This window comes from Sprattus sprattus (assembly GCF_963457725.1).
Source record: "Sprattus sprattus genome assembly, chromosome: 4".
Taxonomy (NCBI): Eukaryota; Metazoa; Chordata; class Actinopteri; order Clupeiformes; family Clupeidae; genus Sprattus; species Sprattus sprattus.
The window spans coordinates 40,820,332-40,922,831 of record NC_137923.1 but is presented as its reverse complement, the minus strand read 5'-3'; the positions used below and the strand labels follow the sequence as shown (position 1 = coordinate 40,922,831).

At 43.5% G+C, this 102,500-nt stretch overlaps 4 protein-coding genes across 4 annotated transcripts; 2 read left to right on the top strand and 2 right to left on the bottom strand.

Annotated features, from left to right (window-relative positions):
* Positions 1 to 29,321: 29,321 nt before the first annotated feature.
* Positions 29,322 to 30,353, top strand: nrsn1l (neurensin 1-like; the record flags this gene model as incomplete). Its single annotated transcript, XM_080836876.1, has 2 exons — positions 29,322 to 29,522; positions 29,910 to 30,353. The coding sequence occupies 2 exons, from the start codon at positions 29,322 to 29,324 to the stop codon at positions 30,351 to 30,353; spliced, it is 645 nt and encodes a 214-aa protein (XP_080693002.1).
* An 8,736-nt stretch (positions 30,354 to 39,089) lies between these two features.
* On the bottom strand, positions 39,090 to 65,441 carry lpcat1 (lysophosphatidylcholine acyltransferase 1; the record flags this gene model as incomplete). Its single annotated transcript, XM_080836388.1, has 14 exons — positions 39,090 to 39,289; positions 40,039 to 40,180; positions 40,582 to 40,680; positions 41,024 to 41,177; positions 42,142 to 42,267; positions 42,775 to 42,857; positions 43,360 to 43,414; positions 43,627 to 43,661; positions 44,291 to 44,349; positions 50,978 to 51,038; positions 51,700 to 51,812; positions 54,418 to 54,632; positions 56,154 to 56,293; positions 65,325 to 65,441. The coding sequence occupies 14 exons, from the start codon at positions 65,439 to 65,441 to the stop codon at positions 39,090 to 39,092; spliced, it is 1,599 nt and encodes a 532-aa protein (XP_080692514.1).
* A 5,218-nt stretch (positions 65,442 to 70,659) lies between these two features.
* Positions 70,660 to 73,500, top strand: ndufs6 (NADH:ubiquinone oxidoreductase subunit S6). The gene is made up of 4 exons (XM_080837902.1): positions 70,660 to 70,811; positions 71,200 to 71,253; positions 71,358 to 71,480; positions 73,300 to 73,500. The coding sequence occupies exons 1-4, from the start codon at positions 70,668 to 70,670 to the stop codon at positions 73,366 to 73,368; spliced, it is 390 nt and encodes a 129-aa protein (XP_080694028.1). The 5' UTR covers positions 70,660 to 70,667; the 3' UTR covers positions 73,369 to 73,500.
* Positions 73,501 to 81,509: 8,009 nt separating this feature from the next.
* irx4b (iroquois homeobox 4b) lies at positions 81,510 to 83,663 on the bottom strand (the record flags this gene model as incomplete). The annotated part of the gene is made up of 5 exons (XM_080836959.1): positions 81,510 to 82,099; positions 82,330 to 82,649; positions 82,786 to 82,895; positions 83,167 to 83,418; positions 83,619 to 83,663. 5 exons carry the CDS (start codon positions 83,661 to 83,663, stop codon positions 81,510 to 81,512), a joined length of 1,317 nt encoding a protein of 438 aa, XP_080693085.1.
* Between the last annotated feature and the right edge of the window lie 18,837 nt (positions 83,664 to 102,500).

Sequence of the window (102,500 nt, the reverse complement as noted above, 5' to 3'; positions counted from 1 at the left end):
AATGTTAATCGCACCCCAGGGCCAAGAGGTGGGCGCTTGGAGAGGGACGCCACTCCACACCCCCCACCCCACCATCCACCTCTCACCCCCCCCCTCCCCCCCCCCAGATGCCCCTGGTTCTCCCAGTGGGTGGTCATGAACGCCACTGTGATGCCACAGGACATGGCAGACCTTGATGGGTGTATATGTTAAATAGATTGTGGACAGTAATTGAAGGGAAAAGGCTCATGTTGCCCCGGACGCATAGAGGCATGGATGCCTGCCAGAAAATATGTGCTGTGCAAACGCAAGCCGCTCAAGTGCTGGAGTTTTGACATGGCGTGACATTTTGCTTTATTAGTTTTGATTGGATTGAAACACAGTCCCCAACCCCCCACCCCCAGGGCACACACACACACACACATACACAAACACACACATATACACATGCACTCACATACATACATTCTGGCGTGCACTTCCTATGATGGCTTTCAGCCACTATGTGTGTCAACACCTCAAGATCAGGGGTCTCCGTTTGGCTCATCTACTGATGGCCAAGATAAAGAGTATGTGTGTGTTTGAGTGTGTGTGTGTGTGTGTGTGTGTGTGTGTGTGTGTGTGTGTGTGTGTGTGTGTGTGTGTCAGTGTGTGTCCAGGTGTTTGTGTGCATTACTTTGTGTAGTCAGGATATGCATTGTCTCACTTATCTGTGTATCTGTCTGTATTTGTATGCATGTATATATACTGTATATACATATACATTTGTGTGTGTGCATGTAAATGTATGTATGTTTAACACAGAGAGGGTCTGTCTGCATGTACGTCATTAAGTGTGTGAGTGTGCATTGTGTCAGTGTGTGCGTGTGTGTGTGTGTGTGTGTGTGTGTGTATGTGTGTGTGAAGCAGTGTATCTTCAGTCGTCTGTGGCAGGAGCCCCATTACCTCAGCGGCAGTGTAACACTAGCTGGCCCCCTCCAGCACCTGTCCCCCCTCCCCTCCTAGCCCAGCCTAGCGCAACCCTGGATCAGCCGTAGCCACGGCCGGCGCTGGATTAGCCTAACGCCGTAAAGTGCCTCTCGGCTCCTAATGGCCTATAAATCACAGGGGCTCGCAGGTCTGTTTATGGCTGCAGCCTCGCACTCCCTCGCTTTACAGCCCGTGATGGAAAAACCATTTAAATAAACACTGAGGCCATTACATCTGAATCACAGTCTGCTGTGATCGGACCAGCAGCCAGGGGGTTGGTGGGGGGGATGGAGAACAGAGCCAAGTTCACGGGCCAACCGGTCTTGTTTTTTTGGGGTCTTGTTTTGTGTATGTTTTTTTTTTTTATCCTGTTATGTATTGTCTTCTTTGATGACAACCAGGAGGATGCTGTTAAGTTTGAATGGGATAAAGTGACGGCGAGCATCGCTAAATTGGAAGTGACGTGTGGTTTATGTGGAGAGAGCTGTGGTGTGGTTGGGTGTTTTGGGGCTGTTTTGGGTTTGTTCATCTTAGTCAGTGTGAAAAGCAGATCTGATGTCTTTACGGCACAGTTGGGAGGTGTATAATTTTTCCCATGAACAAAATGCTGCCATCAGCTCTTCTTCATGGTGACAAGTGTGTTGGAGCCTCTCACACACACACACACACACACACACACACACACAAACGTACGCGCGTGAAGACTGCACTGCACAAAGGCCCATTTCCGCTTATATAATGTATGACGCTCTATAGTGAAATTCATACACTGAACTACACTTGTTTCATGCATCACACATTTGAGTGCCTGACAGTTTCTCACCCACTGTCTTTCACACATACACACAGTCTCTCTCTCTCACACACACACACACACACACACACACACATGTTCTCACACACACACATTATCTCTCACACACACACACACACATTCTCTAACACACACTCCCTCCCTTTCTCTCTCACACACACAGGCACACACACACACATAACAAAGTGCAGTGGAGCATCTTTGTGTGGCCCTGTACAGTATGATTCTCCACAGGCACAGTCTTTGAGTCAGTTGCTCCCGCAAAGCTTCAGTCTGCAAAGTTGAGATCAAAATGTGCTTGCTTCCTCCCCGCGCTCTTCCTCCCTCCGTCTCTCTGTCAGAGACAACACAGACAAAGAAATACTACAGTAGCTTTCTCCAGAGCGCAACACGAGGACTTCAAGATTACACATGATTTCTTGTGAATTACATTTGAAAGGTGGAGCAAATTCTTTAATTTCAGTAATTAAAATGGATTCAGTTGTTTTGAAAGTGTTTTATAGTGACTATTTTTGTGTGGGTGTGTGTATGCTATGTTTGTTTTACACACTGAAAGGATCAGGTGTGTGTGTGTTTGTGTGTGTGCATCTGAGGAGTTGCACAGCTGTGCTGTGTGGAGTGTGTGTGTCTAAGTGCATGGATGACAGTATGTTTGTGTGACCTCACACGTACGTTCACTTGTGCCAACATGTGAACGTGAGACATGCACATGTGCACAAATCATGTATATTTTCTGTGTCCATATGTGCCTTTGTACAAGTATATGTGTATCTGCACACAATTGTGTGTGTCTATGTGAGTGTGTGTGTGCACTGTGCATGTATGTGTGAGGCTACGTGTGTGTGTGTTTAGGTGTGTTTCAGTGTGTGAGTGAGTGCATGTGAACATGGGTGTGTATGTTTGAGTGAGAGTGTGTGTGTGTGTGTGTGTGTGTGTGTGTGCATGAGTGTGTTTTAATATGTGTGTGTGTGTGCGTCCTCGTCTCCTTCAGTAATGCATGCTCTGTGTGGTTCCTCTCCTTGGATGCCGGGTGGCTGTGTTGTAATTATCGCCATTGGAGGTGTGATGTGTCGGCGTCTCACTGCAGCCAGCGGCATCTGTTTCGCTCCGGAGAGACGGTGAGCCAAATTTCATTACGGGCCTTGCTCTCTCATTAGGAGTTTCTCAGGTGCGGGACACCACAGAGCTCTTCACTTTACTTAAAAAACGAGATGGCACAGTCGATCACTCTACACACTCTCCAAAAAAATATGTGTTCATGAGTGAGCTGTGTGCATCTACTTAACAGTGTACAGTGTTAATCATTTAAAATAACATGGCATAATTGCACATCATTTGTATAGTTCTTTTTTTTTTATCTATGCTGGACAAAAATGTAAACACAACACAGGACAATTTAACTGATTTATGGTTCATATAGAGAAGCCAATCAACACATTTGGCAGGAAAATCTGGATTCTGTAGCTCAAGGTATATGTGTGTGTGTTAAGTGGAAAATGACTTAAGTAGTTCTTGTTTGTCTGAGAAAAATGTTTTCTATCTGTTGAGGTCAGTGGTTCTGTGCCCAGAAGGTATCTCCCCTGATGGTGAAGTGAGATGAGCTCATTCCATTCCAAGTCATTCGGATGAATAAAGTTGTCAACTTCTGTCCCTATTCCATCAGGGGATTACTTACTTAGTATGACTACAACGTGGCCAGCTTTTCAGATCACTTCATCCTCTGAGCCGTATTTTCCCCAAGCGCGACAAGAGACAAGACATAATGAGCTGATGATGGTAAAGAAGAAGGGAAGAGAGTGAAAGGGGAAAAAAAGATGTGAAAAAGAAGTGACACAGTGCCGGTCATCTTACTGACTCCTTCGCTCCGTGAGCCTCGTGGCAGGAAGACAGGGTGGCGTTATGCTGCTGAGGAGACGCGGACGCCGGGATAATTAAGGCTGTCTTTTAGAACATCGTCACCGATATTCCCCCAGCGCCCCGCTCTCTCCTGTGTCCATTACTCACGCTCAAGCTCATTACGACGGCCAGAGAGAGGGAGAGAGTCTTATCGCTCCGTTTCGCCAACGATGTATGGAAGAAGGGGGAAGAAGGGGGATATAATTAACTCAACAGGCCTTCATCTCTCAACTGGATACATAAAGTGCTATAAAGACTCCAGTGCATGGAGAGTACCTTGGAGCTGGATCCGTTCCTATAGAACATTTATATGGGAATGAACATTAGTGATCTGTCTAAAAGTTTACTGGTGAGGGAACGAGACACAGATGGATTCAGAGAGGGACAGGACTAGAGACAAAGAGCGAGAGAGAGAAAGAAAGAAAGTGTGTGTATGTGTGAGAGAGAGAGGTCAAGTTAACGCTAAAGAAAAGGACTAATGGAGAGGGAGCGAATGAGAGAAACACACAGTGGACAGAAAAGAAAACTCACCACTCCAAAAAGCAAAAGGGGGAACTAACCAAAGAGAGAAAAAAAAGAATGATTTTGAGAGACAATCTCACGGAGTGGGCCCTCTGCCCAATAAAAGCTGTAATTTATGCGGCAGGGCGCAGTACAGTCACGGGTTCCACACAAAGATGGCCTGTTCTGTGGCTGCCCGTAAATCGGCGCTTGGTGAATGGGCCGCTGTGCTGCTCGGCCCCGGGCCCCTCGCGCTCCTCTCCTCCTGAGGGGCAGCGACTGAAAGCTATTTCCCCCCGTTAACCCGGCCTGATTTGTGGAACACTCATGCCCAATGTTGATTCAGACTCTCTTCACTCTCTCTCTCTCTTTCTTTCTTTCTTTCTCTCTGTCTGCTTTACTTCCGCATCTCTCCCTTTGCCTCTTTCTCTCTCTCTACTCCTCTCTCTGTGTCTGTCTCTCTCTCTGTCTCCCTCTCTCCTGTCTGCCCAACTCCTTTAGGGACTATCACACCAGTTTATCACTTCATTCCCACAGCAGCTGGAAGTGGACGCGGGGCCTCTGTCCTGGGAAGAGGGAGAGATAGTGGTGAGCAGCGAGCAGTGGGGATCCCCTCTGTGAGAACGCCCAGTTTTGGAATTAAAAGATAGGGCCCCCCAATTCCGCTCCAGTCCGACCCATTCCCCCTGACAGGCGCCATCACACAGAGCCCCTGCTATCTCGACTGAGCATCTCCATGTCTGGGGAGGGGCCTGGGGATGGGAGGGGGAATAGAGGTCAGGTGGCCGGGCTGATCCCTTGGACTATCACCAGTGAATGGCTCTGTGGGATGACGCAAAGAAACACTTTAGTTTTGTCCTCATAGTTTTGTCTAAGGGGTGCTAACAAGTGAGATACAATACAAGCAAATGGCCCAGCAAGATGATAATGCAGAAAGCAAAGCAATGTGAAGCCATGCTTCCGTTTTACAGGACTGAGGGGTGAGATAGCTGAGCAAAGACTGCAGGAAGGGAAATTATCTTTTTAATTAAAGGTGTTCGCATGGTCAAAATGAGTATATTGGTTATTGTTTTTTTAATTATTATTTAGTGAAGGCATCCAAAGTGCATGTGGTGCTGGTTATTCCAGTCCAGTAGTCCAGAGGTAGTGGACAGGGGCTTCCTCATGGGCTGCTTTACTGTGAGAACAGGCCTTGAGGCGCCTCCACAAAAACCAGATGCGGGATGGTCTCACCCTGTAAGGGGGGGGCGGGGGTGTTGAGAACTGACTGGCAGGTGCTGCAGATGGACCAGGAGACTGATTGACAGATTGACAGGTACAGCCGACAGATGTCGCTCTCTGCAGACCTCCATACCCGTCATGCTTTCCTTCCCTTGGATGGAGGCTCTGGTTATCTACCTCCTCTTTCTCTCGTTCTTTCTCGCCGGAGCTGAGTCTCTCTCTCTCTCTCTCATGCATGATCAGTGCCCAACCAGAGGGGATCTTTTACAGCTCTGAAATATTTATCACAGGCAGAGAGAGAGAGACAGATGAGGAGAGGAATGGTCCTGGGCTGAAGGGGTGTCCAATTACGCCCGGTCAGAGGTTCTGAGGCCCGCGGGGGGTCCCGGTGAATGTTTCATCACAGGTAGATCCATAAGAAAGCTCAATGTTTGTCATAACCACCACTCATCCGTTAACAGTGATCCAAGCAGGGGGGCAGGCCTCACAGGACTCGATGCAACACATAAAGTATATGAGGGGTTTTCTCTCATGTCAGTATACAGTATGCACTAAAGCAGCCCACAGACGTGCACGAGAGGGAATCTTAAGTATTCACATTGTGAGTGAGAAATGTGAGAAGTGAAAATGCCATCTGTCATAAATGCTCTTTCATAGCTGTGTTGAGCGGGTGTGATAATGAAGAGTGAGGAAATGGGGTTGATGTGTTTTGGCCCTTATGATTTTTTGCGGCGGATGTTTGCATCACTTACGTCGTTCTGTCATCTCTTCGCTTTTTTTTTCCCGCTCGCTTTTTCAGAGCGCGTGTTTGTAACGAACACGGGCAAACCCCGCGCCAGCGCTGATTCTAGAAATTCCGCGCTGAGGCGATGGCACTCTTTCATCAGTTTCCCCACCCGAGCATTTCATCCACCATTAGTGCTGCATTTGACACATGGATATGTGTGTGTGTGTGTGTTTTTTCTTCTCTCTTTCTCTCGCTCATTTTTTTTTACATTTTCTTGGGAATCATAAAAAATGAATGATGACCTCAATAGTCTTTTACATCTCGCCTGAAGATCAATACAGTTGTGAGGGAGTAGGTCAGAAGGTCTCCAGGGGTTGTGCAGAGGATAGAGGCACCGCTTCTGTATGTGTGTGTGCAGAGAAGTGGAGATGAGTGTGTGGTGGTGTATGTGTGTGTGTGTGTGTTTGAAGGGGGGGGGGGGGGTTGTGCTGGTACGCCGAGGGGAGGGTGGGGTGGGAGGGTTCTAGCCTTTTTTGAGTGGGAGTCAGAGCTCGGTTGGGGCGTCCTGCTGGAGATCCTCTCTCTAAGCGTGGCGATTAATTGGAGCCCCAGTCCGAAGGCTGGCAGACGGGGTGCTGTGCCTGACAGTCAGGGCCTCACTCTCTCTCTCTCTCTCCCTCTCGTCTCTGCTCCACCAGAGGATTCCTTTCCCTCTGAGATCCTGGGAGTCCCATGCATTATTGATCTGCTCTGGAGATGAAAGACCACGCAGGGGCTTCTGCGCTCCCCGCATCTTTCACCAGGAAAGATGGGAAGGAAAGAAAGACAGAGAGAAAGAAAGAAAGGACAGAAAATAAAAGAAATGGGATGATACCCTGGCTTCCAGTGCACTGTTGAGAAAAGTGCAGCAAGGAGAGAGGGGAGGAGGGGGGGAAAACCTTGAGAGTTTGATTCTTTTTAATGTCTTTCTCTCTCTTTCTTCCTCTGTGTCTTGACAGTTACGTTTTAAAGCGAATCACCTCCCTGATACGAGCTCTCACAACGGGGTATCCAGCTGAGTTCAGTCATTAGGAAACCAATGGAAACCCAGCGCACTGACAAAAGTGGAAGAAAGTCCAAATAAACCCAATAAACTAGATAACTTCTTGTTTAAAAAATCAGAGCACGTAAACTTTATGTATCAGAAGAGACCGGTACTATCCTTTCATGACTAATAAACAATCACATGTTCTCTCTGTTTATTCATGTCGCGCAAAGACCCACTGACTAATAACATATGCACTGATATGAGCCCCAACTCAGATAATTCCATTATGTGTGTACACCAACTGTCGTGCCACGCTTACAACATTCCGTTTCATTAACATTTTAATTTGGGTCAAATTGACCTTACAGCTTAACGACCATTCCAAATAGCATGACACCCCCGCAACCTTTCCCTGAGTGGGGCGAGTGGCAACTACTGGCACAGGTCATGCTCTCGGTCCCCATGGCAACCTGAAAGAGTGATGCCCCCTTCTGGCATGGTGTGTGTGTGGGTATTTGTGTGTGTTTGTGTGTGTGTGTGTGTGTGTGTGTGAATGTGTTGGGGACAGTGGATGGTTGTATGTGTTTGTGTGTGTGAGTGTTTGTGTGTTAGTGAGGAGGGAGTCCATGATAAGTCCTCTGGCATGGTGTGCATACGTGTGTGTGTGTGTGTGTGTGTGTGTGTGTGTGTGTGTGTGTGTGTGTGTGTGTGTGTGTGTGTGAATGTGTGTGTGTGTGTGCACATGAGTAAAGAGGGGTCAGTGATGCCCCCTCTGGCATGATGAGTGCATGCACGTATTGGTGTGTGTGTGTGTGTGTGTTTGTGTGTGTGTGTGTGTGCAGGAGGGAGGGGGTCACTGAAATCGGTGTTAGAGATGCGTGGTGCCGGCCTCCATCAGCCCAGGGGCCCCGGGAGGCTCCTGCCAGCCCCGCGGCCCAGCAAGGCAGCAGATGTTGGGGGCTGCTGCGTGCGGAGCTGTCCCTCCTCTGCCCTGCGGCGGTGAGGTGCCTTACTGTGTGGGACAGAGGAGCAGATGGCAGGGGGGTGAGTGGAGGGAAAGGGAGGGAAACGGTTTGTGTGTGGGGTGGGGTGGAGTGGGGGACGAACATTAGCCCGGCGAGCGATCACTGGAACCATCGCCATGTATAAAATGTTTACTGCCGTGGACCCAGGCAAACTAACATGCCTGCGGATGTTTGCCAGAATGGGATATTGGGCAATTCAGCCTTTGAGAGTGTGTGTGTGTGTGTGTGTGTGAGAGAGAATGTGTATGTGTGTGTGTGTGTGTGTGTGTGTGTGTGAGTAGTAGGAGAGACTGTGAATAGTTCATGACTTCAAACAGGTGCCTTTGCCCTTTCCTGTCCCTCTGAAGAGGCGTAAGGGTCCCTGGAGGCGATGCTTTCAATTTCCAGAGTTTTATGATAATGATATAAAAGAGGGAGAATGGGACAGTCTTGTGAGAGCTTTATACCAGCATCAGCAGAATCGGGTGGGAGACTGCAGTAAGCCTGCATGATGTAGATGTCCTTCTGTCAGGATTCAGACTGTAGTTATCATTTACTCTTAGCGCTACAGTTTCACTACTACAATTTCACCTGACATATAGCGGTCTATGTCGTAAATCTGAATGAGAGACATTTCTGCCTGATCATAGTTTGCTCAGGCCAAGTGATTTCTGGCCAGTTGGGTGTACATTGATGTTATCCTGACACTGCCTCTGCAAACCTTAATTCTTTTTAATATCCTCCCAAAAAAAAAAGGGGGGGGGGGGGATGAAAGGAGTGACACTGCCTAAATAAAAGTCCTAATCTCAGTCCAATTAAAACTCCACTGAATAAAAAACACACATATTTCTAGGTCTAGTCTTTTTAGTTATAAACCCTAAAATTACACCCCTTAACAGATATTATTCATTTGGGATTCGTAGTCATATAACAACATCTCACTGCCATCAGAACTGGAAAAATGCAGTTACTCTGGCTGCAACATTAGAAAGGCTTGAATGGGACCGAGTGCTATCTGGCATTGTATCGCCATCTAGTGTACAAGAGGGGCAGCGCAGACTGACACCCAGGTTGCCGTCTAAGCAAATGAGCTTGCTCCACATATCATCCGACTGGTGCGCCTCACCGCCTCCTAGGCAACAGCTCTCTATCCTTCACAAATGTAGGCCAGGGTGTCTGGAAATGAGACAGGACATAGCCGTACCGTCTGCTGCCGCAGGAACCATGAACCACTGCACTGGCTCGTCCATGCCGTTATACAACCAAGATATGACTAATGGCTCACGTAACTGTGGGTTGCTTCACAGGGCAATATGCATTTGCATTATAAAAAATAACATGCAAGCTTTTTTTTCCTAAAATGATTTTGAAATAGTTGTGCTTTGTAATTAAGCTAATTTCCAAGCTTTTATAATAGACATGCATCTTGATCAGACCAACAGGCATGAAATAATAGACTGTACAATGAGATGAGAGCCATTTCATTAAACATTTTCGGTAATGCATTTCCGGTAACGATGCAATTAATGGTCTACGGAGATGAAGTGCATTGCATTTGACCGTTTGCGTGATATGACACCTCCATTCACCCGACGCTGGAGAATTGTGTTAGAGTAGCAAGAGCTGAAAACGCATCTTTTGACTGTTTGAAATGCGCTCCGTTACCCCTGCGATGGCTTGGCGAGGCAGGCAAAGAGACATTGGTGATGATAGCATTTACGCTTCAATAGCTTGCAGACATAATGAGCACATTTGCTGCGAACTCTGACGCCGAGGCTCGCCCCCATAGTTTTGGTATTCGCACTTCAACTCTCACTTTTGTGAAAGAGCTGCTTCTTGGCGTAGTGGTTGTCTCCATTCGCACTGTCGCTCCTCAGAGAATGAACTGGTAGACGTTTGACTCGCCTCTAGATGACCCTCTGTCTTAAATTAATTGTACGCAGAGTCTAATTGGGACACAGCCAGGGGAGAAGAAATCGATACGTTGTGTTTGACTGACACCTTACATACGGTGTTGAAGATCTTTAGTCAACGTGTTTGTTCAAAATCGTAGATCCATAAGAGCACAGGCCTCATTGAGTATAGGCTACGTTAAGGAACGCCATCTCATCCGTTTTTCATTTCTCCTGTTAACGGAGTTTGTGACGCCAGACACTAATGAAATCTAGAAAAGACAAACCATCTTACGTGCTTCAGATGTTATATTTTCCAACCAACAACCGCAATGAAAAAAAAAAACTCGATTAAATAAATTTCACTTCAGTTCCCAGGGCCAGGAGATTCTGTTTTGTAGCTACACTTCCGGGAACGTGTTGGGTGATAATTAGTCTGTTTGCTTATTTTGCCTTGATCTGAAATCTACTTCATGTACACCACCTTCCGTGAGCACCATGAACCATCCGGTTCAAATATAATAAAGTTATATGCCTATACCCATTTGTATTCTACTGTCAGTAGACTGCACCATATAGGTGTGGTTGGGCTATGTATCTGTAATTCTCTCTCTCTCTCTGTCTCTTTCTCAATTATATTATTAGTCTTGAAGTGCATATAACCGCTGTTCCAAAGGCTGATCACAACTGAATCTAATTAGGGAGGCCAATCACACATTCTTTCCCCAATTTGACCTGTTCAGTGGACAAAACACAAACACAGGCAAACAGAGACAAATACAAACTGAATAATGGGTGGGAGTGGTGTAATGTTGTTTAATATTGTGTAGTTAGGCCTTGGATGTATTTATATAATTATAATTATAAGCTGTGTAAATCACACCCAAGTTATTACAAGAAATGCCAACAGAAACATAAAACTAAAAAGCGCTTTTTCTGTCTGTCTCTCTCTTCCCTGTAAGGTGTCTCATGTCTCTCCATAATCACACTGTATTAGCATGTTATATGTTTTGACAGTTTGGAACAGTATTGAACAGTATGTGTAACCTTGGCAATCTCTCTCTCTCTCTATCTTCTCTCTCTTTCTCAGTGGAACAAACTGAGAGCAAAGGACACAAAAGGAACAAGATAGGGAGTAGAAAGACTACTGATGGGAAACAGAGAAAAAAGAATGACGTGTGGAAGAGAGTACGTGTGAAAGGGCAAATACTTTGAACATGAATGTCGTAAGACGTGAGGCGTGAGGGGAACACACGCAGGAGCGTTTGTTATGAGACATAAATAAACAGCGGCGAGAGATGAGGAGTTGATTGTCAGTTCACCCTTTTTCATGGCTTACATATCCTCATCAAACACAGATGAGCTGTCATAGCACACACAAGAAACATGAAATGAAAACACAGCTGTAAAGATTTCTCTTACATATGATACTGAACCATACCCAAATGTGGACACTGGTTCAAGACACATAGCCTTCAGTTTTACTGCCCCTCTTTGAAATGAGTTTTTTTGATGAGTTTTATGCATCAAATGTTGTCTCTGGAAATAACTACAATGACATAGACCCTTTTTTTCCCACAAAGAAAATTAGGTATTCCGTTCTAAATCGCCATTCAACCTTTTGGATGTGAATCACCACAATGGTGTCCCGAAACAAACCTTCTCATTCAGGAGAGGCAGGACAACCTCCCAAGTTTGGTAAAGCAATTCCATAATGTTTCCCTGGAACCATGTCAGGAAATTTACTTTACATGAATTATGGACACTCAGGATGCACTGAAATATTTACGACCCACAGATTGCGGGGAAGAAGTGTGGAACTATTGGCACCCTTCAGTTAGCTGGTCTGTTCCGCATTATTTTATGCTCCATATCTGCAACTTACTGCAGGCCTCAGGGCAGCCGACTCTTTAACAGATCCTCGCCACACCTGAGCCAGATATGTTCTGGAAACGGTTGACATCTGGGAGTGCAGTAGTCTTTTTGAAATGAAGTTAGTCTGACATTGTCTGGTTTGAGTTCAACACAGCATCGCAACCACATGAATCTTATTGTTTGGTGACTGCACTGGATATAGTTACACTAAATTGAAATTCCCTTCAGGAAGTGAACTTCATTGAACTCCACCAGCAAGGTAAAGTGAGGCTGGGGATATCCAAGCAGCTGAGTTGGATATCAAAGAGCTCCCTTATCTGAAGTACTATAGATAGAGTTGGAGTGGCTTAACAAGTCTTTCTCATGAAAAGTGGTCATGGAAGATTTTTATTCATAGGAAGTTAAGAGGGCCTTGAACAGTAATATAAGTGTGCTTTAGAAAAGATGAGTCAGATTCTCCTTACTATTCTGCTATCTGGGTACAGGCCCGATACCAGTACGAACCGAACGGGGGCGATACCAGGACGAACCAAATGGGGGCCATCTCCTTAAGCCACAACCATCTCCTTCAACTGAGGCTACAGAGGAGCAATGCAACAGCTTCATTGACCTTTTCCGATCCAAGGTCAACAACATTTGCTCTCTGATGTCTCTCTGAGAGCCATGTTGAGAAAGTCCTCAGAAAAATTAAATCCTGTACCTGTACCTTGGACCCAGTTCCCACTGCTCTGCTCAAGTCACCACTCCCCACTCTCAGTCCTTTCATCGCTGTAATTCGCTCTTCTCTGGGATCACTGGCAAGATACATCCAGAAGCTGCAATACATCCAAAACAGCGCTGCCAGGATCCTGATGAAGGTCCGGAAATATGAGCACATAACACCGTTATTACACTCACTACACTGGCTCCCTGTCTCTTTCCGGATTGACTACAAAGTACTCATCCAAACATGCATAAATGGGCATGCACCTCCCTACCTGCAAGAACTAATTACTTCCCAAACCTCCACCTGCACCCTCAGATCTTCAAACAGCTCGCTCTTCCGCATCATCAAGCTTTGCACCATGGGCGACCGGGCCTTTTGCTTGACAGTGCCACGCTTATGGAACAGCCACCCTGACCACTTAAGGGCAACACAAACATTGGACTTCTTTAAAACTGGACTAAAAACATTTTTATTCAGGAAGGCATTTCTGGCTTTGTGATTAATCACTCACGGTTACATGTGTCCACATTTCTGGCTTTATCCGATTTAAATCGAAGATCCATTTCATGTAACTCCAAATATCTAGATTTTTTGTCTCCGACTAAATTCCGATTTACAACCCAAGATAACTCGATCGGAGTTGGTTGTTTATGAATGTAACTTTTGAAATCAGAGGACAACTGGAGATTACGTCTTTGTGGATGCTTGAGATCCCATCCATAGACATATACTATACATGCATCATACTGTATATGTCTATGATATGATAATCACTGCTAGACGCTCACTGTTCTTGTGCTCACACATCTCATTCACTTTGAAATACTGAAACGAAATCTAAATGATCAAGACCATGCACCATTTTCTTTGCCCTCATGTGCTGCATATCAGAAATGGCCAACAGAAAAGCAAATTATTCTGACGGCTCCTATTACCATGGAAACAATAAACAAAGCTAACTTTAGTATCTTAAGTATCAGAAATGGCTAACAGAAAAGTTTTGTCTCAACCAGAGACATGTATATGTCTATGGTCTCAACCAGGGCCGGAGTGGGGCAACGTTTCAGCCCAGGAATTTCAGGCCCAAGACCGGCCCACTTTTGACATGGTAGTGGAAATTGGATAAATGAAGCAACAGTTCAGCTCTTACTATCCTGTAGTTTTATAAATACCATGGTTCAACAAATAATGTAAAGGTTAAATAATAATCCACTTAAGCTGAGAAGTTAACAAAAAATATTCCACTATTCCACAGAGATAGGTTGATAAATCAACAAAAGCAGAAATAAATAAATAAAGCATCTGAAACGTATCCCACTCTTCAACAAAGAGGCATATTGAACTAATGTTTATAGTTCAAGTCACAGTACAGTATACCGTTACATTGCGAATAGCACAAACAGCATCTACAGCATCAGTAACCGCCTAAGCAGTGCACTGGTTTCAGCCACTTTATCTATAACTGTGTCGTGGCTAATAGACAAGAGGATTTCCTTCTCTGTGCACAATAACATCAAAGCCTCCAAGTTTTCCTGACTCAGTGAGCTTCGTAGCCTATTCTTCACAAATTTTAAAGTTGAGAAGCTTCTCTCACATACAACCTGTGTGATGGACAAAGTCATTAGAAACTTATATGCTCACCCAATGACATGATAAGCATCTGTGAGGTTGTACTGTGAGAGTATTAAATCGACACAAATGGCACAGAGGAACAGATCCTGCTTTCAAGCTCCATCTCTGGTTCTTCCATATATGGTAGTCCGCCACTATCCTCCTGACCTTCCTGTGCCACCTCACTACATGCCCTGACAGTATTACCTTCAAGAGAGGACTTTTTCAGTATCTCCCACTGGTATGCCCGGCTAGACAGCTCAGTTTGTAATGTGCTAACTGTAGCTCTGTCATTTAACGTAAGCAGACATTTGCTAAGTTAGGGAGCCCATTTACCTTTATTTCAGAAAGGTTTTTAGGGTCCAGACAAGCGAAATCTGAGGCAAGTTTTGCATTTGCTGAAAACCTCCTATTCATGCTACCTATTCTCCTATTCATGCTGCCTACCACAGTGTCCAGAATAACATTTATGGACATTCACCTCAAAGGCAGCATCAGATGAGGCTACTGTTCATCATCTAAAATCCTTTCGAATTTTTTCGTACACGCTTCTCTGGAAGTGTAGTCTGCACAACTAGCTCATATATTGGGTATAAGCAGCATTACACTAATAATATACAACAATATACCTCACCAGACTGTCATGTACGTTGGTCAACTCAAGACCTACCTTTCATTTCAATAATAACGATTTTAAATTAAACAAAACTAGAGAACTTGTCTAATTTGTAGAACAGTAAAACTGCCTTTAAATGATCTGCCTGTGTGCCTGCCTGCCAGTCTGTCTGTCTGTCTGCCTGCCTGTATCCCTCTCCCTCTCTATCTTCATTTGACATGACAAATGTCAATAAACAGCTGGACAAGGCTATTAAATCACGGATTTCGTACGTTTTTTGTTTGTTTATTTTTTAGGAAACGTCGGAGCAGTTGCGACGTAATATTAGTTCAAAATGTTCTGTCCTTTTTAAACCATCAACTAATGGGATGACTTTACTGTGTGTGTGTGTGTGTGTGTGTGCTGTTCATCTATCTTCTTTGTTGAGTTACCATCGCATGAAGAAATGTCTTATGGGGCAAGCCTTAGCATTTAACAAAGCTAAGTCTTTTAGACTCATATATTGCCCCCACTAGGAATTGAACCCAGATCACCAGATTGAATAAGCCGGTATCATAACCATTACACCATGGGGGGTATGTGTCATGTTAACAGTGCCGCCACTCCCATAAAGCGCACTATCAGTTCAGACACGTTAACACCCGCAAAACAGTGTAATGTTTTTATCTTTGTAAGTGAAAAACCGGGGACGTCTGGTCACCTTACTTTATTGGCCGTTATAACTACGGCTGAACACATATGTTTCTGTGGCTGCTTCTCACAGACAAGTGTGGAGCTCATGTGCATATTCATATACATTTCAAAAGAAACATACCAACCATGGCCTCGTTTCCCGAACGCGCACTTAGCCTAAAAAATGACTTGAAATCGTTCGTAAGAGGATACGCTGCAGACCGGTTTCCCGACGCGGCACTTAGCTTAAGTTTATCTTTCGTTGAGAAGAATTCTACGTGTGGTCAGGACCAGTAGTAACTTCACACTTAGCAAAGCAATCCACCAGGGGCGTCGTTCGGCCTATTATAGAAGAAATCCAAACAATGTTTCTGTGTATAGCACATCATGAGAATGTCATTGTTTCACCTGCCTATTCCAATCAAAATAGAAATAAAGAATATTGAGTATTTGAAAATAAAGATTAGGCTATACAAAACTAGTGCAGTGCCTGTAGGAATTATGCATTCTGTAGTGTTAGCAGACGTAGAGCTGTTGGGTAGTGTAATGGCAAGACATACAGTCATGGACGAAAATGTTGGCACCCTTGCACTTTTGTCAGATAATGCACCACTACTCCCAGAAAAGTGTTGCAATTACAATTAGTTTTTGCATTTACATGTTAATTTACCTAGTTTGGATTGGAAAAACACAAAAAATCTGAGAAATAATGCCCAATCTGACTTTATTCCACATAAAACTCCAAAAAGGGCCGGACAAAATTATTGGCACCCTCAACTTTATAATGGGGAGAACACCCTTAAAAATAAAGAAATACAAATATCTGAAATCAATTGCTTCCTGTAACCATTAATGAGGTGTCTTACACAGGGGCGGATCTAGCCATTTTGGGGCCCTAGGCAAAATATAGACATGGGGCCCTCATTTTTGAAACACGTACACAAAACAAATAACCATCCCAATACTCTTAGAATCGCAATAAACCCATAGTGCACTGCCACTCAACTCTCCACAGTAAAATCAGTTTCAGATTTCTCCAGCCTTTGCCAAAATTACATGTTTATTACTCAGATCAAACGAGAAAGAGAGAGAGAGAGAGAGAGATTAGAATTTCCATTCTCTGCCAGAGATACAAAATGATCTTGCACTAAAATACAAAATGGATATGAGTCTATGAAAACCACCATTTACATTTAAACAGGACCAATGAAAAGATTTTGTGTGTGGACAGGAATAACAGTGGCTGTGTGTGTGAGTGAGAGACAGGCAAAGCAGTGGTTCAGTGTGAGTGAGTGAGTGACAAGCTAAGTTGCGCTTGGCCAAGTGTATAATAATGGCGATCAGACGTTTCAAGATCTCTCTCCATTTGTTTACTTCGTTCACAAACAGCTCTTGATTTACCTGATCTATGGCTTTACCTGTTTGGAGACGTTGCTGAAGCGTTCGCCAAACAGCCATATTTCCGAGGTGATCAGCAGACTTCTCGTGTTTTTTTAGGAAGGCTGATACATTTTTCCAGTCGTTCGTGCCGTCAATTTCGGCAGTGTATCTGTTACAGAACCTGTTATCTATCTGCCGAGCAAATGTCAGGCTCATATACAAAAACATTAACTTGAATTAATTGATGCTAATACCTAGCGCAGTCTCTGTAATTTCCCCTATACGTTAGTATTAAGCTAACGTATTTTCTATCACAGTTTAAACACGCAATGCTATGTGAAACGAATGTTACGAGATGAGATTACTAAAATGTATTCTGCATGTCTGCTCAGTTTTACAGTGCTACCCAAGTAAAGGTTTGAAAATAACTTCAAGCTTCAGACTTTCTGTTAGGGAAACTGTTTTCTATCTGCCAAGCAAATGACCTATTGTTCTGGAGGTTTATTGCTTTGCAACAGGGGCAACCTTTCTAGGGATCCCTCTGCTTTGGTTTGAAGTAACGTTATTTCGCGCTGCATGCGTTACTACGTGATCATATTCTGGACTAGTCCAATGCACAATGGAGGGGAGCATGTGTGCTGGAAAATTATTATTTAGGCATTAGTTCGGCGTTATGTTGATATTTTTGTTATTTTTTTCTACTAGAAATTTTTTTCTTTTTTTTTTTTTTACATAAGTAATGGCTGGGGGGGTCAGATTTGGGGGCCCCTAATAAAGACAGATTTGGTTGGGGCCCTAGGCACTTGCCTAGGTTTGCCTAATGGAAGATCCGCCTCTGGTCTTACACCTCTCTACTGGAATTTCGGAACACTCTTCTTTTGCCAACTGCTCCAGGTCTCTCACATTTGAAGGGTGCCTTCTGCCAACTACTGATTTGAGATCATGCCCCAGTTGTGCTATGGGATTAAGATCTGGAGTCATTTCGGACACTTCAGAACTCTCCAGTGCTTTGTCTTAACCATTTCTGGGTACTTTTTGAAGTGTGTTATGGGTCATTGTCCTGCTGGAAGACCCATGTCCTCTGACGGAGACCCAACTTTCTGACACTGGGCCCTACATTGCGCCCAAAAATGATTTGGTAGTCCTCAGATTTCCTGATGCTATGCACATAGTCAAGGCATCAGGTTCCAGAAGCAGCAAAGCAACTCCAAAACATCGGTCCAGCTCCACCATATTAGCCTGTAGGGACCGTGTTCTTTTCTTTGAAGGCCTCATTTCGTTGTCTGTAAACTACTTTACCAAAAAGTTCTACTTTGGTCTCATTTATCTACAGGACGTTCTCCCAGAATGATTTTGGCTTCCCCAAGAAAGTTTTGTCAAACTCAAGTCTGGCTTTTTTAGGTCTCTGTGTCAGCAGTGGGGTCCTCTGGGTCTCCTACCATAGCATCCCATTTCATTCAAATGGCGACGGATAGTGCAAGCTGACACCGTTGTACCCTTTGTCTGCAGGGTAGCTTGAATTTATTTGGAAGTTGTTCTAGGTTATTTATCCACCATTCAAACAATCTTTTGTTGCATTCTGTCATCAATTTTTCTCTTCCTTCCACATCCAGGGAGGTTAGGGACAATGCCATGGGCTGTAAACTTGTTGATGACACTGCGCACAGTGGACACAGGAACATTAAGATCTCTGGAGATGGACTTGTAGCCTTGAGATTGTCCATGCTTTTCTACAATTTTGGTTCTCAAATCCTCAGACAATTTTTTGCTCTTCTTTCTTTTCCCCATGCTCAGCGCGGTATACACAGACACACAACACAAAGGTTGAGTCAACTTTGCTCCATTTTAACTGGTTGCAAATGTGATTTCTGTATTACCAGCATCTGTGGCTCGCCACAGGTGAGTTTAAATAAAGATTTAAGGAGAATTACATGCCTAAAAAACAATTATTTCTTAAGGGTGCCAACAATTTTGTCCGGCCCTTTTTTGAGTTTTATGTGGAATAAAGTCAGATTTGTACAGGTACAGGTTACACTGAAGTATTATTGTGATGCATGTTTCCTTTTCATTAAGAAATGTGTTAATGGTAGCCTTTTTGGAGAGTTACCAACAAATAAAGTTTGAGATTATGTAGTGGATGCAGTTGAATATAGATGTCAACGTTGCTGTCTAAACTATAAACTAAATTTCATAAAGAAAGAAATTATTTAAAATGAAGTTATGGTTGAAATAGGATCACTTCTTTATTGTAAGGGTAAGTGTAGGGTAAGAATGGTCATGCAGTTGGACTCAAATGTAGGTTAATTTTATTGAATGTATGTAGCCTACTGTACTGTATGACTTCGATGATGCTAGCTTTGACAGCCCACTCTCAGACAGATCGTAATAAATGTCCTTACAATGGGAACACAGTTTAAATACTCTGCTGGAGATGGCGTTACTATCCCCGCCCCGAATTCAGTGCACAGTGCACGTTCGATGCACGCATAGGCTAGCTAATTTCACAGCAATTAACGTAAACAGGTTAACGTGACGTAAACTGCTCCTAAGAAATACTTAAGAACTCATGCACGTTGCGCTCGTGCACCTGACTTTAAGACGATGTTCGGGAAACGCTCGTAAGTAGAAAGTGTTATTGAGTCTACGATGTCGCCAAAATCCACGTAGGCCGTTAAGATACGTCGTTATCGGGAAACGAGGCCCATGTTACTTTTCATGGGTACTTTCATTGTGTAAAGTTTCGTTTTGAAAATTACATGTTTGAGGTGTATTTTTGCAATGCATTATTAGCACACATCTCAGGGTTTGCAACCTGGCTAATGGGAGAATTTCACTGGCCAACTATGCTAGCTAGTTCGCCCTCCACCTCTCCCTATTAAAATAATCAACCTTATTTACGAACTTACCGAGGGCAATGATGTGGTGTCTGTTGCAGCACTTGTTCCCAATGTAGGTCGGTCTTGGAGAGCCGCCCTAACGCCAGCTGCAACAGCTCGCTCTATAACTAAAGCTATATCTAAATCATTTGGACTTGCCATCTTGTCTTGTCGTGACTAAAAGACCGCGCTTTCTCCATTCAAAAAAACCTGTTGCTCCACAATGGGAGCCAATTAACGTAAATATTGTTATGTTCTGGAGCCAAGTCTGAATTGTAGACTGAACATATACATAAACATTTAACATTTAACATTTACGTTTACATTTAACATTTAGATATACATTTAACATTTAGATATACATTTAACATTTACATTTACATTTAGTATTTATATTTAACATTTACATTTAACACTTATATTTAACATTTATATATAACATTAAACATTTACGTTTATATTTAATATTTACGTTTACATTTATCATTTACATATATATATAACATTTACATATAACATTTAACATTAACATTTAGATGAAAGATTCATATTATTAAACAACTTTATGTTACTGCCCAAAAAAATACCCTTGGAAATTTACATGAATTTCTCTCTAAATGTTTGAAAAAGAGACATGTGAATATTGTCGTGCTTTTTCCCCCATATTACAATGCTAAATGTGCCTAAACTGAGCAGGATTTTAGAACGTGCAACATTTTACAAACGGCGCCCCATAAAACTGTGGCCAAGCAGTGAACTGCAACCAGTCTAAGTTACATTGGATGTTGAGACAGAGGCCCTGTTCGAAATGGGTAAAATGCTGTTTAGCGAATGACGTTCTGACTCTGATTCTGACCGGAGCGCGGTCCAAAAAAAATAAGCTATTTCAAGAAAACAACATGAAATTTGAGAGAAACTTGTAATAATTGTCTGGAGTACTACTATGAACAATACAACCCACCAAGTCCAGTAGTGGTTTGCCAAAATTACACTGAAATTAATAGGTTTATGGTATGGCTAATGAAACCTTGCGATTTCCATTATTGTTGGTCAGTTGTTGTCACGCGCACCCACCTGGAAGAAAGTGTCCCTCATTTGGGGTTAAGGAAACAAACGTTTTTGGGGCATCATAAAGGAGTTATGCTTAGGGCACCAAAATGGCTAGCAGCGGCACTGCATGTTATATAATAGAATGAAAGAATTACATCTCACAGGCTGACCACGAATGACAGTTTGGGGGGCATCCACTCAGCACTCACAGGCCCCCACACATCAATGGGGTCTTGGTTTAACTGCTGTTTACGAAATCATTCTCCACCAGGGGTCTCTTATCAAACATTCCTCACACATAGGCCAGCCAGAACCAGGCTATCCAACACTGTTAGGGCTCAGAACAGGAGGTTGAGGTGCACTTGAGTATTTCTTCATTGGTCCCACAAAGGTCTCTGTTTCAATTCTTTTTTTTATTGTATTTTATTTGAGTGGTCTTTTCATTAAGTCCCAAACATTAGTTGAGCAAAGTATATTTTCAGGAGAAATAAAAAAAAAAAATGAAAATCCTTAATAACTTTGGTTGTTGCGACATCTCTATCCAGATATGCTCACAGAAAACGGTGTGGGGAACAGTAGGGGGACTTGCCCTCAGGACTGGACTCCTTATGGTACCCGCTGTTTCAAGTTTGTCTCCACAGCAAGAACTTGGGCCAAAACTGAGGTGTGTCCTATTTCTTTCACATGAAGACATTGGGCCTCATTCTCGACAGCAGTTGGGAAGACTTTCAGAAGGATTTCAGAAGGAACTCCACTTCGGTGGATTTAGGAAAACATTTGCCATTCTCCATAATTTTTTCTTCTGTGCTTTCTTCTGAACTTCAGACGACTTTCAGAACGCAAAATAGCTGTCTTAACTCTGCCGGAATCTTCTCAAATGCTATTCCACGGGCCATCTTGTGGTTATTTGAGGAAGCGCGTTGAGGAATGACATTTGAAAAAACTCCGTGTTACAGTCAGTGGCGGCGCCAGAGATTTTTTTCTGCAGGTGCTATGGGGGTGCTCAGCATTTTACCGAGGGTGCTATGAAATTAAGGTGATACAGCATTATGTGTCACATGGTTCTCTATTACAACACCTACCCACCATATCGTCACATCTGTTTACATGTTTCCTTTCTGAAGCGTCTTTGTGGTCCATGAAAAGCAGCATACAAATCGATAGTATTATTATTATTATCATTAGGCTACTTCCGACGGACACGCACATAGCTACGTTCATCTGCGACGGTCACTGACAAAATGCATGCAGCATGATGTTATAGATTCCGCAATCCCAAGTACTCCGCTTACTTCAGTGGAGGGTTAAAGTTGGCGCCAGATGACCACCAAGCCACCACTACCATGTCTGACAAATTAAACTAAACATAAATAGTTCAATATATTATAAACTAAAGAGGGCAAATAATAGCAGAATACAGATATTTCTAGATGGCCTATAAACATGTCCTTACAAAGTGAGACAATTCTAGTCACATATCAGTGCTAAAACAGTCAAAGAGTCAGAAATGCTTTCAAAAAGTATATATTATTTCAGGTCACAATCAATTAAAACGTAGAAGCGTATACCTGGCTAGCACAGACAGACTGCTCTTCCTAGGCTAGAAGCTCTGTTTTTTAAGGCGGATCCAGAAAACCCCAAAAAAAGGACCACATTCATTAATATTTCACATCAAACAAGACCGTTCCACCTTAAATCTTAAACGTTCAACGTTCACGCATGCAAACTGTCTGTGTCGTGCTACGTGAACTATCCGTTCATTTCAATCTGTCATTATTTTCTTTTGTGAATGAATTATTATTATCACACAATAAATTAAATTAAGAACTCAGAATGAAATTAAATACTAATTATAAATAAACCATTATTTTCTTGGGGGTGCTTTGGGGGTGCTATGGCTAATCTAGGGGGAGCTGTGGCACCGATGGTCACCGGTGGTCACCGATCATGTTTGCTTGAATTTCTCTGAGCCTGGTAGCATTACGTATTTGCCAAAAGCATGTTTATGATCTCTATATCTTGTTCTTGCGTGAATATGGGCCTGTCTTCCTTTCAAGTTTACTGTTTTTGATACATTTGGTCTTCTTCTTCTTTGAGCACATTTTCCTCCTGCTACAGGTCTTCCTCTTTCTCTACTTCCACCTTGACCTCAGCCTCATGGCATGGCCTCTGCCTCTTCCTCCTTCTCCTCCTCTGTGGATTCCCCCTCTCACCCTCACTCTTCTTCTTTTGACTCCTTCCATTTTGGTTGAAGACAGATTACAGTTACTCATCTGCTGCATTTCTATAGTGCTTAAACCTGTTTGTTGTGTCTACAATTAAGCAATCATGTGTTTGGGCACTTGATGGCTGTGTTTATTTGACCAGCTCATAGGTGTGGTAACTTGACAGAGTGTTTTGGAATTGCAAGGAAGTGACCTCTTGATATACGTCTGTGTCTAAAGCATAAAAGTGTGTTTAGTACTTTGCAAATCACTTGTGTGTATGGTTTCGCAAAAAGTGTGATGTTTAAATGTGCTTATAGTTGTGCAGATCTGAGCCGTTGTTTTGCTCCTTGAGTGAAGGTTTTGATAATTGTGTTACACTTTTGATTTTAGTGTGTATCCGATTGTAAAAAACTGTAAAAGGATTAACGGTTGAATTTGTGAGAACCCGTTGGTGATTGCGTTCACGTCAACTCTACAGACATCCTCGGATTAAACTAATTATAATAATAATAAATACTAGAATATTTGTATCATTAACAATTACGTTTCACTTTGGACGAAACGTCTGCTAAATGACTGAATGTGAATGTAAATGTACACAAACACAGCAAATGTAAGTGAATAAATAAATAAACACTAAACCCAAACTCTTAGAACTGTCACTGCACTTACTGCTATTTATATGCCTACTCGTGACCAGTCTTCACACTCACCGTGGCTATTTTGTCTGATAGCACTGACTGCATTTTATACTCCTACTCAAGACCTGTCTTCACACTTATGGTAACAATTTTTCGATATTTTTTTTTTTTTAAAGTGACCTCTTAAATGTGTTTTACCGACTTCGGAAGTTCAACGTAAGAAAATATCTCCATCTTATTAATAAACACCTGTTACGAGTTGCTTTCGACTGCAAATCCACTTTCACGAGAACGCGCATCAATCTAAGAAACTAATCGGAAGGAACACAGCTGAGAAGACTTCGGCTGCTTATGAACACATTTTCAAGCGTGCGGGAATGCAGCGAAAGCGTTTCTCTTACGTTTTTTTTTTCGAAGTCGTGTAAGAAACATTTCTGAAGAATTACAGAAAAAGATTGAGAATGAGGCCCATTCTTGTTTGTCATGAAATTGTATTCACTCTTATTTTACCACAATAATTTATTATAAATCAGAAGTGACACTTCATCAGAAACTTGTTCTTTCAGCGTAACTGTGTAGGGTAGAGTGAGTACAGTTGAGACACTTTTTGCTTTATTGACTACTGCACAAAAATTAGACTCTGAAAATAATTGATACTTTATATGACGTTTCCTTTGATTGTATACTAAAAATATTAGCAATCAATAATATCCATAACTTGATTCATTTATTCATAATTTGCTCATAAACATGAAGTGCGATTTTGTCTCAACTGTACCCATGTGGAGTACAGTTTTTCTTTTAACTTCTACAACCCTGCGTCATCAGGCCCTTCTGCAGAAGTGGGTGTTTTGTGAGGTCAAACAGAATGGCCCGTGTGCACAGACCAAGGTCAGGCCAGTCTTCGAGGCCTACGTGCAGAAAGGCCTAATTACCAGGCAGGGAGGCCTGTGTGTAGAGATGAAGGTCAGGCCAAACAGAGAGAACACGTTTCTCAAAACAAGATCATACAGTTTCCACAGGTGCAGGCTTACAAAGATCGCTAAATATTAATTAAAAGGTGTATGCAAGAAGGGGATAAGGAATTAATCAAAGAGCAGGTAAAAGTTCCCATGAAAGAGCCATGACATCATAACCGGGCGGGAGGGGTAAGACTACGGTAAGGTAATAGCTGCTCATTAATATCCATCACCTGAAAATCGTGTCTGGCAACAAGTGAGCAAAGATATACTGATCAGCTAAGGGTGGATACAAATGTATAGATTTGAGAGAATATTCTGGTTGGTACAAGATTTAGATTTAGATTAGGCTTTTCATTGGTAAAGCATAGTGATGACATATGCTCTTTAAAAGGTTAGTGTGCTGGGTTTTTGACAGAGCTGTTCCATGGACCACCACTCTCGATTTGAATGAAATGTCTGCAAGATTGAATAAAACTTCAGTTTATCGCATTCGGTCTTCTGACTCTGAATGAGTATTAACTCAAAGATTTGAAGAGGTTTTTTTGCTACAACACCTGTTTTGACCCTGTTTTCCTGTACACTGGCTGTTCATCGGTTTCTGAATACCCTGGATTTAAAGCAAATGGACTATGAACTTTGTTTCCCTTTTCTTACCTTTTAAATATTTAATTTGGGGCGTTTGTATGCCATTTGGACAGGACAGTGACGTGTTTTTACAGTGAGGCAGAGAGAGGACTTGGAAATGACATCAAGCGTGACCATGGGAACATTTCAGAGAGTAATTCCGGGGGGGGGGGGGACATGAAAAAATGTGCTGTCACGTGAGCTAGCATAACTTAGCTGCTAAATACCGAATTCTCTAATAACAGTGACTGAACTGTCGCCTTGAGTTCCACAACTCTAGAACCTTTTGGATGTACAGTACACCGACAGGTAAGTGTAGCTCCTGGGTAACAATGTTGTCTATAATTGTGTCTTTGCTCAGCACTGCATGAGCACTAAGTGGAGGAGGAGGGAGGGACGTGGCGGGGGCTTTTGACCGCCGTGGAGCACGTTGGGGCAAAATTCTCAAAACAACTCAAATAAATGCCCCATTAGTAGCATAACACATTTGGGGAAAATTGATGACAAAGAGAGTAACTTTTATTCTAAAATATAAATATTGATAAATGAAGAAAAAAGTGGGCTCCAGCAGAAGGGGCACTTTTCTCCTCCAGGGCAAATGGCAGGTGCTTGAGCACCACTTGGGGTCTATCTGTGCACGTGCCTGTTTAACTGTGATGTTTTTTTATTTATTTTTTTTTTCATTTCAAAACGTATTTACTGTATAATCAACGGTAGCAGGTGCCTGCTTGTAAACTTTCCACATTTGATTTGAACAGAAGCGTCCAAGATCTGGATTTTTCACTGCCATGTACTGTGAGATAATAGCAGTTGCCCCCCATGGATAGCAAACCCCGACTTAAGCCATTATCGGATAAATGCCATCATGTAAATGTACTGACTGTCACTACGTTTTCTATGATGTTTACTAGTTTTATTTTATTATTATAGTTTGTTACTATGTTGGCACTCTAAGATTCTTTTGAATGAAGAGTGTGTTACAAATAAAATGCGTTATTATTATTATTATTATTTGGTTTGCATGGGGGCTTTCGGCAGCCTGGTATAACCAGGCCTAAATTCCCTTTATATAATCACCACGAAAACTGAGCTGGGAGCAATAGGTGGGTGGAGTCAGGCTAGGCATTCAGCACATTATTTTAGTTATAAAGCCTGTAGTTACTGCTAACCCAAATACGTACACTCATGCACGCGCACACAATGCAGTCAACAACATTAATAGAACTGTATTGAGTATACCGTTATAGTGTTAAGCATTTTTAGATAAGTAAGACCACAGAAATGCATGGTCCATAGGTCTACTGTTGTGGTTTTGAAACCCTTTAGCTTTTTTACCCAAGCAACAGCCTACTAACCAAGACTGTATCAAATTAATAACATGATACTTTAAAATACTACAAATCATTTGTATGAACAGAAATTCTGAACAGAAGGCCTAATGTCACATGGCTAGGCCAAAATGTGTTCTGGTTGCTAGCATTGGCTGTATATATACATACTAGGCCTGCAACACAAGTAGGCAAGGCCTTGGTTGATGATGTTTCTGCCTCCATCACTTGGCGACGGGCCTGCCTCGGTAAATATTGTTCCATCTGATTGTATCTACTTAAAAATGTAAGAAAAAAAATAATTTATTCTGAACAAAACCATTCCCATGTAACCCAGTTAAAAGTACACATTAATTTAGAAATCAGAATCAGAAACAATAGGGGTGAGCTTGCAATCACATAATTCTTCGACATGTTTTGACATCGTCGACATCAAGTCTATCTACACACAATCGTCACCAAGCCCCGAGCTGTCACAGTGACGGCTGTACCATTGCGCATGTGTAATTCGGCGCCACTGAGCGTAAACTTTGGACGTGCGGGAAAGTGGCAGCGGGACGTAATGGGACGCGCGTAAGGAAACGGCAGGGATCGATCACTCGAAGCAGGGTATGTTAGCATTTAAGACCCCAATGCATATCATGTTCTCGAATATTGTGTCAAAACGTTGTTAAACTGCATCTGGTAGGTCGAAATGAAAAAGAACAAAAAATAGTAAGCAGTAGGCGAAATAGAGAGAGGGATGTTTTGGTCGTAAACACCAGGCTTCATAGAGTGGTTGATGTGTGACAGAATCCTAAAAGCTTTGAGAATTCAGAGGAAGAACATCTGGTTCCTTAGGAGGCTGGCTTCTGATGTGCAATAGAAGCAGGATATGATGATTTCAAAAGAAAGGCACGTTGCGCAAGAGGATGCGATTGTACATGCCGGACAACAAACTGTTTGGATAATATCCATATTCTATTCTGTTCTATTAATAGTAATGGTTGAATTTGTCGAATGCTATCTGTGTTGAACGTTTGCGGTACCTATTCGTTATAACTCTCAATGTGTTAGATGCGAATAGACAGTAACCGTGTTCAGAACCTTGGATAGCGACTGATGATGTCTATTACTCGTTTGCATGATAATCGAATCATGGAATCTGAATTTCTGTGATTTCAAGATGACGGCTGTTAGTTGCTAAATCCACAGACTAGCCAACACGGGATTCAATGCAAACGTCAAGACGGGAATCGTTGTATATAGTATCTGCATGCAAAACCTCCATGTCGCTGTCAATGACGTTATGGTAATTTAACCACGTCGTTGAGAACAAACTATCAGATGAGCCTACAATTTAACACAATCAATTATGGTGCTTAACCAGTAAGATCAGCACGATGCTTATTTTGTTATGTATCTAATCATTTCACCCCCTAAAGCATTTAGGAACACAGTTAATACTCCACACTTAAATCCAGATCAATTAATTATATTCTTTCCTACAAATACCTTTTTTCTTACGATTTATATAACTGCTTATTTGATAATCGCTGTCAGGTACATCAAAATGAGATGGAAAACAACACCAACTGTCAATGTCTTAGTCTTTCCATCTATGACTACTTTGTTGCATACTACAAAGTAGTTCTTACTGTGGCCACACCAGTGTGTCTGATATCTTACAAGGTGCTCCCTATTGAAGATGAGGTCTGTCTATGCTTCTTTGGTGCCACTACATTAGTGCAGCAACATAACTTGGGCATGTTGTATTTAATCAGTCAAGCATCGGTGCATTTGTTGTATCAGAAATCAATGGACACTGCCATTAATTCACAGTGAAAAGCTATTTTCTGTTGTTCTTAGTATACGAAGGGATTGTTAGGCACAGCCTGAGGTCAACAATACGCTGCAGTGATTCAGAGCTCCAGGAGGTAGATTTAACATGGGAGAATAGGGTTTCCAGTGGAGATCATTAAATACAGACATGGGGTTTACTGAGAGAAATATACATTGAAGGTGTTCCATTTGGGATTGAAAAGAATGCTGGCATGGACTTAAGAGATCAGTGTGATTCCCTCTCATGCAGTACAATGGTCTTTTTTACTGTTTCTCTTTTCACATTTCTTCCTTTCTACCTCGCTATGTTTGAGAGAATGTGTTCATGTGCACACAAATCTGTGTGTGTGTGTGTGTGTGTGTGTGTGTGTGTGTGTGTGTGTGAGTGTGAGTGTGTGAATGTGTGCATATGTGTGAAGTTACGAATGCCAGTGACTCATCAGTGGGTGGCCAGACACAGTCAGCCATCAAACACGAGTCCCTTTGCAGGGAGATTGAAACGTCAACTGAAAACGCACGTCACAGATCTCAGATGTCCACGGAATGTGTAGCTAGTAGTCAAATGGAATTTATACCCACACATTGCTAATGGAAGCACACCCCCAGTTGATGATATCGCAAAGCGTGCCACCGCTTTCTGTACCTGACTCATTTCAATCTGAAAGGCATAATGCATATTTGGAAACATCCCAGAATTCAAGAAATGTTTTGTACGTGTTACAAACAACTCATTGAAACGTGACTAAGTAAATGGATATGAGCGGGTGTGTCAGTGAGTTAGCGAGCTTATATGTGTGTGTCCAAGAGTGTGTGTGTGTGTGTGTGTGTGTGTGTGTGTGTGTGTGTGTGTGTGTGTGTGTGTGTGTGTGTGTGTGTGTGTGTGTTCTAATGAGCATCTGTTCCGCTGTCGCAGGTGAGTAGGATGGCATCATGCTCTGAGATCTGCGGGTCTGAACAGTCGGAGCGTGCTCCGAACCCCACAGAGACGGGCTGCCACAGGTATGGCGTGCGCTCGTACCTGCACCACTTCTACGAGGAGTGCACCGCCTCAGTGTGGGAGCGACGCAACGAGGATTTCCAGGCCCAGAGATCGCCTCGCTGGTGGAGCTCGGGCCTCTGGAAGGTGCCTGGATTACTTCACATTTTAGCAGTGGAGCATGATAAGATTATTATGCTATGGGATGCATTATTCCATGGCATCATAAAATGTCCTCAAATATGCGCAGACACAGATATACACACACATACACACAAGGTCAGTTTAGTTCCAAAAGTTACTAAAATGCCCCTCCTTAAACTGCTACTTCTACTAAAATCCTACAAAAGTCCTAATGTAACTACAGGACATCATGTTTCTGAAATATAAAATTAAAATAGCAACAAAATAAATAGGTGACATTTGGAATTAAAGGAGTTAATTTCATTGTGTGCCCCATCAGTTTTGATTCACTTCATTGCGTGTGAATTGAATGTGTATTTCCCCTCTGCTCTCCCTCTCCCTCTCTCTCAGGTCTCTCTTGTGTTCGGCACCTTGGTGTTGGCAATAGGCCTGGTGGTCTTTGTGGTGGGCTGCACAATCCCCTCCCGCATCGAGGCCTTCGGTGAGGGGGAGCTGCTGTTCGTGGACCGGCAGGCTGTCCGCTTCAACGAGGGGCTCCAGATGAGCATCCAGGCCGGGGCCGGAATGCTTTGCCTGGGGGGCCTGGTGGTGGCCGGCAGCCTCTTCGCATCGGCCTTCGCCAGGGGCCCCAGCAAAGACGTGAACCAGAGCCCTCCATCCAAAGACAGGGGGAGGGAAAGGAAGAGAGGCAAGAGAGGCAGGAAAGTACCCTCCGAGCCAGTCACCAAGCCCCCAACCCCCATCTCGAGTGAGACGGGAGTGCCTGTCACCCTGTCGAGAGTCGAAAACATACAGCCCCCTTCGGAAGAAACCCCCTCCTCTCCATCTCACTAGCGTTGGTTCCACAGAAAAATATCTGCTGCGTGATACAGTGGAAAAACAACTGGGAATTGTGAACTTAAGTTTGAACATGAGAGAATGCAAGCCTTTGTCTGGTGGCCGGTGTTGTACTGATTGCTTGTGTCTTTCTCTTTCATTAATTCAAATGGAACATGGGTTGCAGTTTTAGTCATATGGGAAATGTTCTGCGGTAGAGATAGGTTATTGTTTTCATTTCAGATTCTTATGAAAAAAAGAACAGTTTATTATACAGAGGCAAAGAACAACTCCCTAGGGGAATCTGCACAGATCTCTCTCCTTTCTATCACTCGCTTTTTTTTTCTCTACCACCAATTCAAAGCACATTTAACTTGCACTTCTGGTTACTTGGCAATGTCTTACAGTAAATCCTACTATTACAAATGGAAAAACAATCCAATAGCTAATGTCCTCTGATTTCACATTCACTGACATCTCAAAGCCCATAGGTAAGACTTCTTCACAGGCACTTGAAAGGACGACAATATGTGTTGGGTCCTTCAGCTCCATCTCCACAACAAACAACAGTAGAATCACACACACGTCGTTTTGTTCCGTGTCCGTGACATTGCAGTTGTGGATGTCCTTGACCTGGGTCATCCAGAGAAAAGGTATGATCATTGACAGTTGATCCTTAAAACATGTATTAAATAAATATCAGCATTCCAAAATTGCTATCCTTGTTGTGGACTCTGTCATTTTGTTGTATTTTTTGGGAACCCCTCCGCCCTCTGCCCACGTAAGCGTTGTCCATTTTTAGCCTGGCTAGGGACGGTGGATCTCAGCAGGTGCGGGGTTGGTCATGGGGATTCGCTTCTGGTTTATAAACTGGGAGGGCGGGCTCTCGCTGTGAGCCAAGTGCCCACCCAATCAGGATGCAGCCATCAGCTGTAAACAGACCCCAGGAACACGGTGATGACTCATCCGCCCACGCCTCCCTCCCTCCCTCACTTTCTCCCTCTCTTTCTCTGCCTTGCGTTCTATCCATTCATCCATCTATCTGTGTGTTCATCCAGCTTATTTTTCTTGTTTCTTCCACCCCTTTCAGTCTCTATGGTCCTCTCATCCCCTCAACCTCCATCCTTCCATCCCTCTGTCTTTTCATCCATCTTCCACTTTATCATTCCTTCTATCCCTCTCTTTCTCGCTCTTTCTTTTCCTCTCTCCCTCACCCTCCATGTACAGTACCTCTGTCTCTTTACATACATCTCTTGTCCCTTCTATCACCCCCCATTCCCCATCCTCTCTTTCTCTCTCTCTCTCTCTCTCTCTCTCTCTCTCTCTCTCTCTCTCTGTCTCTCTCTCTCTCTCCTACACATGGAGACAGAGCTCTCTATGACTCATCTCCTCCCTGCTGTAAGAAGCAGCCTTCAGCATGGGGGCCTTTTACAATCAATTCTCCCCCAGTATTGCAGTGCACCCAGGGACAGCACAATGGGCTCCTCCAGCCTCAGCTCATCCAGGGCTTTTACTGCCTCTCTAACAGCAGCAGCACCCTGCTTGGTGTCGTGTGTTATATATCTGGATTACTGCCCAATGGAACTGCGTGTGGAACATTGAAGACAGACAAGAAAATAGCAGACCCCATAGACAGATAGACAGACAGGGAGACAGGTGGATAAATCAATAGAAGAGCACAAAGGTGAGGACAGTGAGGGGTAAACCGATACACATTTTTGATTCGTTTGTATTTTTGTGTCCTTTGGAAGACAGGAATAGTAACAGGGACAAAGCTTAGTGTTCGTGAATGTGTTGACTCATTTCCCACTGTTGCCACAAATGTAGTTCCTCTCAGACCACTTTAGTCTTTCAGGAAGGCGGATTTGCACATTCATTATGAATAAAACATCCTGCCTCACCGTGGGATCGACTGCAGAGATAAAATGAGCATCATCATTTATATGAAAGAGGAGAAAAGGGGAAGGTTTACACACACACACACACACACACACAGACAAACGCACCCCCCCCCCCCCCCCCCCCCCCCCCCCGTTTCTCATTTAAACAGTAAAAGAATGGCAGAGAGAGGAGAAAGAGTGAGACAGTCAGACGCACACAGAGACATCACCTATTCTCATTTACACAGAAACCTCTGCGAACGCAGATGCAGAGACAGAGCAAATGGCTTGAGACTGCCATGCTCCACTGGCTCTTCCCTTCTATATGACTCACTCTGCACTGCGGGTAACATTTAGAGAACACACGCACACACACATGCACACACACACACACACACACACACACACACACACACAGACACGCACACACACACACACACGCACACACACATTCGCACATACACTGAGCCACACTAGCTCTGTCTGTCAGTAAACTCATCTCACAGGTCTGTTGCTGTGAGATGTGTGTGAGGGGATAATGTTGAGGTACCCATTCTGGAGCAGAGACACCTGGTTTGAATCACACCAAAGCTGAAAAGAAAAATTTAAGAAAAGTAGCTCTACAGCACGACCTTGAGACATGATATCTCTGTTCTTTTTTCCAAGTGTGTGTGCAGTGCACTGTGTTGCTGAGGGCACTTCTAAGTTGCGTTAATCACATTTAATTCTCTACCTGTGTAGTTTCCTCCGCACACCGTTATGCCATTTGAACTGTTTTAATCATGCACTGATTGATGACATGATGTTGAATTCCTGGAGAGGGGAGTTAAAGAATGGTTGTATTCTCATATGCAAGATTTATGTATTTGACTATTGCCTACATCTGTTGTTTACAGTCTAATAAAATTCCTCACAAGTGCATTATGAAAGTAGGTGTAATTTTATGGTCGCACATCATTGGTAAGTCTCATTTATGGCACACTGTTTTTTCATTTCCTTTGCATAAACAATCAGTCCTAAACTGCACAGGTGTATGAGGTTTACCGTACCGTTGATAAGGTTGTGAACTCTTCCGCATCAAAAAACTGTGCGATAGGAAAGGTAAGGCAAGTTACACATTTGATTAAGAGTGTGAGATGGTGTCTGGCAGACAATGTATGATGTGTCTTCCTTCACACATGTAAGGTGTTTCTTAACTTTTCTTTTTTTCTCTCTCATTCCCACAACAGATTGTTGTACTTCCTTTTAATCGTATTCTATTAACATATAAACTAAATGTTTAAAAATCCAATCAAATGTGTTTTTCCAAAAATATAACCAGAGGATAACCAAGACGGCAGAAGCTACGACCAGCAATAAGGCACCACAGAAAGGTTTTAAATAAATGTCCATAATGATTGGGCACCCTGTGAATTGAAGACATTCACCCAGTGAAACTAAGTGTGCACTGCATCTACTTATGATGCCAACGCAGGGTAAATGTAAGTCATTAATGAATTACAATGACTTATTATCAACAGGCTGTAGAATGCATTGGGATAATTACTGGCACAGAAGGGTTGTAAAATCAAATAAATGTAGTTCTGTGAAACAGCAGCAAGGAAAATTATCATCATTAGCATAATATCAATTTGTCTTAATCTACTAACTGTTGGCGCACAATACATCTGGACTTGTTTTTTAAGTACAGTACTTCACACAGTCTTTTTAAAAGTCATCATTTGACGATATGCACTGGTGTGAATCAAACAATATTTAGATAGGCCTATCTAGATGGCAACATAATCCAAAACAGGCCTCTCATATAGTAATGCTGATTTCAATATCTCGTAATATTGTAAGGCACTGTAACTAAAGGATGATAGTTGAAATTCTAGGCCTGACGCGGAAGATATGGAGAGCAAGCGAAAAGTTTCGCCTGTGCCAACTTATCAGAGTTTTTTATGCACTGCAGCATTTCTGAGTAGTCTTACTAATATTTGCAATCATTTCAGCATGTCGAACACCAGAATGTTAATTGGATCTCAGAAAGTGGAGAAATATCATCTCCAACAGAACAGTCCTACACCTCCAGTCAAAAATATAGGCAAAAGCAATATTGCAAATGAGATTTTAATTTGGATAATCTTTTGAACTTTAATAGAGACCGAGCCAGTGGGCATATTGCAATTGCGACATCATTATTAAACAAAAGTGACACAAAACCATCAATTCAGAGCCTCTGACAGATAAACGCTTCTCGCCGCACAAATAATATTAGTTCTGCCTCCTGACGCCGAGGCTTATCGCCGCCATGGCTTATTGGACTCCCACCGCTGACAGGTGCCGGGAGATTTGACAGAAATGTTTGCATATATGAAGAGTCACATGTACACACACAAACGTATATGCAGAGATCTTTGGGAAACGGCCTCAGGCGTGGAGAATGAGACGAGTCCATATCGGCAGTTTAATGAAATTTGCCTCGCTCATCAAACGGCGGGAAAGGGCAATTATACATGGAGAGGGACAGTGAGAGGGGGATGAAAGTAGTGGAGATGTGAACATTTTAGCATACATATTCTTCTTCATTATCATATTAATGCAAGTAGCCCTGTGGACGGACATTTTGAGGTTTAGAGATACACAGCGGGCTGTTTGCAAATGGTAATTTTTGGAGTGAAAACTTGATTTGATTGAAAAGGCATCTGAGGTAACTAGCTCAGTGGCGGTGGGCAAATGAAATGTGTCCTTTCCATCCGGTGAACTGACTGGCCTGATCCTCTGCATCGCACTGCATTTAACTTTCTGGGTGGAAAAAAAGTAAAAGTAATATTATGTTCATTTGAAATGTAATGTGCCAATTAAAAAATGTCACGGCATTTCCACTTGCCTTCTGCTTCTCTTTCTCACTCTTTTTCTCTGTCATACACACACACGCCTACCATATATCAGTGAAAGGTGTGATAACTCCCATATCACTGAGATTCACAGTGAACCTTGCCACCACAGATACTCACAAATTGCATCTCTTTATCGCCACCGAAATTCTCATTAAGCTCCTTGTAAGGACCATTTACAAGTTACAGACATTTTGAAGGTCTAATATATATCTACATGATACAAGAAGTCCCTTTCCTCTGTATTCAAAACAAGCACCTATAGGAAATGTGTATGTAATCAGTTCATAGGCTTGATGTAATGTCTAAGTGCTAAGGCCTTGTAGCTGTGGAAGACAAGTTTTAGATTTTTGTCTATTTCACATAAAAAAAAAGACTTTTTCAGGTACTTGGGTAAATCCAGCTGTCAGAAAGGACTCACTGAAAACTGGCATCCCCACCATTTTGAAAAGGATTGGTCCTGTGGGTGGAATACTGAAATAACTCAGACAACATGGAGCGACTGGCTAAGAAACCAGACTTAATTTTGGTTCAATCCAGTCAAGGCTGCCTTCATGCCCTTAAAAAAACTAACCAGAAAGGATGATCTATTGACACAGCTTATTCCAAAAGGCTGTGCAGTTCAGTTTCAGCCTAAAGCCCAAGTCCCACATTTTCTAAGAAAAATACCCTTTTAGGGAATAAAGATGAAGATGAATGAGAGTAACATCGAGACACGAAACCAGAGCAGCACTCCCAGTCCAACCATGACTCACAGGCGTAATTGGCTGCCAACATCCTCTGTAAGGACGTGAAACAGGCTGATTCACAATTATAATTTGAGAGTGCTAAGTTACAAGAGTGGGCAGAGGTCTGTCATTTTCTATCAGCTGGACCGTTGCCTCTGTCATCAACATCTGAAAGCACTTCACTGCTGCAGGCACTTTTATCTGGCATGGCTTGGAATCCTCCGAATGCGTTCATTCATCGTTTACATATACGTCCTGGCAGATAGGTCGCTGTCCTTGGCATGCTTAGTGGCGCCACGCTCCACCAACCACGCAACAGAGGCTGTGTTTGCCTCCTTGGTGCATAAAGACTTGGCATACAGTCTGGAGCGTGGTGTTTAGCAACCATGTCACCCTGAGCATGTAGAGTTGGGGGAGAGGTAGGGGTGGGGGGGCTTCTTCACACCCCCTTGCAATTTTAATCACCCTGAAGAAATTCATTATCATTATTATTGCTATTAAGTGTTTTTTCCCCCTTCCCCTCTGTCGAAAACCCCTGCCGTAATTTAATTATTTCCATGTGTAAATGCTTTGTTCGCTGCAGCGAGGAAACTGGGGAATGCGGCACCTAGGCGAAAGGCTCCTTGAAGGAGGGCAGGGATGTTTAGAAATTAATAAGGGAGTAAACAGGTGGCAAGATTTGCCCACTTGAATGGAGCAGTTCAGCCGTGTTGCCCTCGAGTGCTCGTATGGAGATGATGTCATTATTTGTTAGTGGCTAAAAGAGAGAGAGAGCACAAAAAGAGAGACAGAAAGTGTACGCAAGAGAGAAAAACACACTCACTCTCACACACACACACACACACACACAGACACACACACACGGTGACATGCTCCACTTTTCAAGATGGCCAAAATCAATTGCAGGTCTATTTCTGTGCAAAGGCAGGATGATGTCATGCATTTCCTGTCAGTCTGTTTGTGGAGGTGGTGGTGTATGTGGGGAAGGCTGGTTCGAGGAAGGAAGGGATGGGTGAGTGAGAGATGGAGAGGGTGTTGTGTGTGTGTGTGTGTGTGTGTGTGTCCTTCTCTCATTCAGAAGCTGCTACTGCCACCCTATGGTGAGGAATCATAAAGGAGTTACGTAAGGGCTTGCTAAAAGGGTGACATCATGTGTTTACATCAAAAGAGGGCACAGGAAGGCTGGGATGGGAAGGAGAGCGCCTGTAGGATGTGGGAAATGGCATTTAATCTATCTGATCAAGCTCAGCAGATCATGGCCTCGAGTCTACAGATTAACAATCATAAAGATTTGTTTACCAACATCTCTAATTGTCTCACACATACACACACACACACACACACACACACAGAGAGAAAGAGAGCGATAAAGACAGAGAGAGAGAGACAGAGAGAGAGAAAGAAAGTAATGATCTGTGGGTGATGATGCTTGCTAGCAGTAGCTCTCCAGTGTCTGAGAAAGTAGAGAGACAAGCCCCATAAGTGCACCCACATGCACCAAGGACAAGAGGGCAAATATGCACCTGTGCTGGAGACTCAACAAGACCACCTGAGACAACAGTAAGCAAACTCGTTAACCTCGCCCTGGCTCCGCAGGCTTATTATCGGTGTGGGCACAGCTCCCTCTGCTGGCCTAGATAGGTATGGAGGTCAGGGAGAGGACTGGGAGTCATACACCAGCGTCTCCATGTGGTTTCAGAGGGAAGGCTATAGTTACACAGTTCAGGGTTGGTGGAATGACCAGCAGTCAGCTGAAATATTTTATCCACTTTTCCGCTTTAGGTTGAGAAAATCTTGTGTTTGAAATGTATTGAGCTACATCTTAGAGAATTTGTTATACATATTTAAGAATACAAATTGACTTACCAAAATAATGACCATTTAAACGAATCATGTTCAGTTCATATGGTCGTATATTTATTCCTCACTTTGTCATCGTCAATGAAAAATAAAAATGCAATGAAAAATACCTCCAAACACCAACATAAAAACTTCAGTTCAGTTCACATTCTGTCATTTCACAAAACTGTACTGTGGTGAGTGTTAAAAACAGGACCTAAAAGCAAAAAGAAAATGCTTATAAAATAAAAATAACAAACCGATCGAACGTCGACTCTCACACAGATCTCACCTTCTGATTTGGCATCTGCCGGATCAGGGCCTGATTAGATCAAGAATGGTTGACTATCTGAGACCCTACGCTAGTCTGAAGACTGGTTCATTTCCCCTTACCCCTATTCATCTTCACGCAATGATGTAGTGTTTCTAATAGTACGTGATCGAGCATTTGTAGGAGTGATCCTTGGTCCTTCAAAACAGAACCGTGAGTGATAAAAAGAAATACTGCTTCATGATATGCAATGAGTTTCTGTCAACCTATTATAACCTGCATCTACATGGCAGTAGCTTTTGAACCATTCAATTCATTTCAATAGCAACTTATTCACACCAAAAAAAAAAAAACCTTCAGTAGTTAGTGTTTTTGGCCTTGGGCCCTATTCATCGAAAGTAGGAGCTCTGCCTGGTCTCTTCTTTGTTAATTCATCAAACTGTTGTGTATACCAGTGCTGGAATGGATGTTTTTAAAACAATTAAAAAAACTCCAAAAATGTGTTTTGCTACCGTGAAGACCGTTCTGGTTGAAAAGGGGTCCAAGGAGCTCAAGGAATGAGCTCAGAATGGATGAGTGCAAGAATGGATGAGTGCAAGAAATTATTCCAGCCATGATTGAGCCTCTCATAGCAACTGCACGTTCCTGAAGGCCATGCCATGGTAACTCAAATACAACAGTAATGTTTAAAAAAAGAAAGAAGGAAGAGTGCATTGCTGCTGCATTCCGACCAGGCCTTCTTATGGTGAGCAAGACTCTGTATAAATATAGAGGAAAAAACTTTCTCCAAAATAAGTAGCTGGTACTCGTCAAAAAACTTTATAAAACATATTATCGAAATTCAGTTCTCAGTTCGTTCAACAAAGGAAAGAGCTTCAAGATGAGCAAAAATTGTGAAATGTCCTTTCAACAGTAAAACCAATATCTGAACCCTCCAAAAAATTGACTAAATTGCGTTATAAATAAAACATGGGAAATTAAAAGAGGTTTAGGACACTCGTGTCCATGTGCAGTCCGTCTCCTCTTCGTTCACCACTCACAAAACAATTTTTCCGCTCACAGTCAGGAACACACACACACACACACACAAACACACACACACACACACACTCACACTCACACTCACACTCACACTCACACAGTGTAGAGAGAGCAGCCTAGTTGACTTTCTTGTCGTCTGCTAGGCCGTGGTTGTGCGTGTGACTATGCAGATCATGGGGGCTGAAGTCTGTGCAGAAACCGTTGCTGGACACAGGGGGCGCTGTAATCACGGTACTGCTGGGCCGGTATGACCCGGAGCTGAGGAGGTACCGATCCACAAAGTCTGGACACCGCTCCACAAACTGCTCAAACTTCTCTGTACCAAGAAACAAGTGGAAATCACACGGTAAAATAAGTAGTTAGAACAACAAAACAAATGCTTCTAGAGTTGTGATGTTGTCGTTTGCGATGATATTCATCCAATTTCCCTGCTCCTAGCATTTTTTTCATGTTTTGGAACATTCTTGATGGACTGAAACACGTACACAACAAATGTACTTAAGTCTCAAGATGCCTAGAGTGAGATGCATTACTTCCTCTTCCTCATGTCACTGATCCCTTCAAATGTCTACTGTTGTAGCTCTAGGCATCTGGTAAATGGTAAATGTGCATCTTTAACTGGTTACCTCATTCATTCATACGACATTTCTATCCATACTGCCGCTAAAGGAAACCTACACAAATAACATACGGCATATGGCACGCATCTGATATCAAAAGGTGTGATACACAGAAGGGAAGAAAATGTCAGTGAATGATAACAGGGCCTTTAGATTTGTTAACATGGCAGGATGTTAAAGTAAACATTTAATCCCTAATACGTCAGTTGAGGGCTTAATATGCAGCTTAAGTGAATGAACATGACCTTGCCATATGTTCTATGGTGTGCAGCAGGAGCAGAGGGAGGCACTCTGACTGGGAGTGTGAACTCATTTTAAATAAGAGTATGTCTTAATTTAGAGCATGAGTGAAGTGCACACTCCAATTAAAACATCGAGTTATTGTGCAACATGCAGGTTGGAGTCCTTATAGTGAGTACTTCATCAGCTGTATAGTAAAACATACCGAATGTGACCCTTCCTTTATGCACCGTGTCCAGGACTCTGAACATGTGTGAGGTCCTCAGCTCTGATAGGCCCAGGGTGGTCCTGAGGATGACTGACAGCTCGTCCTCGGCCACGCCTCCGTCCTCCTCCGCCTCAAACATCTACGATCAGGATGTGGGGGGACAGCAGACATTCACACCTGCTGCTCATCATCCTGCCTTCGGATTCTCTTAAAGGGATATTATCCCCCTCGCTATGGTGGTGCATGTGTTTGTGTGCGTGTGTGTGCACAGTTCCAGAGCATGTTACATTCAGGTGTGTGCATGTATATTAGTGTATATACATCACACACACAGACAACATGCCTATGCGTGTATTAACAGACAGCATGCCTCTGTGTGTGTGTGTGTGTGTGTGTGTGTGTTTGTGTGTGTGTGTGTGTGTGTGTGTGTGTCTGTCTGTCTGTGTATATGTGTATAAGCAGACAACATGCCTATGCATGTTCCGTACTCATGTGTGTGTGTGTTTGTGTGTGTGTGTGTGTGTGTCATTCCATACTCACCCTGAAACCCAGTTTAATTGTCTCCAGACCTTTAAAGGGTCTGTGGACCATTGATAAGGCGATCACGTACTCCCTGAGGTCCACCTGACCAGAACCATGCTGTAGAAGCAGACATTGGAGACGCACAATCAGTGACAACATGGCAGACCTCTCTGAGCTATCCACAGAATGAACTCACGGAATTATTCACACATCTGAATTATTCAGACACAATCTGAAACACTAACTAAAGTATGCAATACACATAAAGACTAGACTCTGCACATTTAAAACATGTTACATTTTACAATTCTATGACTTGGTTAAGTTTTTAATTCTACTGTGCTACAATTAAACTTTCTGCTCTAATTCTACTCTATTATGTTTACTGATATTACGTATAATTGATCATCAAGTCATAGCTAGCATAAGTCAGTCATAAATGATCCTAAGTGAGACTTGCCTCATCAATCATGTCAAACATGTCTTGAAGCATGTCCGTCACAGGCATGTTGACACACTGGGCGAAGTCTGCCAGTCCCATCTTGTCCCCCCATAGCTTACGCGCCCTGCTGCCCTGTTCCTGAAGGACTTTCTCTGAGAGCCCTGCTTTCAGTCTGCAAGGAAAACAGAGGAAAAAAGAACTACAGTAACCACAATGCACAGTCACTTCCCACATACAGAACTGTTTCTAATGGTTTTGTTTACAGAGTTACATTTGTCCCTTTCCAAAAAGTTACATATTTATCTATTATACAACTTTGCCTGTAGTTTCATTCTGCCACCACTAGAGGTCAGCCTTGTAACACTGACAGAGAAAACAGGAAGATAGCTTCCTGGCATCTGAAATCAATCTGCAACTTTTAATCCAAACCCACAAACGGTTAGGTTCTCAGCCACTGATTTTTATGATGCCATTTTAATTAAGCACTTCTCTGAGAGCGAGAGAGAGAGAGAAAGAGGAATAGAGAGAGAGCTGTTTGATTTTCCATTATTCAGCAACATTGGGCTCTTTGTGTGCGTGAGGAAACATGGGTGTGTGGTTAGATGCTTATATCTGTGCACGTGTGTGTGTGTACATCCCTGTGTCTTTGTGTGTGTGTGTGTGTGTGTGTGTGTGTGTGTACGTACGTTTCAGTGGGACTTGCTAGTGGCAAAGCCCTGAAGGTTTCCCCTGAGTTAATAACTAGTTCAGCAGGTCTTAAGCTTTAGATAGACTTATTGATCCACCTGACTGCTTTCCACGTCCTACATCTCCACTCCCCACCACCGATCCTCTTAATGAACTCCAGGATTCTACACTTCAGCTTCAAAATCATTACCTAAACACTATCGTCAACACACACACACACACACACACACTATCGTCAACACACACACACACACACACACACAATGCCGTTTTCACCCTTAAAAAAGGCTTCAGGTGAAAGTTTTACCCTTTTCGCCAATGCAGTCACACCACACACACAGTCTCCAAATCCTTGGCGCGTTCAATCACACAAAACGTGAGAAGGAGTCTCCAGCTCCTCTTAGGAACTCTCTCATGTCTCAGTCTGAGTGCCAGTCTGTCCCTCTTACCCAAGTCGGCGCGCCAGCCTTGCAAACTCCAGTAGGCACGTGTTGCCTGGGAGACGCAGAGGGCCCTGAACCATGGCGAGCTGACAGTCCTCGAAGGAGTAGTCGGTGACGGGCGTGTTCAGAGCTCTGCCAGGAAAGAAACGTGGACACAATGCAGGGCAGACGAGAGAGAGAAGGAGAGAGAGAGAGAGAGAGAGAGTGGGGGCAAAATATGGTTAAGAACCGGTCACTCCAGATCCAGACAGCATAGCACTCACTTACATATGAACAATTACTCAGTATTTGCCCATGTATGTGTATACTCCCTTAAACAAACACACACACACACACGCGTGTCTGTATCTTTGTGACAGCATGTGTGTGTATTTTCAGATACCACACACACACACACACACACACACACACACACACACACACACACACACACACACACACACACACACACACACACACACACACACACACACACACACACACACACACACACACACACTCTCATACAGTAGACATCCGCATACAATGACCCATCAAATTCACAAAGCACCAGTAGTGAGAGAAAGTTTGAACGGAAGCCTTGCACTCATGAGGAAGGAAGGCCCAGAGGAATGAAACAAAATGGCCCCCGGTACTTACTCAGCCATCAGCCTCCTAACATTGGTGGCAAACAGAGCAGGGTCGCTCTTTTCTTCCTCTGAAGGTGTATAGGTTGGGAGGTACTGAAAATAGACACATTTTAAATAATTTCATGTTATTATACTTAACATTATATTAACATTATCCTTGATTAAATGGGATTTATGGCTCAACAGTGCCCTGCTAAGTGTTCCAGTCAAGCTTGTACTTTCATGACTGTATTGTGCAACTTTCAAGAAGGGCCCAAAACTTCAACACAAAGAATACTTTTGGCCTTTTGAAAGCAGTCTTTACTTGTTATGGGTGTGTACAAATCTGAGCTTCCTGGTGTACTGGTAATAGCTAAACTCCTCGCCACAAAAGCAAAGCAAACTGTTCAAAGCAGCGGAGATCTCATTGGCTAAAAAAATCTGTTCCCTCCTACTAACCATTTGTTCCATCTTTAACCATTTCTACCTTAAAATGTTCTCAAAGCAGTTTCTAACTGAATGCTCAGGACATTGGGAGCCACACAGCTGTACCCAGATCAGACCCATCTGGAATGGCAAAACAAACCATATTAGGTGGAGAAAGGCTCTGATTTACCTCGATTTCCAGGGGGTTGTTCAGCTGACATAGAGTGAGCCATAGGATTTTAAACCTGAAGATACACAACAATTAATGAGTAGAAACACTCAATAACAAAAAATAAATCAAAACCAGTTTAAAGAAGAATTTGATCTATGCTTAGCAGACATGCACTTCATGCACACTGCACACGGCAAAAACAGAAAATACTTTGCACATAGAAATGAGAAAAATGCCTCACATGTTGCACATGCACGCACACACAACCACACAGCAAGTACTCACGCTCCAGGCCCCTGCCACGTCCACGTGATGGTGTCCTGCCGAGCAAGAAAGTACACAGTGAGTAACACACACACACACACACACACACACACACACACACACACACACACCATTACATGCAAAACATAACTACTTTTCTGAGATATGACCAACAGACAATATCCACTGTACATATAACACGCCTAGTGTTCTAACAATCAGGGCCAGAGTGTTTGCTACTGTGTATACTGTGTGCTGTAATCCCTGCACAGGTGCAGAGAGGTCTCAGGGAGTGTCAGGAGGGGCTCATGCATCAGCGCCACCTCTGCATGATAATGTGTTGAGTCCCACAGTAACCTGATCACCAATGTATTATTTATATAAAGAAAGACAGAGAGAGAGAGAGAGAGAAAGAAAGAAAGAAAGAAAGAAAGAGAGAGAGAGAGAAAGAGAGGAAGAAGGGAGGGAAAGGAATTATGTAAGATCATCCCACCTGTAAATTAAGTCTGTGATGAGAGGCGTTAAAAGTGATCAATGGCAGATTCTGTATATCTATGTGTGTTTGTGTGTGTGTGTGTGTGTGTGTGTGTGTGTGTGTGTGTGTGATATACTGCGAGTGGGGGGGATGTGGTGGCACCAGCATCCTGTTCTAGAGTGTTTTATCAGATGGATGAGGCATGCTCACCATTTCATTCCGATAACGAAGCACCACAGGCTGAACAGGCACTCCGGGAATGAAGGCACCTGAGGGGAAACACATTGATCATGAGCGAAAGAGAGAAAGAGGGAGAGAGAGATGGATTGAGCAGAAGAGTTAAAGCTAGTGTAAGAAATGAGACTTGGAGAGATTGCAGGGCTCGACACAAACTCATCCGTCGCCTTTATTGATGCGGGTGTATCTGAGGCACTGTTTGTCTTTTGGAGAATAGGTTGAGGGGATGCTAATAGCCGCGCTGAGGCCTGTTGGCAGTGTAAGCGCAGCAGCAGTCACGGGTGTGATGCCTCTGCCTCTGCCTCTGCCTCTCCCTCTCCCTCTCCCTCTCCCTCTCCCTCTCCCTCTCCCTCTCCCTCTCCCTCTTCCCTGCCTGACCTGGTTTCACCTGAGGGCTGCGATCACCTCATGGGTGGGGCGCGAAATGCTCCAGTTATCTCCACAGAGAACTTGTGGTGTGTGTGTGTGTGTGTGTGTGTGTGTGTGTCTGTGAGAGTGTGTGTGAAGAGAGAGAGAGAGAGAGAGAGAGAGAGAGAGAGAGATATAGACAGCCGATAGAAAAGCCGAGATTAATAAGCTGCAAGGAGATGCATGTGCATTAGTGTATATAGAGTGGGGGAAATAAGTATTTTTAACCCCTGCCCACTTGCAAAGAAATGAGTGACCTATAATTGTAATGGTCTTTTTTTAAAAGTGAGAGACAGAATATCAACAAAAACATCCAGAAAACTATTTTTTATAACAGTTATGAATTGATTTGCATTTGTTGCGGCAAATAAGTATTTGATCCCCTAGCAAAACATGACTTAGTACTTGGTGGAGAAACCCTTGTTGGCAAGCACAGACGTCAGACTGTTCTTCTAGTTGGTCACCAGGTTTACACACATCTCAGGAGGGATTTTGGTCCACTCCTCTTTGCAGATCCTCTCCAAATCCTTAAGGTTGTATTTTTCATGGGAGAGAATGAGGGAATGAGGTTCAAGCCCAATATTCCACAGTACATGGCCCCATCCATGGTCCCCTTGATGCGTTGTAGTCATCCTGTACCCTTGGCAGAGAAACAGCCCTAAAGCATAATGTTTCCACCTCCATTCCAACTCCATGCCTGATGGTGTTCTTTGGGTCATATTCAGCATTCTTCACCCTCCAAACGCGGCAAGTCGAGTTGATGCCAAATAGCTTGATTCTGGTCTCATCTGACCACATCCTGTCTCCCAATTCTCCTTAGAATCATTAAAGTGCTCATTGGCAAACTTCAGACGGCCCTGTACATGTGCTTCCTTGAGCGCTGCAGGACTTCAAACCATTATGGCGTAGGGTGTTGCCAATGGTTTTCTTGGTGAATGGGGTCCCAGCTGCCTTGATATCATTCACAAGCCTCCCCTGTGTTGTTGTGGGGTTATCCAGCACCTTTCGGATGATCGCCGATACTGCACGAGGCGAGGTCTTGCATGTAGCCCCAGACCGAGGGCGATTGACGGTTGTTTGGTGTTGCTTCCATTTGCCAATAATTGCTCCAACAGTTGTCTGCTTCTCACCAAGCTGCTTGCCGATGGTTTTGTAGCCGATTCCAGCCTTGTGCAGGTCTACAATCTTATCTCTGACGTCCTTGGACAACTCTTTGGTCTTGCCCATGGTGGTGAGATTGAAGGTGTGTAGTATGATTCTTTGGACAGGTTTCCTTCCTTTTTATACAGGTGTACCTTGTTAGGCCTAATGAGGACTAATCTGTGTGCCTCGTGGGCACATAACTGGTCTGTGGGAGCCAGAATTCTTGCTGTTTGGTAGGGGTTCAAATAGTTATTTGCTGCAACAAATTCAAATCAATTCATAACTGTTACAAAATGCAGTTTACTGAATGTTTTTGTTGATATTCCGTTTCTCACTGTTGAAATAGACCTACCATTACAATTATAGAACAGTCATTAGTTTGCAAGTGGCCAAACTTGGGAAATCGGCAGGGGGTCAAATACTTATTTTCCCCACTGTATATATACAAACATATATATGTGTGTGTGTGTGTGTCTCTCACACACATCAGTCTCTGCCTCACGGAGTCTCTGGGGTATGGGAGTGGAGGGAAGGGAGGGGAGGGGTTAAAAAAAAAAAAAGTCAAATATCCAGGTCTGTGGCTACAAAGAGTCAGGGGTCTGAAAGTAATCTGGCTTCATCTGTGAGTATCAGTGACCAGCGGCAGTGGTGGAATGTAACAAAGTATTTTTACTTCGTTTCTGTACTTAAGTACATTTTTACGTATCTGTACTTCACTTAAGTAAAAATAATAGTGCATACTTTTTACTTTTACTCCGCTACATTTTGCAGCTATTATCTATACTTTTACTCCGCTACATTTCTACAATATGTGTCGTTACTCGTTACATTTTATGAACACAGTTTCGCCAAAATGTTGCCTACACAAAAATATGGATTGCGTTAATGTTTTGGAAGCTCTGTAAGCTCCAATGATAGCAGAATGTGGGTTTGGCAGCAGCACTAGTTAGTCTTGCATGTCATACTAAACATTCAACAGACAGCCTGACTAACTGCCTATTTATCATGGATCCAGAGTCAGCCTCAACTGAGCCCTGATATGAGCCACACTTGGCCTTATTTAAAAGATATGTTCGAGTTCAATGGCCTCAAGAATGATTCGTGGAGGTTTTAATGCATTTCCTGTCTCCCAGGCTGAGTTGCTAGCCTTCAAGACTTCGAAATTTAAAGTGGCATATTGAGGTAAGCAGAGTTCTTGCTATGCTAAGTTGATGTCCCTGACTTTTGAATATTGATTCGGTTACTGACATGATATTATACTGTTATCTAGCGAAATGCATGTTGACATACAGCAATAGCATAAAAAAGCATGTTTGTATCTTTGTTATATTTGTAGTGGTAAGATAAAGCTGGTAAGTAGGCCTAAGTTATGTCAAGCTAGCGTGCCTTGTTCTGTCCAGTTTTAAATTACATTTGTTTTTCATGTTCCATGTTTCCATTTTTTTTGGCTTAATGGTATTAACTTTGCAGATAATCCGTGGTAGATAACTTGTCATCCGCAGAATTGTAAGATAGAGTGTGAAAAGTATTACAGAGGGTAAGCACAATAAGTACACCAACCTTTCCAATAAACAAATGTTGTTGCTTATAATGATTACTAGTAGTGACTTCTGTAGAGGCATAAGTATTACCAGCATTCTTTATCAAAATGGCATAGCCCTAGACATTGAGAGACAACCCATTGCGTGAGTACTTTTACTTTTACTTTTAAAGTACATTTAAAAGTAAGAACTTTTTACTTATGTAGGATACTTGATGTAGTACTTTAACTTTAACTTTTATTTTCCTGTGTACTTGTACTTTTACTTAAGTACTAAACTTCAGTACTTCTTCCACCACTGACCAGCGGTCAACAGCACACCCTCACCAATATGCACACATCACACCCCCTGTGAACCATCACCTCTTTGGTGCAGGTCACTGTGCAGATACACACCAAATGTATCAGATCTGATACTGCCTTTAGCTTAGTCTTTATCAGAGCACCCACCTGTGTCAATATTCTAGCAATATATAGCAGTGCATGGTCAAGTAGCAGGTACTTTAACTTTGACCTCAGTAAATAAATGTCTATTTAAGACCATAGAAACCACATAGGGAAAACCACATTGTGGAAAGTACACCACACACCCTCCCTCATTACTCTTTAGTGCCAGCTGAGTGTGCATACCCTGATGGAGAGGGAGGGACAGAGAGAGAGAGAGAGAGAGAGAGAGAGGAGAGAGAGAGAGAGAGAGAGAGAGAGAGAGAGAGTGTGTGTGTATGAGACAGAGAGAGAGAGAGAGTGTGTATGAGAGAGAGAGAAAGACACACACACCTACACACACAATGCTGTTCTGCATTACTATAGTGCAGCGATCTCAGTTTTGTCCAATATCTACGCAACCCAAAGATACAGCGTGTTAACATAATAATCAATCACAAAGCCCTCAGTGTATCAACACACACTCGCTCATATAAAAAAAAAAATCTCATCTATGCAAGTCTTCATTAAAAAAGTCCACTAGTGCACACACAGAATAATTATCTGGCTTGATTTATAACCCACATCATGCCACACTGGAAAATGAGCCATTTTATAAGCCATTATAAAAATTCCTGAACCATTGCCAGGCTATATGAAATGGCGAGACCTGATGGTCAGACTAGTGGTGGCGGTGGTGGTAGTGGAGGTGGTGCCCTTCAGCCAGAGGACAGGGCCCTCCTTTAGGGCCGCATCACCCGCTGGATGGGAGCCAACTGTGGGCTAGGCTGCTGCGCAACTGCCCTTGACCTCCATATGCAAAGCAGAGTTTAATTGGGAGACAGGCGACAAACCGCCATGTGTCTGGTTCTCCTGCTGCGGGTTTATGGCCACATGGAGGTATGCTGTACCACACTCTTTATCTATGCCTGTCGTGTCACAGCAGATGGAGCAGGTAACAGGACACACACACACACACACACACACACACACACACACACACACACACACACACACACACACACACACACACACACACACACACACACACACACACACACACACGACTAACTTGTAAGAGCACTTTTCATTTAGTGCATCATATCGTTTCAAGCGAGTCGAATTGTAAATCAATACGCGACTTTATAAAGCTGGGCGTGTATACTATGGTGCTGAAATTGATGAATGGAACTCACTAAATTACTAGCATAGGTAGCAGAAAAACTAATTCTACCCATTCCCTCAAGCTATTCACAGAGTTGTTAAAAAGCCTAAAATGGCCACTCCAAAGATCACCTCTCTTTTCAAAACACCACATGGAAGGAATCACAAGGTCATGTCACAAACAACGCCATTCTACTGCCAAGGGTAGGAACACACTAAAATGCCGCCAGAACTATACTATACTATACTATAGAATATATACTGACATGTTAAGCGCCATTAGAATAATATATTGACAAGCCAACGAGTGAGGATGAACATTAAAAGGATTATATTATCTGACAGTTCTGCACTTACTAGCACCGACGCAGACCACTGGCTTTATGGGACTGCATAGTCCTGCACTGACTAGCACCGACGCAGACCACTGGCTTTATGGGACTGCATAGTCCTGCACTGACTAGCACTGATGCAGACCACTGGCTTTTTGGGACTGCATAGTCCTGCACTGACTAGCACTGATGCAGACCACTGGCTTTTTGGGACTGCATAGTCCTGCACTGACTAGCACTGATGCAGACCACTGGCTTTTTGGGACTGCATAGTCCTGCACTGACTAGCACTGATGCAGACCACTGGCTTTTTGGGACTGCATAGTCCTGCACTGACTAGCACCGACGCAGACCACTGGCTTTATGGGACTGCATAGTCCTGCACTGACTAGCACTGATGCAGACCACTGGCTTTTTGGGACTGCATAGTCCTGCACTGACTAGCACCGACGCAGACCACTGGCTTTATGGGACTGCATAGTACTGCACTGACTAGCACTGTTGCTGACCACTGGCTTTATGGGACTGCATAGTACTGCACTGACTAGCACTGATGCTGACCACTGGCTTTATGGGACTGCATAGTACTGCACTGACTAGCACTGATGCTGACCACTGGCTTTATGGGACTGCTGCCCCCCACCCCAATGGCAGCGATGTTGCCCTCCAACAGAGACCGTTAGGAAGCTAGAGAGACAGAGTGGCGCACCACAGGCCATCAGGGATCGCCAGAGAGAATGGAGGGGATTACAAAAACATGACTCTCACAGCAACTGATGGGAGAGAATAGGATTAGCCAGTAAAAACACCAAAACACACACACATTCTCTCACACACACACACACACACACACACACACACACACACACACACACACACACACACACACACACACACACACACACACACACACACACACACACTCATTCCCTTTAACAAACAAATTACACGCAGGAAGAGCAAGGTTGACTGGGAGCCAATATAACAGCTCTGGGAGACCACAGTAATTGGCAGAAAACAAGCTCTGCCCCGTATGTGTGTGTGTGTGTGAGTGTGTTTGTGTGTGTGCGTATTTGGCAAGGGTGGTGGCTGATACACCAAGAAAGAGTATGTCCCCATGTTGACACATGAACATCCATGTGCACATATAACAGGTGGTAAGCTTCTCACCCAAGGAACAGAAATGTAGAGATAAAGAGAGCTAGGAAACCAAGGGGAAAATATGGCATCCACACACACACACACACACACACACACACACACACAAACACAAACACACATAGGCTTGTTTATATAAAATGCTTCCGTTTCTGTCTCCCCATTGTCTTTTGCTCTGACAGTGTATTGACAGGATGAGAGAGAAAACATACAAGCACACACACTATGCAATGCTAATTTATATGAAATTTATCCCTGTCTTCCAACTCTCTAACATCCCCTCTGTGTATTGACAAAGAGAGAGATAGAGAGAGAGCGAAAGAGAGAGTGAGATAGAGAAAGAGAAAGAGAGAAAGAAAGAAAGAGAGAGAGAAAGAGAAAGAGAAAAAGAGAGAGAGAGAGAGTTTGCACACACATTCAGAGTTGAGACAGAGGGCATTATGTTTAGTCAGCATGAGCTGGTGTTGAGATCAGGAAAGCACAGATACATACCCGGCTTAAATGTGATGAGACAGGATCTATTGGTGCACGTCCCCTCAGGGAAGATCATAATCTGAAAAGCAGCAGTCAGCGGTGGGCAAAGAATTAATACGGACACCCAGACAAACAGCACCAACCAGGACAAATAGACACGCAAAAGGCCAATTTACCGGTACTCCACCCAGCCTCTTAAGCTGTCCACACTCAGACAATGTCTAACATTGACATCGGAGATCGATTTCTGACCAAACAGTGTCTCACGTCATAGTTAAAAGCACAGTTAATCCATAAACAAATACATAAAACATATAGAAATGCCTGTTTAAATCAAGGCACAGGCCTCTCTAAAGCTGGAAGAGTTAAGTGTGTGCTTTGGGTTGCTATATTGACCAACCAATCGTGAAAAAGAGCCGCTCTGTGTTTCATACCAACAAAAATGTCAAGGTACTGCTGCTTTGACTGTGTGTGTGTTTGTTTGTAATACGACGTTTAATACCAAGTGCTATGCAAAGAAAAAATAAATCATGGTCCTGCTGTTTTGACTATGTATGAGTGTGAGTGTGTGTGTGTATGAAAGAAGATATGCATGTGTGCTTGTTGCAGGTGTGCAGGCGTGTGTGTGTATGAAAGAAGATATGCATGTGTGCTTGTTGCAGGTGTGCAGGCGTGTGTGTGTATGAAAGAAGATATGCATGTGTGCTTGTTGCAGGTGTGCAGGCGTGTGTGAGTACTACCTGTGGCCACTCCCCTCCTGAACATGCCCTGCGTTTGATCTCCTCAACAGTCTTCCTGCGAGAGTCGGGGTCAGAGCGCGAGACAAACACTGGCTTGATGAACTTAATAAGCGCTGGGTGAGGAGACATGGAATGGAGGGGGGGAGACATGGGGGCAGAGAAAGAGAATGACATCAAAAAGATTTCTACACATTAATGGGATTAACTGTGCCTGTACCCTCTCCAAAAAAAAAACAAAAAAAAAAAAAACAGAAAAACTTGCTCAATCATCTATCCTGCAGGCCCTGCTATCTCTCTTTTACTCTCTCCCCCTCACCCTTTCTGCGTGATATCCATCTAAAAAAAATGTTGGACTCGAGGGTTGATAAAAAAAATTATAATAACTAAATAAAAAATAAACAGGAAAGCTCATGCTTTCACTGCAGAAAACCCTCCAGAGTGACAGGACTGCATGTTTCATAAAACACCATGACTAGACACCTCTCTATGGAGCTGGCCAGGTCTGTCCTGCTTGTGGACATCCAGCCATGGGAGGGGGAGGGACGGAAACAGGTTTTAAGGGTACCAGTTACTGTGGCTAGACCCGGGTTTATTATTCTGGCTTCATGCATGTATGTCATTCTCAGAGTAGACGATTCCGACCTCTACGTCAAAATAGGAGGACAACCGGGAAGAGGGGAGGAAAAGGATATAAAGACTTTACGAAGACAGAGAGAGAGAGAGAGAGAGAGAGAGAGAGAGACAGAGAAAAAGATAGACAGAGAGGGACCAAGGGAGGGAGAGGAAACTAGGAAGGGAGTGGAAAAAAATGGAGGGAGGAGATGGGAGATCGGTAGTGGACGAAAAACAGGAAGACGCAGAGTGGCAGAGGGAAAACAAATGACAGTGAAACAAGACATAAGAGGGAGAGAAACAGAGAGAGAAAGAGGGAGAGAAAGAGGAGGGGAGGAGAGGGGGGTGGACAGAAGGAAAAAGAAAAGCTACAGTAGAGGAGGCAGCGACAGAGATGGGAAAGATAAAAGGAAAAAGGATTGAGACGTTCTAATGCACTTGGCAACAGGAAGGCTGCAGGTTAAAGCCCCGCTATGCCTCTACAGCAGCCAGGGAGGAGAGAGGAGAGAGGAGCCTCACAGGAATATATGAGAAGTGCATCGCACGCAGCCTTTACAGACCCATCCACTGGCGTCTATACAGTAATGGAGGGAAAATAAACAACAAAGACTCTAATGGAGAACGGACAGGAAAATAAAGTGCAACACTTGGAATTAGGAAACTTAACAGCTACAGCACAGCCTGTAATGTGGCACACACACACACTCGTACACACCTTCAAATATATACAAAAATAAATATACACACACACACACACACACAAACAAACACACACACACACACACACACACACACACACACACACACACACACACAACAATAACCATAAACCAACTGTGGGAAATGTGAGGAGGACATGGAGGCTAATAGGAAGCTTTCTGCTGTAATTGTACTTGAGCAGGTCGGGCTGTTTGTAATCTGCTCCTCTGTTGACTTGAGGGACGGAAGGGCACTAAGTGGAGCTCGCTCACGGCTCACGGCTCACGGCTCACGGCTCACGCCTCACGCTGACGTCTCCGCTCAGCGGGAGTGATTAGGGCCCCCCGTCCAGCCCTGCAGAAATGTTTGCGACCTTCAACAGCAATTAAAAGTCCCCTGTCTTCTGCCTGACTGTGAGCCCATTAACGAACATGCAAACACACACACCCACACACACACACACGCACGCACACACACGCACACACACACTAATGTAGGATCTACAGGTAAACAATCCACACACAAAAGATGTATGCCCCTAAACACACACACACACACACACACACACACAGGTAACCACAGACAAAACATATTCACACTCATGCACACACAGAACACACATGCAAGTCCAAACAGCCACACATAGAGATGCAATTTAACGGAAATGATGGGATGACTGCAAGCCTCAACAGGCAGTGGAAGGGAGGGGGGCCACGGCTGGGCTCCTAATGACTACAGGGACACTGGAGTGGCAGCGGGAGGCGAGGAGGCGAGGGGCAGGAGTGCCCTGACAGGCCTGGGCATCCAGGGGATAATCATCCTCACAGCGGCCTCCCACTGGCTTCACTGGCAGTCGAGAGTGGCTCCTCTAGGTCTACGAGAACACACACACTTACACACTCATTGCACAGGGCTCAAGAGATGCTGCAATGGCGTCTGGAAAGCGTGGCCTATCTACTAGTTAGTGTGTAATGAAGATGGTAGGGATCTTATAAGGCAGCAGCCTTTTCAGTCAGCCTTAAGCGCGATATCTACAGTAAACCATGAGAAGGTATTGCACACGAAAAGGCAAATTTGCAGAAGTCAGAGGAATTTGCCACAGAGTGCTTCACAATATGCTTATCAAGCCAGAGGTTCCTGTGTGTCAATGGGATTTGACCACGATCCTGGTCAGGTTTAGGCCGATCACAAGATATGAGATATTTGACCGGCACACATGATACAAGTGGAATGTCACGTTCAGTTCTACATTCTACACTCTACAGTGTTTTTTTGTTGTCGTTTTTTTGTTAAGCTTAAAAGAGGTACGCAAAGTTCGTAAGCAACAGCGAAACTGACTGCACAGAGGAAAACTAAAGCACGGAGTGACACGTGATGCAAACGGCAGCTGTCAAACATGCCACTTACTGCCCCAGAGTGGAATATCCTTGCTCTCCGCCTTCATGACTATGGAGGCCATCGTCATGGTGACAGGAATGGCATCGAAGTAGGAGGAGTGAGGGGCCAGGGTGAGGATGGGTGCCTCGCTGGGCAGAGCCGGCTGACCCTTCACCTGCACCCAGTGGAACCCTCCGGAAAACCACATGGCCCGCATGATGGCCTTCAGAGCCAGGTCCACCACCCTGGAGAGAGAGAAATAGAAGGGAGGAGATAGTGAGAGAGAAAAAAGATAAGCAGAGAGAGAGAATTCAAACACACACAGACAGCTTAAGCACACAGCTTGAACTTGGATTGGAGATAGTCACACACACTTTCGTCCCTGAAGGGACTTGGTTGTTTACTTTGGGGCCAGATTGGCCACAATCAACAGAGGTGAAATACAATACTCCTGCAGTCCCGCTAATCCATATCTGGCTGCTGCCTCGTGTTTGTTTGGCTTGTGGTGGAATGGAGGGGGGGCTGGTGTGGAGTCGAGTAGTTAGTGTGGAAAAGCTGCTTTTTCTGTATTGGCATTTTTCCTTCTAGTCATTTCTTTTATCAGGCAGTGGCATCATCAGTGTGGGAAATGGATTACTCCATTAATCTTTTTGTCTCTCTCTCTCTCACACACACACACACACACACACACACACACACACACACACACACACACACACACACACACACACACACACACACGGATGTAATGCAGGTCATGTCACTCGATTAAACGACTGATTTGAATGTGTCCTTTAAACTGTGGGCGTATTAGATCACTCAGGTATGGTGTATGAGAGTGGCCTCTTACACACACGCACGCACGCACGCACACACACTTATCTCTCGCTAATATGCAAATTACAAATATCATGCATACGCCACATCGAGGCCATGCTCAGAGGTACGCATGTTATTCCAGCAAGTATCTTTTCATAAATACCATTTAATGTGTAAAAAAGAGCTCAGTGTGATTTTAAATAGCGTTTAATGTGTGGTAAAGTGATTTTATGCTCAGTGAGATTTCAGTGCGCATGCATTGTTGTTTTACGTGGGCCTTCTCCCTTACAAATCTCTCACTCTCTCCGACAAACTACACACACACACACACACACACACACACACACACACACACACACACACACACACACACACACACACACACACACACACACACACACACACACACACACACACACACACACACACACACACACACACACACACACACACACACACACACAGTTGTAAAAGCATTCCAATCAGCTCAAACACAGTGGCAATGTCATTATGTACATTTCCTTGAATTCTCCTGGCTTCTCTGAACAGGGAGTTATCAGCGTCACAGAAAGTGAGAGTGCCTGTATGCCGAGTGTAAGTGTATGTGTGTGTCAGTGTGAATGAGTTAGTGTGTGTGTGTGTGTGTGTGGGTGTGTTTGTGTGTTTGTGTGTCAGAGCGAGTGGGCATGAGGGTGCTTCAAAGGGCTGCCTGCTGATGCACAAGTAGCCTGTGAGAGCATGTGGAATGACCGAAAGAGTGAGCCTCCATTTGCGTCACAACCACCCACCATCCCACACACACAAACACACACACATAATCAACACTCGCTCACGGCTCTACGGATGATTATGCAGGTACGGGTGGGAATTCAGCCAGAGCGTGCTGACACTTAGATGCCATGGAACGCCACCACACTATCAGAGCCATCAAAACGGCTGACACTCACCACCTCCACCAGCTGAGCGACTCCGCGACGTCATCGGCACGGCCCACGGTGGCCACGAAGGCGAAGGGCCAGGCCAACAGCATCCAGAAGGCAGCCAGGAACAGACGGAATGGGAGCAGCGTCACTGTCATCAGGGCAATCTGGAAGGGAAAGACAGAACGAGGGGAGAGAGGGGGAGAGAGAGAGAGAGAGAGGGAGGAGGAAAGGCATTAGTATTGGATGTGAAGGGTGTGAAAGCAAGATAGAGAGAGAATTAGACACCAAATAACAACAGAAATACATAGGATAGAGAGCGGATGGAGTGAGTGGGAGAGATGAATAAAGTGAAAAGAGAGAGAGTGGGGGAAGGGAGAGAGGGGTCAATATGGCATGCTGTATAACCCTTCCAGTAGCAACATTCTCAGTCTACATCTCACTTCCTCCTTCAGGGGAGAGCCCACCACCAACACAACACGGCCTCTTTTCCAAAACACACAGAGAGGACAGACAATCGAGTAAACCTGGAGCAGATTGGCTGGGATTGCTGGGCGCTAACGGGATTAGCATTTAGATAACACCCAGTCGTAGCGGAGCGCTTGGACAGCTGAAGACCACGAGCCACCACACACACACACACACACACACACACACACACACACACACACACACACACAACTTTTTTTTCCCTACTAGGGTGGAAATATTGAGAGGCACACCGAGCAAACCGGTGAAAGGCTGCAGGTCAATCTAATTTATCCACGACCAGCAAAGCAACCAACAGACCCATAAACAAACCAGCACACGCCATGGCAGACCACAACATAAAAAAGTAAAACAGAAAACAAAAACAAATGAAATTCAAAGGATCTTTACAAATGAAGTCATGTCCTGTAGGGATGCAATTAGACGCATATGGCCAGTGATCAATGTTAGGACCACTGGAAAGCGTAGGCCCAGTCCACATGGTCATCACATGCAGTTACTTTAAAGCGCGAATGGGCATATTGTAACCCTACAGGCTAATGCATTGGGCTTCAGGAGAGGGATGGGGGAAGGAGAGAGGTCACGTACCAATACATAAATAAGATCACTTGAAGGACACGAGACATTGGACCTATGCCTCTGACTTATGGATGACAAATTAATTAATGGCCGCACGGTTCAAGCCGGGGTCAAGGAGCACTTCAGATAAAGTGTGTGAGTTATTGTATGTAAGTGACTGTATGTGAGACACACACACACACACACACACACACACACACACACACACACACACACACTCCACATACAGAATGCTGAATTGCGTAAAGGTTGAGAGCACAATTCAAGAGCTCCACATTGACTTTGGAGTACATTTGACAGGACCTCTACAACAGAAGTCCCAAACGCACCATTTTGAGAACTTGTGTCTTTTCAGAGTTGCAACAGCAATAGACTCTCTCCGATTTGTATGCCCATCACGGAAGACCTTGCTGATGCTACCGACACCACCTTAATAAGCTCCATCACTAAAATGTTCAGGGCATTCTGCCATAAACATAGAGCATTTCCATTGCCACCTCTGCTAAGGCTGTAAAGGCTGTTGAGAATTGAAGATGTCTCTACAGTAGCATCAAAGCTTTTTAGATAATACAACAATATCTCATTCTGATTGAAAGCAATTTGCTGTATGGCAAATATTTTCCCCCTCAAGGGAACAGAATGGCACCTCTCTTAACTTAAACAGACTAAAACAAAAGGGGTTTCTAACATTAATAGGCAGGAGAGAATTAACAGAATAAATTCATCCCAGCCTTCATTAATCTCTCTCATTACGAGCTGCACAGCCTGAGCAAACATCTCCTGATGTGTGGAGGCGAGTAAATAATTCAGAATTAATGAACAGTTTGCTCCCCATCAGGTGTGGTAGACAAGGCCCTTTAGAAAAGATCATCCTCACAGCCGTTGTAATTAAACTATGACCAACGCGCCAAAAAAAAAAGTCACGTTCAGACAGCCCTTCTTGCACGGGCCGTGGTGTTAGATCGTGGTGTGAATGTTACTGAACACCCTTGACGGAGACTGTGGGAAGAACAAAAGAACCAAGGGACGGGGCGCTCCTCCACAAATAGCTGCTGAATATTTAACAGGGCCGACAGGGTTCAGTTCCGAAATACCCAGAAATATTTCCCCCCTGATCTTGCGGTACTGAGAACCAGCTGAACCTGCTGTTCCCTCAGGGGCACCTCAGCACGTGAAGAAGCAGAGGCCTCCTCTTATAGGTGCAGCTGAACTCAACCACTCCACCAAAGTTTTGCTGGTTTTTCGTTTTGCGTGGACGTAGACAAACTAATGATGATGGCCCATGCTTTTGTCATCTTGCCATGTCTTTACATATGAATAATTTGAAAACTATGCTGTGTACAGCATAGATCTAACGGCCGTTGGCATTATCCGGTAATGGCTAGCAGATTACCCTTCCTGGTAATACATTCCGCCCCTGAAGTGCATAAATGTAGATCAGAATTGGCGTATATGTGTGTAGCAGGGAATCACTCTTGTTGGGACTATTATGGTTGGATGGTGCACACACATATTCACCCCACAACCCTACACATAGTGTGCGCGCACACACACACACACACACACACACACACACACACACACGACAAGTCCATTAGGAGTGGAGCAGTGAAGAGGCAGAGTAGAAGGGGAGGGAGAGAGGAGGGGACAGCGCTCATAAAGAAAGCTGTTTAGTGTTTATTTATTTATCTGGAGCAGCTGTCAACACCTGCGCTCCACTGGCAGGAAGATTAAACTGATCAGGGACCAGGGGCCATAACTCCCCGGAGACACCAGAGGCTAGGAGGAGGGAAGGAGGGAGAGAGAGAGGGAGAACACAGAGAGGAAGAGAGAAAAGAGAGAAAGGATCATATACAGACTATATAGAATAGAAACAAACTTTGGAATAGAAGCAGTATATATGGAGAAGTGGTAGGTAGTGAGAGTGAGACAGAGTAAGCGAAATAACCAAACATAGTGTGTGTGTGTGTGTGTGTGTGTGTGTGTGTGTGTGTGTGTGTGTGTGTGTGTGTGTGAGTGAGTGTGTGTGTTTCTCTCTGAGAGTGTGTGTATTTGTGTGTAATTTCTATATGCTTTCTAAGTTGCTGAAATATTAGACACTAGCTGGTATCATCACAAACCTGGGTTTCCACTGCCAACTAATGGTTCTTAAGTTTGGGAGCCTCGGGCATGTACATAAACTTGTTTTATGCAGGTTTCAGCCGGGAGGCTTAAGCAAAAAAAATATTAGATGGATATAAGATAGCTAACAGCACAAAGCTGCAACATGATTCCATGTCTGGATGTGTAATTCTTCTTCTGTGTTAAGATCCAAATGAAAGTATTAAAAATGATATGCGTACATGTGTGTGCGCGTGTGTGTGTGTGTCTGTGTCTGTGTGTATGTGTTTCGGTAGTGAGAGAGAGACCGTGACAAAGAGAGACTATGATGATAGGTGGTGATGAGGACAGACATCTGTCACCGTTGGGACATTTTTTTTTTTACGATCTTAACACCCCGGATGAGTTAAAACCATCCATCACTGTGAGGATGCAAGCAGGCCTCCGCCCCTACCCCTGCCCCCTTCAACCGGTCTGACAAGTCCCAGGAGCCTCGGGGGTCACACACCCACCCGTGTTCCACAGTGGGGTACTGTCAGTCCTAACACACACCAGAGGAACCTCAACAATAACAACCCCCCTAGGCCTCTACACCCTATCTGCTGAGGGAGGTTGTGTGTGTGTGTGTGTGTGTGTGTGTGTGTGTGTGTGTTAGGGGGGGAGGGGGGTTGTGTGTGTGTGTGTGTGTGTGTGTAACCCTTTGAGGAGGGGGGAGGCACTGTCTCTCCCTCTCTTCCCATGTCTCCAGCTGGTCATTGAGGCCCCATTCAAAAGCAGCTAATCTACTCCAGGAGAGTTTCTCCACTCCATCCTCTCTGAAGAGCAGAGCCCAAAGGCTTTTAGAACAGAACTGCGTGAGAGCGCAAACAGACAGAGGAGCATATATGCACATGTGAGAGGACAAGAGAGAAAGAGGCGAGGCGAGGCGAGGCAAGGCGAGGAAAAAAGAAAGCAGGCTTGAAGGCTCACGCAAGAGTCTAAAAGCTGGAGCTGAGAGCTGGACCAGCCGAGTCAACACCACTGAATTCAACATGGCATAGAATACTAAAGTTTGAGTAAGGGTGTGGGTGTGTGTGTGTGTGTGTGTGTGTGTGTGATCGCACGCATGAGAGGAAAAGATCTATAAAATAGCCCAATCAGTAGGAACCTAAAGCACCCTAAAATCATTTCCTCCTTTCCAGCTGAAACATTAATTTGACTAAAAACGACCTGCATAATAAATGGAATCAGAAGGCATATCCGTGGTTAAATACACTGCATAATGGATACTTTGCAATATTAATAGCGGAGGGAAGCTGGAAATGGCCCGTGTGTTTTAAGTGAATGTACGTTCATATGGGGAAAAGCTTCTTACTGACAAAAAAGGGAAATCATACATTTCTTCTGGAATATATGATGGCATACGCTGAACAAATACGGCCATCTTGACCCATACTCATTAAAACAAAGCCATAACTCAACATATGGAACATTCTAACCATTTTTGCAATACTGCTATGCACTTTGCTGCCCAAGTATCTCTAGGACAAAAAAGGTCTGTAACCACAAAGGAATGCCCTTTTGACCTTTTGACAGTTGGGCTTTGGAACACAGGGTAATGTGAATGTCACAGCGTTTGCCAGTATTTTAACCAGCTAACTGGACAGGCAAGATCCAGGCACTGCTATTATGTAAACAGTCACGCTCTACGCAAAACATGACAAGTGAGATTGACAGGTAGAACAGATGGGGAAGGGGAGAATACATGCTCCATAACCTTTTACCTAAATGCACTGACATTAGGCATATTTCCCGCTCTGTTTTGATCACATTTTAATCAGTGCCTTAAATCTTTTCTAACAACCAGTTAGGCTACAGTCGCTTTGAAAATACAGAATAGTGTTGGCTGTTGACATCTTCATATGGCCGCTGGCCAAGCACAAATAGCTACAATTCCCAACATTCCTCACATGAAGAAAATAGCCTCCCAGTAGAAGGTTGAAGAGCATGGAGCATTTTCTTCCATGCACAGCGTAACTATCATCATCTGAAAAGCAAGCCGGGGCCCTCCCCACATACTTCTCTCAGGCCGGAACACTGTCGAAGGAACTTTTCTTTCTTCCTTCCTTCCCTCCTTCCATCCATCCTGCCTGCCTGCCTTCCTTCCTCCCTCCCTCCTTCCTTCACTCGTACATTACTGGTGACGCAATTTAGAGTTATGCATCGGAGCAGACTGTGACATCATTAGTCAGCCCAGTCGGATACATGCGTATCCCCCCAGAGAAGGAATTTTCTTCTCAGTGTAGCTCCAGGGCTCCACGCTCACCCGCTCGCTCACCCGCCCACCCACCCTCCCTCTCTTTCTCTCTCTCTTTCTCTCCACACCCCCCAACCCCCTCCTACCGATACTCATTCATCTTCAGCCCGCACACGACACAGCTCAGCACCACACATCAGTCAATAACTCTCCATCCTGTCCGGCGAGCCCTCAAACGACCAGTCCACTGTAATAAAGCTCTCCATCCCTCGGAGATAAGGATATAACCCTTACCCTGCAGAGCCCAGGGAGAAACACACATGGAAATCCCGTGGCAGACACAGGCGCTGAGAGCGATGAGTGCAAGGGATCATCTGGGGGATTCTGGACGAGGAGAATTTTAATTAGGGCTCATTAACGACTGGCCACCCTCCGACATTTCCTCAGCATTGATCTCCAATTTCACCGATTTTTGCCCCACCTCACACAGATAACAAGGCTTCATACAATACAATACAATACAATATAGCGATAGAGAGAACGACAGATAGAGCGATAGATAGATAGATACACGTATATACGTATATATATAGAGCGAGAGAGAGGGAGAGAGAGAGTACTGTTTAATTTTCCATTATTTAGCAACATTGAGCTCAGAGAGAGAAAGAGAGAAGAAACACGTCTAACCCTACATAATATAATACATCATACATGTTCAGAGCTCTAGCAATATCAAGTTATTAGAGAACTGAATTGAATTGTGAGTGAGTGCGTGAACAGAGAAGAGAGAAAGAGAAACAGTTGACAACATTAACTTGCAATCGGGCATTCCAGACTCTTTTTTCTCTCTTTCCCTCATCCACTCCATTTTTCCACAACAGATTGTGTGTTGCCAGCGGCGTGAAATCTGACCGCTGTGTAGTTTCAGGCCACTTCAACCTCTCTCCCTCCAGAAATCTGAGCGAAAGAATGGATTTAATTATCAGATCCGCAGAATGACTTCCTTCCTGCCTGACCTAGAGATTTTTTAAAAACCCTTCTGCCCTTCCAACCAGGAAGGGCAAGGCAAAGAGAAAAAATATCACAAGAAACCTGACTACAGAGCTTTAAGTGCTACACACAGGTGAAAGTCTGCAGAAGACAAATCAGTACCTCTGATATGTTCATTCTCCTCTCACACAACTATTCTAACACAAATCTAATGCCACTCTGAGGTCTGTGAAGTGATTTCAGAGTATGTCTCCGACTATATGGAGTAGTGCAAGGGTGTTTTTCAGGTTCTTCAGCCTAACTTTGCACTGTTTAAGTCATAGAAAAAAACATCTCAATGGAAAAACACATGCACACATTCATGTGCACGCACACATTTACGCGCACACACACACAGTAATAGGATCCAGGCGTGCACCAAGAGATGGTGCTTTGTTCCTGGTCCGTTCCTGAATTTGTAGGTGTGGCGCACCTAGAAAGAGGATCAGGCCTTTGCCATGTGGAAAAACAGACACTGTTCACACACATTCACACACACGCACACACACACACAGACAGACACACTTCAAGCTCACTCATCCCTTTTCCTGCACGCCACTGTTCTTCTCCCATACATTGGGGCCCTTCCTCATTCTCAGAATTCTTTTCAGACCGTCGCTATTCACAGAGCAACGTCATTTCACCAGCTCTCATATTTCCTCACACTCGCAGGAAGACTGAAACCCTAGCCGGAGGAGAGCACCTGGGTCCTGGAACATATCTGGCCCGGATGTGGTTGGAACTTGACGGACGTTCACCAGATCTGGGCCGCCCCATCACTCCCAGATTCAGAGCCTGACTGCCATTAAGGGCTGGGAAGTAGGTGAAAGGGTGAGTGGGAGAGTAGGCAGAGGATGGGGACTGCACCACAGTGTGTTGCAGTGAACGACCTGATTGACGAACCGAGTCGGGTCTCTTCCACCATCTCATGCCATCGATGGGGGATAAAACAGCACTGTTGGGTTATTGATTAGCCAGTTCTGCATGGAACAGAAAGCCCTTGTTTCCATGTTAGGTCAACCCTCTTGGTGAAGCAGCTGTGGTTGTATGTACATAAGCACAGTGGTTATGTATACAAGGACACATACAGAGCCTGCCTACCAACACACACACACACACACACACACGCACACACGCACACACACACACACACACACACGCACAGCTTCCCAGGCTCTTGTTAATACGTTAACAAGTTGTAAGCAAAGCTTCTGAATAATGGAGAGTATCCACGCAGTTCTTGGAAAACAGTCTCTGCACTTCTATACGTTAGAGTATCATGTGACACATGCCACATTCTTCCTGCATGTAAAAAAAAAGAAAGAACAAAAGTGGCCTCTGACGAAGAGAAAATATTTCATCTGCCGTCCCCTTTACTTCGCACCAACCAATATAGCAAGACCAAACCATGTTTTCACAGTGTTTTCAGGGGCTAAACACCCAATAGAAAAACCCTCTTGGCCAGACGAAAACAACATGACATTACAGAGAAACATAAGCATCCCTTTCCATCCAAACACACCTGGATCCTGCCAACCTGTGTAAGAGCCCACATCAGGCTACCATAGCAGAACCAACACACACACAAACTGCCCAGGCAGGCAAACGACAGCAGTGCCAAAACAGAACTATGCAGCAGCAGCCACCTCACAACAACAGCCCATTTATCCAATGGTCTGAACTATTTAGGCTCATGCTGGGACTCACCAGGACATTAAGAGACTCGGCTGTATTTGTGTGTGTTGTTATGTAATGGAAGATATAAGTGACCAAGCTGGTATAAAACAGTGGGGAGCTGCCTTGACTGTGTATGCCAACGCCAAGAGTCAACTGCTGGCTTGGTAGAGCTGGTTCCATCCTGTGGAAGGAAGTGTCACTCCAGCCTCCACGTCATAGACGAGGAAGGGGTCTATCAGAAGATCCAGACCCAGTGTTTTCCTCTTAAAAGAGTCCTATAGAATCAGGAAGGAAGCATGGAGCCTATGGATGTTGAGGAGGAACGAGCCTGTCTCTCAGACAGTAACCATGTAATGAGGGTGGGGGGAGCATATAAGATATGCAACATATGTAAAATGCAACCCCATGCACATGAGCAGGGATTTGATTATGGACCAAGACTTAAATAACACTGAATAATTTAATCACACCAACTCGACACAGTCGTAAGTAGGTTGCACTTAAATGATACGTCGAGAGATGCAGCATTCAAGTGTATTCACAATGTATTCAAAGACTGGATTTACTACTCGGAGAAGGCTACTTGAGAAAGCACGAGAAACTGCGACGAACGGACGCTCCGTCACATCCTCAGAATTTTATGACACCAAATTAACAGCGCACTCATCTCATCCGCAACCTCAGCGGAGGAGCGGTTGACTTTCACATGTTGCTGCTAAACAAGGGAACCGATTTAGCTACCCCGTCATCTGTAGGCAAACAACCTCATCTTCCAATGGCAAGGGTGTCTCAAGCGCCCACTGGTCGCGTAGTAGTCTATATAGAAGAGCATGAAAGTTCGACTAAGATTAGGGCTATACCTTCGAACTCAAGTAGGTTTACCTATAACATTTTTGTTTGACTCACCCCTCATTCTAATGAACTGACTGACAATCACAATAAATCTGCAAACGGGTAAGTAGTGTTTCAACCAGCTTTCAGGTATTTCTACGTCTGAATGGTTGATGCGGCTGCGAAGTAGACAACTAGGATGTGCATCAGATTATGTGCACGTTCAGCACATTTACAAACACGTTGTGTTTACTAACCTTGATTTTTTGCAGAAGCGTAAATTTTAACTCGTGCACGAAGGGATTTCGGAACTGGGCAGACATCTCCGACGCATCTTCTACCGCAGCTTCTCGTCTTCTTTTCGGAAATCTCATTCTGAAAACCTGGGCATAACCTGATAACGTACACTATATGTTTTCACGAAAATAATCTGCAACGAGAATATTGCTGCTCTTACACTAGGTTTTTCAATCTCTGAACCCTCCTCAGCACTTTTCGCAAAAGTTGCCGCCAGGAAAGCTTTACAAGGTAAAAGGTGGACTTCAGCGTCCACTGTTTAGTCTACCTACTCTGCCAGGTCTAGAATTCATCTGCTCACAGACAAAAAGCCTCCCGAAAACTCCACGATTCTAACACGCATGCGTGATGAGTCCCCGTGCTGACATCACACCGAGGTGTGTACCTCCCTATAGGTCTCAATTGGATAGCCCACCCATATGAAAACCGACCGGAAATGAACCTAAATAAGATTTTGTACTAGCAAGATGCCACATTCATGAAAAATGTCTTGCATGCATGTTGGAAATATGTACCCCCCCCCCCCTTCTCCTTTTCAGGTATTGCTCTCATCTTTCATCTTCAACATTGCGGATAGGTACATACATGTCCTTCTGGAATGTAGGTGTTTATGAACCATGGCTTTTATATGAATTTCTTATAATCATTTCTGGAAAATCACAATTAAAAAAAATCATTTTTTGAGTTAAAGGTAAGTGTCACAGACCATGTAATGTGAAATGAAGATGGGACATATTTCAGATGATTTTACCAACTTCTTGCCCTTCTGCAGTATTGTCCAGTCTCTAATTATAGGTCGGGAGTTGCTAACCAGGGAACATTTCTGCTTTCCATGCAGGCAATGGAAAAAATTCTTGTTTAAACAAGACAGATATTGAAAATGTCTTGGCTTATTGACAAAACAACTCTATGTGGGCAGTTGCCATATTGCACTCTCCACATACATGTAAAGTAATCGAATCAAATACCGGAATCGATAAACCAGCATTTGCATTCATAATGCAAATAAAATGCAAAAGCATGCTCAGTCTGCCTGTCTGTTGGTACACACTAGGCAATGCATAGTCAATGCACAAAAGTAAGACTTAACCATTTTCATTGTACATTGGGAGGTAGGCGTACATGTGTGAATGGACATCTCTGTGTTTGTGTGTGTGTGTGTGTGTGTGTGTGTGTGTGTGTGTGTGTGTGTGTGTGTGTGTGTGTGTGTGTGTGTGTGTGTGTGTGTGTGAACAATGGCATGAACTTCATGTTCCAGAAATAGAAACTATTGAATTTGAGGAAGGCAACTAAAATAGTTCTATCTTTTGCTTTTTCCACGCTACCATGGCAACAGTGGTCTTCCAAGACTTAAGTCTTGCTTACCTGGACCCTTACAGTACAGAGACAGAATAGGCTTGTTCTATGAATGCTTTCGGTTATTTCACTGGAATGGGTATATGCACATTTCCCTGTAAGATTTTTTTCTTAACATGAAACATAAATCAAAATGATAATTTTTATCTCTGGACATTAGCTTACTTATGTCTTTGAGAGGATCACTGTTGTAGAAACAAGCATTCTGTTCTTTGCAGACATTTAGCATGTGTGAAAAGGCTGGAATCAAAATACATGCATGACTCTAAAGAACAATGTACAAGATGCTAGAGAGATTTTGAGGGCAGCTTTTTAAAATAATTATGACTTTGACAATGATAATGAGATTGTAGTGTTACCTAAAGCATATTGTGTCTATGTATATCATATGAAATGTGCTATATAAATACACTTGAACTTGAACCTCAGAATTCTCTTGAACAGTAAATCACATGTATGGAACATTTTTTTAAACCATTTTTTTTAAGCTGATGACAGAATGTTTAAAAATGTTTGCATATGTCCAAATATTATGTAGGGCACTACATGGTTACATTTTCACAAATGATGCTTAATAGTTTTGTTTCTAGGGAACCATATTCAAAACAAATTAATAAAAACACTGACAACTGAATAAATGAGAATACACCTATATACAATTATGTATGGATTTTAAAATGAGCTATTAGCGCCATCATGTGGAAACACTTCCCTCCTTGCAAAGCATGGTGAATTTGAGAAGATCGTTATGTAGTTATTTCATTTAATTTGCAGGAATGTATAAATACAGATGTTCCACAAGTTCAAAGGTTAAGACACCCTTATACAGGGGTGGGCAATTCATTTCCCCAAGGGGCCACATGAGATAGTGGGACTGTTGTGGAGGGCCAGACCAATAGGCTGAACTCAATTCAGAATGAAAAATGTGCATGTTTTTGCAGTATTAAAGGTGTGCCCAGACGACCAATTCACATGGCACACACGCACACACAAGAGCAAGCTTGCAATGCAATAGTATAAGTATACAAATTAATAATAATATAACGTTTAATTATTGATACCTAATTTACCATTGACCTCCGCAGGCCGGTCAGGGTCAGCTAAGGGGCCGCACTTTGCCCATCTGCCCTAATAGGTATAGGTGGATCCAACTCGACCATGCCTTTTACTGGCCGTGTACAATAAAGGCCACAGCTGTACTACTTAACACACATGAGCAACAGAAAGAGCCATTCTGAAATGCTCAGTGCCTTACATTTACTGCAAACAGTTAGAAAGAACAATAGCAAAATTTGAAAGGTTGTGGTGCTCCATTACCTGTCAGTAATTTTGGTGTCATCTCTGCGACTGCTCTTAGTAACCTCTGTCTGCAACAGATAATTTTTTTATAATTAAAAGTAGGCCTCACAAAAAGACAGCTGTTTGTATTCACATTCATGAATACCAGTATTTTCTTCTAGGTACCTTGAATCCTTTGGTGTATCTGTAAAATACAGTGGTCCACAAAAACTGACCACAACCCCATCAAAACCCTGCGGAATGATAAGGGAGTCTTATATTGAAAGACTGAAATATATTACATCTAAGACGAAGCCTACTGCAGCGTTGAATTGTGTTTTTGCTGAAAGAGGTTGGGGTTGACCACGTATTTTTTTGTAATAAATGTTCACAAAAGAACAAGGCACAGAGATAACTCCATGCTTAGTTTAGTTATATTCAACAGTACTAATGTGTAATACCAGCCTATTCCTGAGCATTGTTTCAGCTGCTCACCACAAAGCTTTATTGCTATGTATTGGGATAATAAATACCAATATGCCAAGAGCATGCCCAAATATACAAAATGGGGAATCTTCAAATGTGAAAAAGTACCATTTAGTATTGTGAAAATAAATGATTTGAAATGAAATAATCCCTGTTAGCTGTTGCAGCCAAATATGGCATGTAGATAGAGAATAATTAATTTCTGAAACCAACACACCCTACATCTCAGATAAGACATATGCATTGCAACTAAGTGCTCTGCTATGTAAGGGATGATATTTCTTTTTAACAGGAGTTCACATTATAACCCCATGACAGGTTAGTGAGTCTCTGCACCAGAAAGTCAAAAGTATATTAAGCCATGTCCTCAGTTACGACACTGATACGAGCAATGATACGGAAAGAGTATTGATCAATTTGCACTTTTATTTACAAAACTGTTGAAAACAGTTGAAACACTTCTGTTTTGAGAGAACAACGTTTGAATATCACGCAGTAGCTTTGCAAGTGATTTCGATGGCGTCTTCCGTGTTCATCCTTGCCGTTGCTTGTGTCTTGGGTGGGTTTTGCAGTACACAAACAGCCGTCCCCTGCGCCAGACAAAGAAGCAGTCTTTGCATCGCCTTTTCAGGGCAGTTTTTGTTTTCATCCCAGACACTGGCTGCAGACATGCAAGCTGCTGACATTGTCCAAGCAAAGGCACTCGAATCTGAGAGCACACACCAACTGTAGGGGTCACAATCCTCTTGGCTTGTGCCGTTACTGAGGTGATGGTGGTGAAGCACCGACGCAGGTCCGAGGATGCAGGGATTTGGAGAGCAGCACACCTTGCCATTTGTGTCAGCTGATGAGAAACCGTGTTGACCAACCGGGGCAGAAACCGGGCTACCATGTTGTCGCAACCTGCAAAAGCACAAAAAACACTAAAGTATCTGCAGAACTAGTTATTTATTTCCATCGACACCATAGTATTTATGATTATAAAAGTGCTCCTCGGTTACTTTATGCCGTTTTTTACACTGTTTTAGGTATGTATGTATGTATAGGTAACTGTAGCGTCCTTACATTCATTTTGATGATACATGATTATCATCAGGGCTTACAGTTAAAGCAGAAATAAGGAGTTCTGTTCCAAAACTAGCAAGCTAACTACCATGCAAACGCCACCAACAGCCCAGTTGACACTGATCGAAGCTTGCTAACACACTAACTGGTGTATTTTGGCATTATAGCTGGCAAGGTCATGCTGTGAAAGCTTTTCTTCCATTTTTGCAGGGTGTTTCAGCCCGAAACACAGAACTTCATAGTACATATCATGGCTAGTGGAAAAGACACAGGTGTTTATATGTCCTTCACATGACCATATGCTATGAGGATGGTACCAAAACTAGTTGCCTATAAAACCATACCTCAAAAGGTGTCAAATTGTTGCTTTAAGTTAGCTGTGCTTTATTTGGTGTGCGGAAGGCAAGTCTGTTAACTAGTTAGCTCGCTAATGTCAGACATAAACTCCTTAATCTGGCGTAAATTTAACAAGGAGCTGTACTAGGTGCCGTTTACTCATACTGATCAATTGTCTCTTCGACAAATTGAAGTAAATGCAGTTCTTGACAGAATGAATGTAGTACCGCCAATTACTACAAAATGTTGGCTAACTAGCTAGCTAGTCTAATTGCATTTTACCCATGATAGCTGCTATGTAACTACCATCAGCTAGCTTTTAGCTAGACTAGATTCGCCAGAAACAGACAATTATAGAGGATATGAGTTAAAGTGTAACCGAAAATAAATTCCTATACATACCTGTATAAAGCACGGTTTAGAGATTATATTTAGTTGCGGATTTAAATTACAAATGGTATACAACTCTTCATATATTTCAGAGGTGAAAGACATGCATGCATCGGGTCATCATGCAAAACAAGGTTCCTGTATGACGTAGGTTAACTTTCTTCAGGGTCCTAATGCGATTGCCATTTTTTTTATGAACAAAGTTATTTAAAAAAAAAAAAATAGAAACAAATACGTACGGAGAGTCGCAAAATATATTCACAGAGTTCTGGTAAATTTTGCCTTATAATGAAATTAAATAAATATCTGGAAATATTTGTTCTGCTGGATCAGAACCTGGTGGAAGTCACTTCCATGCACGCTGAGCATTTTGGGTAGTTATCGATGAAAACATGGCGTCTGTTGCCATCAGAGGTCTGTCCTTCACCAGAAATGTTAAGGTTCTGCTTTCTCCACTGAGATTGTCTGCTGTTCCCGTGAAGCACTATGGAGTGGAAGTTTCGAAGCACGGAGAGGAGATTACTCACACTGGGCAGGTAACGTTGTTTGGAAAATCATAATAACCTACATGACTCGTCAAGGCTAACGCAAACTAAGCTCGTTTGCTAGCTAGTTAGCTACAATAAGCTAAAAGATCATGGTTAGCTTTCCAAGTCCTACATTTAAATGGTGTTTAATCGCCATAATGGACTTCTATTTGTACACGCTGCCAAACAACTATTTAGCGTCAGCTGAACGCAGCGTTGTATTGTCCAGGTATCTACCACCAAGCAAGTTTAGTTGGTAAGCTAACATGTCGGTCCCAAACATTAATGAGAACAAAATTGTGAAGGTTATTATAACCACCAGATTTGCTTATGAGTTTACTTTGTGTAACATTGCCTATGCATGCTTAGTTGTAACTAGAAGGTCGTCACATTTCAGGTCTATGACGAACATGACGTGCGAAGAGCGAGGTTTGTTGGGAGGAAGAAAGAGGCAAGTATTTCCCAATCTGTTTTTCTATTCTACTTCCGCTCATTAGTTGTTTTGCTTGTTAATTGCTTGCTGACGTGATTTATACAACTTTCTTAATTTCGTAGGTGAACAGAAACTTCGCCATTAAATTGGTGGCAGAAGAGCCTGTGTCTGATGTTGAAGATAGGGTGGTGTCTTGTGATGGTGGCGGTGGCGCGCTGGGACACCCCAAAGTCTACATTAATTTGGTAATTATCTACCTAATTAAGTATCACGTTAGGGAAATGATTGAACTGGGTGTGGCATCTCTACATTATTCACAGACTGCTCACACACATATAATTATCCTGTAGTGTGTGTGGCTGCCTGCCTGGAGTGTTCTTGAGACATACAGTCCCGCTCAGCATTATTGGCACCCCTAGTAAATATGAGCAAACCGGCTATGAAAAAATATGTCTTTGCAGTTTATCCTCTTGGTCTTCCACTCAAAATATTCACAAAAATCATACCTTTTCATTAAAGTAAAATTATTGAAAGAAAAAAAAACTGTTGACATTAAATAAACATTTTCCCCCAAAACATGTGTGCCACAATTATTGGCACCCCTAGGAAAATCTTATAATTGAAATCTAACTGAAGTATATTTCCAGTCATGTTTTACATTTTTAAGTTCACCTGTTTGATTAGGAACTCTTAAAAGGTCAACCATGACTTTCTGTTCCACTGGCGTACAAATATGAGGTGACGCAGGCCGAATTCCATAAGTCATTCATCACTATGGGAAAGACTCAAGAACACAGTGACGATGTGCGATGAAAAGTTGTTAAGCTGCACAAATCAAGAAATGGACACAAGAAAATCTCTAAACAGTTGAAAATACCCATTTCCACTAATAATAATAATAATAAAGAAGTTTAAAGCGACAGGAGATGTTAAGAATCAGCCTGGAAGATGACGTGTGTGTACATTGACCCCACGCACCGTGAGGAGGATGATTCGACTGGCAAAATAATCTCCAAGGGTCACAGCTGGCGAATTGCAGACATTATTTGAGTCTTGGGGTCACAAAGTCTCCAAAACTACCATCAGATGCCACCTACATCACCACAGGTTGTTTTGGAGGGTTGCCAGAAAAAAGCCTCTTTTGTCAATCAACAGCAAACTAAAGTGCCTACAGTTTGCCAAATGTAAGTCAGACTTTAATGGGACAAAGTTATATGGTCAGATGAGACAAAAATTAAGCTCTTTGGCAACAAACATCAAAGGTGGGTTTGGCGTTGACAGAAAGATAGCCATACAGAAGAGCACCCCATACCCACTTTGAAGTAAGGTGGCGGATCTCTGATGGTGTGGCACTGTTTTTCTTCCAAAGGCCCTGGACATCTTGTTAGGATACATGGTATCATGTACTCCATCAAATACCAGCAGATATTAATAAAAACCTAACAGCCCCCCTCTAGGAAGCTTAAAATGGGCTGTGGTTGGACCTTCCAGCAGGACAATGATCTGAAGCATACCTCAAAATCAACACAAAAACGGTTCACGACCGCAGAATAAAGGTTTTGCCATGGCCATTGCAGTCCCCTGACCTGAACCCCATAGAAAAACTGTGGGATGAGCTGAAGCCGAGTCTACAAGCGTTGACCTCAGAATCTAAAGGATCTGTGTATGTAGGAATGGTCGCAGATCCCGTGCCATGTGTTCAGCAACCTCATCACGCATTAAAGAAGAAGACTTAGAGCTGTTATCTTGGCAAAGGGAGGCTGCACAAAACATTTAATCATGGGGTGCCAATACCTGTGCACACATGTTTTGGAGAATAATATTTATTTAAAGTAAAAAAAAAAAAAAAATTCTTTCAATTATTGTACCTCAATGAAAAGGTAAGATTTTTATGAATATTTTGAGTGGAAGACCAAGAGGATAAACAGCAAAGACATATTTTTTCATAGCCTGTTTGCTCATATTTACTAGGGGTGCCAATAATGCTGAGCGGGACTTTATGAAAAATGTAGGCCCAAGACAAGACTAGACACTTACGCTGATTTTTTTTGTATTGATTTTCAGGACAAAACAACAAAAGTGGGCACATGTGGTTATTGTGGACTGCAGTTCAAGCAGAAACCTCATCACTGAAGTAACGTTCCTCCCTCTGTGGTGTTCTGACTCTCAGTAATAAGTTATTTACCTGTTTAAATTAAACAGTTGCATTATACTTGTCTTTAAGATGTCCTGTTATATACATTAAACAAATCCATTCAAAGCTTAGTTTGTTACCTCATGTACTACCTGTTCTATGACTATGGATTATTTAATGGTAAGGTAACACCATCAAAAGGATGTCTGATATTTTATACATTTATAGTCACTCCAAGTAAGAAAGCTCTTTCAAATTTTGAAACCAGATTTTCCCATTGATAAAAGGTGTTCAAAAACCGACAAGGACAAATGCATGCTGGTAACCGGTTGTTACTCTTTAACATATGATTTCAATTTTGTATTCAGCCACTGCTTACTTAGTTGAAAAATATTAATGCAGAGAGCTTTTCCCAGATCGGAGGAGAGCACCCGGTGACGAACTTAAACGACAGTTCGGGCCACCCTGTTTACGCAAACCACCAGACTGATAATATTGTAGGCTGTGATGTAACGGGTACCAGACTATGTTCATCTGGGGGGAAAGTTATCAACATTACCAAATTCAAAAATTTGGCACTGACCAATAAGTAGCCAACATGAATTTTCTCACAAGCCTACAAGTTTTCAAGGTATGCTATGGCTACGGGTGCACCCTCAAAAACTAACCAAGAATACATACAACTGTTCAAGGCTAAACACATAAAACAATTAGCCTACACTTTTTAGCAAGACAATGTTCAAATGATTATCTTTACATTCACATATTATCATTTGTCTATTATAAATCAAGTAGGGCAATGTGTTGGTTATACAATGCTCTGTGTTCACAGGTAGAGGTCAGTGTTTACTAATGCAACTAGACTGTTCTTGGGTTGCATGCCCTTATTCAGTTAATGCTCACCTGCTTTTTCAAAGAATGATCTGAATTTGCATGGTTTGCTCAGTGAGTACCAACTCGATTGAATGATTTACCAATAAATTGATCATCTATAGACTTGAAATGAATGGACAAATACAATTTTCGAGCATTAACATGATTGTGCAGTCTCATGGTAATTGAGAAGAAAGCTGCCTGGGTGGCATTTGATATTCTACACTCCTACTGTAGGCCTCCTCTCCTGAGAATTGTAGGAATAGATTTAATTAGAATTAATATGAGTTTGATGTTTTTCCAATTGACTGCTCTTAAGATCTATAATGCTCCTAAACATGGATGTGTGCCAAATCAATACCTTTGTCAGGCGCTAGGCATTAGCCGAGATGTTAGTGTGACACACCATTTTTTCTGTTCGTGGTTTACTCAAACAAATAGCTTTTAGCATAAACCAGCGTAACAGACACAAAAGGAATTTATACCCAGTAGGCTGTGGTTCACCGTGGACCTGAAGGCCAGCTTACATTTCAAGCAGGTCTTCAGTGGATTTATGTAAAACAAATCATGATACCACAAGATATACCTAGCCATGACTGAGCTCTGAGCTTTCCTGAAATATGGGAATGACAACCATGGAAACGAATGTGAATTATAATCCGCATCGCCAAGCAGCAGTCTTTGTCTAGTCTCTTCACGCTAAATTCGGAGTAAAACCAATGGGGATTTAGTCTGATAAAGACCATGAAGGTGGAACAATACATGTTTGTGGAAGATCATATATATATTTTAAATCAGGAGAATTCTCTGTTGGCTTGACCGTGCCAAATTGGCCCGTGTGCGGTCTACAGGCACTGAAGTCTCTGGTGGTGCATGGAGTGGAACCAGGTTTTCTAGCTGAAGGGTTTTGGGTTGAGGGAAACGCAGCCATGCCGTTATAATTGGGAGCGGTGACAGAAGGTGAAAGACAGCCCGACTCTCATTAACCCTCATATGCTGTGTGTTCTGTCCAGTGCTATGGTAGAAAGAGAAGCTGGCTCAATTGTTAAAAGTGGTGGTCTTCGTCGACCCCCTCACCCCCATCCTCAAAAGAGAAGTATAGGCCTACATTGGAATCGGTCGGTTTGTTCAGGCATGGCTCGAAGCAAAATCTTGGAGTGAAACTGAGCATATGAACTCCGCGTCATTCAGCGAAGCTTTTCGATTATTCATTGGCGTGGAAACATAGACCATGCAGGACAGAGTAATATTGTTGATTTAGGTTTGATGTTGTCAGGGACGCTGTTACAGAATTCGTTCTACACCAACAACATTTCTTATTCAATTCATATTCTATCATAATTTCTTGTGTTGGTGTGTTTGTGTCAAGAGAGTAAGAACCACTACTGCTCTAGAGTTTTTTTTTCTTTTACACAAAGATTTTAACTTCAATGAAACTTTCCGTTAAGCACCCACACAGGCTTGTGTGACTTCTAAGTTGTAATAATGAGACATTCACTGAGCGCTACACCCACAATAAAACACACACACACACACACACTTTTTTCCTTGCACGCTGACACACACGCCCACGCATGCACGCAATGACATGATCTTATCTCTAATTACCCCACTGACCTGTCACATTACGCAACTTGAGACTGTGATGTGTTAGCGCTCACTGGAACTAATTACCAGCATTGCCCTCTTCTAAGTCACATGTACTAGTTCTGACCTTTACCTATGAGACCATGTCATGTCTTTCTGCTCAGACAGCTGGCCCGCAGTTCCTGTGGAAACAGACACACTCCGTGACAGGTGGGTCCGAGAGTTTCCACACTCAGATGAAGATGGAAAAGCCGCATGTGTGTCAGCGCGCGTGCACGTGAAAGCTTGTGTCTGCCCGTTTGCGAGAGAGAAAGAGAAAAAAGAAAAACGCAGTTGTCCATATTCTAAAACGTTGTTGTGCAGAACATTTTTAATTTAGTATTATTATCATTATTCCACTGACCTCTTCACTATCCCAATGCTCAGAGAAAAACTAAGATTTTGAGTAAAGAGGTTCGATAATCATTTTTCTGGTGTTGTAAATCACATTTAGGTCCACAATTTACGTTTAAAAAGTATAGTATACATGTATAACTTAGATACATGACTTAATCATGACAATCATAATTGGCAAAACCAATATGTGCATGAACTGATTAAGGGGCAGAGAAAGGTTCTGTAACACAAGCCTTGACCGCGCCTCATGGTACATGTCAGTGGCAGACAGCCCCGGCCCGTCGGGAGCACCGAGACATTTTCCAGTGGCCTGATAGTCGTTTTGGCCAGCCACGAGCATTTAATGAGTTGACGGACCTGTGAATCAACGCATCAGGTGCGACTCTCCCTCTGGCAACCGTGTCCCCGCATATTACACCTGCTTTTCTACAGATAACATTTTAGACAAGTCACCTGGCGAAATGGAAGGTGGAGTAGAGCTACGTAAATGCTGTAAAAAAAAAAAAAAAAGGACTGGGTTGCGAGTGAGGTACCAGGTAATTCAAAAACATAGCTAAAAAAAAACACCCAGCTCGGCTAGCTAAGCAGGGCCTATAGCTTATTATACATACAGTGTGACAAAATGGCCCGTAGGCTATATAGTCTTTAGTCTTCATGGAGGAATTATATATCTGCCACCCACTTTTGACTCCCACCAGTTTGCATACAGAGCAAACAGGGCTACAGAAGATGCTATTGCCACGGCTCTCCACACCACTCTTACACACGTGGAACAGAGAGGGAACTACGCCAGGCTGCTCTTCCTAGACTGCAGCTCTGCTTTCAACACAATCATACCAAGCAGACTGGTCACAAAATTGATGGACTTAGGGCTTTCACAACAAATCTGCTTCTGGATCAAAAATTCCCTGACAGACCGCTCCCGAGCTCTCAGCATCAGCACCGGCTCCCCACAGGGCTGCGTGTTGAGCCCACTACTCTACACCATCTATACCCATGACTGGACCCCCACCAACCCGAGCAATGCCATCATTAAGTTTGCAGATGATACAACAGTGGTGGGGCTCATCTCAGGAGGAGATGAGACTGCATACAGGGAGGAGGTGCAAAGGCTGTCGACATGGTGCACCTTAAACAATCTTGTCATCATCACCTCCAAGACAAAAGAGCTGTTGGTCAACTTTAAGAGGAAAAAATCAGACAATCGGACATAAACGGGGAGCAAGTGTAGAGGGTATCGGACTTCAGCTTCCTGGGCACTCACATTGAGGAGGACTTTTCCTGGAAAAATAACATACTGCACTGCTGAAAAAGGCACAACAGAGGCTGTATTTCCTGAGGTTACTCAGGAAGAATAAATTAAAACAAGAACTGTTAGTGTCCTTTTACCACTGCTCTGTGGAGTCAGTGCTGAGCTATGGCATCTCGCTGTGGTTTGCCAGCTGCACAGCAGCAGCAGAAAGAAAGGTACTCCAGAGGGTCATTAACACCGCATAAAGAGTCATTGGCTGCTGTCTTCCACCTCTGGAGGACATCTATAGAACACACTGCCTCAGGAAGGCCCACAGCATCCTGAGAGACTCAAAACACCCTGGTCACCACCTATTTGAACTGTTGCCCTCAGGGAGGCGCTTTCGGACCATCAAAGCAAAAACAGACAGGCTGAGAAACAGCTTCTATACAAGAGCTATCATTGCACTAAACAATGCAAAAAACTAACCTGTATTTGTCTCTATGATGTGTAATATGTCTTGTGTTTTTTTTTTTAACTTGTTTTTACTTAAGCTGAGTATTTATAGTGTAAATCTGTATAGTTATATTGTATATATTTGTATTGTTTTTGTTTTTTACTTTTCAATTGCACTGAAGTCTGAGAGCTGCCACCTCAATTTCGTTGCACTTGTGCAATGACAAATAAATATATTCTATTCTATTCTATAATAGCAATAAGTGCAACAAAGCAATAATATGACATTTAAGACAATATGTTTCAACTAGTATAACTTAGTTAACCTACAACTTGCCAGCACTGGCTTGTCATGCCATATAGGGAAAGTGCACACCACACACTGTTCAGCGGAACAGGCTACAGTAAAGATATCCATGAATGCAACACAGAGGCCACTGTGACACAGGCAAAGACAAAAAAAATTATCGCCATCTGCAGGTACACTATGACATTACAGGTTGCTGCTATAATAATAATAATAAAAAAAATAATAATAATAGGCAAGTGATAATACGTGAATGTAAAGATATTCATTTGAACATTTGTGCTTACTCTGCATCTTGTTCTCTTTCTAAAAAGTGGAGGCAAATTGTTTTATGTGTTTAGCCTTGTAAGTATTCTTGGTGAGTTCTTGAGGGCGCACCCATACCCATAGCATACCTTGAAAACTCAGTATTCAGATACTTGATGGTCAGTGCCCATTTTTATTATTTTTTAATCTGGGTAACTTCCCCCCCCAGATGAACATAGTCTGGTACCCGTTACATCACACCTACAATAGTATCAGTCTATTGGCTTGCGTAAACAGGGTGACCTTAGATGGAGTCAAATTCCCGGTCTGAACTGTCGTTTCATTCCGCCACCGGGTGCTCTCCTCCATATCCTCGACCCAGACATATTATGAGCTGTACTGATTGGTCTTAGACTGACACTTGACCTTAACACTCAAGGAACAGATTCAAACTGTCTGTTATCGAATTTTGTTATAACATTTTGCAAGGCTTTCACTAGTGCATCTAATCGCCGTGAGTTGAATTGCTAGAATTTCTAGGAGCTGACCCCAGCGGGCCATGTTTTCAGCAGCGTGGTGTTGTGACTTTTCGTGTAAGACTGTCTTTTTGTGCGAAACAGGGAAGTAGAACAGATTTAAGTAACGTATCCCATATGTAGACTAACAAACTGGACATAATGGCATTACATGGCTGGTGGAACAGCCAGGCGTGTTAGCAACCCTGTAAATATCGTGTTCGTGCAACCAGACAAGACTTCTGTGCTGTACATGTTCTGGGTGATAGTCAGGGGGGAAATAAGTGATGTAAGGGGCACTCGTTTTTTGTATTGTAGGCAAAGCTGTGATGGTAGGCCTGTAAGCTTTTTTCCATCGAAGACCGTAGTGTTCCACTGTGCGCTGCCATTATACCTAAAACTTTGCTCAAGAGGCGGCGAACATTACACCCCCCTTTTTAGAAGTTGTTTTTAAACACTGTTTTAAGCGTGTATTTTCTTCCTTACCGGGGCAGAATGTTTGTGAGGAATATGGGCAGAAAGATATAAGATACAGTAGTATGAGCAAACTGAATACAATTGTATTTACGTTACTAAAAAAACGTATGGCATTTAGCAACTTTAAAATTTGCACCATACACCTAGATCGGGCTTGACTCACTTCTCACCTCATTGTGTGTAGAGGGAAGTAAAGTTTACGGTAGAAAAAGCTGGATGTCATTATTTATTATCTTGAACTTAACTTATTTATAAAGCAGAAAAAGAATGGAATTCTCGGCTGAATTCGTCTTGAATTATTCAGATTGAAATAGTTAATTCCATACAAGGCAGTGGCAGATCCCTGCTCTGTTCTAATAAATACTTAAACATCCTAAGCCTCAAACTTAAAATATATAGCGTATAGAAATAGAAATAAACCAAAATAAATAAATTGTCTATCCTTTCCCGTGTGCGCCTATTTCCTTAGACAGTCTTTCTTTTCGTTTTTCAATTCCGAGAAGTTAAAGTAAATAATTTAGACGTTAGACAGTAAACTGTAAAAGTCACAGAAATCCATTTGATACTCTTTTTATGTAGTTGTGAGCCATTATCCAAATCCACCAAGTGAAATTAGACCCATTTATGATTCGCAATGGCAAATGATTAAACTGGTGCAAAATAGTTTAATTGCATTTCCTCTATCTAAATCACCTCTAAACATTATTTTTGTTCACCTTAATGTATAAACTATACCTACCCATAGTTTATAAAACTAAAAACCACTTGAACAGTAACACTTTACCAAAAAGGTGAAACAATACAACAAAAAAAGGGATCGCCTAGGCGGTTTCTTTTAACTCCAATACAGCCAGGTTTTTCTAAATGTTTCTGAACCTGCAGCTCGTCCTTGTAAATGTGTTGCGTCAAAATATATTACTTCTACTGGACGTTTCGGCTGTCTCCTGGGGCGAAAATGATCGGCAGGGAATTGCTACAGTCGATAAACCTATTAGGTTCGTAGATCGTCGGCAGGCCATATCCTTTAACTCTGCCCTATTAATGGAGCTTATGGGGCTTGCTCAAGACGCGGGGAGAGTGCAGTCGATCTCCACGGTGCAGCTCCCTTGTTGACACAATCAGAATCACTTAATGAAACGCAATGCTTGACTGAGTACGGTTTCATTTGGGGTCTGTGTAAAAGCGCCGTTGATTTAACAATTTAGCAGCACTCTCCTATGTGTATTTACATTTAGTATGGTTGACTGATCTTAACCTCCTCCAATATTCCGATAAACACACGAGCAGAGCTCAAAAGTCTCTCTCTATCCCTCTATCTGGCTTGTGGCTTCGCACGCACGCTCCCAAACCCCGCACGCACGCACGCACGCGCTCATACACAGACACGCTTTCTCTCTCTCGCTCTCTCTCTCTCTCTCTCGCTCTCTCTCTATCTATCTATCTCTCTCTCTCGTCCGTGTGTGTGTGTGTGTGTGTGTGTGTGTGTGTGTGTGTGTGTGTGTGTGTGAAAAAGAGAGAGCGAGCGAGCGAGAGAGAGAGAGAGCGAGCGAGAGAGAGAGAGATGATGGAGGCAGGTCGCTGGCCAGGCACAACTTTGTGCTCAACGTGGTATTGTGTGTATGTTTCAGTACCACGGACAGCGGCCCACAATTCAATCACACACTGTAAGTTTATCTTCTCAGCGACCGTTTATTTTCAGTGATCTGTCAGCAAGGCGCATTGTTTGTAACATGTGTGCTCTAGTGTGCTATCATACAGTAATGATGGCCATACACGTTTTACATTTCGGGGTTTGTGCCCACATGCCTCCAGACAAAAAGTGGGAACGTGTCTTGCAAAGCAAAAAAAAGCACAATAAATAAAAGATGTCTTGGCAAAGTCTTATCCAACGTCAGTGTGTTTCTCCCAAAGAATAATCATTCATATTTCATATTTCTGCAGACACCTTCCAGACTTGGCTGTTCTATATTTTGATGATGTGTGTATTAGGCAACACAAATACGTATCTTTATATTAAAAAAATAACAAAACAAAACAAAAATGTATCTTTTCTTAAGTGAGCTGTGTGGTAACGTTCCCAAGTGAACTGTCCTGTGGGAGACCTGCCTCGTCCCACAACCTAGCGTCTGATGTAGTCTGATTCAAAGTGCTCTGTCGAAATAAGGGGTCGTGAAAGACCCCATCCACCCAGTTCCTGAGAGTAGCGACAGGGGAGTCCTGTGGTCTATCCGCCACACCCAGGACTTGAGGACCGGCTGGAGAAGGAGGATTGGTTGGTTGGCATCTGTGCATACAAGACGGATACTCTGTTTGGCTTAAAGAAATTGCCGTCTGTGCCAGGGACCAGATTTTAGGTTTGGGCCCTGAGCTTGGCTGGTCTTGTTGATAGAATAGCTTTGTTGTTTCGCTGTCTTGTGTGAGTGATCTGGCACAGTCTTTATGAAAGCCTTCATTTACATCAAAGGATTCTGGCCTGGACGCATTCGCTGGCTCCACTTCAATGCGATCATTTGAACGTCCCTGCGAGTGGTTGATCACGTGGAACTGACGCTTGGGCTCGCATTCGGAACCATCAGATTCGGTGAGATCAAAGTCTTCCAAATCACTTTGCGCTAGGTCGGTGTCCACCCCGATCTGATTATCTGTAAATAAAGAAAATAACATAATTTACGAAAAGGCCCAGTTTGTTTCATGTTAAAATGGATAAAATATCTTGAAACTGAATGTAAACTTTAGTGAAACTAGAGGTAGACCCAGAAGACTATACAACTGAGACATGACAGTTGAACCTTAAACGGACAGCTCCCATATACGTATTATGGCTTACAGTAGTGAACACCTGTTGATGCCATTTACAAGTTAGAACACAAACCATTGAATTCCTTCACGGATTTGATTGGTTCCGGCTGTGAGCCTTCCGCGTCGTCGCTGTCGTCATCGCAGCCTTTGTCGTCGGAGTTCTTCGTGCGTGGGGACCAGGTCATCTTGTTCTCCTTCTTGAGTCTCCTACGCGCGTTGGCGAACCAGGTAGATACCTGTGTGAGGGTCATCCTCGTGATGATGGCCAGCATGATCTTCTCGCCCTTGGTGGGATAAGGGTTCTTCTTATGCTCCTGCAGCCATGCTTTCAGTGTGCTTGTAGTCTCCCGGGTGGCGTTCTTCCTCCTTGTGGCCACATCCACAGATCCATATCTAAGCAGACAGTATTCAGAGTCTTGTTAATATCTTTGTCCACATAATATGAAACACGAAACTTCACAATGACAGACACTGTTTATCTTCATAATATGAAACCTAAAACATTGGCAGAGACTGTAAAAAGTTGTACCCGTATCTGTCGTATGGATACTGGCCAAAGGTGTGGTCATATGGATAATATGCACTTTGCGCAACTCCTGAATGTGCAGTTGCTGCTGCTTCCTTTCCATCCAGTTTCCCCTACAATCAAAGACATCCCATTAATTAGTTGATTGAAAGAACAGACAAAGACAAACCATATAGACTAGGCGAAATGATGAAGTGCTGTTTAATTAGTTTACTTAGAGAATAGATGGATGTTGTGATGGAACTGGTAGAATTCTTGAAAGCCACTAATGAGACACTCCATGAGAAACACTGAAAACTTCCCCTCTAACTGGAAAGTGTTTTTTTTGTCTGAATTTGCACATCATTATTCATAGTTTCAGGAGTTGCACCAGACAAGTCTTACCAGCGAATACAGGCTTGTGGCGTCGCTTCCATATGAGGTGTAGGTGCCGTAACTTTGGCTTTTGGTGTAAGGGCTCCCGTAAACCCCAATGGCGGTTGCAGGGTTTAAGTCATGCCGAGCCGAGGCCAGAAGCCTGCTCTCGTACACGGGACAGTACAGCGAGCTCTGCGGGGAAGTCGCTAGACTGGGCTCCATCAAGGACCTGCTGTTGGACTCGCAATAGGTGCTCAGAGTGTTGGTGGCCATCAGCAGCTATGCAAAATGTAAACAGAGGTGAGGTGAGCGTTGACATAACAATTCAACTTATCATAATTGGAGAATTCGTTTAAATACAATAAAACTTGTCAAGCCTATACGGGAAAAGTTTTTCTATGCCGATTTTATCACGGTCAGGCATGACAGATGAGGCTACATATAATGTCTTGCTATTCTTGTAGATAAAGAACACTTACCTGCGGTGTAGTTGTGTATGAATAGCCAAACTGCGAATATGACATGGTCCAAGACGGAGGTTATGGCTCAGTCCCACGCCAAAGTCGTGCTGGCTGTCATACGTTCATAGGTAAGAGTAATCCTTTACTGTACGAAGCTGCAGGAGTCAGGCAAAATCCCACGGATCTGATTATTCGTTGTTTGCAGAAAACTTGATTAAAAAGCCCCTTAAATAAACGTAATAGCTATCGTATATAGACAGTTAACTCCTCTTCACGCAGCGGGCTTGAATAAACATGTTGTACAGTAGAAAAAAAAATCCATAACAAAACGTCAGCCCAGATGCACGTTTGTTTTAAACATCCATCCCCGTGACGTCACAGACTGTCCTTTAAAGCTCCAGGCTTCTCTTCAACACCCACTCGGAATAAAAAGTCTTGAAGAAGTTCATATGTCACAGGTGAAATTAATTCATACAGTTCTCTACTTTAAACAAAACAAGCAATTCGTAGACAGAGCACAACTGTTATTAGAAATACATTTCAAATAGCGAAACCTCCTCAGTAACCAAATGTGTTAGTGATCATTTTCAGCGCAGAAAATATGACTCGAGCAGTATATCGAACTTAATATCCTTAGCTGAAGGACGTACTTGCTCGGGGAGACCTACAGACTCAGACAAGTGAGCAGCCCCGAGGTCTCGCTCAAATTAATGAGGGTGTGTTCCGCTCTCCCTCTCTGGAACACCTGCCCGCAAGAAACGACTGGCGGATCTCACTTCTGAACATCGACAGCGCTGTTGTGGATGATTGATGAGCGCCGAGGAGCGATTAGCATAATTGCTTTTCTCTGTAGTTTAAAACACTTGTCCACGATTAAATAACATTATGGGGCTGGTAATGTGGGGGCAGACAAAAGAAAAGGTGGGGTGAAAACAATCAGTCCATCCGACTGCAGTGTAATAGAAAAAGACCAAGAGACAAATGGACAAATGGACATATCTCAATTCTTGTTGTAAAATGATTAGAATCATTGTTTTAGTCCTGCAATGCACAATGAAGTTAAATGGGAGAAAACTCATATTATTACTAGAGTTTCAAGACATGATTTATTAATGGTTTTTAGCCACTCAAGTATAAGGACGATTACTTTGGCATGATCTAATTGCACTTCCAATTTGAGAAAAGAATTGTCAGAATTGCTCGTTGTCCCACAGCCCCCCCTAAAGATAGGCAGATTCTACAGGGGGGAAAATCACCATCTCTCTGTGACAGAGGTGTGTGTAGTTGTCATCATTCTGTCTACGGCTCAGAAATTCAACTTTTGATGGATGTGATCGCAATGTCACTTTGCTGAAGTTTTAAATGAATGCAGTATGGTTACTGGTTAAGGAGATGTATAGGGTAACTCATAGTTTGAGTTGTTGGGGTTATAATCCCCAAAATGCCCTGTGTGCATGGCTGCATTATACCAATGTATCGCAAAACCTTTCTTGGCCTCCAGCATGTCTATTGCATTGTATATATCTAATGACGAAGGGCAGGAGAGGAAAAAAGAGAGCGAGAGAAAGAGACATTCAGTGTCTGCATGTGTCACTTTACGTGTTTCTCTATTTGAATGGCTCAGTCATTGCAACGGACAGATCCTTTAAAACACCACACGTGGGCGTTTTATATGAAGACTGATAGTTTCTGATGTGCAGGCTCCCCGAAGGCTTTTAAATCTATATTTTGTCACAGCCCCCTTTCCATAAATCAGTCCGTTCTCACTTACAACTATTTGAGAGCTCACTCACCTAGATAAAGACACTTAAGAGGCTAACTGACATTTTAGATCTGGAGCTCAACGATAACCCCTGCCTACTCTCCCTCAGCTGTGGCTAAGAGGTTTAGCGTGTTGCTGTTCACTTAATATGCATAATAGATGAAGAAGTTCCGGTGCATTCACCGAACACTTAGTTCACTAGGTCCAGGGGCTCCACCAAGTGTCCTCATTAGAGATTGAAACACCGATAGACATCCACTAAACAGAAGGCTATGAGGGCCTAACACCATGTTTGCACTCTTGTTTGTCTAGGGCTTCTACCAGTATAATCCATGTGACACCTGTTCTTTTGAGACTCAATGACTGTATCCATGGTTGGGGGCCTCGTGTTGATCCATTTGTTCCTCTGCTTTGACATGTTTCTGGTGTGTTCTGGGTGTATGGGAAGTGTGCCGGTGCTCTCTGACTTGGTAAAACCATGAGGGCTTCACTGTATGCCCTCGTTGCAATAGTAGAGTATGCTATGACTGATGCTATGGTTATCGGTTTAGCTCAGATAGCTCTGGTAAAACCACCCTTTATGGTGAAGTATATCATTTTTGAAACAGTGAATAACATTTCAGATCATAGTTGGGGGAGCAGTGGTGTCAGTTGGGGTGGATGGTAGTCTAAGGCTGAATCCCATTTCTCCCCCTACCCCTTCGTCTTTCCCCTTCCCCTCCGTTTTGCGCGTTCATGTGGAGGGGTAGGGTTGTCCCAATTCACGTTAAGACAGAGGGGTAGGGAAAGGGGAAGCGCTTTCTACCCCTCCAAACGGAGATTTTCCGAGGGCACACTTCAAACGGAGGGGTAGACTGATTTCCCTCAATGCATTGCGAACCCGTGATCATTAAAGAAGAAACATCGCAGGAGTCAATTTAAAAATGTCGGAAACAGCAGGGAAAGCATCACACAAATGAAAGTATTTTCTTTGTAATTCATGATTTTAAAACTTGTTTGATGAAATGTTGCATTGTGTAAATAACAGCTGCAGGCGCCATATTTGTTTATGTCTGGTGAGTGACAGCTGTCGCTCTCCGGTTACGTAACAGCCAACGCTTCGTACTGATGACGTACGTAATTGTTGAAGGGCTATCCCAATTCGAAGGGCTAGCGTTTCAACCCCTTCGGCTACCCCTCCGTTTGAAAAAGCAAAGGCAAAGGGGTAGGGGTAAGGGTAGGGGTAGAGATTAGAAATGGGATTGGGCCTAATAGTTCAGTTTATGTTTTCATTAGATTAATTGGAATTCCCTTAATAATTTAAGTCAGTTAAAGTATCACTATGCAACAATTTGACACTTTTTGAGATATGGTTTTATAGGCAACTAGTTTTGGTACCATCCTCAAATTCATTTTGATAGCATATGGTCATGTAAATGGACAGATAAACACATGTGTCTTCCCCACTTGCCATCCATGATATGCCCTATGTAGTTCTGTGTAACAGGCTGGTACACCCTGCGAACTTGAAGAGAAGCTTTCACACACATGGCATTGCCAGGTAAACTGCCAAAAGACACCAGTTAGTGTGTTGGCAAGCTTCAATCAGTGTCAGCTGGGTTTTTGGTGGTGTTTGCAAGGTTTTCGCATGCCTTTTAGGTAGTTAGCTTACTAGTTTTGAAACAGAACTCCGTATTGCTGCTCTAAAGGGCTTTTAAAAGTCAAAAGTTTCTCTCTCTCTCTCTCTGTCTCCCTCTTTGTACCCACCTCCATTTCTTCCCCAATATGCACTTTTTTCTTCATTGTCTCATATTTTCCATCATGAAATCATGCAAGTATGAGTGCACAGATGTATCCATCCTCAAGTGGTTTCAGTGGTTCGTTGTGGCTGTTAATGGCATGTCCGCATTTCCATCTCCGAATTAAGGGCATGCTTGATAGATCAGTGACTTTAGAAAGGCTCTGATTATGAAAATGCATAAACCCCCTTTCTCCAGCGAAGGGTGCATTAAATATGTTGCAAATGTGGGAAAAGCATGTCCCTTGCACATCTGTCAAAGGCTGTCCAACTGTACTTTTCTGACCTGTATATTTTATGCAACAATGGTGCTGGCTCTATTATCGTACAGAAGCACGGGCACGCGGGCTTTGCCATTAAAATTGAATAGTTTCTCGACTTCCAGGTGGGAGATATTCAAATTGGCCCTTGTTTTGGCGAACCTGTGATTGAAGGAAATTGTGATTGGGTTCCCAGACCCTGCCAGGACGGTTCCGTGCGCACTGAGATTAACACGGCTCTCTCATTACGCGGGACGCTGGTGCCTGGCGCCTTTATGGGCAGGACGAGGATGCCGAAACAGGAAAATAAGGCACATTTGTGTTCTCAAGGTGCATTATGAATGAATGATTGATGCGAACGGAAGAGGGGGGCGAAATCAGGGGGTTGGATCAGAGAGCTAATCATAGTCAAACAGGCTCTTTCTGTATAAATATATAAGTATGGCATTGAATATTCAGGGAAGAGAGGGTAAAAATAATGACATTAATGGATTCTGTTCTTGTCGAGGAAAAAATGCAGACAACATTTGGCCACAGTGGACTGGCTCGTCCCTAGTTAGAATGAAGAATGGTAGTAGTAGCAGCTGTAGGCTTTGTAGACCTACTTTTGGTGGTTGTGGAGATAGAACCAGAGCCAGAGATGCAAAAAATATTTTTCCTGGTAAACACACTTGTATACACCACCTTACCGGCTCTCGGTACCTGCAGGCAGATCGTAGTACTCTAAGGAAACTCAAGTGGGCCATGGACCTCGGGGGAGACAGAGGAGGTTGGAGAGAGGTAACCTGGGTCAGATTTTATGCCTCTCTGATTAAAATGGCGGAAGGGTGCATCCAGGTGGAACTCCCAGAGGCTGGAGACAGCCAGCACAAGGGAGGAGAGATTGGCAGCCACTCTGTGGCAGGATGTCCGCGGACCCAGTCAAATTGCATTTGCAAACTGTGATGTGGCGCACACATAAACGTAAAAAATGTTTTCTTTTTTCTATCAGCAGAAAGCCATCCCAGGCTATAACTGGTAGATGAACGTTGTCTCTATAGAGATGAGAATACAATCATCCGTTGTTACAGGCCGAAACAAATTACCCGCTACGTTGAGTGACACTTTTTTTTGTTGTGCTCATGAAGAGCCTCCGCGGATTGAAAGCTTCATTTCTCTTCGACAGTCGCCACTGAGAAAACAGTGCTTGTTCAATATATGAGCACTCTTTTCACCAGGCAAATTAAATGTCATTCAGCTGCAGGGGGAGACGTCCACTCCACACCGTTCCCTAGGGGGAGGTTCTGGGTTGGGGTTGTCCCTGGTGTGTGGAAGTCCTCCCCCCAATACCTGCATGGTGAGAGTGAAACTGATTGTGGATGGAGGGAATGAGTATGGATGTTCTCCAATTCTTTCACTCTCCTCTATCTTTTCCTGTGTTCTTCCACCCATCTTTCTTGTCACCTCTATCCTTCTCTCTCTTTGTGTCTTTCTCTATCTCTATCTATCTGTCTGTTTCTACTTCTCTTTCTCAACATTGTTTTTGTTTCCCCTTCTACCACTCCCATTCTTTCACCTAGAAAATCATGTCCCCCCCCCCCCCCCCCCCCCCCCCTTCCCCAAGTTTCTATTTTCCTCGTTCCTCCTCTCTGTCTCAGTCTCTGTCTCTGTCTTGCTTGTTCCCCTCCCTTTTCTTCTTGTGTTCTGGCCCGGGCAGCTCTGCTGGGCCAGAGGGGCGAATGGAATGCTCTCAGGCAGACGAGTCGCTCACCCAGGCAGAAAATGGATGGGGGGGGGTTGGTTGGGTGGAAGAAGGGAGCAGAGGAGGAGTGGGGCAGGTGGTGGTGAGTGGTAGTGGGTGGATGGAGGTAGGGGGGGGCAGTAGATTGGGACTCAAAGCTCCTCTCACACACTTTACCTCCATTGGGGTGGGTAGGGGAGAGCTGCACCAGGGGGACTGGTGTCAAGTGATCTCTGACACCTCGCACCCCCGCCCCCCCCCCCCCCCCCCCCTCCTCCCTTTTACATAAGAATCCTTTCTGAGAAAGGGACCAGGAGGGAAGGCTGAAATACAGTCAGCATTAGAGACACTCACAGGAGCAGTGCAACCAACTGCACACTCAGGAAGCCACAGCACGGAACTCACAGTAGCAAGACACAGCGTAAGACACACAGAGATGACCAAGGCCTCGATGTACTCGGAAAAGATTGCATTGTGTGTAAAATAACTAACGCTGATCGGAGAGTATACCGCACATTGGAGATAAAGTGAGAGTTAGAGAGTGATTTTAGGATAAATGCTTTGAAAAATAGCTTTTCTCAGAAGTATGGCCGGCAGGGAGAGTCTATATTTGGAGCAGTTGAGTATGCATGGCTGCTCAAGCACACAGATGGTCATTTAAGCTTTCTTAAAAGGAATATGATACAGAAAAGTCATACGTGGGAAATGTCCTCCAAATGAATAGTAAAATAGTAAATTGGGCATTACTAATGGCATTTCTTGCATTAAAGAGGAGTTTGCAAGCTGGTGCAAGCGATTTCTGTTATGTAACCTTTTCATCATTTCAGTTGCACCACTCTTTCAGATGAAGATGTGTCATGGTTATTCTTAATTCTATTGATGGTTATTAATTTCTATAATCTTATCTCAAAAAATGAAACAGTAATACAATTATATTGTGCGCAGGTAAAATGAGCACTACATGGACGTCCGTGCAGAATTTAGAGATCTAGTAACATTTCATTATCATTACTTGACAAAAGTACTGCCAGTCATTTTTTGTAAAGTTGCACAGGAGAGGATGTAAAATTTCTCATGCTATTGGTTGGGGGTTTCCCACGGCGACCAAAGCTCTCACTGTCTTATGCACATACTTATACCCACTATGGTTATTTCATTGCCACTGAATGTAAATTTTGATTATGAAATGAAAGTATGGTGTGCATGAATGAGTCAGCAAGTTACAAAAGGTGACTTGAAGCTTGAAAGCTTGACCTTCAGTGCTAAAGTACAAAATTAATTATTTTCTCAGGCTACATTACTGAAAGAATGATGTGCACGAAAGGTCTTTGGTCTGATACATTCCGGTTCGGTCCCGGTGTCGGCCCCGGTAGGTTACAGAATGTGTAACAGACTGTGTTTTGGTAGGTTGCAAAATGTGTTTTGGTAGGTTACAGAATGTGTTCTGTCCACAAAAGCAAACTTTCTAAGGCATCAGTGTCAGTTCAAAAGTCGAACGAAAGTTCAAGCGGCCTTTGCTAACGTCAATGGAACACATTCTGTGACCTGCTGACTCACAGGATGTATTGGGCCAAACCAAAGACCACATCATACTTTCAGTTATATGGCCGGTGGAAATCATCTATTTTGTACTTTAGCAAAACACTGGGCAGTCCTGACTTTCATGGACAGAAACCTTCCACTGAAGTATATATGTTGGTATGGACATAACTACTCTTCGTAGACAAAAGGCATTGCAGTGTAACATGGTTTACATAATAAATGAAAGCATGTTGTAGCACAGAATGTGTTCTGTCTATGGAAAAAGGTCTGTTAGACTTCGCACCCCATCAAATATATCCTTTAGGAATAAACCATGTTTGTATTGTTTTTTAAGGTAATCACCATAAACAAAACTGTAAGCCTAGCTAAGTACACTGGACCAGTTAATTAAACACACAGTATAGACATTGTACCCAAGGCTATTTTTGTTGTGTAACTGCACACAGTCCGGTCACCAAAGTCTCTGATTGAATTGAATTACACAACAATCAATTGGACTGAGATTTCCAATTTCATGACTGAACTCCCCTGTCAGTCTGTAGCATTTCAGATACTGTAGAAGGAAATACAAACCACTTAAAGATGTATAAAATAATAAAAGAAACAAAAAAATATATTGTATGTAATGACATATCTATATGATCTATATAATTACATATATCTGAGGAGCAGAAGTTTGTCATAATCACACAATCACAGTCATGAACAAACAGAAAATTGTGAAACAGACATGGTAAAATATGTACTTGGCCATTTGCTTAAGCTCTGCAATACAATCACAGAGAACAGTATTTTTAGGTATTCACACTCTCTTCTCTTAAAAGAAAACTACCATGAGTATGATTCTTATTGTGATTAAATGTTATTGTCCTGAATCACCCTGTAAACAGGAGTATGCAGAATGAAAGCAAAAACTCCACTGATTTCATTCCAATCACAGTGTAAACTGTACAGAACAATACATCGATCTGATTTCAAGCCCATGTGAGGTGCATCAGTCATGATCAATGACTATTTACTATACTGGCATTCTCTTTAAACTGATGTCATATTTAAAGACACTGTCTTACGGATATACCGTTCTGTCTTTGATGGTTCCCCCTACATTGTAATGAAGCGCTCCATAAGTGAATGTAAATAAGAGGTTGGTGGTGGATAGATTTATACTATGTTGTGTTGGACATGACATTTTCATGTCTTTTCCCGTAGATTGTGTGGGTCTGATCGGTTCTGTGTGCCTGTGTAGCTCCAGGGCGTTTGTAAATAGATATACCATTGCATGACTAGGCGTGTTAAGCCATATTCATATCATGGCCAGAGGGTGCATATAAACTGGGCGTGGAGGGGCTGCTTGGGTGCATTGGATGGGGCTACTGTGTGTGTGTGTGTGTGTGTGTGTGTGTGTGTGTGTGTGTGTGTGTGTGTGTGTGTGTGTGTGTGTGTGTGTGTGTGTGTGTGTGTGTGTGTGTGTGTGTGTGTGTGTGTGTGTTTGTGTGTGTGTGTGTGTGTGTGTGTGTGTGTGTGTTTGTGTGTGTGTGTGTGTGTGTGTGTGTGTGTGTGTGTGTGTGTGTGTGTGTGTGTGTGTGTGTGTGTGTGTGTGTGTGTGTGTGTGTGTGTGTGTCTGCTTGGCCTGTTTTTCAGGCCAGAGTCACAAAGAGAGAGATAAAGGCAGAGAGATGCAGAGAGAAATATAGAGAGGAAGAAAGAGAGGGAGAGGCAAAGCAGGAGACAGGGGGAAAGAGAGAGAGAGTGATAGAAGGAGAGGGAGAGGCAGAGAGAGAGAGAGAGAAGGAGAGGCCTTTAAAGTATGCATTTCCTGATCCCGCAGAGAGCAACCATATTCCTCCTCATTGCTTCCAGTTCATTACTCCCTCACCAGACATGCATTATTCACCCTCATTCAACGCTGCCTCCGTCGGGACCAATGCTGGCTCAAAAACGTTTTAGCCTCCTTTAATCCACTATATAAAGTGCCTCCCTCTCTCTCTCTCTCCTGCTCCACCCGTTTTATCTCCATCTCTCTCTCCCTTCTCTCTCTCTCTCTCTCTCTCTCTCTCTCTCTCTCTCTCTCTCTCTCTCTCTCTCTTTCTCTCCCTTTCCCTATCCAGTTCTCTGTTCCCATCTCTTTTTCCTAGGCCCTTATTGAAGTAGACAGTGGCAAAGATGAAACGGTTCTTCAAGCCACGCCAGGAGACGACGCTGTGATATCTCAGAGCAGCTTCACACAGACACATTAACGTTAAGCGTATAATTAATTGGGACGGCGCCTTAACTTTTTTTAAAGTCACGTATTACAGTCAGACTCTAGATCACAGCGGTAAGAATAAGCATTTAGAAAAATTAGCCTGGTGTTGGGTCTGCTGGGCTTTCCAAACCGTTGACATCCCTTGTGAATGAAATGGGCGATACAAATAAGAAACAAATGTATCAAAGAGGTTGCTTTTGTTTGAATAGCATGCTTGCTCTGAATACTAGCCACAACTATGGTGTGAGGGGGGCTGGTCGAGGCTTCTGGCTGGAGGTATCACTTTTTGGAGTCAGGCTCCACCTACTGGTCATTCTGTATGCTTACATCTTATGAAGTAAAGCTCTATTCATAACTGTAGGGACAGGTTGTGGACACTGTGGCAAATGAAGAAAAAGTTTCCATGTATCTTCATTTCAGTAAACTGAATTTATTATCCGCCATTCTTGGGCTGTGTGAGAATCGTTTTATGTTATCCAGTGTCTTTAGTTGTAAGGTCATTTTAAAGACTGAAGGCAGCTTGGTTAGAAGATTGTGTTTAAACGTATTTTTAAGTATTTATAAAGCTTTGCCATGTCATCTCCAGGGTGGCTGATTTCCTTGGACCTGAAACAGCATATACACTTAGTCATAGCCATTGTCAGGCCATACATTTAAACACTTGTGAGAACAAACTCTTACACTGTATGAACTGCACTAACCCTAAAGCTGATAGTTACACATTATACCAGGGACCCCAATGATTAATGGGATTGAAATAGGGGATGGCATTACATTGATGAGTATTAGGAATTACACTCTAATTAATCAAAAATCCGTTCAATTACAATGTTATTAAAGTATTATGTTTCCAAATAAAATCATATTATCTCTCAAAAGTGAACATGCCCCTTAAATTCTTTGTTTGTTTATTATTATTTACAGGTGAGCAAAATTGATGACATCCTAAGCACCCATTATTTGAACCATATGATACCATGAACCATATGATTTTACAGTCAAAAGACAAATACCGGCACAACCTGTTACAGAGGACCAACCTTCCCATGCTCAGAAGGTCTGGTCTGTGACCAGTCGCAACCTTTCCAGACCCGTGGAGTTAATGCGGGTGACTGCTGAAGATGGGAGCTGAAAGTGATAAGTGCAGTTTAAGTGTCTGGAGCCGGAATGGCTCCGGAAAGTAAAGTGTTGTGCTCTGAAGGGGAGGGAAATGGGTAATGACAGCTTCAGCCAAGCAGCAGTAAACACTACAGGTCTTCCAAGCTGAGAGGAGGGGGTCTGGGGGGTGCCGGGGGGAGGGGGTTGGCGAGGATGCTGCTGCTGCTGGGTCGAAGGTCAAGAGATAGTGTTTTAATGGACAAGTGGCACATACACACACACGCACACACACACACACACACACACACACACACACACACACACACACACACACACACACACACACACACACACACACACACACACACACACAGATGTAGAGAGAAATGCACACACAAAGACACATACTGTACATCCTTAAATAGTTACACTTTCACACTTTCTGCTGACATATGACCCACACTGACACACACTCACACACACACACACACACACACACACACACAAACACACACACACACACTCACACACACCAACAAACACATGCCAGAACAGCCGGGTTTTCAAACCTATGCATTTCAGATGGCTACATACACACATGCTTGCATCTATATTACATCTTTCTACACAGACACACACATAACACCCACCTATACATACACATACACACAAACACACACATACACAAAACACCCACACACACATACTTTATCCCTTATGGCATCCCCATGTATCTGGCAGGGAGGTAGGAATTTCAAGGATTTCAATGTTTCAACTTCCACCAACCCTTCCAGACACCATCTGTGCCTCGTCCGGCCCCTCTGTCTCCTGTCCTTTCCTGCTGCCTGATGTATGGAAATACACTGGCTAGCAATTGATATCAGTGCAATAAATCACACACGGAATGCAAAGAAATCTGAGACGCATTTGAACTGTTGATGCAGATTTTTACGTCTCCCCCCCAGGCTTAAGTAGTTTATTCAAAATGCTTCAAAAATATGTCGATCATAAAGTAAGTCAGTAAATTCTACAAGTGCGTTCTCCGTGTTAAGAATGCATGCACACAATATGCCTTTGATAACCCAGAAGGGGATCAGGGCTTCTTTGGAGTACAAACAACCATGTGTCTTGAATGATGCCTCTGAAACCCAATCAGCAGGGTGGGTGGCTTCACAGCTAACTGAGCAAGAGACGACATGGTGGGAAAGACAGCAGAAAGGTTACTGTTAGCATTGTAAGGACTGCAATCCTGCATTATGGAGAAGATGCTTCTAGATGAGTCCTTATATGTCATCCGTATAATACTGAAGTTTCTACAGTGGTTTGCAGACGTCATATTGTTAGATTTTGGTTTAACAATTGTGGGCACCAAGGATATGAGTGTTAGTGAAATTGCTAATAAAGGTTACATAAACGCCCACTTACACACACACACATGAACATACACATACGCATTCGTAAAACCCCTATGTCATCACATAAACACTTCCTTGAATATTTAATTCTACACACAACACCTATTCTTGCCAGTCCTTAGAGGTAGCAAGTCACATTACACAAATAATCTCAGTGGTCCAGGTGGTCACGAGACATTATTTCACTTCTTCTTCTGGGCAATTAGCTTTGTACTGTATGTCTACCTCTACAATTTGCTATAATGTGCAACGACAAAATGAGAAACCTCAAGCCCATTCCCCACGACAGTTGGGCAACCACTGATTACAGTGGTGGGTTAATTAAATGATTTCACCAAGCCATTACTTTTCAGACGGAAATTGATGACATTGTAGCTTGACTCCGACCATTAAATTACTTTGGCTTTTTTTGTGAGTGTGTGTGTGTGTGTGTGTGTGTGTGTGTGTGTGTGTGTGTGTGTGTGTGTGTGTGTGTGTGTGTGTGTGTGTGTGTGTGTGTGTGTGTGTGTGTGTGTGTGTGTGCGTGCGTGCGTGCGTGCGTGCGTGCGTGCGTGCGTGCGTGCGTGCGTGCGTGCGTGCGTGCGTGCGTGCGTGCGTGCGTGCGTGCGTGCGTGCGTGCGTGCGTGTGTGTGTGTGTGTCCGTTTGGTTTTGTGGTCACTGACCGCACACGGTGACGATGACTTGATTGGACAGCAGTCAACGGAGTTCTATTTTCCTCAGAGAGCACTTTCGTCTCCCGTGGGACCTGCCACTCCATATTTCCAAGGCCTGTCCGCAGGATTCTGTGTCTCCTTCGATTCCCCCGCCGTGGACAGAGGGGATGCTTAAATGTCTGTGTTGTTGGGTAACACAATACCTGCCAACTGTTTATGTGATCAATGACAGGGCACTCACAAGCTGGCCAGGGTTAATGTGGTCCATTTGACTCAATTACCTTAAGCACAGGCCGGGAGGAGAGGGGGGCAGAGAGAGAGAGAAAGTGAGAGAGAGAGGGAGAGAGAGAGAAGGATGAGGGATCACATAACTCTGCCTCTCTGTCTTAATCTCTCTCTTTCTCTGCATCTCAGAGACACCCATTCTTTCCTTCTCTGATGAATCGTACTGGCTTATTCCATCTAAAATGGCATGCGCACACCCAGTGCACACATCTGCACATACACACACACACACACATGGATGCATATTTCAATACAGCCAATGTGTATGTGTGTGTGTGTGTGTGTGTCCAGTCAGATTCCATGTCAAGCCCCTGCCAGATGGATACATTGTCTGTTGGTCTAGATAATTCTCACACTTATGCTGCAATCACAGGGAATAATGGCTCGTTCAAACAACCTGCCCAAATAAATGGCAGCAGTTTATATTGAACACAATCTCATTAGTCAACCTGTAATAAATGACCTCTCCCACCATCTGAAAGGAGGAGGGGTATGGCTGGTGAAGAGAGAGAGTGAGTGTCCCTCTCTTCACTACCGAGAGTGTTGGAGCTTAATGAAATGGTCTTTTGTCTGCTTGGCTGAACTCATTTGATTTCTCTCTCTCTCTCTCTCTTTCTCTCTCTCCCCCAAAGGCCCTCCTGTATCCTGTGATAAGTCCTCAAACCACTGAAGCCTGTAATGACTCCATTACCAAGACCCCTGCCAGTGTGTGTGTGTGTGTGTGTGTGTGTGTGTGTGTGTTCAGCCCATTATCAACTGTAATCATTTTGCACTCAGGCTGATAATAACGTTGAATGCTGATCTACATCCTCAGTAAAAGTCACAGATGCGTACACACACACACACACACACACACACACACACACAGAGACACACACACACACACACACACACACACACACACACACACACACACACACACACACACACACACACACACACACACACACATACACACAGATATTAGCTAGGTAATTATAATGGAGGGGAGTCATCATTAAATACTCAGACAAGACAGCAGGTCAATTGCAAGTTAATTTTCTTTTGGTCTTATGAGGCATACAAACACATGTGCACACACTGAGAGAGAGAGCGAGAGAGAGCGAGAGAGACAGAGAGAGAGAGGGGAAAGAGAGAAAGAGAGTGAGAGAGAGAGAGAGAGAGAGAAGCAAATTTGATGGTAACTACTCATCTGTGCCTCGTGAGTGGCCTGTCTTTTGGAAGCAGGTCTAGATCATCATTATTACTTAATGTTGAAACAATTCATTTTCTGCATCAGAAGGAAATCCATATGGTTCGGGCAAGACGGCCAGCAGCTGTGTCAGGCATGAATTATTAATGATCTATAGGATAATGGGCGCCTCACCTCTGGATTACCATGCCTTATTAAAATTAAATTAATAACATCGGATTTACCCTTCTCACAATAATAATGGATTGAAAAAACATAACAGCGCTATGAGGTGTATAACTGCTACATAGGACTGGTATAAGGTATTAATATCAATCCCCAGAGCATCTTCTTAGAATCAAAATCAGTACCAGAATCTATCCATTCCTCTGTATCACAGTCGAAGCAGTGTGAGGCTTAACTGCTACCCTATAGGGGAGACGGTGGAGGACTCGTCTCTGGAGGAGTCTCCCGGTACCCCTCGAGGCTACGTTGGGGGAATTGGTTAACATCATCATCTAGCTGCGGTCTCTCCATCCTCCCCTCTTATCCCTCCCCAAAAGAGCCTCTCTGCGGGAGACCTCAGCCTCCCCCCGTCTCCCCCCGTTACCGTGAAGATGGATGAGTCACCAAAGCAAATAAACAAACGGGTGGAGAGAAAAGCAAACAAACACGAGGGATAGATAAATAAATAAACCGCTCTCTGAAAAAAAAAACGTAGCTTTTAGCCTGGGGGAACGGAATAGCCTAAACCTGTCCCTGGCCATATTAAAGCTGTCACTGTCGATCTATACTGAGGGCCATGATGAATGCTCAGGCAAACCGCATGGGGCAGGCTGCGAGCACACAACAGCCCTCAGCAGTCATTTGAGCAAGGGTTGGGGAAATAACAAGCCACACATTTAGGTAATTGTAGCATCCCTCTGCGTGGCTCTGAGACCCATTATGAGGTCATAAATCACAGCTACCAGCTTTCCCTCTCCCTACTCCTTCTTTCTCTCTCACTTTTTTTTTCTCTTTCACGTGTCTTCTTTTTTTTACATCTTTTCTTTTTTTCTTTGCCACGCCTTTTAGGGATAAATTCATAAGGAGCGGCCATTTTAGGCTGGCTTTTGAGTGACAGTTGGCTCATCGGGCTCCAATGGTGTGAGGAGGGAGAGAGAAGACTCGGGGGTAAACAACAGGTTGTGCAAAAGTGCCTGCTTCATTGTCAAGCTGGCAAAATAGTGTGAAACATAACATAAATACTGTGAAGTGTGAATGTTTTGGAGTAACAGCAGTATGTAGCACAATCTGCTGCAATCTATGGATTCATTCAGGATAAAAACACCGCTACTCGTACTTCTACATGATAGTTGAGAGGAATAGTCATGTAGATCATTAAAAACACAGCGGGACGTTCTTTTGAGTTGGGGACCCACTATCAATATTAGTCTTTTGTAAGTTTCCATGGGCTTGAAGATAAAGCAAGATGGACCATGAGAAGAGAGCAAAACAGTGTAGCATGCTAGCGCCCTGTGATTCAGAGAAGCAGAGATAAAAACGTGACAAGCCTCAGCACAATCACCATCCATCAGCACACAGCCCCCACGATCTTTGTGGAAGCTTTATGTTAAATACTATTGAACACCTCCATCCAGTTCTCGGGTATTTCAAACAACAGCTTAATCGTGTTAGTAAATCTCGGAGGCCCCCAAGTCAATACTCCAAGAGACCTTTGGCCGCTCCACCGAGAATATGAGGTTGGGGACAAAGCCCTTACAGACACAAGGCTGAATGGAGGACTACCTGGGACTCATGGGTAAAATTCTCATAAGCCCATTGGACTTTTTCTAACGTTTTTGTGTCCCCTCACCCTCTCAGCAGGACTATAGTATCCAAACATGTCTTCATTTACTTGTGGTGTGTTAGTGCGTCAGGGGAGGGCCCCCAGTGCTGAAAAGAGACGCTCAAACGCGCCATTATTATCGCTTCGTCAGCTTGCATTCAGCGCCACCGCGAACTCTGACCCTAGAGCCCTGGCAACAGTGAGAAAAATGTCCGCCGTGATTGACAGGATTGAGAAAATCTCCCCTCCTCATTGCCGCCCCTCCCCTCTGCTCTGGTAGGCATTTCAAACACTTTGGGAGGGGTGCTAGCGGTGGGGGTGTGTAGGTGGAGGGGGGGTGCTTCGGACAATGGAGGCCTGGTTGTAATGGGATCAGTGAGAGGCTGATGACTGTCAAAAGAGCACAAACTCACCCACACAAAACTGATTATCCCAGCGTGACGGAGGCTGCGGAGAGGGGCTGGGTAGAGGGTGGGAGGTGGGAGGTGGGTGGGGGATGCAGCGGGGAAGCCCGGCCCCATGCCGAGCTCCTGCAGCATGGCTGGAGTTGAACACGAGGCCCAGGCTGTCGGGCCCTGCCCTCTCCCATCCAGCAGGGGCCTGAGACAAATCCTTTCAGACGAGCCGCTCTATTTCTGCCCGCCCAGAGCGGACCCCCCCTGGAAGACAGGGGGTGCAAAGATATCTAGGAAGACTTGGGGGGGTGGGCATTGTTGGGACTTAGCTGGATAGGGATCCTCTCCTCCCCAAAAACCTGAGGGTTCCACAGCCCACACCCCCTTTACACCCCCTTCACACACAAACACACACACACACACACACACACACACACACACAAACGCACACTACCCCCCCCCCCCCCTCCCCCTCCACTCCTCCTCCTCAAGTCCCCAAATCTCTCCTTTATGGAGCCCGAGGAGAGAGGGGTGGAGCTGTGAGCTGGAGAAGAGAAAGAGCAACAGGAAGGCCAAATCAAAGATAAATCCCTGCATAATCTCCTTTAATTGAGGATTTTAGAGTGTGAAAGGATATCAGATTTCAACAGCACTTCCAAATCCTTTCAGACGTCTTTCAAAAGGCGATCCCTTGGACTGTGAATTTTCCAACATTATTTGGCGACTATAATGCTTTCAGTTGTTTGCACAAGTGAATATTGAAATGTTGCCCGAAATCCAGCAGTCCTTCGCTGGACTATTGTACTCTCTCTGTCTTCCTATCTCACTGCATCTCTCTCTCTCCCTCCCTCTCTCTCTCTCTCTCTCTCTCTCTCTCTCTCCCTCTGTTGGGAATCACCCATGAGGCTCAAGGCCTAAGGCTACTCTTTAGACTCTCCAGACCAAAGGCCCTCTGTAATCATACTCTCACGTTTATGGCAAAATATCTCCACCACTCCTCTCCTCTCCTCTCCTCTCCTCTCCTCTCCTCTCCTCTCCTCTCCTCTCCTCTCCTCTGCTCTCCTCTCCCCTCCCCCTGTCTCTTTCCTACTCTACTCCCCTGTGACGACTCCAGCATTGCCTTGGACTGGTGCATAGTCATCAGTAATGCACACCCACCCAAAGGCTCACCAGACTGACACAGCAGAGTCCTGCACACAGAGAGTACTAGGCCCCCACATTTGAGCAGGTATCATTGACTAATCATTCACCACCTGTTTCTGCAGTACAGCCATTGTAGGCAATCAGGGATCGATTGGTTTGGTCTGGCAGTAAACATTTAGTTAGAGCTGTGTACCTTGTCTAGACTGATGGACGGGTCACTACACTATGCCAATACTCTGTAGGCCTGTGACATACAGTGTTTTTGGTCTGCCAGAAAGAAAGAAAAGGAGAGGGGGACCAGGAAAGAGATGGATGGGTGAGTTGTGATTGACAGCTGGCTGTGGCGAGCTGATATGGTACAAGTTGCCTTGGCAGGGGGTTGAGCTGTCACTGGATTGGCTGGTTCATCAGTCTTTGGGAGTGATTGACAGCTGAAAGCTTATGCGCTCTGTGGGCTCATCTCCAGCTGTAAGCGCTCAGGGCTGAATTAATTAGCTATCGAATCATCCATCACTGCCAACATGAACCACAAAACCAGCCACAATGGACAAATATTACTGTAACATTATTACCACTCAACTCATGTAGATACTCAGAAGTGTTGGTGAATTTGAAGTAGTTTTGATATGAGTAAAATCTTTATAGTAGATAGCACTACTGAAATCTTTTTCAAGGGTTAAATTAGCCACATAAGTAAACATTCCATTTCTCTACAGGTCTTATTCAGGGACATTTAATAAAAACAGATATTATATATATCTAATTTCTGATTTATACACATTGAACACATTTATACATAGAAATACAGATATTTCTGTGTATAATGCTTTCAATGTGTATCATTTGGTAGTATCTGCCAGTACTAAAATGCTTACATTTTCTCTAAGCGGTTTTAGGAAATTTAGAAAAAAACATACAGTTTGTTTATATTAATTGTGCTGACTGCTGTCTCCTCTCTCCATGAAACCTTTCACCTTTCAGCCCTATTTGTTAGCTACGTTCACAAAGTGGGGTGCTATAGTCGGCACCAGGCTTCCATCGTGTGGTAAAACTGTGAAACACTATTCCCCACTGGCTCGCTCTCTCTACGCCTGTCTCTCTGTGTGCAGATAACCAGCCAGCTCCATGTGACAGACTAACTGCAGAATAATACTCTTGGCATTAGAATTGTTTTTCAGGGTGCAGGAAAACAAACAGGGACATGGAAGCTGAAGTGAACCCCGTACTCGGAATAAATGATCCCCATTAATGTGTGTGTGTGTGTGTGTGTGTGTGTGGTGTGTGCCTGTCTGTGTGTGTGTTTTTGTGTGTGCGGGTGTGTGTTTGTGTGTGCGGGTGTGTGTGGGTGTGTGTTTGTGTTTGTGTTTGGAGGTCGTTGTCATGTGTTTGATAGATGTTAGGGTGATGGTTGCTGGCAAAGGATCATATTTCATGTAAATGATGACGGTAAATGATTATCCAAAAACTATGAGCAGGTGTTACCTTCACCATGCCAACTTTGGCGCTCTCCCAAAATAACAGTTTTGACTAATTAATTACCCTTGTGCTGTGCTGTGCCTGTGCTGTGTGTGTGTCTCTGTCTCTCTTTGTGTGTGTGTGTGTGTG

Bases quoted from the DNA above. Each gene is read 5' to 3' on its own strand.
- ndufs6 (XM_080837902.1), top strand. From the start codon at position 70,668: ATGGCGTCTGTTGCCATCAGAGGTCTGTCCTTCACCAGAAATGTTAAG. The intron at 70,812-71,199 runs GTAACGTTGTTT...GTCACATTTCAG, and splicing joins AGATTACTCACACTGGGCAG to GTCTATGACGAACATGACGT. The intron at 71,481-73,299 runs GTAATTATCTAC...ATTGATTTTCAG, and splicing joins CCAAAGTCTACATTAATTTG to GACAAAACAACAAAAGTGGG.